This window comes from Mustela nigripes, chromosome 7, assembly GCF_022355385.1.
Source record: "Mustela nigripes isolate SB6536 chromosome 7, MUSNIG.SB6536, whole genome shotgun sequence".
NCBI lineage: Eukaryota > Metazoa > Chordata > Mammalia > Carnivora > Mustelidae > Mustela > Mustela nigripes.
The window spans coordinates 35,119,323-35,259,907 of record NC_081563.1 but is presented as its reverse complement, the minus strand read 5'-3'; the positions used below and the strand labels follow the sequence as shown (position 1 = coordinate 35,259,907).

At 48.7% G+C, this 140,585-nt stretch overlaps 7 protein-coding genes across 7 annotated transcripts in view; 1 reads left to right on the top strand and 6 right to left on the bottom strand.

Moving 5' to 3' along the window:
• ADRA2B (adrenoceptor alpha 2B) overlaps positions 1–300 on the bottom strand; it is a 3,670-nt gene extending 3,370 nt beyond the window's left edge. The window contains exon 1 of the mRNA XM_059405551.1: positions 1–300. This exon is cut by the window's left edge and continues 3,370 nt beyond it. The gene's annotated coding sequence lies outside the window, so the exon portion shown is untranslated.
• The window catches only part of ASTL (astacin like metalloendopeptidase), a 20,682-nt gene extending 74 nt beyond the window's left edge, over positions 1–20,608 (bottom strand). The window contains exons 1-12 of the mRNA XM_059407625.1: positions 20,563–20,608; positions 19,794–19,919; positions 18,072–18,133; positions 16,776–16,866; positions 16,194–16,311; positions 15,237–15,418; positions 12,557–12,638; positions 12,316–12,470; positions 7,152–7,541; positions 500–577; positions 189–347; positions 1–9 (exon numbers count right to left, since the gene is read on the bottom strand). The exon at positions 1–9 is cut by the window's left edge and continues 74 nt beyond it. Coding sequence (XP_059263608.1) covers positions 1–9; positions 189–347; positions 500–577; positions 7,152–7,541; positions 12,316–12,470; positions 12,557–12,638; positions 15,237–15,418; positions 16,194–16,311; positions 16,776–16,866; positions 18,072–18,133; positions 19,794–19,919; positions 20,563–20,608 — 1,498 coding nt within the window. The remainder of the gene's footprint in view (positions 10–188; positions 348–499; positions 578–7,151; positions 7,542–12,315; positions 12,471–12,556; positions 12,639–15,236; positions 15,419–16,193; positions 16,312–16,775; positions 16,867–18,071; positions 18,134–19,793; positions 19,920–20,562) is intronic.
• Positions 20,609–25,559: 4,951 nt separating this feature from the next.
• DUSP2 (dual specificity phosphatase 2) lies at positions 25,560–27,914 on the bottom strand. Its single transcript, XM_059407641.1, has 4 exons — positions 27,442–27,914; positions 27,217–27,338; positions 26,540–26,759; positions 25,560–26,418 (listed from the first exon to the last, which is right to left on the bottom strand). The coding sequence occupies exons 1-4, from the start codon at positions 27,827–27,829 to the stop codon at positions 26,204–26,206; spliced, it is 945 nt and encodes a 314-aa protein (XP_059263624.1). The 5' UTR covers positions 27,830–27,914; the 3' UTR covers positions 25,560–26,203.
• Positions 27,915–57,261: 29,347 nt separating this feature from the next.
• STARD7 (StAR related lipid transfer domain containing 7) lies at positions 57,262–79,510 on the bottom strand. The gene is made up of 8 exons (XM_059405550.1): positions 79,176–79,510; positions 69,391–69,599; positions 68,997–69,046; positions 67,667–67,777; positions 67,504–67,586; positions 66,952–67,051; positions 59,655–59,739; positions 57,262–59,193 (listed from the first exon to the last, which is right to left on the bottom strand). Exons 1-8 carry the CDS (start codon positions 79,493–79,495, stop codon positions 59,009–59,011), a joined length of 1,143 nt encoding a protein of 380 aa, XP_059261533.1. The 5' UTR covers positions 79,496–79,510; the 3' UTR covers positions 57,262–59,008.
• Positions 79,511–88,318: 8,808 nt separating this feature from the next.
• On the bottom strand, positions 88,319–100,593 carry TMEM127 (transmembrane protein 127). Its single transcript, XM_059405549.1, has 4 exons — positions 100,441–100,593; positions 99,705–100,022; positions 91,557–91,721; positions 88,319–90,763 (listed from the first exon to the last, which is right to left on the bottom strand). Exons 2-4 carry the CDS (start codon positions 99,946–99,948, stop codon positions 90,456–90,458), a joined length of 717 nt encoding a protein of 238 aa, XP_059261532.1. The 5' UTR covers positions 99,949–100,022; positions 100,441–100,593; the 3' UTR covers positions 88,319–90,455.
• Positions 100,594–100,731: 138 nt separating this feature from the next.
• CIAO1 (cytosolic iron-sulfur assembly component 1) lies at positions 100,732–105,298 on the top strand. Its single transcript, XM_059405547.1, has 7 exons — positions 100,732–101,061; positions 101,890–102,038; positions 102,192–102,303; positions 102,412–102,500; positions 102,735–102,936; positions 103,597–103,684; positions 104,413–105,298. The coding sequence occupies exons 1-7, from the start codon at positions 100,923–100,925 to the stop codon at positions 104,651–104,653; spliced, it is 1,020 nt and encodes a 339-aa protein (XP_059261530.1). The 5' UTR covers positions 100,732–100,922; the 3' UTR covers positions 104,654–105,298.
• A 2,667-nt stretch (positions 105,299–107,965) lies between these two features.
• SNRNP200 (small nuclear ribonucleoprotein U5 subunit 200) lies at positions 107,966–137,703 on the bottom strand. Its single transcript, XM_059405546.1, has 45 exons — positions 137,530–137,703; positions 136,857–137,020; positions 134,792–134,963; positions 133,656–133,848; positions 133,118–133,173; positions 131,046–131,144; positions 130,301–130,453; positions 130,094–130,193; positions 129,803–129,939; positions 128,282–128,365; positions 128,016–128,189; positions 127,581–127,718; positions 127,176–127,331; positions 126,780–126,950; positions 124,614–124,807; positions 124,275–124,398; positions 122,881–123,030; positions 122,528–122,638; positions 121,843–121,974; positions 121,484–121,672; positions 120,923–121,120; positions 120,356–120,508; positions 120,162–120,242; positions 119,842–119,925; positions 119,112–119,218; positions 118,751–118,869; positions 118,311–118,465; positions 118,011–118,200; positions 117,624–117,797; positions 116,545–116,705; positions 116,018–116,245; positions 115,484–115,675; positions 115,196–115,374; positions 114,874–115,025; positions 113,915–114,023; positions 113,044–113,152; positions 112,346–112,535; positions 112,084–112,248; positions 111,761–111,882; positions 111,192–111,335; positions 110,915–111,091; positions 110,445–110,605; positions 110,249–110,330; positions 108,537–108,629; positions 107,966–108,435 (listed from the first exon to the last, which is right to left on the bottom strand). Exons 1-45 carry the CDS (start codon positions 137,572–137,574, stop codon positions 108,292–108,294), a joined length of 6,411 nt encoding a protein of 2,136 aa, XP_059261529.1. The 5' UTR covers positions 137,575–137,703; the 3' UTR covers positions 107,966–108,291.
• Between the last annotated feature and the right edge of the window lie 2,882 nt (positions 137,704–140,585).

The window sequence follows — 140,585 nt, the reverse complement described above, 5'->3', positions numbered from 1 at the left end:
AACGGGGGCCTAGAAGATCGAGGGATGCCTGGGGCCAGCCACCGCCCTCCTACATCCTCTTCCACCAGCACCCGGCGTCCCTGCCGTCACCCTCGGAGAAGTTTTCCAAGTTGTCCCGTTGCCGTCCCCGCCCCGCCCCGGGACCGGGGGAAAGTTGCGCCCTCCCGCTCTGAGGCTGCTGGACCTACGCTGGGACGCGGGGCCCGGCGGGTCGGCCGGGGGGTCGCGCCACCGATGGTGGGAGGCGGCGCAGAGGCCGAGGCGCCGGTTCCGCTCGCTGGCTCTAGCCGGGAGCCGCGCCTGCAGGCAGCCGGCCGCGGCAGGGGAATGGGAGGAGAGCGAGCGCGCTGGAGGAGGGAGGAGACTGGAGGCGGGAGCAGGAGGAGGGGAGGGAGGCGGGGCGGGCGGGCGGACCCAGGATGGGTGGAAGGTGCGCCGGAGGGAGGACTCTCCGGCCGCAGCCTCCCCGCGCCTCGGGCCTCCGCCCTGGCTCTCCTACCCGTTTTCTTCCCGGCCTCCGAGCCACCGGAGGTCCGAGAGACCGTCATCTGGGGTCTTCGGGACTCCGGGAAGGATCCTTGCAGAAATGGAAGGGCTGGTTCTCACGGCGGGGAGCTGGGCCGAGGCGGGACTTCTCGCCTGCAGACCTGGTCGGAGCACCGGGATCGAGGACCGTGGGCTCCGGCTGATCGCTCCTCCCGCCGCGCAGGAGACCCAGGGAGAGGCTAGGTGGGTGTGTTGGGGCACTGCAGCGCACTGAACCACACCACCTACCCGGCGCTCGAGAAGGAAGCCGAGTGGAAGGAGTAGGAGGGAACCGGGAGACTGTCGGAGCCCCTTCCCCAAGCGCTTTCTTGCCCCGAACGGACTCCGTCGGGTCTGCAGAGCCCCGGGGAGGCGCGCGTGGCCGGGTTGCGAGCGCCCCCTGCTGCCGCCCGCGTGTCGGTAGTCCTCGCCGCGCTCTGCGTGCACTGAGGTTCCCTAGGCTGGTGGGGCGGAGGAGTGCTCAAAGATTAAGGACTTCAGCTGTACGCCCCCACCCCAACCCCACCGCTGCCTCGGTTTCCTCCACTAAGGGCAAAGAGGTAAGACGAAAACTGGCTTGGATTCCAATCTCAGCTTTTTTTCTTTTTAATTTATTTATTTAACAGACAGAGATCACAAGTAGGCAGAGAGGCTGGCGGAGAGAGCGACGGAGGAAGCAGGAAGCAGGCTCCCCACTGAGCAGAGAGCCCGATGTGGGACTCGATCCCAGCACTCTGGGATCATGCAATCTCAAGCTTTTTAACACAGCTCAGAGAAAAAGTAGGTCTCAGGGGCAGGTAGGCAGGGAGGAGCATCACTTTGACTATGTTGTCACACACACACACCCCGCATTCCTGCGGACTCTCCCCCCATAGTCACACCCCTCTTGGAGTGGCTGTAGAAGGAGCTGGGTAAGAAATTTCAGATGAATCACCCCACCCCATCGCGTCCCCATGCTAGATTCCAAGAACCTAGGCTCCCCCTCTGGCACCCCTGGCCCTACTCTCCCTGTGGCCACTGCCACCAGCACCAGCCTGGGCAGCCTCAAGAGCACATTTTTTTCACCACTCCTAGAGCCCCTGATGTCATGCCCCAGGCCTTGTATTTATAGCCCGTGTCTCTGCAGGACATCCTCTGTATAAATAAGCATCAAGCCACCCCGAAAAGTAGGGCTCCTCGGACCAGGACTTGAGATAGCGTGCGTGCTGGACCTTCCTGCCTCCCTGCTCCGTCTTCATGAGACCAGAGAATGACCTCACAGTGCCCACAATGTCTCACCCTTCCCCAGCCTCACACAGCAGGGGTGGAAGGGTTCCTTGAGCGAGGGCTGTCCCCACCTCCTGCCACCTTACTCAGCACCTTTGTGAAGTCTGAGCGCCCACAGCCTGATGGTGGGAGAGGTCAGCCCCTCCAGAGACAGGCTTTACAGCTCACCCCCACCTGCTGGCTGGGCTGACCAGAGATGGAGGGGCCTTAGCAGCCCCCTCCCGGAGGCTGGCCTGAGGGACCACTTTCTCACCATCTCCAACCACACTCACACTGGGGGGCCAAAGGGTGTCTCCCCAGACACTGCAGTCAGCATCAGCCCTTTGTTTCCTGGCCCAAGTTTTCCTCGAAAGGCACCAGGATCCCGAAGGAGCTGTGGTCAGAGCTGCTCAGACTCTGTCCCCTGCCCCTTCCCTCCACTTGGGCCTTCCCCAAACAGGCAGCCAGCTCTGGATCCACCAAGTGTCAAGCCCTACCGGGCCCAAACCCCAGTGGGGACAGCCAGGGACAGTCTACAGGCATCTGTGAGGCTCAGCCACAGCCCCAGGGTCTGTGTCACCTGCTGCCGCCTCCCAGCCCCACCTCCCAGATGTGCAGTGGGCTCTTGGGGGCAGTGGAAGCCATTACATAAGTTGATTCCCACCTTCTCTGCAGCTCTCTCCCCCATACACACCTTCCGGGGCTGCCTGCTGGCTCCAGCCCTGCATGAAACTGAGCCTCAGGCCATAGCTTCAGCTATTCCCAAGCTAGAGCTGACCTTCCATTGTCATTCCATTCCACCAGTGGTAGGAGCTGCCCCAGAGCAGCGCCAGCAGGGCACTGGCCTGCCATCCTGGCTGCACCAGCTTACCTAGTGGTCCCTGGACGTGCCCTGAGCTCCCACATCTCCGGTCCTTCCCAGGAGCTGGTTGCTACTTCTGTGCTTGGTGGCCCTCCCACTCTCCAAGGTCCACTCACCTCTCACCCACCGCCCTTCCAGGGAGAAAGAGGTACCCTGCTTTCCAAGTTCTTTGACACCATGTACACAGTACCACGGTCACACCCAGAGAAGTACTGAGAGGCTGGTGGATGGCAGCACACATCCCTTCTCTGTCCCCACTACTGGCCAAGGTCCCTGAATGAGGAGGGGGAGTGACAGCCTGGCCCCAGTGGGGGACATACATGAGCCTCTCCCCAGTACTGCCCAAATGAAGGTATCCCCAGAGGATGCCCTTGGAAAGGGATGGGGGGAGGTTACCTAGTACCATCTTTTCCAAAGACATGGGAACATTTAGGGACATGGGGATACCTTAGCTGAAAGCCCTGGAGCTTCGTATCCAGGCCCGAGTGCCAAGACTGGCCCCAGATTCTCCTGTGCCAGGGCTCCATGGGACTGGGGCCCAACTGGGCTTCACACCCTGGCTCTCCCCAGAAGCCCCCACTTTTCAAATCCCTAGGGCCCTCTCCTCACACCACCCCTTAGCCCCAATCTCCCCACCTTCCCAGTCCCTTGATTCATGCCCTCCATGATGCAAGTCTGGAACCCTCTCCTCCAGTGCACCTCACCTGACAAAACCCCAACCCTGGGCAGACCTCAATCAGCCACCTGGCTTTGCCGGAGCAGCTGCTCCTTCTGGAGCGAAACACTCCCAGAATCGACTGGCCTCCTTTAAGGGCATGACCACACATCTCAGACTTCCTTAGGGTACTCACCTTCCACGCCCCCTCCCAGTATCAGTAGCCCGCTCATCCTTCTCGCCCACACACCCTCCCCCACTCCAGGACGTGACTTGGCCTCCAACCTAGAAGATGAAGGCCCATAGGCAGGAAGTTCCCCAGACTCACTCACCCAAGCTCCAGTTCTGCTGGGAAGGCAAGACCTCTGCAAGGATCTCAAACCCTCTCCTATCCTCCAGGACTCTGCTCCTGCAGTCACCCCCTCCAGCGTTACGCCCCCTCCCCTGAGAAGCCCTCTATGCCACCTGCCACTGCCACCATCTTAAACCATTCTCTGTACAATCTCTACCCCCCTCACACCCTGCCCTCCACTGAATCTATTCCTGATGGGTCATTCGTGACTCCTGACTCCACGTCAAGTGTATCCTCCTAATTTCTCAGCAAGATTTTAGACCACAGAATGCTCCCTTCCCTGAGAACACGGCAGGCTCGAGACCACCCCTTCTTTCTTGGCCTCCTTTTCTCCCCCAAACTCCCAATCACGGATTCTCACTGAGCGGGATATTTCCCCCCCTTCTCCTCCAGGAACATTGGGCAATGTGGCACCTGGAGACATTTTTGATGGTCACAACAGGAGGAAAGGGGCTGCTGCTAGAGTCTAGTGGGTAGAGGCCAAAGATGCTGCTGAACGTCTTGCAAAGTAAAGGACAGCCCCTGCAACAAACTATTATGAGGTACAAAACACTAATAGTGCTGCGCTCAGGTCACAGCACCCCTGTTAGTCCTGGGGTCCCTTGTCTTCTGGACCCAAACTTAGTAATTTCATCCAGCCCCATAACTCCCACCTAGATGCTGAGGATGCCCTGAAGTCCATTTCCTGCCCTGAACTCCAGCCTCGTTCAGCCCATACCCTCCCTCACCTCCTGAGGTCTCCATGCCGTGCTGTATGTGGTCCCCTCACCCCTTGCATCCTGTAAGCAATGTGATTGCCTTAACTGTCAAAGCGTGTTCCAGAATCCCCCACTCCACCCCCTCCCACAGTCCCATTGCTCTGGCTTGCACAGCTATAATGCTTCCCTGCTGTTCTCCCTGCTTCTAATCTACTCTCCACGGAGTATCCAGGAAGGCTTTTAAAAGCTTCTATCTTATCACTCCCCTCCTTAGAATCCTCCAGCAGCTGCTCCCTGTTGCTCTTGGAATAAAATCACCCCTCTCTATCCCTGCCCTGTCAGCCTCCCCTGCCCTACCATATATCATCCCTCCACTCCAACCTTAACTCCCTCCTGCCTCAGGGCCTTTGCACTGGCTATTTCCTTGGATTGTTCAGAGTAGTCTCTATCATTCAGATTCCAGTTGCAATGCCAACATCCTAAAGGAACACCCTCCATCACTTATAAATCCCTGAGGACTTCTTTTATTTACTGTCCATCCTTTGTCCACCCCCCAAATAAACTCCACAAGAATGGAAACCCTGCCTTGCTCACCATGCTACTTCCAGTGCCCATAGCTGAGCCAGCCTGGCATCTAATTCAACAGAGTCTGTCGAATAAGTGAATAAATTGATGAGTGAGGCCATGTAATTATGTGGCTGGGAATTAGGGAATAGGGAATAGGCCACGGACCCCGGGATGGGTGGCTAGCCACCGGGTTCTGGTTAACAGCCAGCATCCCATCCATGGCATAATCCCCACACCAGGGCTTCAGGGGCTGAACCAAGGCTGGACCACGCGGGCAGGGTGGGGCTTGTGGAACAGGCCTGGGGAATAGGGTCTGTAGTGACAGCTGGCTTCAGGGCAGAAGGGTAAGAATAGCCCTGGTGATGACCCTGCTCACCCCCAAAGAAGAGGGGGGGAAGCACTCTTCACCTTGAGCCACCAGGCTCGGCCAACCCTATGGCCTAGAGAACCCAAATTCTGGAGAATCCAAAAGCCATATCTTAATGGAGGCTAATGGCAGGCAGTCTGAGAGCTGGGAGGGCCTCCAGGGCACAAAGCTCCTCACGGCCTCTGACGTAGCATGGCCACCAAGAAAGCCCAGCTCAGAGCCAGAAGCCTGGCTCTAACACGGAAAGAAACCCACAGATGGATCTTTCTCTGATCAAGGGGGCTGCTGTGTAGGCTCCCGATCTTCCACTTGGGAATCTCCCAGGGGAATGGTCACCCTGGTGGGAACAGGGCCAGAGCCACTCCTCGCTCCCTTTAGGCTCACTCAGCCCCTCTCCTCTCCTGCCTGGGGTCAAGCAGAGGGATCAAGTGTTCCCGAACCCATGATCTTTCCCTGAGGCTAATACCGGAGACCAGGCCCCTGCTCAGTCTGAGGAAATCCCAGACTCAAGACAGAAACCCAAGATGAACTGAGGGCAGAGGCTCCACCCACCCCGGAGCATAGCCTCTCGTCCCCAGACTGGGCCCAGGAGGCAGGCAAAGGCCAAGATCCTCCCCAGCACTGAAACACCACAAGCCTCAGCCCTGCCCTTCTGCTGCCCTGAATCCCTCTTCCCACCCCAATCCGGGAAGTGGGTATAAGGCCCTGAAGTCCCCCTCCCCCCCAGGTCAGTCAGCAGGGTTACATGGACTCATGCACAGCTCAGCACCCGGTTCCTGGAGCAAATACCCAATTTTTATTTCTGCCTTCCCACAGAATATCTGAGGCACTTGGCACCACAGGGCTGGGACACGGGCTCCTACTCCCCCCACCCCCTACTCCAAGCAAGGCTTCCACAGGCTTTCGACAGGGAACCAGAATAGTGCCTCTCCAGGATTAAGGGGCTCCTGGCCTATAAGCACGCCCCACCCCCCCACCAACTTTCTTCACTCCTGGAATAGCCTTCACCCAGCAACAGGAGGGAAGGACAGGGCTTTGCTGAAGGAAGGAAAACAGGTTGAACGAACACACACACACACACACACACACACCCACCCACCCCAGTCCCTTCCCAGCAGCCAGGGACTCCCAACTTGACTCTGACCAAGCCCCTGGCTGGTGGAGGGAGTGGGGGAGGGCTCCTGGGAACAGAAAGCAGGGTGGAGAGGAGGTTTGAGTCCTAGGTCCAGGGCCTCCCCTTCTTGCTGAGCTCCCCCACTGTGCAGTGCTGGAGGCCTCCTCCCCTGCCTCCTCACCGCCTGGGATAACATTCCTGTCACTGGAACCTCCCTGCACTGCAGGGGAACAAGCTGAAATCCCCTGGGGGGGGTGGAGCTGGAGGCTACAGATTCCGAGCACTCAAACACCAGGGATGTGAGGCCATTCCCAGGGTTCTAGCTACAGGCTCCCCGAGTCCAGGCCTGAAAGAGGGGCAGAACCTGAGCATGCTGGGGGAGCTGAAACTCACCTACAGGACTCCCAGAGTTCTGGAGCCCTGGAGAGTATCTTCTCCCCTTCCCAGCAGCCTCCAGGGCTAGGGCAGAAGCTGAGAGCAGGCAGAGCCAGGCATCTCTTGACAGGCCTGTCTTCCCCTGATAGACCTAGAAGTTCCCTTTGTCCCCAGGAGCCCTCAGGAGAACACATGGGGAAGGAAGGGGCAGAGGGAGAGTCCTAGGCCTCAGACAGGGTAGCTAAATTAGGGCTGGAAGACCAGACACTGCCCAGAAAGGCCAGGGGTTATACAACCCTGCTCTTCTAGGCAGAAGTTGCCCTTCCCCCTTGGGGACAGAAGCCACAGGCTTGACTTCTGGGCGTCCCCCTGAAAGGACTTTCAGGTATACCTGCTCCTGGCAGATCTGGGTTCCCCAAAGTATCCTGGATAGGCACTAGCTGGCCTTCTGCCTCTGGAGATATGGTTGGGGGTACAGAGGGTGCTTGGGCCAGTCGGGACATCTCTAGAACACCAGGAACACCTGCTCCAGGCCTGGAGTTCAGGGAAGAAGCTGGGGTCTGAGGAAGCCTTGCAGAGGCCCCCACAGTGACCTTCCTCTGCGCAGGGAGCTCCCAGCTATGTGAGCTCTCTCGGGGCCCTGCAGCAACATGTCGGCCTCCTGCCTTGGGGCCACTGGTGTCGGGGTTCCCAGATTCTGCCAACAATGCCTTCAGAAGCCGTTGCAGGGATGGTCTAGGGGCAGGAGTAGGGCTCCTACCATCACTGTGGGGCTGGAATCCTGCAGCAGGAAAGACAGGAGGTTATGTCCCAGAATCGAAGGAAAAGGCACCACCCCACTGTAGAGCCCCGGAGCCATCAGCCAGCCTCCTTGTGCACAGCTTACTGGAGACCGCCTACCACACCCCGCTCAACACCTTCAAGACCCATATTCTCAACTCCCACTGAAAGACAAGGACCACAGAACCATCCTGTTCCCTCCCCTCTTGGTCTCATTAGTCCCCACCAGCAAGTCAGGCCATGGGCGTCCTCCACGATCTCCCACCCGTTCCCTAGGCTGCTGACGGTCAATGCACTGGAGAGCCAAGGGCTGACGGCACCAAGAGCACTGTCCCACCTCCTGGGCCCTCTATACTGAGTGACCCCCTGCCTCTCCCCCCACTTTTGAGGTCTTCTGCAAAATTCCTCTCGCACTTGTAACTACCTCCATCACGGTCGGGCACATGCACTCGGCAAGACAGGGCTGCCTCGCTCTTCACGGCCACTCCTGGACCAGGGTCCCAGAGTTTTAGACAACTGTTCATCTTAAGCCCAAGTTCTAGCTGGCCAGACCCTTCTACCACACCTTGGTGCTGCCTCTCGCCCCTGTCGCACCCACCCATGCATAGAAGGCTTCACAAGGAGCCCAACCTTCCATTGACAGACACTGACCGTATCAGAACTGATCTGCTTCAAACAGCAGTCTTCCCCCTCCTGGTCCCAGCTCGCTCCCCTACACCGGGCAGTGCCAGAGACCACCACAGCAGCCATCTCCGCTCCTGGCCACCCGCTCCTGTTCTTCTCAGCTCTCTTGTTTAAGTATCACAATTCCTGCTCCACTCCAGCTCTGCCACCTCCTCACTTCCAGACCATTCTACACAACCACCTTGGGCTCCACAGCCCTCACTGCAAGGACTCCTCAAGCACCTTGCCCACAAAATCCCAGTCCTGGAGAACCAAGTTGCCGACCGACGCTGTGCCTCCCCCTGGCTGCCAGCTGCCCCGGCACCACCGACCGCACTATGAGGTAGCTCTAGCTGGGTTCTTCTCCTGCCAACTAGACCGCAGCATCATGCCTTTCCCTTCACATCCATCGCCTTCTCCCCAACCTCTAGGCCAGTGACCTCATGTCATGCTTTGTGACTAAAACCCTCAGAAGCCCATACATCAGCATATTAAGATCTACATGCAAGCTTAGGTCCGATCCAATCTCCCTTCTCATTAGGTCCAAGGAATCTCAGACATGTTCTCAGAGACCCAACCACCAAGGGCAGCTCCTACCCAAATGTTCTAGATATTATTCCCTCTGAGCTGTGCATTTTTTTCCCTTCTCCATTGGGTCATCATTTCAGCATCCAAACAGGCTTGAATATCTACCATCATGATAAACCTGCTGTCCTCATAGTAGTCCAAACTCTAGAATACCCACCAAGCTCTTGCCACATCATCTATTTTTTAACAAAACAAAACAAAAAAGTATATAGTATGTGATGTGATGTATGGGAAAGAATAGCATAAGAAATGGTGCTAGGGGGCGCCTGGGTGGCTCAGTGGATTAAGCCACTGCCTTGGGCTCAGGTCATGATCTCCGTGTCCTGGGATTGAGCCCCGAATCGGGCCCTCTGCTCAGCAGGGAGCCTGCTTCCCCCTCTGTCTCTGCCTGCCTCTCTGCCTACTTGTGATCTCTCTATCAAATAAAATGAATAAAATTTCTTTAAAAAAAAAAAAAAAAAGAAATGGTGCTAGAACTGGATACTCACATGCAAAAGACTTAGGATTAAATCTTCAGGAACTTGGGTTAGGCAAAGCCTACTTAGATAGGACACCAAAAGCACAATTAAAGGATAGAGATGTTAGACCCCCATCAAGATTAAAAATTTTTGTATTCAACGGACACCATCAACCTACAGAATGCGAGAAAATATTTCCAAATGACAAGTCTGATCAGGGACATGTATCAAGAATACACAAATTGCTGCCTACAACTCAGCAATAGAAAGACAACCCCAATGAAAAGGTGGTATAAGGATTTAAACACATATGCTCTCGAAGAGCATATATAGATGACCAAGACGTATATGAAGAGATTAGGGAAATGCAAATCAAAACAAGGAGAGATGCCACTTCATACCCACTTAGGATGGATGTAGTCTGAATAGAAAATAGCACGTGTTGGCAAGGACATGGGAAAATTCGAACTGTCATACACGCTCATGGGGGTGAAAAATGGTGCAGCCAATTTGGAGAAACCTAGCCCTTAAATCTGGAGTTACCAAGGACCCAGTAATCTATCCTTAAGTGTATATCCAAAGGAAGACACCTGTTCACATAAAATCTGATATACAAACGTCTGTAGTAGCATTAATCATAATAGCTCAAGAGTAGAAATAACCCAAATATCTTTCTCAACTGACGAACAAAATGTCCTATGTCCATACAATATGTCCATACAATGTCATATGTCCATAGGACAATATGTCCATACAATTGTCAAATATAACTTGACAATAAAAGAATGAAGGACTCCTACATGATGCCATATGGATGAGCCCTGAGAACATTATGGTAAGTAAAAGAAGCCATTCAAAAAAGATCCTATACTGCAGGATTCCATTTACATGAAGTTTCCAGAAGAGGCAAACCTAGAGAGACAGACCATAGATGGGCAGTTTCCTGGAGCTAGGATTAGGGACGCTCACACACACATGAGGGAAGCTGAAGGGCTTGTGTTTACTTCTCATTTGGTTTCCTTTGTGAGGTGCTTGTTTGGTCTCTGTTTTTCTACTTTGTACTTCCAGCTTTTTCTTATCATGTATATTAACTATATAACATATATTATGTATTTGGGATACAATTAATTATGTGTTACAAAAGCCCTCTTCTGACTTGTAACATTGTCTTTTGATTAGCAGTTTTACTAGAATAACTACATAGGAGATCTTAGTGTAGTTGGATTCATGAATCTTTCTAGTTTTATGGGTTCCTTTGTGTCTTAAAGAAATCCTTACCTATCCCAAGGTCATGAAGGTTTTTACTATGTTTTTTTCTCCCCCTAAAGTTTATTCTATTTATATGTAAGTCTTGTATATATCTGAGAGGAATTTGTGCATGAGTTGGGAATTTTTATATAGTCATCTGAGAGCCACTCAGTGACTAGTCTATCCTTTCCCTAATGATCACAGCAGCACCCCTTCATCAAGGTTCCACTTCTGAGTAGAAGTCACTTATGGACTCCCCGTTCTGTTTCAATGAGCAATGGTCTATCCTAGACACATTTTTATGTACATACATTTCCTGTATGTATTTTATATGGATACATTTGTACAAATTTTTTAAACTATATATCTTGATATCTGGTAGGGCAAGTCCCTCCATTTTATTTTTCTTCAAGAGTATCTTTGCTATTTGCCTTTTGTATTCTAATTTTTTAAAGATTTTATTTACTAGTCAGAGAGATGGCCCAAGCAGGAGGAGTGGCAGTCAGAGGAAGAAGCAGGCTCCCTGTGGGACAAGGAGCCCAACATGGGACTCAGTCCCAAGACTCTGGGATCATGATCTGAGCCAAAGGCAGATGCTTAAATGAGTGAGCCACCCAGGCATCCTGCCTCTTGTGTTTTCATATAAGTTTTAGAATCACCTGGTCAAGATTGCCAAAAAGCTTCTTGGGATTTTCAGTAGGAACTGACAGACTCTATAAATCAGAATTGACACTTTTACATTGTCTTCTTATTAATGAACAGGATACGTATCTCTTATGTATTTAAGAATCTTTCATGATTTTAATGAAGGTTAATTTTCCATAGAACTTTTTACAGAATTTCTGTCAGATTGATCCTTGGGACCTTATTGCTATTATAATGTTTTTTTTCTTATGTTTTCCAACTATTGATGTAATCATCAAGAAGTTTCTATACAACGGTCTTTTAAAATTCTTATTGCTGGGACACCTAGGTGGCTCAATTAAGCATCTCATTCTTGGTTTCGGCTCAGGCCATGATCTCAGGGTCATGGTGTCAAACCACACACCAGACTTAGGGGAAGCCTACCTGAGATTCTCTCTTCTTCTCCCTCTGACCCTCCTCTCCAAAATGAATCTTTACAGAATAAGAAAATTCCTATTGTTTCCAAAAGTTTGTTAATAGGTGTTGTTGCTTTCAATATAGATAATTGTCATCTATGAGCAGTGACCGTTTTTGCCTCCTTCCCAGTCTTCAGACTTTTCATTATTTCTCTTGCTGTACTGCAACGGCTAAGACCTTCACTACAGCATCAAACAGACAGGACAATAGTGAAAAAACTTGTTTTGGTCCTGATTTTAGCACTTCTACATTAAACATGATTTTTGCTCTGGATTTTTGGTAGATACCCATGTTAAGGTTGAGAAAGTGACCTCTATGGACATCTGGGGTGGCTCAATCGTTAAGCCTCTGCCTTTGTTTGGCTCAGGTCATGATCCCAGGGTCCTGGGATCAAGCCCCGCATCTGGCTCCCTGCTCTATGGAAAGCCTGCTTCTCCCTCTCACACTCCCCCTACTTATGTTCCCTCTTTTGCCGTCTTTCTCTGTCAAGTAAATGAAAAAGTCTTTTAAAAAAATGACTTCTATTTCTATTCACTAAGAGTTTTTAATCATAAGAATTTTCAAATACTTTCTCTAAATCCGTTGTATGGAACCCCTGACAATTTTGCCCTGCTCACCTCTGCAACCTCAGTCCTACCACTTCACCCTCATGAACGCCACCCTCCACAGAGGAACCTGCTCGAGATTCCTCAGATCACCCTGCCCCTCGTCACTCACCTCCACCACGGGGGCCTTGGCCACTCGGGTTGCAGTCGTAAAGCCTGAGGACCCGTGTGATGTCCGAGGTGCTCAGATTCCATCGCTGGCCAATTTGGACACTGGGAGCCCAGAGGGGTGTGATGGTGGGCAGCCCCCGCCGGCTGAAGGCAAACCTGAAACCCAGCAGGTAGGGAACGGAGTCCAGAGCACAGTGGGGGCTGGCAGGGCAGTGAAGGGAAGAAGGAAAGGGGGTCCTCACCTCCCATAGTGCAGCACTGATGAGTAGTCATAGGGCACCAACATGTTGCTGCTCTGAGACTTGATGAAGTTGATTTCAAAGCCTGGGGGGCAGGGGTGGAGAACAACCACAAAACTTGGTGATGCGGGGGTGGGGAAGAGGGTGGGAGAGGGAGGGGTTAGGTGTTAGGGACCTTCCTCATGATTTCCTGAAGAGTGTTCTCCACTTCCTGCCCCATTCAAGCCCACCCAGATGCAACAGTCTTTGTAGAACCTACACTTTCCACAGAGTCTCACACTACTGTGTGTCTTCAAAACACACACACACACACACACACACACACACACACACACACACGAGAGAAAGAGTACCACCTACCCTTCAACCAGCTCTCAAGACCCACCAGCCCATCACCTGCACTTGAACTCCCACTCCCCAGCAGTAAGCCACCTGTTCTTTCTGCCCTGGGCCAGCACACCTACCCCCTAGGTTGGAGTCCAGCACTTCCCCACTGCCGGAGCACTCACTTTTCCCCTGTCACTGCCATACTTGCCTCTAGAGAGTTCTTCACCCTTCCCTTTAAAAATCCTTAAGATATTAAACAGTTTTGAATAGGCAATATATTTATCTGGTTCAAAAGTCAGAAGATGTGGAAATCTATAATAAGCCTCCAACTCCTACCCTTTCTGAGCTCCAGTCTCTTCACCCCAGTTCATTACTGCCATTAGTTTGTATATCTTAGCAGTTTGTTCTGTGTAGAATATAAATGTATTCTCATTTTTATTCATTCTTAATAAGTGGGGGAAATTGCTTAAGAAAACCACTTGAGGGGTGCCTGGGTGGCTCAGTGGGTTAAGCCTCTGCCTTCAGCTCAGGTCATGATCTCCGGGTCCTGGGATTGAGCCCCACATTGGGCTCTCTGCTAAGCAGGGAGCCTGCTTCCCACTCTCTCTGCCTGCCTCTCTGCCTACTTGTGATCTCTCTCTCTCTCTCTCTGTAAAATAAAAAGTCTTTAAAAAAAAAAAAAAAAAAAAAAAAAAAAAAGGAAAGAAAGAAAAAAAGAAAACCACTCAAGTTTATGAGTGCTCTTGGTTTTCTAATTCATTCGTTTCGGTCTTTAACTTAATTCTTTCTTGCTTTACTTTTTCTTAACTTGGATTGAAATGCTTAATTTTTTTCTATTTTTACTGATAGAAGTATTTAAGTCTACATATTTTCCCTGAGAATTGATTTAGCTGAGAACCATCAGCTCTACTGTGCTAGGGTTTTTGTTTTTGTTTTTTTAAGAATTCCTGCAATTCTTTAACCCTGGAGCTAAAAGAAAGGGTTATTGTTTTTTAGACTTTAATTTGTAAGTAGAAGAAATTTTTAGTTTTATTATTTTATATAATGATCAAAACATTTGAATTCATTCTTTCAAATTTGAAGTTTTTCTGTCATAGGGGAAGTTTTCCCAAGGATCCCATGAGCACTTAGGAAGGATTCAAGTCTCTATTTGCAGGGTATAATCACCGTTATCATCCCCTTCCTTAGGCTAATCTCAGATCTCAAACTCCATCCCTGGTCTCATTGTAAGGTGCTACCTAAGTCCCTCCCACATGGCACCCTTTCTTCGGGGCTCCATGCATGTTGGTCTCTTGAGTACCCTCCCCCGCCCATTTCACCTGGTTCTCCTCACAACAGCAGAGGAGGCACTCCCACCAGAAGTTCTCTGCCTACAGGAAGCCTTCCAACCCTTCCCCTTACCCTATATTACCCCAGACCAAATTCCTGATCATGTAGTTCCTCTACTTTCCTCCATCATGAAGCAATGGCCTCTACTCTTCTTACCTCCTGATTCAGCCTGCTCCCCCCAATCCGGTCTTCCAAGCAAGCAACACCACCATTCCTGAGATCAGATACCCGGCACACAGCACCTGCTCACTGGTGCTCAACACAGTGGCCCACTCCCCAGACCAGCCCTGGCTCTGCCGCTGCCACCTTCTGGGATGTGGTCTCCCTGGGCTTCCTCTGTACCCCATGCCCATTGGTGCCCAGCTCACAAGGACTGAGCCCCTGCAGGGCTGTTCTCAGCCTCCTGCATCAGACACTTGGCACACACAGCCCACTACTTCCAGGGAACACAGCCCCTGCCCCAAGCCCACCCAGCAGTGTCTGGTGCAGGAAGGACTGAACAAGGGTCAGAGGATACCACCAACTCCATTCTCCAGTGTCTGGCTATGACCATGAGGTTTAAAGAGAGAGACAGACAGACAAAGCAAATAGTGATGCTCTAGCTCAGGCAGGACTGTGGGTGGGCAGATGGAAGGCTTATAGCCCAGGGCAGTGGTATCTGGACCACCTCCAGGTTTCAAAGCCACGTAGGAACCCCTCCTTCCCCATGGCAGACAGGCAGATGGTGGGGAAGATGGATAACCTCTTTTTTCTTTAAGATTTTATTTGAGAGAGAGACAGTGAGAGCGAGCATGAGAGGGGAGAAGGTCAGAGGGAGCAGACTCCCCATGGAGCAGGGAACCTGAAGCGGGACCCAATCCCAGGACCCTGGGATCATGACCTGAGCTGGAGGCAGTCGCCTAATCATCTGAGCCACCCAGGTGCCCTGGATAACCTCTTCTAAAGGGAGAGGCAGCTCAGGCCCTGGCCCATGCCCTCTCACCCCAGGATCCTCGGTCCAGCCTGTGCTGTGCACAACTTGGCTTACCTGGGAGGATCTCGTTCCAATTGATACGAATATAGCGGTCCCGATCAGCCCGTGAGTGCTCATGCCAGAAGCCCAGCACATGCATGAGCTCATGCAGGACGATGCCCGGGCCTTTCTGGAGACAGGTGGGTGCTAGGGACACCACCTGCATCCCTCCACTGCGTCCCACACTGGAGAAACACCTGCAGGGCCAGAAGAGCGCATGGGGTAGACACCAGCCCAGAGATCCAGAGCAGACCCAGACCTCCTTCCCCTTCCCCACAACATCCTGAGATGAATGAGCACCAACAGGTAGCCCCCATCCTAGATTCTAGTCCTAGGCCTGAAGTTCCCAAGTCCCTTCACTGCCTGGCCATCTGTGAAATGGGTACACTGAATTCCCATTCCCAGCCTGCGGCACAGGAGGATGGAGGGATGGAAAGGAGCATCGATAACGAAGCAGCACTGAGCAAACATCCCCATGCAGAGGCCCCTAAGTCCATGCTTTCACGTATGATCTTTGGTCCCTAACAAGCTAGAAGTGGGTACTGCCATCATCCCCCTTTCAGAGAAGGCAGGAGAGCCTCAGGAGTTGAGATGGCTGGCTCCTCCTATACGGTAGAACCCGGATCGGAGGCCAGGTGGGTCCCACAGAAGCTGAACCCCCTCCCCAGACCATGAAGCCTCCTCACAGGAAGGTTTTGTGGGGAGGGTCAAGTATTCCCTTCTCCTTCTCCACCTTCTGCCCTAAGTATCTGTAGGTCCAGCTCCCACCCGGCAGACCACCCAGTGGGCAGGATGGCTCTGGACCTGGGAAGACTGGCCCAGAGACAGGCTTTAGACAATGGCTTGGGTGAATCCCGGCTGAACCCCAAAGAACGCAGAGGAAACCCACACACACAGTGCACACACGCATGCGCGTGCACACACACACGCACGCTTGTGCACGAGTGCACACACATGCCCCTGAGCACTTACCCAGACATGGGGATGATGGAAATGAAGTCTCTCTGGCCCCGGTAGGCAACAAACCGGATGCATGTGAACCGCTCAAACTCAGCAAATGCCCTCAGGAGAACCTCACGGCTGGCTTTATCTGGGGGAGGCGACACCACGGCTGAGCCTCCAGCAGGGACCCTCCGGAGCCCTTGTGACCCCTGGCAGGCCCGCACGCAGGGTGGGAACGGAGCCTCCAAGCATATTTCCAAAATGGAAATGTCAGGAAAGGGCAGCCCGAGTGTCGGGGGTGGGGGTGGAGAGAAGCTGGGTCCCAGACAGGCCCTGACTATGCAGCCTTGGGTAGGTCCCTGTCCCCTGGGCCGTGTGGCCTTGTGATGGGGGTACAGAGGACTGTCTGTTCCATCAGCTCTTCTGGGCTCTCAGCCCTCCCAGCTCCGGAGGCACTCAGGAATAAAAGCTTCTTGGGGAAGGGCTCTTTGGTAGTGGCAGCAAGTAGGGGCAGAGGGAAGAACCCCAGAGGAGCCCAGGCTACACGGGGGAGTAAGAGTCTAGAACAGGGAGGCCCACAGCTCCTGGGACGGAGCGCACACGCTCACTCACCGTACTTCCTGGAGAGCAGGAAGGGGACCTCCACAAACCCCCCGTTCTTAGGCCACTTGTTGCTGCTCACTGAGAACACCTGGAAAGGACTCTGAAGAGAGGGCAGTTCAGGGACGCTGGGGACACGGGCCAGCCAAGCTTCTTGCCCCCAGAGGTGCTGCGTCTCAAGCCCCAAAGGACCCAAAAGACCCGAGAAGCAGGACCCAGGTATAGGAGGGTGGGGACAGAAGGGTGGGACATCTGGAGGCCTGCTAGATGAACTACAATACACAACGCGAGCCTTTTTCTACAAAAGGGATCTGTATCTTATTCCGTCAAGCATAAGGACAAAACCCGATCCTTGTTCCTAAAGAGGCTGACTGGGAGTGCCAGCTCCCCAGGGTGCCCATGTTCAGAAAGGCTCAGAGCTCCAGCAGCAGCCCCGTCCTTCCTGAAACCCCGCTGTCAGCTAAGCATCCCTGAACCCCCAGGGAAAGATGAGGCAGGGTCCTTCTCAGGCTGATGGCCTTAGCAACTCCTTTTCCACCCTTCTGCCACCCGGAACCCTGTGAGGCGTGGGCTTCATGGCATCCTGACCGGTCCTGCCCCATGGTCTACCAGATTTTTACTGGATTCTGCTCTTCCTCCCTGTCTTCACTGGGTGACCGGGGACAGGAACCTCGCCCCATCTACCAGCTCCAGGCTTTGGCTCTGCAGCCCAGCCTCACGTTGGGCTAACAGTGGGCAGCCTCCAGCCAACAAAATGAACTTGTTCTCACCAGGTCATTGTCCTGTTCAGGAGGATACCTCTCCTCCCCAGTCACTTAGAAGATGGCCCTGTTCTCCTAGACACCATGCATTCTCATCTCCCCCCCGCCCAAGTCACCCCAATTCCTTCCCAGCCTTCTCCCTTTCTGACTCCACCCCTCCCGAGAGGGGGATCCCAGACCATGGCTACCACCACCTCCTACAGCCCCACCATCCCCTCTGCCAGTCTGCTCATCCCTTCATTCCATTACTTCCTGAGCACCTGCCCTGGATTGAATACCAAGCTGGATCCTGAGGGCTCAAACCACCTCCTTCAGGAAGCCCTCCCAGGCTGACTGCACTGTAGATGTTACCCTCCCTCCCATTCAGTCTGGCTGACTCCTACTAGAACATTCCCTGTGACTTTAGCAAGAAGGGATATCTATCACACTATGAGCAACAGAGATGACTCCTTCACGTATCACGCCCACATGACATCAGAGGCTGGGCTCAAAGTCTTCTAACGCTCTCTGGGAATTCACACCTGTGTGTGTACATGATCATACTCACTGGTCGAAGGATATCCCCCTCCAGGAGGAAGCTGCTCTCAGGGGATTCCTCTGGGATGAGCCCTGGGAAGAAGGGAGGGATGTGGGTGAGTTCATGCCCCACCAGAAACCAGACTCTAGGGACAGGCTCAGCAGCAACCCCAGAGTCTGGCTTTTCTGATTGGAGAAAGTCTTCAATCTACAAACATGCATGAAGCTTCTTTGCCCGATCTCCTCTCTCCTTTGTTAAAACACAGTCCAGAGCTCCCCCAACCCATGCAAATCCAGTTCCAACCCCTCCCTCTATGTTTGAGTCTCTCTGCTAATCAGGAGCAGTCTTTTCTTCAGCTGTCCCCTACGTCCTCCCCGTCTCCAGCTCAGGCCACCCTCTGGGAGCACGCCCTGGGTCTCCTGTCCTTCCTCATCCACCATCTAATTCCTACCCATCTGTGGGACATCCAGGGCCCTCGCAGTGATGTGACCAATTCCAGCTCACACCAACACAGAAGGAAGGCGTCCGGCACCCACTGAGTCTGTCACTCTGGCTCACTCTCTCCCCACATCAGCCTGTCTCTGCTTCTCTCTCCAGTCACAGCTGGCAGCCCTTCTCCCCAGCCTCCTTACTAAAAGGTCAGTCCTGGAAGAGACTCTGGCCCTGGAGGTGCGTTAGGTTGGGTTCCCTAGACACAGAGCCTGAGCTGACGAGGTACCTGCAAATAATTTATTGCGAGGGCGGGGGGGGGGGGGGGTTACCAAGGAAGACCCAGGCTCTGCTGGAGTACAGCCTCAGCCTCATCCCACAGGAGCTTGGGATCACGAAAGGCACCACACGCTTGTCTCCATGGCCCTTGTGAGCCACTGTGGGCAGGAGAGGGAGTAGCTTCCCAGGCATCCCTGGCCAAGGGCCTTCAGCTGTGAGGCCTTAGCAGCCCACATTCCCAGCAGCTGGGGATGGCGCGTGCTTCCCAGTAAAGTGCATCTCAGGTAGCCGTTGGGCCTCCAGCGGCCCTGGCTGAGAGTGTCCTCTATGGTGGCTGAAAAAAGAAAATCAATGCCGGGGAAGCCCCAGATTGGTTCTAGCTACTTCCAGACCAGTCACAGTCACTAAAAGGTGGCACGATGCCCTGCTCCTGCCCAGCCATGCTAGGGCTCCAGGTCGCCTCACAGAGAAAGAAGAGCCAGACCACAGGGTCATCGGAAGATATTCATAACTCCAGATAAAGTCACCCCGTTCCCCCAACGCTTCAACTACAACCTCCGGACTCCAGTCTGGTCCCCCCCCCCCCAAGCAGCTTCATCCCAGATTATCCATGTCCTCTTTCTTCAGCGGAGACCCCCAGACAGGGAGGCAGGAGGCCTCCTGCGGCTTTGGCTTTGCCCACCCCACCCCCAGCTCACACCTGCGGACAATCCTGCCCCAGATGGCGGACATCTCAGACACCCACAATGACTTCACTCAACACCAGATGGAGTACGCCAAAGACCCCTACTTTTCTCAGACCGTTTTTTTTTTTTTTTTTAACCCAGGCTTTTCTCTTCTTAGAAAATAACAGTCCGGTAGAGAAGATACAGAAACAGACTTTTTTAAAAGCTGCCCACAGAACAAGGAAAGGTTCCTCCTCTAGAGCCCAGTGAACGGGCATCTTTTCAGCTTATTCTGCTTGGCTGCGTGTTCAGCACAGTCCTTACCACACCACATGGACTCAGAGCCCCTCCACCCCCCAAGACGATACCGTGCCCTCACCTTGGTTAATCGCAGGTATGTCCTTATCCCAGGACGTCTGGGTCTCCTCGGGGTTGAGGCCCTCTGAGTAGCTGGTTCCACAGGCTTCTGGGGAAGTGCAGGCTGAGGGTGCTCCTAGGATCAAACCTGTGGACAGGTGGGGACCCATGATGCCCAAGGTGCCCTCATTGGCGAGAGAGGACAATAGGACATGGTGGGGAGGGGGGTATCAGACAGCCAGAGCCAGGCCCTTCCCAAAGGCAGGCCTCCAGAAAGTAGTCCTCCGTCCCAGCTGGTGACGAGACCTAGACAACTTTGAGGAAGGAGCTCCCTTAAGGGGACCAACACTGGGCTCCGAAAGGCAGCCCCTGGCTCGGAGTATCTGTGTGTAGGAGCAGAAGAGAGACGGGGACAGACCTCAGATGCCCACAGTGACAGCAGTGTGGGCTAGCCTGGACCCTGCCCCTGCCTACCTTCTCAGCCCAGACCTCTGGAAAATGGACTCGGACTGGGCCAGCTTGACACACCGGCAGAACAGAGACCTCTGGAGTGCCATACCTGCTCCCTCCTGCCAGGCAGGCCCTTCTGGCAGGATCTTCAGGAGGCCTCCCCTGGCGCCCCTTGGAACTGACTTCTGGGAACGTCCCTGGAAAGCCTGTTTTCTGAGCTATTCAGACCCCTTCGAATCCTTCGGATCCCTGTGGGCTCCAGCCACACACTTCCCTCCTATACCCAAGCTTTGTAGCTGGAACCAAAACTCCAGAAGAGAAGGGTGAGGCAGCGCTCTTACCTGGCAAAGAGAGCAGACCCAGCACCCATGGCCAGAGGCTGCCCATGTTCACGCAGTCTGGGGTGGGCCCCACCGGTCCCGCAGCAAGCTGAACCCAGACACCTGGAAAGACAAGCCTGCCTTGCTGCCAGCCCCCGCCCCACACCCACCCCCTTAAATAGCAGCTCCTCCAGCCCCCACCTGCAGCCACTCCTCAACCAACCCCACCTGCAGCCCAGCTCCATCAACGCCAACTGCAGCCCTTTACCGCTCCTACCTGCGTTCCCCACCCCCACCCCCAGCCCACCCCCCAGCCCAGGCCCGAGCTTCCGGACCCTGGTCAAATACCTCCCACCTGGCTGAAGTCCGGGAGAAGGTGAGAAACCAGACACAAAGCACCTTGCAGGGAGGGAGGGTACCACTCCGGAGGGCGCCTCTTCTGAGGTCCCCTCCCACCACCAGGGGGCAGGGAAACATCACAGACGGGTGCTAAAGGCACTCCAGGATGGCCCTCATCCTCCAACAGTGGGAGATCCCTTTCCTGCCCCCTACCCTGCCGCCCTGCGCTCACACCTGGGAAAAGCTGCCTGAGACTCTGAGGCACCCCCAGCCTCTCTGGAAGGAGGAAGGGGTCACTAATTTTTATAAGCTTTTACTTTAGTTTACATAGAGGGAAGTGCACAGTCCCAAATGTGGGAACCTAGGAAAGTTTACACACTGAACGCCCAGCCTAACCAGCGCCCCAGAGAAGCCTGCCATGTGGAGACAGGGAGCTTCTGGATACCTGCCCCTTGTATGGACACTACCCCTGTCATCCCCACAACAGCCTTGCACAATTGGCATTTATCCCCATTACACAGATCAGAAGCTAAAGCTCCTTACCCACATTCCTCCCCCCCTACGCTCCTTAGCCTCTTTCTCAGAGCTGGGTCACCAGGGGGCCCACCTGGATTTAAATCCTGGAGGTGAAGGATTTGAGGACTTCCCCCACCAATGCCCAGTGAAGAGAAGTGACAGAGCAGAGGCAAGGTCACCAGCCACGGTCCACACCGTGCTGGTGTGCTCAGTATCCTGCCATGCCTGGAATCCAGCATTTCTCCAAATATAATATAGGAATCAGAGCCACAGGGAGAACAGACAGATGCCCCTACCCCCCAGGCAGGGTGTTAGGGTGTGTAAACGTGCATGGACTGGCCACGGCTGATGAGAGCTTGCTAAAATCATCCTGATAGTCACCCTGCTTGCGTAGAGAAACAGATTCTTGGTCAAGAAATGCAGTTTGGCTTGAGGACATTCTGTGAAGCGAAATAAGTCCTTTACAACAGGGCCAACCTGATATGATTCCACTTAGAGGAGGCACACAGACAGATTCAGAGACAGGAAGTAGAAGGGTTGGTTGCCAGGGCCTGAGGGAAGCGGGAAACGGGGAGCTGTTATTTAATGGGCATAGAGCTGCAGTTCTGCGAGAGGGAAACTTTCTGGAGATCTTGAATATGCTTAACGTTACTGTGTAATTAAAAATAGTAAAGGTGGTGGGGTACCTGGTGGCTCAGTCAGTTCAGTGTCTGACTCGTGGTCTCAGCCCAAGTCCTGATCTCAGGGTCATGAGTTCAAACCCTGTGTTGGGCTGAATGCTGGGAGTGGAACCTATTTTTTTTTTTTTTTAAGATTTTATTTTATTTATTTATTTGACAGAGAGAAATCACAAGTAGACGGAGAGGCAGGCAGAGAGAGAGGAAGGGAAGCAGGCTCCCTGCTGAGCAGAGAGCCCGATGCAGGACTCAATCCCATGACCCTGAGATCATGACCTGAGCCGAAGGCAGCGGCTTAACCCACTGAGCCACCCAGGCGCCCCTATTTTTTTTTTTAATAGCAAAGGTGGTAAATTTCATGTTATACAGTAGTCCCCCTTCCTCTGCGGGGGATACATTCCAGGATCCCCAGTGGATGCCTGAAACTGTGGTTGATACACAAGTCTGTTTTTCCCTATACATACAAAACTATGCGAACATGTAATTTATAAGTTAGGCACAATAAGAGATGAATAACAATTAATAAATGCTGTAATTAACAACTAATAAATGTTGTAAAATTAAAATAAATGGTCTTTCTCTCAAAATATCTCATTGCACTGAACCCCACCCTTCTTGTGATGCTGTGAAGTGATAAAATGCCTACGTGATGAGGGGAAGGGAGGTGGGTGATGTCGGCACTGTGACAGAGCGCTGGGTTACTGTTGACCTTCCAACGATATGTCAGAAGGAGGAGCACCTGCTTCCAGACATCAGCTGACCACAGGCAGCTAAAACCACAGAAAGCAAAACCTCGGATAAGGAGGGACTTATCGTATATTTTTAACCACGATTTACATTTTTTTTAAGTTTTTATTCATTTATTTGACAGACAGAGATCACAAGTAGGTAGAGAGGCAGGCAAAGAGAGAGGAAGGGAAGCAGGCTCCCCGCTGAGCAGAGAGCCCAACACAAGGTTCGATCTCAGGTCCCCGGGATCATGACCTGAGCCAAAGGCAGAGGCTTTAACCCACTGAGCCTCCCAGGCGCCCCACAATTAAAATTTTTTGTTTAATATTTACTTATTCATTTTAGAGAGAGCGTTAACAGGGGTGGAGAGGTGGGGAGGGGCAGAGAGAGAGAGAAGCCTGAAGCAGATCCCCTGCTGAGTACACATTTCCACCCCCACCCCCTGCCCGCCCCAACCCAGGGCTCATCCTAGGACCCTGAGATCATGACTTGAGCCAAAATCCAGAGCAGGCTCCTTGACTGACTGAGCCACCCAGGAGGCCCACAATTAATTCGAAAATTTTAAAGAAATAAGAAAGAAGGAGAGAGAGGCAGAAACAAGAAACTTGGGGCACCTGGGTGGCTCAGTTGGTTAAGCAGCAGACTCTTAATTTGGGCTCAGGTCATGATCTCAAGGTGGTGAAAGCGAACCTGGCATGGGGGCTGCTTTTGGAATCTGCTTGAGTCTCTCTCGCTCCCTCTGCCCCTCCCCCACCCCCACTTACTTGGGCTTGATCTCTCTCTCTCTTTCTCTCTCTCACAAAAAAAAAGAAAGAAAGAAAAGAAAAGAAAAGAAATTTTTAAAAAAAAAGAAAAACTTAAGAACACAGGTAGAGTAGGCTGGAGGGGGAGAGTGAGTAGAAGGGATGGGGCAAAGCCAATGGGCAGGGGCCTCAGCCCCCAGCCCTGCTGTCTGTGAGACAGGACTGGGTGGTGGGAAGGCCCCAATGACTCAGCGCCTCAGCTGCCCTCCACTCCCAACCCAAGTTCAGTGTTGTTGGCAGGTCCAAACAGAAGTCTACTCAGAGCCTAAGAAAGCCTTGATCACAAGCTCAGCTCTGCTTGGTTCCCACCGGGAGCGCCTCACCCATCCTAGAGAGCAGAGGGAATAAGGCCTGGGAGGCAGGCTGCTCGTCCTTCACCAGGCCTGTTGGAATGAGTGCCGACCTGTGCCAGACTCTGGGCACCGAGGGCAGAGCAGACCACGGGCCTGGCCCTCACGAGCCTCTGGCCTGTTTGAGACACACAGCTACACACCTGCGAACCTTCACCTCCTGGGCCAGCAGTAGCTAGTATTTCCTGAGAGCACTTACTATGTGTAGATGCCAGGCTAAGCCTCTTAAATGCACTGACGTGTGCCGTTCTCCACACCACACCAACCAGCAGAGGCTAATGATAAAACCCCATTTTACAGACAAGGGAGAGCAAATGCAGGAGCAAACCTGGCCTCCTAACCATGGAGCTCCACACCTCAGGTGTACACTGCCGGGTGCCCAGAATGCCACGGGGAAGAGCCAGCATTCTGTGGGGGGCACCCTTGACCTGAGCTGCGAAGGACAAACAGCATCAGCTAGATGACACTCGGGAGTGGCCAGGGGAGGAGGCTGGATGAAGCAGGGGTTGCTGTCCAAGAGTTGACCATGAGGACCTCCGCACCCCTGCTCCCAGGCAAATCATAGCCCCTGTTGCCAGCAGCTTCAGCACGCACCCCTCCACTTCTGGCTTCAGCTGGGCCCATGACTCCTACCTCCCCGGACGGCGTAGTCCCGTACCAGGCAGGTAACCAACATTCAGTCAAAACATGCTGCTTGCGGGGCGCCTGGGTGGTTCTGTGGGTTAAAACTTCTGCCTTCAGCTCAGGTCATGATCCCAGGGTCCTGGGATCAAACTCAGCAGGGAGCCTGCTTCCCTTCCTCTCTCTACCTGCCTCTCAGCCTACTTGTGACCTCTGTCAAATAAAAATAAAATCTTAAAAAAAAAAAAACAAAAAAAAAAAAACCATGCTGGTTGGGTGGGTGTAAAGAGCAACTAAGCCCATCCCCGGTGCCCCGGTGACGTGTTCTCACGCCAGACATGAGGCCACGTGGCTTCTGGGGACAAGAAGGAACTTGGGAACGGGCTGCCATGAGCCCCAGGGCAAACAGGCATTCAGAGGCCTGGGGGCCGTGCCTGTGCATGCAAGAGGAGAGGGGGGCGGCTATGTTGCCCTACTGTGGGGAAGAGGAGGCCCGGCCTAGCTCATGCACGCATGGCTGCCGCAAGGGGCGCACACACACACAGGCACCTGCATGGATTTTCTTCAGGCGCACGTGACATGCAGGTGTGTGCAATCTGAGAATGCCAGACACACACCCGTGCAAACAGCCACACACACGGGCGCACACACGTACGTATCCACACGTTCCCAAAAAGAAGTGGGTCTGAGCCATGGACACAGGCCTCTCCCCCCAAGGTCCAAAGCCAGTGATAAGAATAAGGTTGGAGACAGCCTCCCAGAAACCACCTCCTGCAGCTCTAGAGCCAGAACACTGCCTGCACTAGGACACCAGCATAGGGTGCCCAGGGCCCAGAGAGCCCCTCTGCTCCACCAGCACCTTCCTCCTTCCAAGCCCCAGGCACTGGCCATACAGGAAAAGGGGAGGTCTGATGAAGACATGGCATTGGAGCATTTTCCCGGGGCATTGACTTGAGACCAGATGCTTGAGACGTTGCTTTTTAAACAAAACAATATTTTATTGACACGTCCTCAATGTTCCGTATAAATATAAAGTGCTAAGTTTCCAACCCCCGCCCGCAGGGCTGGGAGGAAGTGGGGGAGGGAGTGTTAAATGTCACCTGAACACAAAAAAACTTTCCAGCACCGATACAGGCGTGAAATGCTCAAACACACACACACACACGTGCGCAAGAGGCCCACACGCAGCAGAGGCAGCCCTTCCCTGACGCACAGCTCCCCAGGAGCACAAGGCGCAGGCCCCAGGCCTGTAGTGGACCACCCCCTAAATGGGGCTCCTGGTTGTCACAGCTTGTTCCTTGGAGCCCTCAGGCTGCCAAGGGCTTCAACATCGTGGTGGGACCCGTGGGAATCCGCGGGTATAGAGTCCAGTCAGTTTCTGCCAGAAGATAGAGGGCAGAGGGGAAGCAGACATGCCCTCCATTCTGGTCCCCAGAATGAGGGCCAGCCCTCAAACCCAGCAGACAAGCACCAAGTGAGAAAGTCCAGAATTCCTACGTTCGCAGCACCACCACCTGGGGGCTTTTCAAATTTCGGGGAAAGGGCAGCTTTCCCTGAACTGGAGAGAATCGGTGCCCCTCTCCCCGGGGCGGTGGGGGGAGTGGGGGGAGCATGGTGGGGCCTTGCATCAGTGACATAGCACCTGAGTCTCGAACTGTAGCAGCTGCCCCATGAAACTGAAGTTGGGGGAGATGACTCCCCGGCGTTGCTTGACAAAGTCAAAGGCCTCGTCAAGCCTCACACGGCGGCTCTGTATCAGGTAAGCCAGGCAGATGGTGGCCGAGCGGGAGATGCCCGCCTGGCAGTGTACCAGTACCCGGCCTCCGCTGTTCTTCACCGAGTCTGCACGGGAGATGAAGAAAGAAGGGTCACACACGAAGGGAGGCAGGGGAGGTGACAGGTTCCCCAGGCCCCTCACCTGGGTGCCCCTTTGGGTCCCTCTGCTGAGGACCACCCCCCTTACCAATGAAGCTTATGGCCTCCTGGAACCAGGCACTGATCTCCACCATTTGGTTGTCCTCCACCGGGATGCTCTTGTAGTGGAAAAGGCCCTCAAAGTGGTTGGGGCAGCTGGCGGACACGTTGAGGACCGCAGTGATGCCACAAGCCTGCAGCCCCTGCAGGTCGGAGGAGTGGCTGCAGCTGCCCAGGAACAGGTAGGGTAGGATCTCCACCGGGCCTCCCTGCATGGGGACAAGAAAGGGATCAGGAGGAGGCCCTCTTCTCAGCCTGGACCTGGAGGGCTTCAGCACCAGCAGGGGCCAACACAGCCCGCCCCAGCAGGAGGAGCCCTCCACCTATCCACCTATCCGGACCAGGATCACACTCTGGAAACGGAGCACCCAGGAGGACACGCAGATGTAAACACTCACAAATACACACCTCCCCGTCAAAGCCCCAAATATGCTGCAGACACAATTCACAGAGCCACACAAGAGCCACCCACACCAGACGCACGGAGATGTGCTCCCCATCTGCTGCGGACACGGACACACACACACACACACACACGTGAGTGTGGACACGGAGAGACTCATGGAATCCACAAATGGCAGCCCCCTTCCCCAGAGGTGCCCATCCCGCAAATGCGGGGACAGGGGTTGGGGGCGAACAGCGAAATGAGCTCGGATCTCAGCTCACCTGATCGTAGAAGGGAGCCCTGGGGTCAGAGCGGCTCTTCTCTAACCCAGCAGACGACATGGTCGGGGCGGGGGACTCAGAGCACAGATCGGGACAGCACACCTGGAAGCCATCGAAGCCGCCTGCAGGGAGGGCAAAAGGCGGTTAGCGGGGAGGGTCCGGAGGAGACGGAGGGGGTCTTGGGAGGACTCCGGGAGGGGTTGCCGGGGCGCGGACGGCGCTCACCTCGCAGGAAGCACACGGCCGTGGGTCCCGCACGGGTCTCGGGCAGCAGCGCGGAGAGCAGCGCGTGTGCCGGGCCGTCGGGCGGGAGCTCGGCCACCGAGGCGCTGCCCTCGTCCAGCACCACCGCCCGGGCCAGCTCCCCGCGGGCCAGACGCGCCCGCAGCGCGCGGTCGGGCAGCAGGCAGGCGAGGGCGGCGGCCGGCGGGCCGCGGGCGCGGCGCCGCAGCAGCGCGTTCCAGGGCACGGGCCGCGCGTGGCGCACGTGGCGCCGGCAGAAGGCCAGGAAGGGGCGGCAGTCCAGCAGCAGCGTGCGCTCGGCCTCCCGAGGCTCCCGCAGCAGCGCGCCCAGCGCCGCGCAGTCCAGCTCGTGCGCCGCCTCCAGCCCCATAGCGACGGCCAGGCTCCTCCGGCCCCTCTCACTGCGCTGCTTCTGCCACGCCGCGCGCTCGGGATCTCGCGGCGGCCGAGCTGACCGAAATGAGTGTTCTGGGCGCTCTGGGCGGCGCCGCGGCTTAAGTACCCGGGGGCCCGCCTCCCGGGTCACCATACAAGGGCAGCGCAGGAAGGCGCCGGCCCCCGCCCCCGCGGCCTGCAGCTCGCGCTAGCGGGGCGGGCCCGGGGACTGGGCGGGCGGAAGGGGGAGGAAGCCGAGACTAGCTGTTGAGGGAAGGGTTTTGCCGGAGTCGGTGGGGCCCAGGTGCTTGCTACCCCCTACCTTTGCGCCCGGGCATGGAAGAACACCCCCACCCTATGAACTGCTCCACAGCGTTCAGTCTTTGGGAACTGGTGTCTCAGATGCACAGCCCCATTGCCCAGAGACTTTGGGGCCAGGGGTGCCCCTTGGCATGCTTCCTCTCCCTTCTCCCTTTGTCTTCCAAGATTGTCCCTCTGGGGATTTGTTACAACAAAAATTGAGATGGCTGTGATTTCTACAATGGGGAGTGGGGAGCCATGCTGAGATGTCCTTTTTCTACTTAGAAACCTTGGGAAGGAGGAACTTTCCTTCTTCTCCCTCTCCTCTGGCGTTGCGTGGCTGAGACCAGCACTCTGGGTCTGGCAGCAGGTTAGTGGCCAACCTGGTCCAGACCATTGTCCCCTGGGCCCAAGACCCTGGACATTGGCATGAGACGGTCCCCTGGGCCTTCCAGGGAAAAGGCAGGGGGCCTAGGATAAGTTTCCAGTTAAGAGTCGGGCAAGGCTTCCCCTGGGGCCCAGGGAAACCCCAGAGGCCCAGGGTGAAGCACTTCCCCAAGTCACAGGCCAGCTCGGAAGGGGAACTCTGCTGACGTTGATGGGCTCTCCCTGGGGCCTTGTGGGAATTTCAAGCAGCCTCACGAAGGGGAAGAAGGAGAAGAACTACCAGAATCTGCCTCCTCCACTCCTTTACGAAGCCCCTTCTCAGCCCTCCCTGGACTATGGCAGCCCCCACCCCCCCAACTGTCAGCAGGGACCTTGGACTGGCACCTGAGCGAGGTAATGAGCAGTGAGAATGGGGAGCTCCGTAATCTACACCTCTTCTGTCCGCCCAGGGACTGGATATGGTAAGGCCCAGCGGTGTGTGGGGAGAGGAGCTGGGCCTCTGGGTTGGGGGCAAGAGATATTGACAGCTAAACTCCAAAGCAGAAACCTTCAGGTGGAGGGAAGAGCATCCTGGAGCAGGAGCTGCCCTCATTCCCACCCCTAGCTGTGTGGGATTTCAGAACCCAATTCCCTAGGCTCCCATTCCCCCACACCACTACTCAGTGTCCTCTGTGAGATCCTTCCAGCTCCCTTGCAGTCCCCTATATCCAGACTGCCTTGGAGGGCTGCAGCTAGGACCCACGTTGGCCTCCAAGCCCTCTGCTTGTTTTATAAACTCTTAACTCCTCAAAATGGTGTGTCGATGCATCTGTCACTCTCTCATGCCTCAGTGTCCCCATCTGTAAGATAGGAGCTCCTAATAGACTGTGCATTCGCCCACACTGATTCCAAGGCTACAAGGCCACACCGCTGTCTGGGCTCCTCTAGTGTCCTATGCCTCCCTACAGGCCAATGTGGAGGCTGATGTGGCAAAGCCCACAACAGAGCCGGGGAGTCTGGGCCACAGATCCCAGAGGCTGATATGGGGCCCTTATCCTTGGCATCAACCCGGCAAATGACTTAATGGCTGATTCCAGGGGCAAATTACAGAGCACGCAAAAGAACAGTCAGGTCCAGTCTTGCTAACCCGTAGGGCTGGCGTCACCTGTCCCACTGGGAGCCACAGCCTCCCAGCTCCTTGGGGAGGAGGAGAGAAAACTGACCAGTTGAGATCCTGGCTCAGGAGTGAAAACCAGCTCAGTGGTGGGGCTGCAGACCCTGGACTCCCACACTGGGCTGAGCCTCTACCCCTCCTTGGGGAAAACAGCCTGCACCTTGCTGGGAAGTTCCACTCAGGAGTGGGAGTGCACTGTGAAAGCTTCACTCTCACAGCACAGTCCGAGGGGCCCTGCCCAGCGCTCTGCCTGAGGTGGTGGCAAGGATGTCACCCCCTCAATGCCACCTGCTTCGGGGCTGTCCGTTCTGCGGCTCTGGAACACAGAATCAAGGAGGCCTGATTTAGCCATGAAGCAGGGCTTCTCTTTGCCTCCTTCCCCTCTTCCCAAACTGGGGTAACCCCCACCCCCAATAACGGTGTAAAAGCCCAAGGCCAGACTAACAAGAGAGGGAGGACGCAAGCCCACATGCCACCCCCACTTCTGCTCTGACTAAAGATCCCCAGACCTCTGGTGAGTCATAGCACAGGACGTCTCCCCTCCTTGGCCACCTCCTGAGGGAACACCATTCTCACTGCAGAGATGAGGCAGGGCTCTGGACACACGGGTGGAGACTGTGAAGAGGGGTCTTGTTCAGCCGGATGCCCCACAGGCTGAATTTCTGGAGGGAGGACCCCCTGCTCCTCATCCCTAGACCATCAAGTCGGTTTGGGACCCAGCTTCAGTTTTTAACTAAAATACATAATTGGAACAAATGATGCTGTGCAGTCCTTTGCAACCACCTGTTTTGACAGTGAAGTGTCATTCTCCTCCTGCCTTTGGGACTCCTGGCTTCCCCTGCCCGGACCGGCACAGCCTGACCCAGCCCCCACACAAAGTGGTTTCCCTTCCACAATCACAGAGCTCCAAGCTCTGTCCTGCTGTGGGCTTGAGTCTGGTGTTCCTTCCTCCTCCTTCCAAACCTACGCCCCAAGCCCATGCCCTGGGGGGAAGGAAGAAATGAATGGTGTGGCTACCATCCTCGTGCCAGGTGGGGAAGAAGGTGAGAGTGACGACTGTGGCCTCCCCCAGCCTCATCTGAGCAGTGAGTCAGGATGACGTCAGGTTTCCTGTGCCCGGCCTCTGCCTGGCAGGCGCGGCGGCCACCCCCACAGGCTCCTGCCAGGCGGGGACAGAGGTTCCATGTTTTTCAAAGATGGTCCTTTCCAGCACAGTGGGGAGGACGGGGCAGAGCGGACATTCAGCTTGGGCGTCCAGCCCTCGGAAAGGCCAACTTCAGTGACCAAAAGACAGACATACGTGGGTCCCACGGTCACATGTATCTGTGGGCAGGAGCACCGGCAGGCAAGCTCCTCCACACAGTGAGTGTGTCAAGAAGAAAGTCTCCACTTGGAGCTGGTGTGGCTTTTTTTTTTTTTTTTTTAAGATTTTTGAGAGAGAGAGAAAGCAGGGGGAGAAAAACACAGGGACGGGGCAAGCAGACTCTGCAATGAGCAAGGAGCCCAATGCAGGGCTCAAGCTCATGCCCCTCAGATCCTGACCTGAGCAGAAACTAAGATCACCTAACAAACTACGCCACCCAGGCGCCCCGGTGTGGCTTTTTTATGCCTTCCCCAAGCATCCATCTCCAGATCACTCTTTCTTTTCTGCATTTGTTCATTCACCGGCCCCGCACTCAGAGAAATGTATTTTGAGTACCTGTGATGTGGCAGGTACTTTTCTGGGCGCTGGGAACACAGCAGTAAGTCGCAAACCACTGCCCTCAGGGTGCTGACCTCATCATTTCAGGAATATTTGTTTTCGTGATGATGTTGTCTTCATGGCAAGTGAGACTAGTTATCCACCTAGGGTAATGATATAGTTGAATGGTACAGATGGGACCCAAAGATGTTAAAGAGTGTGACACAGGTAGGTGATGTGACACAGGTAGAAGAGGCAGGACTCGTTGCCCAAGAGAGGACCCAACAGCCCCTTCCAGCTTCTGTGCTATTCTATAGGGTCTGGTTGTCCCTCCCGCCGTGGTCTCCCATTGAGAGAGGAGCATAAGGCACAGGGGAGAGGAGGCCACCGCCCTGAGGACGAGCAACCCGGAGAGCAGTCCCATTGCCACGGCCAGAGCCAGCTCCTCTGCTGGAGAGCCAGGCTCCACTGCATGTCCATCAGAGCACCCTGGGTTTGCCTGCACCCCTGGATGTGCCTGGGCTTGGGGCCAGGCGACACCTTCTCCCTGCACTCTTCCCGGGGCAGGCACCCCTCCAGAAGCCCTGGGCCCCAGCCCTGGGCTGGCACAGCAGTGAAAGTGCTCCATTCCCACCCTGTCGGCTGGATGTGCCCCTGGCTCAGGGTGCAGTCGCTGAGAAGAGAAGAGGTTGCTAAGGGAGAGCTCTGTCACCAGTGGGAACGGCTAGGTGAGAAGCGAGGGATTCTCAGAAAAGTGACCATGCTGCAGCCCCAGGGTGCGTGGCTCTGTGACAAGAGGACTCCCGGGGCTGCCTGCAGCCAGAGCGGGGTGCAGTGGAAGCCGTGGCCAGGGGCCTGGGAGGCCCAGAGGAGCCAGCGACTGCTCCTTCCCACCTGTCAGCCCCGCTCCTCTACCACAACCGGAGACCAGGCCGGTCCACTCCCCTGAAGACCAGTAGAACCAGCAGGAGCATGGAATGGCAGCCACGTGATCGGGGAGCCCTGGGGGCTCAGGAGCAACGTTGCCTTGGCTCAGGAGCCACATTGCCTTGGCTCAAACAGCAGGGCTATGTCCTTGCTGTGAGGCCTTTTTCTTTCTTTCTTTCTTTCTTTCTTTTTTTTTTTAAGATTCCATTTATTTATCAGAGAGAGAGAGGGAGGGGGGGGGAGTGAGCACAGGCAGACAGAGGCAGAGGGAGAAGCAGGCTCCCTGCCAAGCAAGGAGCCCGATGTGGGACTTGATCCCAGGACGCGCTGGGATCATGACCTGAGCCGAAGACAGCTGCTTAACCAACTGAGCCACCCAGGCGTCCTGCTGTGAGGCCTTGGACAAGCAACTTCACCTCTCTGTGCCCTCATTAGTGTCACGAACCCTGGGCTGGGTGCCTTCTAAGCACTGCCTCATCTAGGCTGCCGGGCTGAGGGGGACGGCAGACAGGGGAGCCCAGGCCCAGAGAAGGTGAGGTGGTGGACCAAGGCCACACAACCTGTGAATAGTGGGATTGGCACCCGGGTTTTCACCATGAGGTTACCCCGTCTCGGGCATGTGTCCTATGGCCTCCCTTCCACCAGCAAACACCTGTCTCATCTTTCTTCACAAAGACAACCATGAGCGCTAACACTGACTGAGTGTATGCCACGTGCCTGGCTCTGTCCTGAAACCTTTATAGGAATTATCACATTTAAACCTCTGACAGCCCTAAGAGGCGGGAATGACCAGTACCCCAAATACAAATAGGGGGCCCGAGGCACCAAGACGCTAATTTACCCAAACTGTCCCAGTTGGTAGATGGTAGAACCAGAGTTCAAACTCACAATCTCATGTCTCTCCGTCCTGCCCTCAGAATCCAGATCGGCACCCACCCAGGCTCTTCTGACCCGCCTTCCACCCTTGCCCAAAGCCCTTCTCTCGGCTGGGCTCTAGCCGCACAGGCCACCGTCAAGAGGACCTGGCTCTTTGGGGGGCCTTGGTGCTCTCTCCTGGTCAGCTACAAACCCCCTGAGGAAGCGGGGCCCACAGGACGCAGGCAAGCACAGTGCCCAGCCCACAGGGCCCCTGGCGCGTCTCTGTAGACATGTCACCTTGCCTCTGTGCCCCCAGCTAGCCCTCAGATAGGGAGCTGATTACACAGGAAGTTGAAAATCCACAGTGATGAACAAAGGTCAGTGTCAGGATGCGCTACCTGCTGAGCCCTTCAACCTGACCTTCTCCGGGCTCCAGAGCAGAAGAGGTCCCTAAAGCAGAGACTGGTTCTGGGGAGCAAACACACCAGCACAGGAGCAGAAGAGTCCATGTGACCTACGTGGGGAGCTGTCGGGGGGCTCAGGGACCTGGTCGGACTTGCAGTGGTAGCGAAGATGGAGAAGGGGTCCAGATCAGGTGTGGGGAGAAGTAGCAGGGACTGAGAGGGCAGAGACTTGGAGGAGTCCGGGTGGCTGGCTGGCTAAGAGAAAGAAGGGGCCAAGCCTGCCTCTCCTCCTTCCTGACACTGAGCCCCACCTGGGTGCCTGCTCCCCCAGCCAGGGGACCCAGAAGCCAGCCAAGGGACACCAGCTGTTTTGTGTGCTCACTACCTCCTAGGACTCATTTCACAGTCGGGAAGAAGGCTGCTTACTCGGCACATGTGAGGGAAAAGGGCAGAGACAGGAGGCTCCCTATGCCACAGCCAGAGAAGAGCTGGGGATCTGGGGGAGACAGGACGCCCAGAAGAGTCCTGGGCCCAGGGCTGGCTATAGCAGCGCAGATGGCTGGGGAGGGGGGCAGCTGGAGAGGAAGTGCCTGGAGAGGATTAGGAGGATCAGGGCCACAGATCCGATTGTGCTGCCCTTGAAGAAAAGCTGAAGCCATCACTGTTCATGGAGTTGCCCCTGGATACCCAGAGAGGGATGTGCACGTGTGCACATGCATACATATGCGTACACACACACACACACACACACACGTGCATATGGAGTTATACACTCACAACCTGTGTACACACGGTGTCACAGACCATCACACACAATTAAACCCAACCACCTTCCCGTTGTGCACAGACATGAGCATACCCCCAGGGTGTGGCCTCCTTAGCCCCATGACAGCCCAGAGACCCCTGCGTGATCAGGATCAGTCCTGGCCCCAGGGCCCAGCCCTGCCTCACACATGCCCCAGCCCACACACCTTCACCCCTTACCACCGGCCCCGAGACGTCTCCGACCGCCAGCACCGCACGCACCTGTTTAACTTGGCACACTGTGCAGCCTAGATACAAGTGCCCTCCACACCCCAGTCCACCTCTCACTCAGACAGCTTGGAGGGCGTGGGAGGCAGTCTCCCCCTGCACAGCCACCCCACTCTGTCTGTGCTGCCCAGAAAGAAGCCGGGGGTTCCACACAGGGACATTTCTCAGGGCCTGGCCTCAGACCTGTGGAGCCACACACACACACACACACACACACACACACACACACACACTCCTTGTAAGGTCTGAGCTCCCCATCATCAGTGCTGTTCTGTGGAAGGAAGAGATCTCAAGGCTAAAGAAGATGGCCTGTATTAGTCTTCAACTTTGAGAATACAGTGGCATAGGCTCCCCTGGGTATCAGGCACTGTGCTGGGTGCCCCAAAGACACTTCACTATGAGCTGGGCCTTGCTGGCGTCTCCATTGACGCAATTCCTTAGAGCCCACCTGCTACCCCAAGTCAGGAACCCTTGCTTCAGAGAGGGGGCCATACAGAACGAACTTTCCAAGGGGCCAGGCCTGGCCATATTCTTGGCTAGTTATTTTAGAACATCCTAACCAAGAAAGGCTAACCTAGCTGTCCCTGTCCCCAGCCTGACTCATGCAGTGCCTGCCTGTGTTTCCCCAGGGGCAGGGGTAGGCCTCAGATTTTGTCTGACACAGGAAAGGCCCCTGGAGGCTAGGCCAGGCAGCTCACCGGTACTTACTTAGGCCCAGCTACCTGCAGGGGCCAGGAAAGCCCAGTTGCCTGATGTTCCTGTCACCATGGGGCTGACTGAGACTGCAAGACCACCTAGCAGTGGGCCTGAGTGAGAAAGAGCAGGAGGCTGGACCCAGGCCTTGGGCCCCAGGATATGACCCCCATGACAATAGTCATTGGGCTAGAAATCCGGGTGGCTAGAGCCTCCCCACTTCGGGTCCAGTGCTGAGGGTGAGGAAGGGCCACCAAGGACACAGGAGAGCCAGAGGGCATGCTGCCTCGCCCAGGCCCCAGAGGATCCGCAGACGGGCAGCAGAACGGCTCCCAGGAAGGCAGCTCATGCTGCAGCTGGAAAGGCCCACCTTTGGGAGGCCACTGACCCCTCTGCCTTCTCCCTCCCCGGCCCTCCCCTGGTCTCACTTTCTTCTCCCCACCTCTCCTTCTGCCCAGCAACTCCCACCTCTCAGCTATGTCCTACCCTCAGCCCTGTTTATTAAATATCCCCCCAGAGACCCTATGTGGCCAAGGGCAGGCCCTCCCCCCAGGACGGCAGCCTCCTCTCTCTGACAGGAAGTGTGGGGGCCCCTCATAACCTCACAGGGCTGAGTGTGGCGCCCACCTCTCAAAGCTCAGAGACCACATGTGGTCACACCCCTGTCCCACTCCTGGGCCAAGACCCCCATCCAACCTCAACCCCCCTTCTAAACTCTGCCCTTGCTCTGCCCTGCCCCTGGATGGCCGGAGCCACCTTCTCCAGGTCCTAGCATAGCCCTCCTGGATTTCCCATTGGGTCCAGTGTCTCTGGGAGCCTGCCCTGCCCTATGGCCCCACACCAGCCCAGCACAGCTGCCACTATAGGCACACTCCCCGTGGCAGAGGAGTGGACTGCCCTCCCCCTTTACTCCCCAGAGGAGGAGCACAGCTGCCACTCCCAGTGTCAGGGTCAGGTCCATCCCCAGCGTGAAGCATTTGTCCTTGAAGGAGTGAGAGGAAGCAGCACTCTGAGGTCAGCCAAGGTCAGAATGCAGAACTTCCCCTGCCCTCCATAGAGAAGTTGCCCCAGTGCCCGGGGACATCTTTCTTTCTGAGGCTGAAGACCCTGCTGAGGCAGGGGGATGGCAAACATGACCTAGACAACTCCTTTCAGCACAGGATGCTCTCACCAGGTAGAACAAGATTTTTGGTGGCTTCCTCACACACCACAATATCACTTCCCTGCACCCTTCACCCACTGGGCCCAGGGCTCAGACCCTAGCCCACAATGTCTATGGCTCATGGGCGCAGCCATGGGGCTACCCAGACGCTGTCAACCTTCCCTAGAACCTATAGGCCAAACCAGTCTGAAAGAAGCCCCCTGCCAGGGCCAAGCTGAGCAGTGAGACCCTGGACAGTTGGCAGCCCAGGTTCCTATGGGGAAAGGTCAGCGGCAGGTTACAGAGGAGCTGCTGGGCTTGGCCTCAGTGCTCTCCCACTTCCCCATCCAGAGCCTTGGGGCTGGAGGAGAGGTTTACTGCATCCTGGCAGCAGACGGAATGGGTGCTGGAGCATCTGGAACAGTGGGCTGCCCACATGGGACTGGGTCAGGCAGCCTGGAAGCTTTGAGGTAAAGCCAGGCCAGGCTCCCCCAGACTGGTTGTATGCAGGTGACAGGTCTCAGTGGGGAGGAGACTCCACAGCCCCAGTCAAATAAGGGAAACAGGAACTACTTGCATACCAACAATGAGGCGCCTTCCCCTTCCCAGTGAGCCCTACCGGGAAGCCCCCTTGGGGTGCCTTGGCTGCTGAGTCAGCCTCACCCGCCTCCTGGGAAAGGGGCCACAGTAGCGCCCCCTCGCCTGCCTGCCTGGCTGTTGTGGGAAATGAATGAGCCACCTTCGGGGAAGGCATTTTGGAAACTATGAAGGGCTGTGTGTGTGTAAATAATGTGAAGAATTATGGAACAATGGGCTCATGACACAGCGGTCAGACCTGGGCCACCCCTAACCGTAAGGAAGGCTTTGGGTTCCTAGCAGCCATGCTCCCAGCTAAAATCCCAGGCTCCACCACCCCAAGCAAGCTTGTCAAATAACTGATACTGTTTTGATTAATTTACTTATTTGAGAGAGGGAGGGAGAGTGGGGGCAGGGAGAGGGTGAAGGAGAGAGAGACTCTCAAGCTGACTCCTCACTGTGTGCAGAGCCCGACCCGATACCAGGGCTCAATCTCACAACCCTGAGATCATGACCTGAGTCGAAACCAAGAGTCAGACACTTAACTGACTACACCACCCAGACGCATAGTATCAAATGGTATCATAAAACTGATACCATTTAACACTCAATCAAGATAATAGAAAAGCAGAATTCTTAGGATACTAGAAATAGAAAAATAGAAGCCTTCTTAAGTCCAGCAAACATCACACTTAACAGCGAAGCTACAGGATCACTCTCCCAGAGGGAAAAACAAGCCACTGGGCCGAGTTTGGGGGTCCTGGCCTTTCAATGGGAAAAGAAAGAGATGCAGGAGAAGAACATAAACCATTGTTATTTATAGAAAATATAACTACCTGTCAGAAGAATCTAAAAGAATCATCTGACAAAGCACACACTATAAGGGGAAACCAGCAAGGTAACCAGAGACAAGATCATCATACAACAATCGTTGCTTCCCAGTATACCAAAAACAAAACAAAACAAAAAACCAATGGAAACCTGTAATAGAACTTTGCCATTCAAAACATTAACAAAAGCTGTAAGAGACCAAGAAACAAGCCTAAGAGGAATGTTTAAGACCTATAGGAAGACAACTGTGAAGGGACACTTTATAGTCTGCCTTTGGCTCGGGTCATGATCCCGGGGCTCTGGGATCGAGCCCCACGTCAGGGTCCCTGCTCAGTGGGAGCCCGCTTCACCCTCTCCCTGCCACTCCCCCTGGTTGTACTCCCTCTCTGTCAAATAAATAAATGAAATCTTTAAAAAATAATAAAATAAAAGACAGCTGTACAATTTGGTTGAAGGACATGATAAAGCTAAGTATACAGAGAATTATATCATGCCCCATAACAAGAATATTCCAGATCAAGGTGTGGGGTCCAACCTGACTTGATCTATAAATGCATTTATGACCCAACCAGAATCATGAGATGCTTTAATGAGATCTGACAAGCTGGTTTTCATATTCATGTCAGAGAGAAAATGTACAAAAATAGCCAAGAAATTTTTGAAAATTAAGAACAAAGAGGGAGGACTTGTCCCAATTTTATAGTTGATGTAAAAATAAACTATAAAAGTCTAGTGATTTTTAAAGTGTGGTTCCATCACAGAAATAGGCAGATGGAGCAATGGAACTGACTGGAAGTTCCAAAAGCCCACCAGTGATGATGGCACCTCCAACCAACAGAGCAAAGATTGGACTTCTCCACGTACCACAATAGTGGAGCTGGCTGTCCACTCTTTCAGACTTTTTGATCTACATCTCATATGAACAAAAATACATACCATGTGGAATACATCACTTAAAAGAACACCAAATATGCAAATATTAGGGAAAATACACACCAGAAGAAGTTTATAACTTTGGGGTTAAAAAGCCATAAGCAAAATGCAGAACACAAAAGCCCCATGTGAAAGAACTGATAGATTTGAACTCATGTAAATTAACTTTTCCTATCCGATCAGACTCACCATAAGCAAAGGTAAAAGACAAATGACAGACATGGAGAAAACATTTGAAAAACAAGCAACAGATTAAAAGATTATTATTCACTCAATCATTCACAGGACAATTCATTTGGCAGTGCCTACTCTGTGCCAAGCGACTGTCCTGGGCACAAGACACATTAAATGACAAAATCCCTGCCCTCTGGGTTCTTGCATTCTCATGGGGCGGGGAGGGAGAGGCAAGAAAGGAAGAAACATGTCCTAAGTCAGATGACAGTCACAGAAAATAATAAACAGGGAGGAAAGGGAGTACTGTGAAAGAAAGCAAAGACGTGAGGCCCTCCAACACTGAACAAGAAAAAGCCAAAGAACACAACAGAAAAAGGGACAAAGAAAAGCAGCACAGAATTTGCAGGTCAAGCGATGCATGCAAGTGTCCAGTAAACACGCTGCCCTCAGGCTCTGCCCACGGGAACAATGGGGTGGTCTCACTGGCTCAGCGGGTTGGCAAACATTCAGTACTAGAAGCAGATAACCTCATGCCCCTTTGGTGGGAGTGTATGTTGGTATCATTTGAGGAGGAGGGGTGCAATTTGGCAAGACCTATCCAGAAGGTGAGAGAACATGCCCTTTGACCCCACACCCCCTCTTCCGGGTATCACTCTGGAAAGAGAATCATACAGAGATTTGCAATGCAGCATTGTTGGTATTGGGGGGAAATGGGATACACAATTTTTACAGTTCTACCAAGCATCTATAAAAGAATAGCGAGGTTGGGCGCCTGGGTGGCTCAGTGGGTTGAGCCGCTGCCTTCGGCTCAGGTCATGATCTCGGGGTCCTGGGATCGAGTCCCACATCGGGCTCTCTGCTCAGCAGGGAGCCTGCTTCCCTCTATCTCCCTCTCTGCCTGCCTCTTCGTCTGCTTGTGATCTCTCTCTGTCAAATAAATAAATAAAATCTTAAAAAAAAAAAAAAAAAAAAGAATAGCGAGGTAAATCCACACACACTGCAGACCAAGCGGAAAAAGAGGACTTACAAATAAGGGCATACGGTATGATACTACTTTTATAAAAAACAGAAGCCCTGTATTCCATACAAACATAAATATAGATGAAAATGCTCTAGGAGAAAAGGTCTGATTACAAACCAAGGAAAAGCACTGAACCACACAGAGGTGGCTGGCTGAGTGGCAAGAGGTGCTGGAGGCTGTCACAGTTGGGCCAGACCAGGAAGCGAGCGTCTGGAAGCCTTCCACAAGTGGACTGTGAGAGGAAGGGGCCCGAGCTCTGCTGCAGGGATGAGGGGTGGGGGTGCCCTGACACGGGAAGAGAATGCCAGTGTCGGTGCCTGTGAGGAGCCAGGCCAGAGGGGAAACTGCAGATCTTGAGCAGGCCAAAGAGATGGGCTCCGGCCAGGTGGGCAAAAAGAGCCCCCTGGGGACACTGACACACACACCCCAGGCCAGGTGTCCCCCAGCACCCTGTGCTGGCTGACCCTGCCTGGGATGCCTTTACCTACCCCTTACCAGCCTCTCCTTCAAGAGTTCCCTCAGGCCTCACTTCCTCCAGGAAGCCTTCCTAGATCCTCAGGCTGAACCAAGGGCCTCTCCCAGGGCCTCCCAGAGCCCAGGCTCACCTCTGCCATTTATGGGCCCCAATCAGGAGACCCTCCCAATACTTAGGCCTCCCTGAAGTCAGGAAACAAATCTTAGCAGCTTCACTTTGCCTACTCTTAGCTCAGGCCTGGGCCGAGCAGGTCCGTGTCAGTGTTCACTGGAGGGACAGGCGAGCTGTTTGCCCTGTTCTTCCTTCATGTTTGGTTTCGCCTTTGGGTATGAGACCTCCCTGGGACGGCTGGGGAGATTGAATCCTTATCTCTCCAAAAGGCAACATTCCTGTCTTCCACCTGCCCTCTCACCCAGGGGTCGGATTCTGCCCTGGCTGGGAGCCAGGCAAGGGGCGGGGGAGGCCTATCAGGGACAGGATGTGACGACTCCTACGCAGCCCAGGGTCTTTTTCCGTGGCTCAGAACATGCAGCACCAGGTGGCTGCCTTTGCTGGGAGCCACCTTCCTTCTCACGGCCCCTCTCTGCTCACATCCTGTTTCCACCCCTCTGACACCCTAGGCCCCAAGCCTTGGGCCCCCACCCCCGCCTGCTGGGTTTTCACATGGCCTTTCCTGGGTGCTCTGGGAGCACAGGCCTCTTGGTTTCAGCTCCTGGGGGCCTGAAAGAATTTGCACTTGATCTTGCCTTCCTGAAGGAACAGTCCTAACATGTCAAATGGCGCATGCGGCAGGCTCAGCTTAGAACAGGACCAAGGTGAAGGGGGAAGGGACACGGGTCAGGGGCAGATCAGGGCCAGGAGGCTGGGCTCCAAACCTGGTTCTCCCACCACCACACAATATGACTTTGGGCAAGACCCTGAAGTGACTTGAGTCTCATTTTCCTTCGTTGTCAAAAGGAAATCCAAGGGGGTTGGCCTCACCAGCGAAAGCTAGCAACAAGGATACCCACTGTGTGCCCAAGTCCTATCTCTCCCAGGACAGAGTCTTATCCACCATACCCACCCTACACTGACTAATTACACAACAGTTGCTACTTTCCAGAGTTGTCCCAGAAATCGATCCACACTACAGAAAACTGAGAATAAGCTGAAAGAAGGGAGAAGATAGCAAAGCATTGGCCATAACCCACCTTGGTTCATTTTTGGAGTCATTCCCTCACTAGTTGTGAGCCCTTTGCACTGAATACACTTAATGAGAAAGGACAGGTAGGGAAATTCATTACTGAAAACAAGGCTGTTAGCCCTACAAGGCTTGGTAGGGGGTCCCAGGCAGGGTGCACGACCCCTCCTCAGGCAGCCCTGAGAGACCTTGCCCCAACCTTCCTCCCCAACCTCCTCACCAGCTGGTCCCCCTGTCCTGGCAGGTGAGGGTTGCCCTCCTAGGGTCCCTGTAGCCTTGCTTCTCAACAACATCTCCCCATTCAGGGCAAGTCCAGGAATGGGCCTAGAAGCCAGACAGGTCCGGGAGGAAGCCAGTCCTGACAGGAAACACATCCTCATACAACCTGTGGTAGATGTGACTGGTGGTGGCGGCTGGTCTCCAGACCTCCACTGCCCGATGCACAGAGCCCTGCCCTCCTCAGTCCTCCCACAGTAGGGCCGAGCCATGCACCCCATTCCAGTCAATGAAATGTTCATTCTAGGCTGGGGCGTTAAAAAGCCCATTGGGAATTTTCCAGTCTTGCTCTCCTCCTCTGCCTTTTTGAAGGGGAGGACATCTTGTTCTGCAGGCAGTGCAATGACATGAGGGAGGTCTGTGAGGAAGCCGTGAGTCTTCATTAACATGGCAAGTGGTAAGCATGGTGGGACGGTTGTGCCCCATAACCCCGCGATCCTGCCCAGCACGGCCAGTCTGCCTCAGTGGAAAGCCCCATATTTGTTTCACTGGGCAAACCCACTCCCTGTGGCCTGGCTCCTCTGTCCCCCCAGCTTCCCCCTCACATCTAGGTCTACAAAATCTCTCTGCTTCCTGTCACCCATCACCATCCAGGGCCTGAGCTTCAGTTAGCTTCAGCCTTCAGTTAGTCATGTGCAGGCTGTTCACCCCACTCCTGTGGATCCTGGACAGTGAGGGGTTCTTTCCTATCTGGCCTGAGGCCCAGCACCTTCAGGACAGCCCAACGGTTCCCACACAAAAGGGCGGCTGCCACGGGCCTAACTCTGACGGCTGCCACCTGCCACACCCCCATCTGTGCTAACTCCAACACGGGTGCAGTGGGTGGAGGAAACCTGTGCTAGCACATCTGGGTGCTGCTGTCCACACACTTGGCTTTGTGGTCATTTTTTCATTTATTATAACCTAAGCATGTCCCCGAGTTTCAAGCTTCTACCCACAGGAAGACACTTGCTTCCGTCCACAGCACTTCCGGGCTTATTGTGTCTGCTCCTCCTGCCCCCTGCCAAGTCCTGAACTCCCTTCCTTCTTTGTCCTTCCAAACCTGACACCTGAAAAAAAAAAAAAAACCAAAACCCTAATGTCTCAATCCAGCTCTCAGCCTTGTTAGCTAAATGCTGCTGGAGAAAACCACCGTAACGGGTCCTCCTCCACCCTCACACTCAGGGGTCCCAATCCTCATGCCCCTCTCCAGCTCTTCGGTGGCCCAGCTTCTGTGCTAGCTATGCTTGGAACATGAAACTAAGGGGCGCCTGGGTGGCTCAGTCAGTTAAGCATCCGACTCCTGATTTCAGTTCAGGTCATGATCTCAGGGTCATGAGATCAAGCCCCACACCGGCTCCGTGCTCAGTGCAGAAGTCTGCTTGAGATTCTCTCTCCCTCTACCCGTCTCCCCCTTAAAATAAATAAATAAATGAGTCTTTTAAAATAAGAAAAGAGGGGAGCCTGGGTGGCTCAGTGGGTTAAGCCTCTGCCTTCAGCTCAGGTCATGAACTCAGGGTCCTAGGATCAAGCCCTGCATCGGGCTCTCTGCTCAGCGGGGAGCCTGCTTCCCGCCCCCTCCCCCACCTGCTTCTCTGCCTAGTTGTGATCTCTGTCTGTCAAATAAATAAATAATAAAAAAATTAAAAATAAAATAAGAAAAGAAAAAAGAACATGAAACTAGTAAACCAGGATGGACAAAGCAAGGTTGGATCCCTTCTCGCACTCCTACCTAATGGAGTACATATCTAAATACAAAAGGTTAAACTATAAAGCTAAAACATAAGCATGTAGGAGGACATCTTTTTTACCTTGAGGGAATAAAGATTTTAAAGGCACAGATCATAGTTGAAAAAATGATGGATTTGACCACATAAAAAGTAGAGATCTCGGCTCAATAAACATCATAGAGTTACTAGATGAGTGATAAATTGGAAGAAAATGTTTGCAATGTCTAAAATTGACAGCAGTTATTGCTTGTATATTATATTTTGTTTCAGAAATAAAATATTAAAAATCCTAATTTAGCACATACAATGAATTTTTTTTAATTGACAAGAAAAATTGGGGAATTATAGAAAACTATCAATAGAGAAATGGATACAGCCATAATAGGCAATTCATATAAGGGAAATCTGAAAGATTAACAAGTATATAAAGAAATACTTAGGGGGTGCCTGGGTGGCTCAGTCAGTTAAGGGCCCAACTCTTGATTTCTGCTCAGATCATGATCTTAGGATTGTGAGATCAAGCCCCACATTGGGCTCCACGCTGGGTATGGAGCCTGCTTAAAATTCTCTTTCTCCCTCTGCCCCTCCCTACCATTTGTGTGCTCACTCACTCTCAAAAAAAAGAAAAGAGAAAAGGAGAAAGGAAGGAAGAAAGCAAGGAAGGAAGGAAAATACTGAAACTCCCTAGCAGTTAGAGAACTGAAAAATAAAACTATGAGAGATCTCTTTACACCATTCAAATTAGCAAAATAAAAACAAAAAATAGAGCATACCAAGTGTTGGCAAGGACACAGGGAAAGAAATGTGGTGATATTTAGTCAAAAAATATATTCCACTGGCAAAATCTCTCTGTATCTTCACTCTTAAAGAAAGAAAAGCACAAAACCCAGAAAAACCTTCCCCTAAGAGCTATAGGACAGGGTAAGATAGGGTGAGGAGGGAAAAAAAAAGTAGGGAAGAAGGGGAATAGGGGAATGACACTCACATTCTGCCTCATATGAAATACAAAATAATAATCTATCATGATGATATATATGTAATAATACAGATCAAGGAAAAATTGGAAATATCCTCAATATCAAAAGTGAATGTTACCTCACATCAGATGTAAAAAAAACTTCCATAGTTCATTCCATGAACCTAAATGCTACCACCTAAAACTATAAAATGTCTAGAAATATAGGAGAAAATCTTTTATCCTTGAATTAGGCAAAGGTCTCTTAGAAAATAGAAGCATAAAACATAAAAGAGAAAAATTAGTTGGACTTCATCAAAATTATAAACTTATGCTCTTTGAAAGTTACCATTAAAAAAAAGGCAATCACAGGGAGAAAATATTCCCAACACATGCATCAGATGAAGGACTTGGATCTAAAACATACAAATATTCAACTCAAGAATAAAATAATAATCCAATTTTTAAATGAACAAAACATTCCTCTGAAAAAGATCTACAAATGGTCAATAAGCCCATGAAAATATGCCCACCATTATTATTCATGGGATAAGTGCAAATCAAAACCATAGGGAGATACCACAGCACATCCACTGGGATGGCTAGAATGAAACAACAATAACAAGTGTGGAGAACGTGCATAAATTGGAACCCTCATAAGTTGCTAGTGTGAATGTAAAATGGTGCAGCTGCCTTGGAAAACAGTTTGGCAGTAACTCAAAAAGCTAAGCACGGGGCGCCTGGGTGGCTCCGTGGGTTATAGCCTCTGCCTTTGGCTCAGGTCATGATCTCAGGGTCCTGGGATCGAGGCCTGCATCGGGCTCTCTGCTCAGCAGGGAGCCTGCTTCCTCCTCTCTCTGCCTGCCTCTCTGCCTACTTATGATCTCTCTCTCTCTCTCTCTCTCTCTCTGTCAAATAAATAAATAAATAAAATTTAAGGAAAAAAAAAAGCTAAGCACAGAGTTACCATATTGACCCATCAATTCCAGTCCCAGGTATATAATCAAGAGAATTGTTTGAACATATGTTCGTACAAAAACTTAAACATGAATGTTCATAATGGAATTATTCATAATGGCCAAAAAGTGGGAAAAACTCAAATGTTCAGCAAATGATAACTGGATAAACAAAATGCAGCCTATCCCTACAGTAGAATACTATACAATCCTGAAAAGGAATGAGGCGTTGATACATGCAATGGCATGGATGAAGCTTGAAAGCATTCTGCTAAGTGAAAGAAGCCGGTTACAAAGACCACATGTTGTATGAGTCCGTTTACATCAAATGTTCCATAGAGACAGAAAGTAGACTAGCAGCAGCCAGGGACTAGGTGGAGGGACGGGGCAGTGACTGCTAATGGGTCTGTTGATTTGTGGAGGGGGTGGGCAAAGAAGCAATGAAGATGCTTAAAATTAGATAGTGGTGATGGCTGCACGACTTTGCGAATATGCTTAAAACCACTGAATTATACTCTTTGATAGGGTGAATTTTATGGTATGTGAATTATAACTCAATATTTTATTTTTTTAAAGATTTTATGTATTTATTTGAGAGAGAGAGAGAGAGAGAGAGCACCAGTGGGGAGGAGAGGAAGAAACAGGCTCTGCGCTGAGCAGGGAGTCCAACATGGGGCTCGAGCCCGAGACCCCAAGATCACAACTTGAGCCAAAGGAAGACGCTTAACTGACTGAGCCACCCAGGTGCACCATAACTCAATATTTTAAAGGAAAAGAAAAAAAACAAGATTCATATTCTATAAAAACTCTTATGATGTAATAAGAACACAAACAACCCAATAAAAATGAACAAAAGATTTCAAATGACACTTCATAGGAGATTTATGAATGCCAATAAGCACATAAAAATGCTAAACATCATTAGTCATTAGGGAAACGCAAATTAACATATAATAAGCGACAACATGGATGGACCTAGAGGGTGAAGTAAGTCAGACAGAGAAAGACAAATCCGGAATGATTTCACTTATATGTAGAATCTAAAAAACAAAATAAGTGAATGAACAAAACAAAACAGGAGCAGACACATAGATACAGGAAACAAACTGTTGGTTACCAGAGTTGGGGAGGTACTGGGAGGGGGGCAGGTCCTGGGGGGGAGCAGGAAAAATAGGTGAAGGGGATTAAGAGTTACAAACTTTCAGTTGTAAAATAAGTAAGTCATGGGGATATAATGTAGAGCATAGGCAATATAGTCAATAATGTTGCAGTAACTTTATACGGTCACTAGACTTCTTGTGGGGATCATTCTGTAACAGTATAAAAATAATCAAATCACCCTGATGCACACCCCAAATGAATAGGATATTGTATATCTATTGTATCTCCATTTTTAAAAAGTATAACGAGAAGACTGGCCATCACAAGTTTTGGCAATTAAGAGGGAGCAACTGAAACTCTCATACACTGCTGGTGGGAATGTAAAATGTCATAACCGCTTTGGAAAACAGTTTGGCGGTTACTTACAAATATTTAAACCTACACCTACCATACGCATATGACTCAGCCATTCCACTCCAAGGTATTTACTTAAAAAAAAAAAACAAAACAAAACCTCGAAAACCCAGTCACACAAAGACTTGGATATAAATGTTTATGGCAGCTCTATTTGTAGTAGCCAAAACCTGGAAACAATTCAAATGTCTCTCAACAGGTGAATGAATTAACAGACTGTGGAATAATTCTGTGGAATAATACTTAGCAATATAAAAGAACGAACTATTGATAAATGCAACACGGGCAAATCAAGGATCATTACACTGAAAGAAGCCATAGGAAAAAATAGTACATACCATACGATTCCATTCATATAAAATCCTTGAATATGTTTGCTATTCGATGGAGACAAAAAGCAGTTTAGTGTTGCCTGGGGACAGGACTAAGGGAGAATTACAAAAGGGCACAAAGAAATTTTGTAGATGATGAAATGATGACAAAATATTCACGATCTTAATTGTGATGATGATGTCACAGGTGTATAGACATGTCAAAATTGATTAGATTGTGCATTTTAAATATAGGGAGTTAATTGTACTTTGATTACACTTCAATAAAGTTGGGGGACTAAACTACATGAAGAAATAAGCAAAAACAGACCCAGGAAGATGTCAGATTGAAAACACACATTAACTTTCGCTCCCTCTTTTTTTTTTTTTTAATTTTATTTATTTATTTGACAGACAGAGATCACAAGTAGGCAGAGAGGCAGGTAGGCGGGGGGGGGGGGGGGGGGCAGGCCCCCCGCTGAGCAGAGAACCCAATGTGGGGCTCGATCCCAGGACCCTGGGAACATGACCTGAGCTGAAGGCAGAGGCTTTAACCCACTGAGCCCCCGAGGCACCCCTTTCGCTCCCTCTTGAAACCCCACTTCAACAACAATTAAAGGAAGCAAAATCTAAGACAAATCCCACACAGTCAAGGAGAAAGAGGAACACAAGGAAAAATGTTTTGGGAACTGGAAAGCAGATGCACAAAACAGTAAATGGCTTAGGGGAAACAAACAAAAAAAATGGATTCCTAGTCAGTAATAGGGACAAGAGCCAACCCATGTACAAAGCAGAATCGCCAAAGGCTCAGAATAAGCGGAACATTGAGTGGGGCAAAGAAAAGGGCTGAAATAAAAACCAGCTGAAGGTCTGTATGAAACCCAGCCAACCCACCCAACAAAGAAGTTCAAATTCAGCTACCAACACTCACATGCTCCTAGCCCCCAAGGTAAGTTTCTTTTATTTATTTCATTTATTTATTTATTTGACGTAGCCCAGCGTGGAACCCAATGTGGGGCTTGAATTCACTATTCTGAGATCAAGACCTGAGCTGAGATCCACAGTTGGACCCTTAACCAACTGAGCACCCAAGTACCCCAGTCTGAGTTTCTTTCTTTTTTTTTTTTAGATTTTATTTATTTATTTGACAGACAGAGATCACAGGTAGGCAGAGAGGCAGGCAGAGAGAGAGGGGAAAGCAGGCTCCCTGCTGAGCAGAGAGCCCGATTCGGGGCTCCATCCCAGGAGCCTGGGATCATGACCTGGGCCGAAGGCAGAGGCTTTAACCCACTGAGCCACACAGGTGCCCCAGTCTGTTTCTTAATACAAACCAACACCAGTGGCTTTTAGCCATTCAAGAAATGCCTCTATTCTGCAGGAGAGGGATCTAAACAGGAAAATCAACTTAGACAAAACAAAGTATGTAGGAAGAAGAAAATATTAATAAAAATCACTAACATCCTTAGAGGGGAAGGATACCGCACCCATAAAAGGACAGTAACTACAAAACGTAAACATTCCAAAAACAGATCTCTTGGGTAGTAAAAGGAAGCAGAAATTAAAAACTCAGTATCAGGGTTGGAAGCTAAAAATGTGGGAAACTTTCAGAAATAGAGCAAGAAGACAAGTGTCTGAAAAACAGGAGAGAAAAGGGGTGCCTTGGTAGTTCAGTCAGATAAATGTCTGCCTTCAGCTCAGGTCACGATCCCAGGGTTCTAGAATCAAGTCCCACATCAGGTTCCGTGCTCAGCGGGGAGCCTGCTTTTCCCTCTCCCTTTGCCTGCTGCTCCCCCTCCTTATGCCCTTTCTGTCAAATAAATAAAATCCTTTTTTTTCAAAGGGAGAAAAAATATAAGAAAATGAGAGGATAGTTAGGCAATTGGCCATTTGAATAGCAGAAGGACAAAAAGAGAGATAGGGGAAAATGAAAGAACTCAAGAAAATTCTCAAGAATTGAAAGAATTTGAATTTACAAATGAGGGCCCATTGATAGCACACTAGATAAAAATAAGTCCGATAGAATGCCAGGAATAGAGATCTCACAGGCTTGGAGGCTGGAGGCACAGGGAGGTTACACAAGACAAAAGATCAGGAATCAAAACACTCTGAAGGAAAACTACCGCCAAATGGTCTTACTGTACTCAGCTGGTTTATCCAGTATGTGAGGATCTGAAAAATTTTCCCTCTTGTGTACCCATTCTCCTTTGACAGAGAGGAATGGGATGCCGAGAACAGGGGATGGACACGGAAGGATCCTAGGCGGGAGGGGAAGAGAGATCCTCCAGGTCCAGGCAGGCACCAAGGGCTGCACCTCTTGCTAGCCCCCCGCCGGGAGGAGAAGCTGTGAATGGGTACTCTGGCTGAGTATTGAGAGCTGATAGTTGGCACAGAGGGTGGGGCTGAATTAGTGATAAGAGCCCAACAAACCAGGGACGCCTGGGTGGCTCAGTCAGTTAAGCCACTGCCTTCGGCTCACGTCATGATCTCAGGGTGCTGGAATGGAGCCCCACATTGGGCGCCCTGCTCTGCTTCTCCCTTTCCCTCTGCCCCTGGCCCTCGCCTCCTTTCATGCTCTCTCTCTCTCGCTCTCTCAAATAAATAAAATCTTAAGAAAAAAAGAACACGGGGCGCCTGGGTGGCTCAGTGGGTTAAGCCGCTGCCTTCGGCTCGGGCCATGATCTCGGGGTCCTGGGATCGAGTCCCACATCGGGCTCTCTGCTCAGCGGGGTGCCTGCTTCCTCCTCTCTCTCTGCCTGCCTCTCTGCCTACTTGTGATCTCTGTCTGTCAAATAAATAAATAAAATCTTTAAAAAAAAAAAGAAAAAAGAAAAAAGAACACAACAAAGGAAGCAGACGAGAAACCAAGCTCCCTCTAGGCAAAAATAAGGAGGTGAGCAAGAGAGAAGTGGTGGTTGTGTCTTGTTGCCTGTAAATACCATTTTCATGCTCAGAACCACATAAATGCTAAGTAATCCTGTAAAATTTGATATAACTTCTTTGGGAGATGAGGGAATGGGAAGGGTGGAAGAGGGAGGAGGAAGAGAGGAATGTTCATATAATGCCAAAAATGAAAAATCTATATATGGTGATGATAATATATTATCTAGAGACCTGGAGGAAAAGGGCAATATAATCCCCATGAGAGATGATACTGGCTGTCCTGGGAGCAGAAATGGTAGGGTAGAGGGTTTCACAACAAGCTTAAAAAGAACTACGTGACTTTTCAAGCCATGTACACAAATGCTTAGATAAAACTTCAAAAAAATATTACATACAGATGTAAGAATAGAAAAACTACACTGATTCTCTGGCATGTAAGGATTAAATAATTTTTCTTTATAGTTTTATGAATAAAATAAATGCTTTACCTTTTTATCACATAATCATTACTTTGGGAAACAAAAGAAGATGAAGGCAAAAATCTGAAAGAGTGTCAAGAATGTTCTCAGTGATGACTCAGCAGGACACATAGGTTCCAGACTGTTCGCAGGTCTCGTGAAGGGAGTCCCATGCCCCCCGCTTCCCCTCTCCCCAGCCTGACCTGTTCTCCCCCCACCGAACTGACACTGCTTTGGTCCTCCATGCTGGACTGTTTAATTCTGTCTACTTCAGTGTCGACTCCCCAGCTGCTTCATAAACCTTTTGAAAGTCATCAGGCACATAGTGGGTCTTCAGTAATTCCTTGCTGAATATCATGCCTTCTTCCCCAGGCACAGAAAGAACTATAACAGGACGCTGTGTGTTAGCTAACTAAAATTAAAATAAAAACTTTAAACAAAATAAAATAGTTCTAACAGGAAATGCAGGAATTATACCAAAAGGGTTGGGTCCTCGGCTTAGCCCACCAGCCCTGGCTGGCCCTGGAGGTGCTGACCTACCTCCTTAGACTGGGAGCTGGACTGGCCACCAGGTGCAGAAAGGCTGTCAGGCAGGAGGCAGCAACTCCCACCTCCCTCTCTCTCCCATGCACAAAGTCCTGGGCACCAGGCAGGGAGCCTGTGACTCTCCCGCCTCTTTTTTTTTTTTTTAATTTAATTATTTGACAAAGATAGAGAGAGATCACAAGTAGGCAGAGGGAGGGGGGAAGCACACTTGATTCCAGGACCCTGAGATCATGACTTGAGCCAAAGGCAGAGGCTTTAACTAACCACTGAGGCACCCAGGCACCCCTCTCCTGCCTCCTCTTCCCACCAACCTACTATATACACCCACATGGGTTGTGGTCATCTGACCCGCTTCCTCTCTCGTTTATTCATAGGTCTTGATGCCTATCAAAGCTTTGAGGGAGGGGCAGTGGTGCCCAAATAGACCCACACTGAACTGTCGGTTTCTATGAGGTGTAAAATCCTTCCAGCAGCCAAGGGCAAACGGAGAAGAGGCTCCTAGAAGGCGGTGCAGTCCTGCCCCCTGCTGCTGCCACAAGGGAGCTACAGGACAGATGACCATGGCCAGGCGGGAAGCCTTTCTGGACTCCTTTTTTTTTTTTCTTGAAAAGTTATTCTTAAATTGAATTCTCTATGATTTATACCTTGTCATCGATTAAATTGTAACCCTTCAAAATTAGTATGTTGAATTCCTAGCCTCTAGACCACAGAACGTGACCTTATATTTCAAAACAGTGTCACTGTAGATGTGATTAATTAGGTTAAGATCAGGTTAATACTAGGGGCAACTGGATGGCTCAGTCGGTAGAGCATTCTACTCTCGATCTTATGGTTGTGCGTTCAAGCCCCACGTTGGGGACAGAATTTGCTTTATAAAAGGTCAAAAAGGGGCACCAGGCTGGCTCAGAGTTGAGTTTGGGTCCCATGTTGGGTATAAAGATTACTTAAAAATAAAATAAAATAAAAAACACAGATGAAGTTATACTTGAACTGAGTGGGCCTCTAATCCAATATGACTGGTATCCTTACAAAAAGGGGAAATTTGGACGTAGACACATGTACACAGGGAGAACACAATGGGGACAGGGAGGCAGAGACTGGGCTGTATCTACAAGCCACAGATTGCCACAGTTTGCCACCAAACAACAGAAGCTGGGAGAGAGGCCTGGAAAGGATTTTTCTTTGAACCCCTCAGAAGGGACCACCCCTGTTAACACCTTGATCCCAAACTTCCAGCCTTCAAAACTGAGACAGACGGGCGCCTGGGTGGCTCAGTGGGTTAAGCCGCTGCCTTCGGCTCAGGTCATGATCTCAGGGTCCTGGGATCGAGTCCCGCATCGGGCTCTCTGCTCAGCAGGGAGCCTGCTTCCCCCCCCCCCTCTCTGCCTGTCTCTCCATCTGCTTGTGATTTCTCTCTGTCAAATAAATAAATAAAATCTTTAAAAAAAAAAAAAACAAAAAAAACTGAGACAGTACATCTCCCTGTTCAAGCCATTCAGTTTGCAGTTATGACAGCCCTAACAAACCAGAATATCTATGGCCATTTTTGGCTTAACTGAACCTAGAGTCTTTGAAGACTGATTATTTATTTATTTTGTCAAAAGAGCAGGGGAGTGGCAGGCGGAGTGAAAGGCAGGGCAGAGAACCCACTGCAGGAAAGACTGAGCAAGGAGCCTGACTTGAGACTCCATTCCTGGACCCTGGGATCATGACCTGAGCTGAAGGCAGATGCTTAACAGACCGAGCCACCCAGGTGTCCCATGAATCCAGTCTTTGAAGTATGTTTTAGCTATAATTTGGCAAAGCCTACCAGTCACCCCCACCCCATTTCCATTCTCTCCTTCTTCCTCAGCAAAATTACCTCTGAATTTTAACTGAGCACATGGCCTGCTCCAAGAGTAGACTATTTCTCAATAGTTTGGTATGGTCTTTTGATGAAATTCTGGCCACTGGTCTATATGCAGAAACAGTGTGGCATTTTGGGAAGTGTCCTCAAGGGAAGGGACATTCTCCTCTCCCTTCCCCGCCTTCCCACAAAACATAGAGTTGATGGCTGGATGTGGAGCAGGCCCCCCTGACGCTGGGGACTCAGCAGGCAATGAGCAGATGGTCTCTGTCTTCGCATTACTCATCTGCCAGGGAACGGAATCAGGTCCAGTCCTGGGCACATTTTAGGAAAAACATGGACAGAAATAGAGCACAACGCTTGGATCTCACCGTCAGAAATTCAGACCCAACAATGGTATCGTAATATGTTGAAGGTGGGAGAAGAGAGCAGGAGCTGGGTCTGGAAACACTACAAAGCTATACCAGCCCTGGACTGGTTATATTCGCAAAAGAACATTAGTTTTGTTTGTCTTATTGTGGGTTTCTGTTCCTCGAGGCTGAACATAATCCTAACTCACACACAGCAGAGTCTTAAGATAGGCTAAAATGCATAAACCACAAAAACATAAATACTACTACTTCCAAGGAGCCACTTACCTTTTTAGGTATGGTTAGGCCCTTTAAAAGTAGATGCTAAAGTTAGGTCATTTCTAAGTCATCTGCAAAAAATTTTAAGTGCATTTGTGGATCAGAATCAACCATGAGGTTATTAAAAGCAGCTATGACAATGTGTGGCCTGGGGGTTTTTTGGAATTATGCTCTGTCAAGTACCCACTAAGGTTTGTAGGAACAAATACATTTTACATTAAGGTCACTTCCAGGGGCACCTGGGTCACTCAGCCGGTTTAGGTCACAATCTCAGGGTCCTGGGATCAAGTCCCCCATGGAGATTACTTAAAATTCTAAGGAAAAAGAAAAAGATCACGTCCATCCACATGCTGTAATTTTTTACTCTTTCAAGTTTATTAGAAATCCAAGTTCTCAGATTTTATGCAGGGTATTTTCATTCTGAAAGGAATTTCAACTCCTGTTCTACCACGTGGAGTGTAGAGACTGGTTACTTTTTAACTAAACATTTTTAGAAAATGCCACCTTAAAATGTCCAGAATACCCTTTGTATTAACTCCTATGTCATGACAGTGGTATATATGCTGAAGTTTGCAGGAAAGATTGTTTATGCTTTTGATACTCTAACAACTGGATGGTTGAACTAGTGGGTAAGGAGGTGGCTTCAACCATGTAAAATTTAACAAGAATGAGTAAGAAGGAAGGCCATGATCCAGGTTCCCAAGTAAGTCAGCCACCCTGGGAAAGAATCTAGCATGACAGTATTTACGAGAAACTAACCTTAAGTATGAAGACATGCTGCTTAGAGGGTTCTTTAGGAGAGCTCAAAGCTAGGTCTTGCTTCCTGGCTCTGTCACCTCGTGTGTGTCCTTGAGCAGGAGAATTCCTTAACCTCTAACGACATTTCCTTGCTTCTAAAACAAGGAAAGCTACTAACTCAAAGGGCTGTGGTAGGATTAGATGAGATCCTGCACAAATCATGAGTGGGGGTGTCCGGCCCCACCAAGTGCTCAGTAAGGGTGATTGTTGATCCCAAGCCCAACATAAGCCACAGTGTGACAAGACTGGGGACAAGCTAATGACACCTTAGCACATATCCAAATGTGCAGATCGAGAGATTGTAGCTTTTTTTTCTTTTGATTACATTAACATACAGCAATACTGATGTAATTGGTCGGGGGTGAGACCGTGGTATGGGAATTTTCAAAGCTCCCAGGTATAGTCAAGTTTGAGAATCACTGCACTACACCATACTGTCTGAAGCACCCAGGAAGCTGTATTACAAATGAAGGGCAGGCTTTTGACATAGCTGCTTAGCTACTAACACATCATACTTAATTGGATCCTGGATTTGGTGGGGGAAGGGTGCTGTAAGTCATTTGGGGGCAACAGAGTAAATTTTAATATGAACTAAAATTAGATATTAAGGAACACCTGAGTGACACAGTCCATTAGGCATCTGACTCGGTTTCAGCTCAGGTCATGAGCTCAGGAATGTGAGATCAAGCCCCAAATCTCACTCCACACTCAGTGTGGAGTCTGCTTAAAACTCCCTCTGTCCCTCCCACTCATACTCTCTCTCTAAAAAATAATTTGTTAAAAACAAAGAATACGGGGGTGCCTGGGTAGCTCAGTGAGTTAAGCCGCTGCCTTCGGCTCAGGTCATGATCCCAGGGTCCTGGGATCGAGCCCCGCATCGGGCTCTCTGCTCAGCAGGGAGCCTGCTTCCTCCCCTCTCTCTGCCTGCCTCTCTGCCTGCTTGTCATCTCTGTCAAATAAATAAATAAATCTTTAAAAAAAACAAAACAAAACAAAGAATACGGGTGGCTCAGTTAAGCGCCTGCCTTTGGCTCAGGTTATGATCCTGGGGTCGTGGGATTGAGCCCCACATCGGGGTCCCTGCTCGGCAGGAAGCCTGCTTCTCCCTCTCCCGCTGCTTGTGTTCCCTCTCTCACTGTGGCTCTGTCAAATAAAATCTTTAAAAAAAGAATATTAGATAGTATGTTATTTATGTGCTACTAGTTAGTATGTTTACAAAGAACATCTTATTGTAAAAAAGCATGCTTGTGTTTAGGGTGAAATACTATGATGTTTCCAACTTATTTTCCAAAGGCCATGGAAACTACTCAGGCTACCGTAACAGAATACCGTAGACTGGGTAGCTGAAACAACACTTTATTTCTTACAGTTTGGGATGCTAAAAGGCCAAGATCAAGATGCTACCCAATTCTGTTCCTGGTGAGAACACTCTCCCTGGCTTGCTAACCTTGTATCCTCACAATGGTGGAGAGGGAGGAACAAGCAAACCTCTGGTATTTCTTATATAAGGAGATTAATCCCAAAGGATAATCATCTCCCAAAGGCCCCATCTCCAACACTATTACATTGGACTTAGGATATGAATTAGGACTTCAGCATATGAATTTTAGGGAGACACAGTTCAATCCACAGCAAAGTGTATATATAAAAACAAAGCACACACCATAGCAAGTTAACAACCAGCAATGGCAGGGAAACAGTATATAAGGTTTTATTACTTTCAATTTTTCAAAATAGAGTTGGGTGGGCTTTTGAAGCTGCTGGTGACATAAAGCCGGGGAAAAGGTTAGGGTCAGATGAACACTGCCTTCAAGAATGTGAAGTACTATCCCATGGAAACGTTTTCCTTGTGTCGCTCCAAAGACAGGGCTTGACCCACTGGTAGACGTTGTGGTGGTGTACTTAGTCTCCACGTAAAGAACTTCTTAAAAGAGCTGTCCAACAACGGAAATGTTGCTCTCAGAACTCAGGTACTTCTCAGTGGAAGTGTTGATGCAGAGCCTAGAGAACCACGTCAGGGATGCCACATGCACGGACAGGTCTCCACTGCAGGACAGAGGCCAGAAGCACCAACTTTCCAAATTTAAGATTATACAGACACATGTACACCCATAAGCATTACCATGTCTAAGAAGTAATCGACAAGTACAGATGCCTTTCCAATGACTATCTTAGAATAATTTGAAGAGTTTTAATAGTTCAGGTGTATCTTTTGTTCACCTATTGTTTCCCACAGGCAGAAAAAACTCAAAATTCAGGTTATGCTCTTAAGTGTCTCTAATGTATCAACTGCCTTGCAACAAACTGACACTCCAGTTTGTCCCTGTGTCAGTTTGTCCCTACTTCCCACCAAATCAAGTCCAGTTTGAGCTCACCACCTTCCCTCTCAGCCAGAGCTCTGGTCTGCCTCCTACACTAGACCTGGCTTGCTCAAATCCTCTCCTTTCCTTGCTTCCTCCCAAGTTTCCCCATCAGCAAAGCTCAAACACTATTTCCTCAAGTTGATCCTTCTTTAAAAGCAAAGGATATGGGTTAGTAGATCAGATCAAGACAAGGAAGTGGAAATAGATAGTTTTCAGCTGCCAAACTGGTCACCTGGGAAGTGCTGATGGTCAAGGTAAAGTGGTCAGTTGTGTGTCAGCCCCTACCCAAGGAAAACCACATCCTGGTACTTCCACCTGTCAACCCTAAGTAGAAACAGTCTTCAACTTTCCGATCAGGAAGAAACAATAAGCCCAATATACAGGATTTCCCACCACCATGTGTCCAAAGACAAACACTCTTTTGTACCAATCTTTATATATTTATTCACACATTTGATAAAAATGTCACAGTTAGAAGTGAAATCATTACAATGACATAAGTAACCGTACAGACCAACCCCAAGTACAGAGTCGAGTTGCCAAAAATCAGAACATGAGCAACACAGCTCCTTAACACCTGTGCATTCACACATTCTTGCCCACACCCATCCATGCCCCAACAATCACAGATGCTAAGTTCAGACATAACCCAGGGAAACCTTCCCTGGCTTCTGTCAAGTCCTGGCGATGAGAAGAGAGAAATGATCAATGAAAAAGAAGCTGGAACTGCTCGACGTATCTCTCTGTTCTGCCCACCACTCAGAGAAGGCAAGACATGAAAGATGGGGATAGTCATTTCCTTGGCACAAAACTTATCAGGCAACAAAAAAGTCTAGGGGTTTAAGTCAGTCTGAGGTTTAGATCCCCTTTTCAACATCAAAGGATAGCAAGTGGGAAAAAAGGGAAAAATCCAGCCATTTAAATTGTAGGGGAAAAAGAGGAAGGAGTATTGAAAACCTGATCCCTATTTCCTGTCAGACTGCAGCATGACCAAAGCAAAATCAACGAGGCCAAACAGCATCTAATTGTGACTTTACCCAAACAGCATAGTTTGCTTTCACTTTAACTCTGAAGAGAGAAAGAAAAATTTTTCAGAGGAACAAGAGGTTCATGTAAACCACATCCCCATTATATTAGTATTTGGGGAAAGATTATATCTATTTGTTCACATGGCTTGTCTACAGCTCTGAGAGCTATAAGGGAGTGGCCCAACCCCCATTCCTCTGCCTTTAGCCTTCCAAGATGGACAAGTCCTCAGCATCCAGTCAAACCTGAAGTCTAAAAATGCCTAAATCAAAATGGTGTTTTCTGTACAGTGGGATGATGGAGAAATCCTATTCCACTTCCCAATTCCTACTTGACACAAAGCTTTAAAAAAAACAACAACCCTAAAGTGTGATGTTTTTGAGCATCGCCGTTAACCCTATCGAAACACTGATAACACAGAAAGCTACCATCTGAAAGGACTCATTTCCCAGTGTTCTTGGTGAATGAGCTAAGGAAGGAGGCAATGATCCAAATACATATAGTGCATGAATACAGAAGAACTGGCCAATGCAAAGGAAACTGCTTTGGGTAGAGCAAGTCAATGGGTGGTATTTGGGAGGCAGAGAGAAAATTTCTTGGTACAAACTTGATGTCCCTAAAGATATAAGCAGGGTGAGGACAAGGCACTTACACTGCCAAACAACAGTTCACATCCATTCAACACTAGTACTGTTACCAAGAACACTCCCAATGCCCCCTCACTGAAGACTCAACCAGCCAACTGCACTTTCCATTTGGACCTTCAGAACTGAAGGAAATCCCAAGTGCTGCAGAACCAATGGTGGGAACTGGAATGTTGGCAGAGGAAACTACTCAAAGGAAGCAAAAAGAAGTTGTCCCCTTCTGGCCTGAGGTGAGAGGTTTGTTCCAGATTAGCTCAGTGAAATACTGAATTGCAAGATGCTTGGCCTGAGAATATGACAACACCCCCATGGATGCCTCCTCCTTCTGTTCTGATAAAGAGCAGTAAGGGCTCTGAACACAATCCGACACCAGTTACTGAGTTATCGTGCACTGGCAGTTACAGCAGATGCCTTCTAATACATGTCCCCATTCTGTAGCAGATAAGGGACCGAGACAGGACTAGAAGCAGCCTGTCCTTTCTTATCCCAAAACCTTTCAAGCATACTCGATCCGGGCAGGGCCACAACTACCCTCATTCTTCCGCTCGGAAGACGGAGTGGCAGCTTTGGCTTCACTACCGGTTTCCAGAGGCTTAGACGAGATATAGTCCTTTACTTTGATCTCCATGTTCTTCGCTTTAAGAGTGGCCATGTGCAGCTTCTCCAGGAAATCTGGCATGCCTGGTGGGAGAGAGAAATTTGGGTAGGCTGAAATACAAACCAACAATAGGGTCAAAATTAGATGGCCTATTTCTTTCATAGCAGGGAGCCAATTCCTTCTTATAGAGATCACAGCCTGATTAACAACCTGTGAGTCATAGTTGCCTCCCAAAATGTATCTAAATAGAAAAAATATTTAAATGCATTAATGTACACAGTCCATATTTAAGGAATTAAGCAAATGTTCTCAAAACTCCCTTCTGGGCACATGTTGCTTTCTGAAACTCCACAATATTCATCCTTCCAAAGCCTAGCAGAAGGCTTCAATATCTTTGCAATATTCAAGATCGGGCTTGGAAGGATGTTTAATTTCCCCAATACTGCTCCCATAAGACAAGCACTAATCCTCTTGCCACTTAGAGCTAGAGAAAAACAAAATGCTTAGCCCAGGTCCCAGGCCCTGTATAGAAGTACCCACTCACCACTGGAAACCATCCAACTAACACAGTAGCGAGGAAACACAGTCTGGGGATTGTCACTGTATGTCAACAAGTAGTCAAAGCCATTCTGGAAAAGAAAAACAGCAAAAAATTACCCACCATAATAGCTTCCATATCCAGTACCACAGAATAATCACAATCTGATTCTGGAGCAGACCACATCAGTTTTTTACCCTATGCAAAAAAGGAGTAATACTGAAGACTGCATAGGTTGCTATCCATAGAAAGGCCAGCCTACAAGACTGGTGCTCGGGTGGTATCTGGGAACTTGGTTCCAAGTATTCCCAGTCAACAATTAAGTGGTTAAGAGTGACCCCTGTTTCTTGTCTGTTCATGCAAACACTACAGTTTATGCCGAATACCTGCTTTCTTTCTGGTGCATCTGAAATTTTGGTATGTGCTATGAAAAGTATCCCTATGTAACCAGCCCTCAGCAAAAATCTTGGGTGCGGACCCTCTCATGGGCTTCTCTGGGCAGAAACATCACAGACATGTTGCTCTATTTTTGTTGCTGGAAGGAAAATGTACTCTGTGTGACCTCTCCCAGGAGAGAGAGCAGGAGGAAGCCAACATGTGGATTCCTAGACTCTGCAGGTCTCTTCCCTATGATGCAGGTGTGTATCCTTACTATATGACTATATACATCTGCATCATGAGTACAAATATATGCTGAGTCCTATGAGTCCTTCTAGCTAATTTTCAAATGTGGGTTGGTCTTGAAAATTCCAACACATATCTTCAAAGAGTCAAAGGTCTTAATCTTTACCAAAATGGTATAAACTCTACTACTACTATGACTAATAACAGCAAACATTTATAGAGCACTTAATGGTGAAATGCTTCCAACTTGGAACAATCCTATAATGTTGGTACTGTTACCTCATTAACAGAAGAAGAAACTGAGCACTAAGAAGTAACTTGCCCAAGGTCACCTACATACTCAATGACAGCCAAGATAAACCCAAAATTCTGACTGCAGGGCCTATGCACCCATTCTTTTTGGCTCAGCCCTCTCATTGCCTATTACAGTGAAGGACAGGGAATTAAGATTTCCAGGGGTCTTGATCCTAGGAGAGATCTGTACCAATTATGCTCCACACAAAGGAGTTAAAGATAACCACTTTTATGTCTGCACTTTTTAAAGCAGACTGGCCACAACTCCAGGTGGTAGAACTACACTTTAAATTCCCATGCTATTTTACTCCAAAGTCCATCCTTTCCCCCCCACCTCAACGACCTGTGTAATCTTTTATCTATTTACTCAACATGTATTTAAATGTCTGCTTTAGGGGCACCTCGGTGGCTCAGTCACTTAAGAGCCTGCCTTTGGCTCAGGTCACGATCCCACAGTCCTGAGGTCTAGCCCTGCATCCGGCCCCATGCTCAGCGGAGAGCCCAGTTCTCCCTCTCCCTCTGCTGCTGCCCCTGCTTGCGCTCGCTCTCTCCGTCAAATATATACATTAAAAAAATATATTAAAAATAAATAAATATATGTATGTCTGCTTCATGTCTGGCACTGTGCTAGGTACTTAGAGCAAACAAAAATGTACTAGTCCTTGCCCTCAAGAGCTTTCAATTAATAAAAGAAATGCCATAACAGAGATACCGAATGAATACTATGGAAGTAAAGAGAAAGGAGAGGGATGCCTGGGTGGCTCAGTTGGTTAAGCATCTGCCTTTGGCTCAGGTCATGATCCCAGGGTCCTGGGTGCTATGAGAGAAGACTGCTTCTCCCTCTGCCTGCCACTTCTTCTGCTTGTGCTGACAAATAAATAAATAAAATCTTACGAAAAAAGATAAAGGAGAGGTAAAACCTGTATAGTGGAAACAACAGTATCTACCACAAAGGCTGGCTCTAAGGCTAAATGAGTTAATACATATAAAAGACTTTATTCTTCCCATAAAACAGACCGGGAAGTCAAGAGACCTGGGTTCTCATCCACCACTGTTTGTATTTTAAAAAAGGAAACCAAACAAAAACAACCCACTGGATGAAGGAAGGAACAGGGATATAAACAACATCACTCTGAACAGTTTTTATTTTATACATTTGACTTCAGGAACATAAACTTTTTCATAATTTAATAAAACAAAATTAAATTTAAAAAGCAATTATCTAAAAACCAAAAGCAAAATAGAAAATAGGGAACCTAACTATGAACTGAGTCAGCAGGAAATAGCACAAGGAGAGCACCTATTTCAAGTAACTTTAAAACTAGTGTTTTGTACACTGTGTACACATCCTAAGAATAAAAAAATACAAATTTTAAATCACCACATCACTAATGATCTTGGTGTATTATCCTGAGGCTGGTTCGTGTGTATTTCAGATTAAAGCAAGTAAGTAGTTATGTTTTGGTGATGAGTTGAGTTGAATTTTCCAGCACAGGTAAAGATGATCGATGTAAGATATAAAATATAAATAAAAATTCTCCAGGGGCACTTGGGTGGCTCAGTCATTAAGAGTCTGCCTTCAGCTCAGGTCATGATCCCAAGGTCTTGGGTTTGAGCTGTGCATTGGGCTCCCTGCTCTGTGGGAGCCCTGCTTCTCCCTCTCCCACTCCCCCTGCCTGTGTTCCCTCTCTCACTTTCTCTGTCAAATGAATAAATAAAATCTTAATAAATAAATAAAACCTCTCCAGTCTAAAATATGAATTTAAAATATTAGCATGCACCTTAAGATTTATCTTTTAAACAAATAAGCAGCAAATATGTATTACTTAGTTCTAGCCTCTGAAAAGGTCTTTAAAGACAATGAACAAGCCAATAGCTATAGGTATTCCTAGAAGCCACGTTCTGGTTTTTGTTTTTGTTTTTTTTTAATTTTAATTTTATTTTTTAAGATTTATTTGAGACAGAAAGAGAATCTCAAGTAGACAGACTTCCTGCTAAGCAGGGAGCCTGATGCCAGGCCAAATCTTATGACCTGAGCCAAAATCAAGAGTCGGATGCTTAGGGTCACCTGGATGGCTCAGTGGTTTAAAGCCTCTGCCTTTAGCTCAGGTCATGATCTCAGGGTCCTGGGATCCAGACCCGCATCTCTCTGCTCGGCAGGGAGCCTGCTTCCTCCTCTCTCTCTGCCTCCTTGTGATCTCTCTCTGTCAAATAAATAAATAAAATCTTTAAAAAAAAAAGAGTTGGATACTTAACTGACTGAGCCATCCAGGCACCCCTAAAGATTTTATTTTTAAGTAATCTCTATACCCAACAAGGCGCTTAAACTTACAATCTGAAGATCAGGAGTCCCATGCTTCACCAAATCTGGTTTAATTTAAATGACATCTTAAAAGGAACCAGGGCTCCCTAAAAGAAATGCTAATTTCCAGGTTTACAACTAAAACTTTACAAGATGAACCTGGGACATCTTATAACATCAGAAAACAAGAAAACCTGTGGTCAAGTCAAAAGAACTTAAGCCAGTTACTAGGAGGCTCCCAATGGCCCAAACTGGGACAATATGAGTCTTGGTAAGAATAACTGTAATGTGGGGCCCCTGGGTGGCTCAGTGGGTTAAAGCCTCTGCCTTCAGCTCAGATCATGATCCCAGGGTCCTGGGATGGCCCCGAGTCGGGCTCTGCTCAGCAGGAAGACTGCTTCCCTTCCTCTCTCTCTCTCTCTATCTGTGTGCCTCGGAGGCCTACTTGTGATCTATCAAATAAATAAAATCTTTAAAAAAAAAAAAAAAAAAAGGAATAACTGCAATGGAGGGGTGCCTGGGTGGCTCAGTGGGTTTAAAGCCTCTGCCTTTGGCTCAGGTCATAATTCCACAGAGTCCTGGGATCGAACCTGCATCGGCCTCTCTGCTCAGCGGGTACCTGTTTCCCTTCTTCTCTCTCTCTGCCTGCCACTCTGCCTACTTGTGATCTCTGTCTGCCAAATAAATAAATAAAATCCTTAAAAAAAAAAAAAAAAAGAAGAACTGTAATGGGTTAAAACTAACCAAACATGTTAAAAAAAAACATAAAAACATGTTAAAAAAATATAAAAACATGTTAAAAAACAAACATTAAAAATGGGGCACCTGGGTGGCTCAGTGGGTTAAAGCCTCTGCCTTCAACTCAGGTCATGATCCCAGGATCGTGGGATTGAGCCCCACATCAGGCTCTCTGCTCAGCAGGGAGCCTGCTTCCTCCTCTCTCTCTCTGCCTGCCTCTCTACCTACTTGTGATCTCTGTCAAATAAATAAATAAAATTTAAAAATAAAAATAAAAATTACAAATAAAATAAATAACTGAAATATCTATTTAAGTCTTCTATTGGTTCTTCTATAGCAAAAAGACTAATGGTATTTCTTTAAAACAAAACCAAAACTTAACCTTTGGAGGATCCTTGGTTGAAAGGACCAATTCATTATTTTGAAACTCATTAAAGGAAACAAATCAACCTTCTCTTACTTCCCTTTCCTATGTAAACTAAAGGAAAAGAAACAGTGAGAAATTTTTTCCCTAATGTATTTCAATATATGGAAATAAAGGAATTACAGAATCAGCATTTTGTTATACCACTAATAAAATAATGGATCTCAGCAATAATCAATCATTTCTAAATTCACAAAGAAAGAGACAATCAAACGTCACTTGCCTTCTAATAAAATGGTCTTGCCCAAAACAACCCACACCAGAATTTATTTAAGCCTCAGGTTTGAACAGTAACTAACCAACACCCAGCAAAGACAGGCAGGAGACATAGGAATATGTTAGATGACACTTCGGATATTACCGGTACACAATCATCAAGATCCAGGACAAAGAACCCTGCTTCTTAAACAAATACAACGGGGGCGGGGGGGGGGGACTGAATGACTTCAAAAGACTCAAGAGATATTATGAACAAATTTTCAGTGTCTCAATCATACTTGGGTCCTGATTCAAATAAATGAATTCCCAAAGAAATTCATGGCCAATCAGGAAAATTCAAATTTGATATTAGGGATTATTAGGACACTGAGGTTATGTTTTCAAAAATCACTTTTCTTTTCAAGATAAATATTGAAGTATCTATAGAAGAATTCTTCTATGGTTTCTTTTTTTGCAAAGCTAGAAACTGCTTCAAAATAATCAGGACAGCAGCAAAAAGAGATAAGAAAGGATACAGATAAAACAAGTATGGCCAGGAGTTGATCCCTGTTGGAGCTGGGGATGTATACAGAAGGTTCATTATACTATTCTACTTCTTTATCTTTCATATACATTTCAAATTTTCCCTAATAAAAAGTAAAACAGGGGTGCATAGGTGGCATAGCTGTTAAGCATCTGTCTTTGGCTCAGGTCATGACCTCAGGGTTCTGGGAACAAGCCTCCAGCTGGCTCCCAGCAGGGAGCCTGCTTCTACCTTTCTCTGCCTGCAGCTCTGCCTACTTGTGCTGTCAAACAAATAAATAAAATCTTAAAAAAAAAAGTAAAACAAATGAACACCATACCCTGGCTCAAGGATCTACTTTCCATCCGGCAGTCCAAATGCAGCTGCCTGATTTTCAAGTACTCTCCGTACATGGTCAATGTAATTTATCACTCCTCCCTAATCTCAACCTTCCTTTCTAAGTGGTGAGTCTCTGAACATATCCGTGGCTCATTCCTGTCTTCATCTTTGGTATATCGTGTCCTCTGCATTTCCTGTTTTCTCCAGTTTGCCTTTTCACAAGAACTAGCTCGAATCTTACCTTTTTCTTAAGAGCTTGTGACAAATACACTAAAAAAAACTATATAGATAACTCTTATTGTTACCCCAAATCAGCTAAAAAAAATCATTTGGTCCCTACTTAGATGCAAGACACTCTGCGAGGTGCTAAATGATGCCTTAGCTGCTTCTCGGCCACAGTTTCTAAAGGAAGCAATGCTGGAACTCAGTTCAGTTTTTCTCAAATAGGAAATAAATAGACAAGGTCCAAATTTCGAAAGCAACATAAAGGGAAAAAGTGAGGCCTAACTCGGCCTCCCATACTATCTTCAGCCTGACCCAGGATCCCCCTCCTAAAGAAGACAAGACATGGACAGTAGCCTTACTTCTTGTTTTCTGTCTTCTAAAGCAAGGACTTTCAAACATTTTTAACTGTAACACACTGTAAATAATCCTTTATGCATTGAAACCAGTTCCCTCTCTCAGCCTCCTACACACACATTCACACATACTTATAAAACTGAAGTCTCATGAAATATGGTTACACTTAGATGATTTCTATTCTATGTTTTCTTTTTTTTTAAAGTTGATCATAATGTACTAAATTAATTTTGTCTTCCACTAATGGGTAGCAATCCCAGGTAAGAAAAACTCTGCTCTAAAAATAGCATGCAGGGGTGCCTGGGTGGCTCACTGGGTTAAAGCCTCTGCCTTCAGCTCGGGTCGTGGTCTCGGGATCCTGGGCTCCAGCCCCGCGACGGGCTCTCTGCTCAGCAGGGAGCCTGCTTCCGCCTCTCTCTCTCTACCTTCCTCTCTGTCTACTTTGATCTCTGTCTATGAAATAAATAAATAAATAAATAAAAATCTTTAAAAGTAGCATGCAAGTAAACACACAGATCTCCCAGTTAAAAAACAGTCTAACACCACACTGACTGAAATGAACCACCATTTCTGTCATATTTGAAGTTCCACTCCAAGGAGTATAAATAGAACAACTTGTTGAAAACAAAACCACACTAAAGCACACAGTTCATATAGCTCAAAAATAAAAGTAATGGGGAGAAATAAAGCCTTTTTAAAGTGAAATACAACTAAAACAGCAACCAGTGAAATCAATATGTAAACTCAACACAAATTTGGCTTTAAAAAAAACAACACTCCCTAAGCTGAGAAAAATATTCTTCTCAAAGAAAGATCAACAGAATTTTAAAGAAGGCCGAGAAGATTATTCTAACGCTCTCATTTTACAGACAACGAAAGGAAAGTCCAGAAAGATTTTAAGTGTTCTGCCAATGGTGGTGAAATTTTGATGGAAAAGGTGCTCCCTTCAGCTTCTGAAGAAGGCTAGTGACAGACCACTGTCTTCTCCTGTCTCTCACACAAACGGGGGTCAGTGGGTGATTAGTTCTCTGTCCTGGGGAATCTTCCAGCTATGCCAACCTATAGCAGTGGTTCCCGAACCAGGAGCATCAGCCGCACCTGGGAACTTCTTAAAAATGAGAATTCTTGGGCCATACCCAAGCACTGTATGTTAATAAGCTCCAGCAGACTCTGATGCATGCCAAGTTTGAGAACCACTGCCCTTCTCAGTTCAGACAAAAGGCATTCCTTGAGAAAAATCCAAAGCCACTACACATCATCTCTTGGATGATATAAAACTCACCTCATCAAATGACTTGTGGGGACGGATAACCATCTGGGATTCATACGATCTGACTCTTACAAATTCTGGAGACTCTGGAACACTAGGGTGCTCCACAGCTCTGGTAAGGAGAAAAGTTAAGGAAACTCTCAGTAATGTCTACATACAAGAAACAGCATGAGAGCTACAGTTAAGAGGAAAATCTAGAAAGCTGGCTCTAATTTTTAAAGTAAAACAGAAGAGTCAGTAAAATGAATGAATACAAACTGAATTCTAAAAACAAGTGAGTTTCCTTGGTGATAACTGGCTCACGAGGCTTCGTGTTGAAGAGAACAGTTTCTTTTTTAATTATCAACACAAAGGAACTAAAGAAATGGTTTAATGAAAAGCTTACATAGATCCCTTCAATATTCCTAAACTGTGGTCACCAGTCACAGCCCACTAATGGTCTAGCTGGAATGGATGGGGTCCTAGCATCACTCATAACAGCACTGAGAACATGCAAACTCCCAGCAGACATATTTGAAGGACAGTTAAAGGAACTGAGCAGGAGCCACAGGAAACCACACATACCGTGACACCAACACCATCACATTGTTTTCCTGATCCACGCTATACCGTCGAACATAAACATAATCCCGCGAGTACATTGGATACTAAAGAAAAGGATAGGCAGAATTAGTGTTCTGCCCCAAATGGATGTGACAAAACTAAAAACAGTAGTAAAAATACTCACAGGAAAATGGGTTACCCAGTGAAGAACCTCAGAACCACTAACCACATCCCTCTCAATCACTTCCAGCTTGATTACCAGGGCATCCCACTTTTTTCTATACTCTGTATCCAGCTGCAGAAAGAGAAAAGATATGAAGACCCAGGAAATCCAAAACAAAGTTGCAGAAAGCTTCTCCAGATTCTTGGACCTCTGACCCAAAGACCTTCTTCTGAAAGTTACTGAATCTAAAAGTGACAAAATGTGAAAGACATGGCTGTGTTTACTATACATAAGTCTCTTAAAATTCTTTCTTACAGACCAATAGCATTACCTGAAATTAATCTTATTTAAAAAAAAAAAAAAAAAAGGCAAAGGAGAGGAAATGTTAAGAAAAAAAAAAAATACCGTGAAATACCGTGATAGATATGTCTAGGGAAAATATAGTATGTGTAAAGGCGAAACAATTTTTTAAAGTTTTAAACAGACAAAAATCCCAAAAGTATGAGCAGACACCTCACACAAATGAATGCAAGTAACATGTTTTTTAATACTACGAGGTAGGGAATTTCAAAGTAAGACACATACAAATCCAAACTAACAAAAATTCAGTGTAAACTGGTAAAACTCAGTGCGTGGTGGGGGAAATGTGCACTAGCATATTACTATTATACTGTTATACTGATCGATTAATTACCGAAAACCTGACAAAACAGAGAAATATCCAAGAAGGAGAATATTTTTTTAATAGAACTCTGGGTGATCCCATCTTTTCATACATTTCCCCCCAAGGGAGAAAGTAGTCTTTGAAGAGACAGTCTTCATCTTTATTAAATAAATACCTTCACTATGGAAATGTTCCAGATTACTAAATCTGACCGTATCTGTACTGAAGAGGAAAATGCTATGCATTACTGCGTCAACAGATAAAAACCGTAATAAAAGCAGAAGATAACATAAGAGCTGCATCCATGTTAAATTTATAGACTTTGATAATGACACCATGGTTAAGAGAATATGTCTAATTTTAGGAAATACACACTGAAGGATTTTGGAATAAAGGGCCACACATGGAACTTGCCCTTGGATTATTTAGGAAAAAATAACCATAAAACCTTATAAAGTATAACAAAATCACTCAAATACATTCTTCTATTTAATCTTCCCAACAGCCCTGTGAGAGGACAGAACTGCACTCATTCCACCAGAGAAAGATTGGTAAGTCCAATGTTTATCCAGATGCTATCAGACATGAGATGAAGGGTACAGAGACAGATGGATGTACTGAAAGCATGTCCTAAGTTGAAGAAATTATTCATGTGGACAGTGGTAAGTGGAAGAAATATTTACTCACCTGAACATTGAAGAACTGCCGGGGTGTTACATCTGTGTAGGTTCCAAAAACTAGAATGACAAGGAAGAACAAGCGATGTCTGCCACACCCTCATCACTCATCTTATTCCTATCGCTTAATTGCATTTCAATTATAGAGTACTGACAGGTCTTAAAGGCAGATTCAGAAACTAGACGTCATATTGGGGCAGCAAAGTAAGACAAAGACAACCTACAGCAAAGTACAGTAATGAAGACACTGAGAGGCTTGTCATCTGGGAGAAGGAAAACAAAAAACAGGAAACCATGGCAAATTTTCTGAGCAACAACCAGAACAGTTAGAGTATGAAGAACAGAAGTCCTGTACATCTGGCCAATCATGGAACACACCTACAAGGCAGCCAAGCTGGGCTCACCTCTATACTGGTAAAGGTGGGTGCCCGTAATTGGGCGCCGCCAGAGCTTAAAGTGTTTCTTATCCATCACCATCTCCCATGGTTGCTCTTTGCCCCCTAAATCTTCATTCCCTTCTCTCTGTGATTTTGGTTCTGGAGGGTGGCGTTCAACTCCAGAGCGCTGAAACATATGTGACATTTCTTCCAACCGTTTCATCTCATCAATGGATCTGCAAAAGGAGAAAAACAAAAGGAATGGTACAGGTGGTTGTAGTCAATCCTGTAAAATGAAATGTCTACAGAAGGACTTGTATAAGAATGGTGTGGGTTGGAGCGTCCAGGTGGCTCAGTTGATTAAGTGTCTGCCTTAGGCTTAGGTCATGATCTCAGGTTTCTGGGACAGAGCCCTGCATTAGACTCCCTGCTCAGTGTGGAGCCTGCTTCTCCCTCTCCCCTCTGCCACGCCCCCTTCTTGTGCGCATGTGCTCTTTCTCTCTCAAATAAAGAAATAAAATTTTTAAAAAATGGTGTGGGTTTGAAAGAGTATAGAGTGCAGTGAAAACTCAAGTTCCTGAGTTTGAATCCCAGTCCAATATTCATTAACTAAAACATTACTTAATCTCTATTCTTTTTTTTTTTAAGATTTTATTTATTCATTTGACAGAGAAATCACAAGTAGGCAGAGAGGCAGGCAGAGAGAGAGGGGGAAGCAGGTTCCCTGCCGAGCAGAGAGCCCAATGTGGGGCTTGATCCTAGGACCCTGAGATCATGACCCGAGCCAAAGGCAGAGGCTTAACCCACTGAGCCACCCAGGCGCCCCTAGTCTCTATTCTTAATCTGTAAAATGAGGATAACAGGACCAACCTCAGGGGTTGATTATAAAATCTAAACAATTATGTATTTTTCCTCTTCTTTTAAAAATATAATTCACATTCCTAAGAATCATCCTTTTTTACAATTTTTTACAGTTCAATGTTTTTTTAGTATTCTCACAAGGTTGTATGACCACCAACACTAATTCCGTAACATGTTCATCATCTCCCCAAAAAATCTACACGCATCAGCATTCATTCCCCAGTCCTGCCTCCCTATAACCTCTGACAACCACTAATCTATTTTCTGTCTCTATGAACTTGCCTACTTTGGACAATTCATATAAAGAGAATCATACAATCATACAATATATAGTCTCTAGTGTCTGGCTTTTTTTACTTGGCATATTTTCAAAGTTGATTAATGGTATACTTTGTTCCCTCATTTTTTAAATTGAATATATTTCATTTAATGGATATCTCACATTTGTTTATCCATTCATCAGGTGATGGGCATTTAGGTTGTTTCTACTTTCTGGCTATTATGAATAATAATGCTATAAACGTTTGTGTAGAAGTTTTTCTGTAGACACGGGTTTTCAGTTCTCTTGAGTGGATTCCTGGGTGGATTTGCTGAGTCATGGCAACTCTATTTTTAACCTTTTAAGGGAATGCCAAATTAGTTTATAAAGCAGCTGCACCATTTTATACTCCCAACAGGGTTCTGACTGCTTCACCTCCTTGCAAACACTTGTTATTAGACAATAACTATTTTCCTGATTCTAGCAATTATAGTGGGTGTGAGAAGTATCTCTCATTGTGGTTTTTGATTTTTATTTCCCCAGTAACTAATGATGCTGAGCGTATTTCCAAGTGCTTATTGGCCATTTGTGTATCTTCTTTGGAGAAATATCTACTGAAATCTTTGCCTATTTTTAAGTTGGGTTGTCTTTTTATTGTTGAATTGTAAGAGTTTTTATATACCCTGAATATGTCCCTTACCAGATATGATTTATAAATCCTTTCTCCCATTTTGTGAGAGAACATCAGTTTTTTAATAGAGACCCTTGAGGAAGAAGTCTTTAATTCTGATAAAGTCAAATTCATCTACTTTCTTTGATTGCTTAGGTTTCTGTGTTATAGCTAAGAAGCCATCACTTCCTAATTCAAAATCATAAATTAGAGTCATGTCTGTTATTTTCTACTAAGAATTTTAGTATTTTAAAAAAAGTGTTTTCATATTAGTTTACACTCTGATCCATTTTGAGTTAATTTTTGTGTATGATGTGAGGTAGGGGGTCTAAATTCATTATCTTTGCATGTGTATCTCCAGTTGTCCCAGTGCCATCTGAAGACTATTGTTTCCCCACTGAATTGTCTTGGCACTTTTGTAGAAAATCAAATGGCCATTAAGTTTAGGGTTTATCTCTAAATTCTCAATTTCAACAATTTATATATCTATCCTTATGCCAATATCATATGATATTCAGATATTGGCATATCTGAAATACTACAGGTTGGTATTAAATTTTCAAATCAGAAAGAGTGAGTCCTCTAACTTTGTCCTACTTTTTAAGACTTATTTTACCATTCTGGGTCTCTTTCATTTCCATGTAGGTATCAGGATCAGCTTGCCAACTGGCACAAAATAGTGTGCTAAGATTCTGATAGGGATTGTGTTGAATTTATAGATCAGTTTGACTAGTATTGCTATCTTTACAATATTAAGTCTTCCAATACATAAACACAGAACTTCCCGTTTATGTGTTTTAAAATTTCTGACAATGATCTTCTGTAGTTTTCAGCAAAAACATGGAGTACAATGTTGCAGAAGTGGAGAGAACAGACATTTTTGTCTTATTCCTGATCTTAGGGGAAAAGCTTTCCGTTTTTCACCATTACACTGTTAACTGTGTTTTTTGTAGAGGCCCTTTATCATCTTGAATGCTTTTTATTTTCTTTTATCATGAAAGGAGATTCAACTGTCAAATGCTTTTCTGCATATACAGTCATGATTATGTGGTTTTTGTCCTTCATTCTATTAATATTGTTTCTATTAATAGTGTTGTATTAAACTGATTTTTTAAACAAGATTTTATTTATTTATTTGACAGAAAGATAGAGAGCACAAGTAGGCAGAGCGGCCAGAAGAGGGAGATGGAGAAGCTGCTCTCCGTGGAGAGCCCGATGCAGTACTCAATTCCAGGACCCTGGGATCATGACCTGAGCTGCAGGCACCCAGGTGCCTCTAAACTGATTTTTATATGATGAATTAACCTTGCTTTCCTGAAATAAATCCCACTGTTCCTATTCCTTTTCATATGTTACTGGATTCCATTTGTCAGTATCTTGTTCAGAACTGCCTAAATCTTTAAAACATTCTAGATAATACCAGATTCTTCGTGTTGTTGTCTATCTTTTAGGGACAAATACATATAAAGACATAGAAAGAAATGCAATACAACAAACTGAGATAGATAATCTGGGGGACAGAGGAGATTTCGACTGGGTAAAGCTACAGAGGAGGCTTTAACTATAGTATTTTATTTCTTAGATACAACTATATTTGGGGCTGCCTGGGTGGCTCAGCTAGTTTTGCAACCAACTCTTGGTTTGGCTGAGATCTTATCTCAGCATCCTAAGATGGAGATTTGCGTAGGACTCTGCTCCTGCACTAAGCACGGAGTCTTTTGGGGATTCTTCCTCCCTGTCCCTCCCTCCCCCCTCTGCTCTGGTCCCCCTGCACTGCATGTGTGCTCTTTTGCTCTCCTTTTAAGCTCTTTAAAAAATATATAACTGCATTTGTAACATTCACATTAAAGTCTTTTTATATCTGAAACATTTTAAGTCCCCCCCCCCCCTAAAGAGAAAGCATGAGTGGGTGGGCAAAAGGAGAGGGAGAGGGAATCTTAATCTTATCCACATAGGACCTGGTTAAAATTCTCTCTCCCTCTGCCCACCTCTCATTCTCTCTCTCAAATAAATACTATCTTAAAAATAAAAACAAACAAACAAAAAAACCCCCATGGCTTGTATTTTCCACTTAACCTCTAAAATAGCAGTTAGGAAAGAAAGATCGCTGGCTGTCTAGAACATATACAACTTCTGCTATTCAAGACTGAAGAAGACACCAACTCTAATACATTCTGTCTAAAATGCCCACTCCTCTTCAACTCTCAAAAAACCAAAAGTTCAAGGTTAACTTCCAGGCAGAGTTAACCATATATATTTACTTTAATTCTGTACAGACACATATCACATTATATTGTAATTAGTCCATCTCTGTATCTGCCTCTTTTACTAAACTATGAATTCCCTAATGTCCCAGAATGTCTTTAATATCCGTATTTCCAGTTCCTAGCAAGTACCTGGTAAACATCAGGCACTCAAATGTTTACTAAGTAAATTGAATAAAAATGAAAGTAGGCCCCAATAATTCAAATTCTTATTAAAAGACTGCATTCATACATTTTATTTTTTTTTTATTTTTTTTTAAAGATTTTATTTATTTATTTGAGAGAGAGACAGTGAGAGAGAACATGAGCGAGGAGAAGGTCAGAGGGAGAAGCAGACTCCCCATGGAGCTGGGAGCCCGATGTGGGACTCGATCCCGGGACTCCAGGATCATGACCTGAGCCGAAGGCAGTCGTCCAACCAACTGAGCCACCCAGGCGCCCCTGCATTCATACATTTTAAAAGATAAAAATTCAAAGTCATACTGGTAACCCAAGATTAAAAGTTTAGAGCAACCCTAAGTGATGGTGACTATAAAGATCTGTGTTCTAGTCCTGGCTCTGCCAACCGGCTGTGTGATCTTATGTAAGTCGTTTTACCTGTAAAGCCCCCTCTTTTTCCACCTACAAAGTTAGGACATTATTTTTTTGAAGGTTTCTATTGGCTCTAAAATTTCATTTCTCCGAATTTTAAACTTTGGACTTAGATGAAAATACTTATACAGGGGACATTTTGTTGTTTTAACTGCCCAATATCTTTTCATATTTGGGAGGATCCCAAAATAGGTGGGATACAGTCCCCTCTCAAGCCCTAGCAGTTAGAGAACAGCACCTAATTTAAGTAAGGCTAATTAGACACTTCTGGTAGAGGATATGAATCTTGAGGAAAGGCACAGGATCTTTTGCAGATTATTCTCAGCGATCTTAAAGGAGCTGAGTGTCCACCAGTGCAACCAATCTAGGGAAAATAAAACCAGCAACACTGCCCTAAGGAGATTATCCCTACAGCAGGTCCTGGCTGTTCTCCTGGCCAACCTGTATTCGGGCCTTCTTGTCAATGCCCTGAGTGACCTAACACCTTTAATTAATCCCTTTGATTAATGCCTTTCGGCTTAAGTCAAGCAGTATCAGCTTCATTTCCAACTAAAAATCCTAGCCAGTACAATTTATACTGATGTTCTGACTAAAAAAGTATAACCATTTTTTAAAAGTTTTAATTTGAATTAAAAACTGCAAAACAGGATTCACTGCAAACACAGAAATAGGGAAGGAACTTTACAATACACAATAGGATCTTTCAGGAGAAAGCAAAAGCAAAACCACAGCTAGACTTGCTTAGAGAACAATTCAGGCATCACATGGCACCAATTATGAAACTTTTCAGGACTAATAAGGCATTCTTCAATAAAAATTAAACATCACCCTTGCATGTCATTCTTATCACATAATGAAGGGCAGAAATGCCTTATTAAAAGTACATCAGAAACTCATAAAATTACATAGTAATAAGATTTTAAGAAAATTAAACTATATGACTATATGCAATATTTTTAATGGCCTTCTAAAGTGGTACAAAGCTTCAGACCCATTACTTAACCAACCTCTCCTATATAATTAAAGGTCACAAGGTGCCCTTGATTAAAATTATGAACTAAATCCCCAGAGGGGGAGAAAAATGTCTTGTGCAGGCCATGACATTCATTCTTGAAATAACACAAACTAAATGCTAGTGCAAGACTGCATCATAAAATGCAAATGATGCCTGTCTCTGATTCAACAATCTCTGAAGGGTCTCAGCTTCTAAATACTGACAGATTGGACCTAATTAGCACACAGGTACCCAAAGTGACTCACTATCGTGTATGTGGACAAAGGAAAACCTCTCACCATACATCTCTTTAGCCTGCTGTGCTAAATCCTTATTTGGACAGGGTGGGTGTCTAAACCTTATTATCTGAGACTTAAAAAATAAGAAAGGACAAAAGAGATTATTCCCAAAATAGAAACAGCAGATTCGTAAGAGGATCAAGACAAGACACCCAGTACTGCCCTTACTCCAAACCTAGAGTCATTTCAATATGTGAGAAAGGCTGGACTGAGAGGTATGGAAACTGAAGGCATAAAACTATTAAAACAGAGTAATAAGTATAACAAGTTTTGGCTCATGCAGGAGGTCCTGCCATCAGTATACAGACTTTGATATAAAGGTCCAAAATGATTCAAATGAAGCCATCCCTGTAATTAGTAATTCCAGCAAGACAACTGCCTCATTTCACATAATCCCTCTTTAAATTCCAAAGTACTGTCAAAATTAGAGACTTTCAAATACATTTGTCATGAGACACAAGAAATACAAGACATCAGCTAGTTCACTGCAATTATGGGCCAACTGGTTAATGGTAAAATAATGAAGACAATGTCAAAAAATTCAAGTCAGATTTTATGTAATTCTGATGCTCTAAGAATATGTCAGTCAATAATCTTTAACAGTGGCAAAAAAAGAAAAAGGACTTTTTGCTGATCATTTATCTAGTTAATAATACACTGAAAAGTTAAAATTGTTCTAAATGCCCTGAGAGACAAAAATGGGAAAGAATTTTCTTTATGAAATTTTACTGGCACTTATTTACTCAAACTTCTGGAGCAATGGACTGTAACTTTTTTAAAAAGAGGAGGGGTTAATGGAACATTTTCCCCGAGCCTTTCATATTTCTTAACTTCCTTCCTCTTTTTGTTCCTGTAACTTCTTTTAAAAAGATTTTATTTATTTGTCAGAGAGAGAGAGAGAGTACATGGGCGAGCATGCACAAAAAGGGGGAACAGCAGGCAGAGGAAGACGACGACTCCTCACTGAGCAAGGAACCCTGATGCAGGACTAAATCCCAGGACCCTGGGATCGTGGCCAGAGCCAAAGAGACTCGATGCTTAATCGACTGAGCAACCCAAGGTACCCCGTCTATAATTTTTTTTTAATGTTTCAAAGCAATAAAAAATTACTACTGTATCTTTTCCATAAAATCTGCCCTGGGCTCATAGAACAAGTGATTCTGTACCGAAAATACTGACTGAAAGTTACTGTTTGGACTTAAGTGAAACCAATTGGTAAGAATCATAGACCAAGCATTAAAAGACTGGATTTCTACACCTGGTCCCCATTTGTCAGTCAAAGTCACTTTGTACAAATTAGTTCTTTTCTCAGATTTTCTTGCTATTGCTAGATAAATGAGATTCTATTTGTTAAGATGTTCTTTAACACAAGAGAACTGAAAGTAAAGTTATTCCTTTTCATTCTGAATAGTACTCAAAAAACGTAAAAGAAAACATATACAATATTAAGGTACCCATTCAAAGAAAGTTCTAAGACAAGAAGGTACAGACACAGCACAGAAGAACCAAATGCTGTGATTTAGCGGCCATGGTACAATCATGCTCTTCTTCCATTATACAATGGGGGAAAAAAAAATGCACTTATCCCAAGGCACATTCAACCGTGCTCTATTATGGAAGCCACCCCAAATCCTTTCACTATAGCAAAATCTGAAATTTTCTAAACTAGCTATGACAACCACAGCAGTGGCTCCTTTAAAGCAAACTGAATACTTAAGAAAGTTAATCTGAATCCAAAATAGTTACTCAATAAGAGACAAAATATTAGAAACACGAGAAACCTATAGAACCACTTTATAATCAAGATATAGTCGAACAGGGTATTTATCGCCCTAGCAAGGTAACAAACATTTTTTTTTTAATCCTCAAAATGGACACCATCAAAATATTTTTTGAATGCTTTTTGTAAAAATTTTTAAAAGATTTTATTTATTCACTTGAAAGAGAGAGATCACATGTAGGCAGAGAGGCAGGCAGAGAGAGAGAGTGGGGGGAGGAAGTAAGCTCCCCGCTAAGCAGAGAGCCCTATGTGGGGCTGGATCCCATAACACTGAGATCATGACCTGAGTCAAAGGCAAAGGCTTAACCCACTGAGCCACCCAGCTGCCCCGGACATCATCAAATTTTAAGTATATGACTGAATTCAGGCCTGAACTGGAAAACAAACCATAAACGAAAGCCTTTGTTAAATAACAACTCTGGAGGATCAAAAAGGCACCTTAAGTGTTCTGACTGACCTTAATCTGAGTTTATGATATTCCCAAGTGGGTTAATAGAGAGCTATACCTCTTCAGGAGTTGGATTAGAATAAAAAATGTTTGAACTGCCCCTAGGTTTCAGAAATAGCCCAAAGAGGGAAGAAAGGGAAACTGAATACCTAACCTAGTCATCAACGGGTCTCTTTCTACCACCGTAGATAGTACTACTGACTCAAATGTTTACCGTGTTTGTTTATCTTGTTTTCTTCTCCAGCTCCTGCTAATGGCAGACCTACTAAACAGAGGCTCCAGGATATACTGTCCATAAAAACATACGAAGTAAGCTAAATCAAAGAATGTCATCTACTACATGGACCCCCAACACTATTCAATTCCCACCTCAAAACATCTTCCCTCCCTTTTCAGCAGGTAGCCAGCCCTTTGATGGTCTTTCTCCTCTCTCCTAAATAGATCCAACAGGGAATTTTCCTCCCAAACTTGACTACTGTGAAACATAGATATTTCATCATCAAAAACAGAATGAAAATTCAGTTAATTGATAATTTCTTAACTTAAAAGTTTTCTTCCCATAAATATTCTCACACCTGAGCCTGTTTCATTAGACCAATGGACAAGTTGCAAAATGCTAACAGAAATTAGACAAACTACCTATCATTTACTACATTAAAATTTTTATGGCTAAAACTGTTTTAACTTTAAGTTGCATTTATACCCTCAAGGTGGACATTTGGTAACTATTAAATTTTTGATCTACTAATATATATAAACTAATAAGATCTACTAATAAAAGAATCAGAAAACCACATAGAACCAACCACCTATTTTTGTAAATAAAATTTTATTAGGAAACAAATTTAGGGGGAGGGAAGAGCAGTTTAGAAGTATCAGTTAAAAGGAAATGCAAAGACACCGTAAATAAGAGCTAGATCAAATCAGAGCTAAATCACGAGATTACTTGAAAACTGTAAGGGCTCAAATTTAAAAACCACAGATTAACAAATTCAATCGGTGGTACCGCATTTTTTCACAGAAGTTTTGATGAAGATGACAGCGTGATTTCAGAGCCTAATGAAACAGTATTTCCTAAGTTTTCGCTAAAGCAGCAAAAATCTGGCCTAACTTTTGCAGGTTAAAATACTGGGCTCCTGGTTTATCTGAGGAAGACAAAAATCCCTTCCAGCCGAAAGAGTCACGGTAACACAAGAACCCTCCGGGCATTTCTCACGAAATTCCAATTGGAATGAAGTAATTTTGTAATTGCATAACCATACCCTTAGGTCAAATTTAAAACCTGTTTTGAGTTTACACCTTTATGGATGAGTTAAAGATTGCGTGAACGACGGGTTACATGCCTTCAATATCTAATTTAATTTTTACAAGGTTATTTCTTCGGTGTCACGCTCCCTATTCAGTCTTCCCTCCTATGCTAACCTATACTTCGTTATTTCTAACCCGACACGTGAAATTAACACGAAGAGCAACAAAAAACGTGTCTTGCTAAAACAGGATCAAGTTACTGCATCGCCACTTCCAGTCCCTGCGGGTAAACGGGAGACACTGAGCCTAAAGGCAGGCCCCAGGGTTCGCCGTGCCAACCTCCCAACAGGACGGGCCCCCACCCCAGCGAACAGAAACCACCTCGCCGCAGAGCTCACCTCTGCAACTCCTCCTCCTGGATCCTCTCCTCGTCCCACACGAACACGCCAGCCAGCGCCGCCATCACGGCAGAGGCATGGCCAGGACGGCCTCGCAGCCGGCGCCAGAGGCGACCGAGGAGGACGCGGCGCGAGCTCTCTGAGTAGAGGCGGCCGTACAGCTGCGCGATCTGCTGCGCGCGCCGCACACGCAGGCCCGTCACGAAGCGGCACTGATTGGCCAGCAGGGCGAGCAGGCCCCCGCCCCGCGCCCCCGAGCGCCCCGCTGCCGCCGCGCCCGCCAGCCAGGCGGCCAGGGCCGGCGGCCTCCGCAGGAACATGCCGCCTGCGCGCACCCCGCCCAGCCCCCCTTCCCCACCCCCCCCCCCCCGCCGCTATGCCCGCCGCGCGCCCGGAGGCGAACTAGGCCTCCGTCACAGGGCAGAAGGAACGAGCCCCGGAAGGCGCGGCGGCCTGAGGCCGAGTGCCCCTAACTGGCCGACCCCGAACTCGTCTCACGATCTAACAGGCTTTTCATCTCTCTCTGCAGCAACCGCTGAGGAAGAGTCCCCTTTGCGGAGAGAGTCGGTCATGGCACAGCCGCGGGGGCGGCCCCGCCACCGCGGCAAGAGGCGTTCGTAAGCTCGGGCCGGGGACCCTACGGGCCGACGGCTGGGCGGCCCCGTTGTCCCCTGCCTCCTTGGCGTCCTCAAGCCGGCGCCAGGGCTCGGGGAGTAGAGATTCTGGAAAGCAGCAAGGTGGGCGGCTCAGTCAAGGAAGCAGGTGAGGTCCCGGGCGTTCCGCGTCCGCCACATGCACTGCTCGCCCACAACCTACTCCCTTCGCGGCCGCCCGAGCCCTGATTGGGCGCGGCCCGAACTCCTCGGTGCTGATTGGCGCTGCCAAAGACTCGTCACCGCTCCTTCCCGCCCCTCAGTGCGGCGTGCCGGGTCCGGGCTAGCAAGGTAGGTGGCGCACCCGAGAGCTAGTCAAGGGCGCCCCAGAGTTTGACCCGCAGACCCTGCTGCCGCCGCCGCCGCCGCCGCCGCCGCCGCCATATTCCGGCCGCCAGTCCCCACCCCGCGTGGGGGCGCGACCAAGTGCAAGTTAGGTTCTTGGACGGTGCTCAATTGGTCTGAGACGGGGGAGAGTCGCCTCTTTCAGTTATCTGAGTGTAGGGTGAGATTTGGGGTCTCGGCGTTTCCTCGGCGGGGTGCTGGGACTCTCCAGGTTGGGGAGGGCGGGGGGCGGGACGGTGTAGACGCCTTTGGTGAGTGGAGACCCTACTGAGTCCTAGAAGGAGCTGCCGTCAAAACCTCCAGTCTCTTCAGCTGGCTCTCCCACAAGCGCCCTTAATAACCAGGGTATTGAGACGGCCTCCGAGGATCGGAGCTTTAGCACTCAACGTCTCTCCGCGCACCCCACGTCGCTAGAGTGGGCCGTTGTGGCATTCTTAGGAGCCCAGGACACTTTCCAGAGAGCTACATGCACAGGTGGGCAGGTGGCTGTCACAGACTGAATGGAAATGAGGAAGCGTCTTGGTCAAGGGCAGCAGAATGGAGTTATTTAGGGCGGATGCCCCAGTTCGAGTAGTAGCTGTTCCACTGCCTTTGACTCAAAAAGGTGCCAGCGTGAGAACGTGAACAGGTTTCCTGAAACCTACTTCGCACCACCCATGAGCACCCAGGCTAAACCACCTGGAAAGACACTAAATTATTATTCTGTACCCAATCTCATTAAAATGAAACTGTTGGATGTCCAGTAGGAAAACCTCTACCTTCAGCTTGGGTCATGATCCCAAGGTCCTGGGATCGAGCCCCACATTGGGCTATGCTGGGCGGAAAGCCTGCTTCCTCCTCTCTCTCTGCCTGCCTCTCTGCCTACTTGTGATATCTCTCTCTGTCAAATAAATAAATAAAATCTTTTTAAAAATAAAAAATAAATGGGTGGCACAAATAAGCTTGCTGTCTCCATTTCTGTACCCACTTGTCAGTTCTTCCTCTGGAATTTTAGAAATCAGATTTTTCTACACCATTCTCTCTTCCTTTTGTGTAGGCCCTAACAGTATTCTGTAGCCTGGCCTCCCTTCCAGTTTATTATCAACAAACTGTTTTTCTTGTGTATTTCCAGAACCAGCTGAAAAGCTTTATTCCCTTTGTGTGTTTTTAAGTTGACCCAAAATTCTTCATCAGGAGCCTATCTTATGTAATTTAGGTTCTGCCTTTCAGACCCACCAAAACATAAAGTTGAGTAGGTCCAGCAATAATTCATTAGTAAAACAGAAGTAGTACATCCAGAATTGGGTATGAGCAGGATCAGGAGTATAAGTAAGCTATACCAGCAGGTAGCCTAGACATCCATATCATCTGCCGTTTGTGGACCAATACCTCTCCATCAGTCCATCCGTATGGCTGCACAGGAAGTGGGGTCCCTTTATGACCACTCGACAAAGGAGGGAAAAAAGCAAAATTTAATTGGCAGATAGGTCAGAATGGTATGTGGGTACAAGCAGAAAATGAACTGTGGCTGTACTGTAGCCCCACCTTGAGGTGATCTTGAAAGACATCAGCCAGGGAAATTCTCCCAGTGGATAAATTCTCTCAGTGGTTAAACCTGGCCATTCACTTTGTGTGGAAAGACATGTAATAACCATAGTTAGAATATATGTGGACTGGCAGTTGACTTGGCTGGTTGACAGACCTGGCAGGAGAAAGAAAGATGAAGGATGAAAAGGTCTGGGAGAGAGGTACGTATGTCGATGGACTATGTGAGTGGGACCGAAGTGCGCAGATGCCCATCCAAGAGTATCTACCATGGAGGAGGCACTAAACAACCAAGTAGAGAGAATGACTCAATTAATGTCAGATGCTATCAGCCACCTCAGTACCAGCACAATGGGCATGTGAATGAAGTAGCCACGTAGCAGGGATGGGAGTAAAACATGGACCCAAGAGCATGGGCTCCTACTCACAAAGGCTGATTCCACTGCTAAATGCCCAGCCTTGCAGCAATGAATCCAATGTTGAGCCTCCCAATGGCAGTATACCTCAAGGAAAGCAACCAGGTGCTTGACAACTTTGGGTACTTTCCATCCTGGGAATGGCATCAATTTATGTTGACTGGAATTACTACATTCTGGGTGTCGTTTGCCTCTTTTGCCCGCAGGGCCTCAGCCAGCACTAGTATCTTCAGTGTTGATTGTCTGACCCATTGACATAGGATCCCTCGTCAAAATGCATCAGAGCAAAGGACCCATTGCACTGTTTGGAGGCAGGACAATGGCACGTGACCATGGGATCCACTGGCCTTATCACATTCTGTACCATCTGGATGCCAGCATGAACAGAGAAGGAACAGCCTGTGAAGACACAGCTGAGGTTCCAGCATAGAGATGGTACCAACTAAGGATGGGCTACCACCTACCACAGCACAATGTACGGTCTGTCAACTGTCATTGTGCTGCTATGTCCCAATAAGAAGGTCTAGGGGCACCTGGGTGGCTCAGTCATTAAGCGTCTGCCTTTGGCCTTGGATCCCAGGGTCCTGGGATCAAGACCCGCATTGGGCTCCCTGCTCCGCGGGAGGCCTGCTTCTCCCTGTCCCACTCCCCCTGCTTGTGTTCCCTCTCTCGCTGTCACATGAATAAAATCTTTTTAAAAAGAAGAAGAAGAAGATGAAGAAGAAGAAGAATAGAGATAGGTCCTTGGCGCAAGGGGTGGAAATAGGAGTGACTTCACTTAGCATTAAGCCCAGTGATCCCGTTGGGTATTTCTGTCACTGCAACTCTGCACTCCAAGGGCTTTGAGGTCCTATTTCCCAAAGATGAAGTCTTTTCATCAGGGGCTACAGCAAAAATCCCATTGCACTTTAATTTACAAGTGCCACGTGGCACTTTGAGCTCTTCATGCCAAGGGAGCAGCAGGCAAGAAGCAGGAGTCACCACCCTGGCAGCAGTAACTGACCCTGATTATCAGGAAGAGTCAGGGCTGCAGTTATACAACCAGGAGCAAAGAGGAAGATGTTTTCAACCCTGATGCAGTCCAGATGGCTGTCTCATTGTTATACCCTGGCTCAGTTTTGAAAGTAAATGGAGAAGTGCAGCAGCCAAGGCTTGAAAAGGACGTGGTGACCAGGCACTCAGCAGAGGGACTTCTTGAGGGGAGAAGCACCTAAAATGGGTGGTAGAGGAGGAAGAAGGTAACGGGGGCTCAAGACCAGCTGTAGTGGTGGGAAATGTGGCTCATCCCATTAACCATCAGCCTCCCTCAGAAAAGTCAAGCTGCTCCCAAAGCCTATACAAAGAGGTGGGTCTGAGTAGTAGGCATAAGGAATATTGGACACCATGATATGCCATCAGGTCCACCTTCAGGACTGAAGGGCTTCTTGCCCCTACCTACTTTGAGTAGCTGGAAGACAGCACTCAGTTACCAGCCCACTTCAGGAACTGCCCTCGGGTGACACATTTCCTCAACCAAGGTAACACTGTCCTCTGTAGGTACAGCATGCATCCAATGACTGACCGAAGCTAGTGTGTAAAGGCTTGGTTCTCCCACCCCAATTCAGGACAACTCAAAAGGCCATCCCAGCTTCAGAACTGGGGAGTTAGCTCAGGCATTTACACCACACCTTCCTCCTCTGACCAAGATTACTTCCTTCCCTTCCTCCATATGTGTTGAACCTGAGATCACCTCTAATACCACATGCTAATCTTCATCTCAGTCTGCTGCCCAGGGGACCCAACCTGAAAGAGCCTCTGTCATCAAGCTCAGTAGAGTGTGTCTGTCCAGAGAGCTGGTACTGGAAGTCAGGTCATGGGCTCTCTGCCTGGGAAGTGCTATGGGCACTGCATACTCCCCTCCAGCTGTCTTTCTCTGGTATCCTTAGCAGATGCCCTTGTCCTCTGACCTGCCCTTCCTCATGACAGGTTCCTCATGCAGGCTCCAGGTCCCACACCGGACATCATCTCTCCTGGTTTGGGGATCTGGCAGGAGGAGGAAGCACCAATCCATTGACTTGGCAGCAAATGTAAAAACCATTTCGTAGGCATTATACCTGAGGACAGGCATTCCCCAGAGAAGTAAATGGGCCCGTTGTAAGCTAATTCGGCTTTGATGCCCATGCCTTGGTCTTTTCCCCAAGTACTTGGAAAGTAATTTGCCTGAGTCTGATGCAAACCCTGGACTCCAACTGTCCAGCCACAAGGCAACACTAATTGCCTTCTCTTCCCTTCAAAATGGTATGTAACCAAAAGCTCTGTTCATCAATTATTCAGAACAAAGTGTTGACAGCATTCATCCACTTACTCATCCATATGTGCAATCTTTTCCTAGCAGGCAGTTTCTCCTAATTTACAAGTTAGAAACAATTCATGGAAGCATCTGTTTTTGTCATCAAGGACAGAGCTGTGTTTGAAACCACCAGGCCAAAGATACCTCGTGTCAGCTCTTCCAGAACCAGATCAAAATCCCTTGGATAAAAGAGACTCACTCCAGCCCTTAAACAAGAGATTAGTGTGAGCCTAGGGCTGCTGTTGGCCATCTTCCCCACCTTTGGAGAGAGACTTCCTAAGCCCATGAACAGAACAGAGAGAGAGAAAGAGAAATAATGTTGTGACATTATCATTTGAGCACCTGGATCTAGCCAGGTCACCTTTTCAGTTATAGGAAACAATAAATTCTATTTAAAATAGTTCTCCGGTGCGGTGCCTGGGTGGCTCAGTGGGTTAAAGCCTCTGTCTTTGGCTCAGGCCACGATCTCAGGCTCCTGGGATCGAGCCCCACATCGGGCTCTCTGCTCTTCAGGGAGCCTGCTTCCCTTCCTCTCTCTCTGCCTCCTTGTGATCTCTGTCAAATGAATAAATAAAATCTTTTAAAAAAAAATAGTTCTCTGTTAAGAGTTCTGGATCCTGCGGCTTTAGGTATTCTGATAATACCTTTGCATTCCAGGACCTCATGGGTTGGGTCCATCCACCTTATCACTCCCCTCCAGTGAGTTATCACACTGCTCAAAACACTCACTGTCCCCCAAAGCCTGTCCCTTTCTTTCTGGCTTTCACCCCATTGATTACATTACCCTCAAGAGAGCCTACCCATTCTTCAAGGCCCATATAAAGTCTCTCCCCCTTCATGAAGCCTTCCTGGACCATTACAGTCTCAAGGGGCAGTCAGGAGCCCTTGTCAGGTCTCTGCTTTACAGATTTCCTTTTTTCTGACAGCTGGACTGGAAGGTCTTTGAGGGCAAAGACTGTTAATAATTTTGCATCCTTCACAAAGCACACTGTGTTCATTTTATTTGGTGTGTGAACAATGCGTAAGAAAACATCACCCCCTGGTCCTAATGAACTCAAAATGTAAAAAACAAGACATAAAGCCTGTCAGTATAATTGTGTGTTCAAAGGTCAAAGAATGCACAAAATTCTCTCACCACTCTACTAGAAGCAAACAGGTGGGAAAGAATGAGACTAAGGGACAGCCTTCTCCTTTTTAAAACAAAACCCACCCACCACCCCAAGGTTATTCCAGAAGGAAACTCCCTGCTGATAGTGGTGGCACTAGAAATCTAGGTGAGAGAACCCCAAAAGGAAGGTAAAACCAAGATGGAAGACTGAGCTACAGTGTCTAATCAGACTTCACCATGTAGGGAAGATCCTTTACATAAGGGCTAGCTGCCATTTTTGCTACAGAGACAAAAAGAACAGGAAGCTTCCAGACAGGGCTGCCTACAGGCCCTGTGCCTTCAGCCCCATCCTCAGAGCCATACAAGCCCTTAAGTAAGATGGAACCACAGATGTCTCTTAAAGTTTTTCATTACTAAATTCTATAGACACATGGTTGGGGTAAAGAGCCTCTACCTCTCCTTGAACTCATCTTACAAAGACCCTCACTACCCACTGTGTTGTTCTCCCACTCAGCTTAGTGGGCAGGTCAGGCCAATAAAAATCCTTCAGTTTTGTTTTGTTTTGTTTTTTGTTTGAATGAGTAAGCAGGAGAGCAGGACAAGGGGAGAAGGAGAAGCAGATGCTTAACCGACTTAAGTCAGCAGGCACCTCCTTAAATCCTTCAGCTCAGGTCATAATCCTGGGGTCCTGGGATCGAGCCCCACATCAAGCTCTCTGCTCCGAGGGGAACCTGCTTGTCTCTCTCCCTCTGTGCTCCCCCTGCTTGTGCTCATTCATGTGCTTGCTCTCACTCTCTCTCAAATCTTTTTTTAAAAAAGATTTTTTTAATTTATTTGACCGACAGAGAGCACAAGTAGGCAGAGAGAGGGGGGAAGCAGGCTCCCTGCTGAGCAGGGATCCTGCTGTGGGGCTCCATCCCAGGACCCTGGGATCATGACCTGAGCCAAAGGCAGAGGCTTTAACCCACTGAGCCACCCAGGTACCCCAAACAAATAAAATCTTAGAAAACTAAAATTAAATCCACTCCCACAAAAAATGCAGGACAGAAGGCTATTTGAAACCAAGGGCCCAAAGTGTATTAGTTCCTTTGTCTCCCCACAGAACCTTGAGTCCTATGAATTTAGTGGCTGATGGAGTGCACATTTGTAGATGAGATGTCAGCTGAAGATTCTCTAGTTATTTTAAGAAAACTGTTCTTCCCCAAGATGTAACCACCTCTTCCTCTGTTCCCCAAGGTTCTCTCCTTGCTGCTCTTCATACCCTGCATCTTCTTATCCATGAGCCCCTTTAGGCCCACACTGCTGGCTCTGCCTCCATGTCGTGAGACGCCAGGCCCTGGGAGCCAAGAGTGACTGCTCTCTTCTTCCCCTTCTGCCCGCTTTCCAGGCCACACACCACTTCCTGTTTCCCATACCCTCTGACTCTTCCACTTAGTATAAGGCTGAGCCTCCTCCACACTGTCACCAGTCATTAAAATAAACCTGGGTCTCTCCTTCCTCTCCTCAAAACCTGTCCAGGACTCCCCACTTCTTAGAGTGCCTTAAATGGGCCCCTCTCACCTTTCTAACCTCTTCTCTCACATCCTGGCCTTCAGTTGTGCTTCTGCTCTTGCTATCCCCTCGGTGGGAGTTCCCCACACCCTACCTCCAAACCCTCACTGCGGGCCTGACTCAAGCTTCCTCCTCCAGGAAGCCTTTCATAATTGCTCAAGTCACAACCAGCCTCCCTTCTTGGCACACTTTCCCCGACTGTCCATTAGACCACTTACTTCACTGCCTTTTTGTGAACAAGTCTATCTCCTGAACTAAGAATATAAAAGCCTTGGAGACAGGCCCATTGGTCCTCATGTTTCTTCTTGTAGTGCCCAACAGTACCTTGTATATAACGCAAGGCACCATTCGTAAATATCTGAAATGAAAGGAGAGAGAACACATTCCTAGCTCTCAGTAAGTATGTATACTCTCCCAAGGAATAAAAAAATAACACCTGTTGGGGCGCCTGGGTGGCTCAGTGGATTAAGCCGCTGCCTTCGGCTCAGGTCATGATCTCAGGGTCCTGGGATCGAGTCCTGCATCGGGCTCTCTGCTCAGCAGGGAGCTTGCTTCCCTCTCTCTCTCTCTCTGGCTGCCTGTCTACTTGTGATTTCTCTCTGTCAAATAAATAAATCTTTAAAAAAAAAATAAATAAATAACACCTGAACGGGGTGCTCCTCAAAGGCAGCCTGAAGCTCTTTTACTGCGATGTCCATCTGGGGCCCAGAGTGTCGGCTGAATGAAGGGAAAGTGGGTAACCGTGTGAGGCATGGACACTGTAGAGCTCTTCCACAAGGTACACTCCCGGAACTATCTCCACTCACATGCCTCTCCCTGGAAGTGACCATTCCCTGTGGTTTCAAAAGAAAGTGCAGCTCCTTCCACAAGTCCTAGCTCTGAAGAAGTCTGTTTCTTCCCACACAATGGTTGGAGTTCAGAAGCAGCTTTCTCTTCTGCCACTAACGAGCAGCTACAGAGAAGAGCTCAGGGTTTGAAGTCAGGGACTTGGGCTGGAGGTCTCTACTGCTCCTAGCCTTGGGACCCTGGTGCAGAAGTTGTCAGGATTAGGAGGGTCTTAAAAGGAAAAATGCCTTGCATTTGAATAAACACATGCAAGCATTCCCTCCCCATTTTTTTTTAATTACACACTTAATCATAAATTTCTCCTGCTTTTCTAGGAGCAAGGGAACAAACCAAGTCAGGGAAATTGTGACAGAAAAATGACAGGGAGCCACTGGCATTTACATTCTTATTTGTAATTTGTTTTTTGTTTTGTTTTGCTTTTTAATTTCTTTTCTAGAAAAAAAAAAAAAACACAACCAGGGGAATTTATATGACAAACTATCCATGTCAGGATGGCAGGGGAAAAGAGAAAGGCCAGAGGTGTGGGGAAGCTAATAAAAAGTGGGTTCCGAGTCACGTGGAATGGTCCACAGGGTCATGTCTAGGTCCTCACGAGATGACTAGTCACTTTGGCATGCGTGTTTGGTGCCCACTCTCTTGTTCTGCCTGCTTAGACCCTCATGGTCAGAGAGAGCTGGCCACACCCTGGAGATCTGCCAAAGGCAAACTTGGACTTTACAGAAAGACATAAGACTTAATTTAGCTCCTTGGTTTTGTGCTCAGGTATCATACTGCAGTCTTTCTTGCCTAAGGGAAGAGTCTGGAAGAGTGAGAGTCACCCTGGGACACACTTTGGCATCAGAGTGAACTCCAGGCAGCCGCTCACTCATGCACAGACATGGTCTTCACCTCCCACACAGGCATCTGTCCAGACATCCCCAGGCAAACTCGCTGAAGAAGGACAAGGGACAAGAGAGTCCCTTTCTAGCCACAATTCGACAGTGGTATCCACTCTCCAGTCTTGCTCTGTCTATTGCCTGTGAAAGGAAACTGGGATCCAATCTTCTTTTCAGCTCAGCACCAGACACTGATTCCAAAGAGCTTGGCCATCTGGATCCACGTTGAAGGTCTCTCAAGTTTCTCCCACTTTGTGCCCCAGATCTCCAGGCCCAGCATTCAGCCAGACCCAGAGCCTTGTGTGGCAGACGGGACAGAATGATGGCCGGGCAAGAAAGAGCCGAGAGCGCACGGCAAGACCAGAGTACATTCAAGAAGAGAAAAGGGGCATGCAGCAAGCTGTTGCCCCAAATCACAGTCTAGGGGACACACTGAGCCTGAAGGGCACAGCCAGGAGTGCTGCTCTGAAGGGCTGCTTCTGGCACCTCACGCAACGGGACCCCACTGGTTGCGGTTCTTATGTGGTGCATGGCGGGTTTCCTGCCCTGCTATGGCCCCTGTTCCTGCACGGAGGCCAGGTTACATCTCAGTGCCACAGTCCTGAGGAGCACCACGCTGGCCAGCCAGCCAGGCCACAGTCCTCAGCCCTCAGGGCCGGGGCCGACAGGGCACTGGGTTCCACAGGAAGGGCCCAGGGGAGGAGGCAAGGGAAGAGGCTGCATTCTGCTGGAAGAGGTTCAGGGAAGAGCTGCCTGGGGGAAGCCGTGGCCCAAAACAGTGCTGAGCCAAAAGAAATGGGATAAAATGTCTGAAAAAACGACAACAGGCTTGTCGCTAGTTTAAAAAGACTATTGTTGCTGTTGATTGGTTCTTTTTCCTTTTAAAACCACTCACATTTTAAAAGGTGAAGGGGCTAGGGGGACATGGCCCGCCCTTACTCTGATCCTTTATGGGCACCAGGGGGCCTCAGGCCCATGCCAGCTGCTGCGCTCCCTGCCTGGGCTCCAGCCGCCCACTCAAGGGCAGGGCGGAAGAGCGCAGGCTCAGCTTCCTGACAGCAATTCCTTCTTCCCAGAAAACCAGAAGATGTGTGATGGGAAGTCCAAAGACTAAAGTGCAGAGAATTCCACGGAGCGAGCGGCCCGGGGCTGCAGCACTCCAAGTAGGAATTGGGGGTGGGGATCAGTCCAGGGCTATAGTGGTGGGACAAACACTGACTGTTACGAAATGAGCCTACAGGGCCCAGTCCCCCTTTCCCTTTGGGCCTGCTGACACTTCTATCTGTAAGTCTCCACCATCAGCAGCTCCCCAGGGAAAGTCCCAGTTTCAAAGCTATGGCCCATGAAGGGAGAAAACTTGTATGACCATCCCTGGCTGGTAATGACTAGTGACCACAAAGGGACAGGAAGGTGACAAGAGGGGAAACAGTGCATTATATAAAAAATCTGTGAATCCCAGGTTTCGAGAGCAGGGATACATGAACCACCCTAAAGGCAGAGTCTCTCCTGGGAAGGTTTGGTGAAATGGTCAGGATCCTACCAGTGAGGCCTGCTGGGGAAAGGAGCTCCTCTGGGTTTGAGAGGCGCTGCAGAGTGGGGAGGGGCTGCTGCAGAAGAAAGCCCTGGGCCAGCATTAGGGTGTGTAGGCCGGGGGTGGCTGGAATTGGTTGATGACCTCATACTCTGCTGGATAGGGCTCGTTCTCCTCCATCTCGGACAGCAGCTCCAAGGCCTGCTCCTCCTCCTCAGTGGGGTAGTGGCGCAGGAGGTTGGCTGCCGTGGCCAGGATTGAGGCCCCACCAGCTCCTGCTACCAGGTAGAAACTAACAGCAAAGGTGACATAGACCTGGGACCCATGGTACTTCTTATGTTGCTGCTGCTGGGCCAGGATGAGTTCGGAAGCCCAGTAGGAAAAGCCGATGACGGTGGCACACTGCAGGACTGGGAGACAGAGAGACATCAGAGAAGGGAAGTTAGGAGGCATCTTGCAGTCAGGATGCTTCAAGAACCAACTGAGCCTCTCCCCAAACCCCATTCACAGAGAACTTGCCTGCTCCCAGACCCTGTGACAGGGAGCTTTCTTGGCCATGGGATTCTCCGGCAGGGACAGGGATGGGGATGGGGGCTGGGGCCAGATGCCTGACTGCTTCTGGGCCAGAGTCTTTCTGTTTCCAGAATTTGGAATTGGGATACCAGGCTGCTAGAAGTCACTGGGTGCTTGAAAGGGATAGACTGGGTCATGCAGTTGGGGGGCCAGAGTCGGCACCATCACAAGTCAAAATCAACACAGCAGCCCAGTCAGGAGGGAGAAGAGAAGCTGCATCGAAGCATAGAAAGGTGGCGTGCAGACGAGCCAGAAGAAGAGAGTCTGATGAGACCATGCATTCCCGGGGAGACACAGTGAGACACCCTGGTTCCCTCCCTGCTCGTTGTGGGCCCCATGAGTCCCACTGAGCTTTGGCTCCAGTTCTTAGCACTGAGATTTCTTACGGAATACTAATGATGGTCCCCTTCTACAGCTGGGCTGAGTGGGTTTGTGGTCCTGGCAGGCATACATGCAAACGCAAGCAGCAAGTCGCTATCACAGTCCATTGCTTTGTGAAAGGCTAGAGCTGAAAGAAGCATCTGGAATGGTATCTACTCACAGAAGCCTATTCATCCCCACCTGCAACTCCAGACGGGCGCCTCCGCCCCATGGCAGTTCCTTCCCCACGGTGAGCAGGCCCATGCTTACCTGTGAGGATGTGGGCGAAGGCATAGCGACGGGTGATCTTCAGGGCTGGATGCTTGGGCCCAAAGACATCGAGGAGGAATGCGGAGAGACTACACAGGATGCCCAGGAAACAGAAGGCGGCAATGACCCGCAGGAGCAGTACCGTCTGGGGATTCATGCAGAAATCTGTAGGGCAAGAACCAAATCATCAGGGCCCCACGTCCTCCCAAAGTCCTCCTGCTGGGAAGAGCTTGTATCTCCCACCCCCCGCCACCCCCGCCCCAGTCCTGGGGAATCAGCGGAGTATGGCGAGGGGCGCGTCTCAGCTCCTGCTCCTGCTCCCAGCCAGCCTGCAGAGGAGAGGAACTGCAGACAGGCTCCCCTGTGCCTCAAGTCCTTCTTCCCTTTCCAACAAAATCACGCTAAGTGCAGGGCTCCACTTCCTTGTACTTGCCACACTCTGCTAACCATTTGTAAAGACCCTGACAATTAGCCTGACATGTCAGCCCATTCTGCTAAAGCGTGCTTTAGACTGGCAGGAAAAGCCCACTGAGTTCTGAGCCGAGAGAGCCTCAGAGGCCGATTAACACTGTCTATCCAGTCACTCATTCAGTCCCTTGAAAGACACTGAAGCAGTTTAGAGAAACACAGAATTAAAAGTACTGAATAAATTAGGAAAGATGGCAGACCAGACTTTCACATTTATTTCTGCTTCCTCCCTGCACCCTACTAAAACAAAAGAAGGAAATTTTAAGGCATAAACCCTCACAAAGAAGAAAGGGTCAAAACAAAATTCTGGGAACCGGAAATTAAAGAGTTGGATCTACTTAGAATGGACTTAAAGGACTAGATTAGCTCAAGTCTAAGCCAGAAGTGTGAAAAGCTAAGAAGAGACTAGTTTATACCACAAAAGACTGACAGACTCCAAAACTGACACCTTCTAAAATGAGGGTGAAGCCATTGACGGGTGCATGCTCTTGCTCCACCACAATGAAGGAGTGAACCAAGAAAAAGAAAGATGCTCAAACAGGAGACCCGACATTTAGAGTGTCCCTGGGGTCAAGGAGAAGGGAGGTCCCAGGATGACAACCATATACCAGACACATAAAGTGAACTTCTAAGACTTAACACCTTTTTAAAAAAAGAAAATTGATCTAGACAACACTGTCAGTCCAGTTTTATATCTATTTAGTTTTGTATCTATGTGAACTAGTGCTCCCAGAAACACACAGAATAAAGGCTGATCCAAAAAGAAACCATTTTAAGCTTTGATAAAGAGAAATGGGCCTCAACTTCCTCTCTTTCCTCTAGTCTAGCGGTGGGCAAGTTCTTCTTTCATTTAGGCCATGGGTTGTCAGCTAATTTGGGACAATTTGGAAATGGCTGGCAATACTTAGACCATAGGCTCTTTTCCTGGGTCCTGATCTCAGGCGGAAAGGCTGTGGGATCACAGCAAGCAGCTGTGGGGCCAAGCCCTACATTCCCAGAAACACTGATCCTGAACCTAGAGGAAGGTAGACTGTTGCTTTGAAGTCCAAGAACCTGGAAGGGACCTGACCCCCACAAGGCAGACTCAAACCAACAGACACTGACATCCCTGGGTCTTGGGTAGAGAGTCTGGCCTCCCATACTGAAGAACCAGACCAGGTATCAAGAGACTCTGTGCCTTTGTGACAGCACACACTTCCTGCCTCAGGCTCAGAATTCACCAGGCAGATGCTGGCTTAGCCCACACGGGACTCCTGAGCCTTGATCTGGCTACAGATCTTCCATTAAGCTGCCCCAGAATTATCCGCTACTCTCCTGTCAGCTAACCATCTGTCTGGGGCCCAGTATTCCAGCCTGGGAAACTGTCTGCGGCCAAGAGGCTTCCTTTGTGTAAGATTGGCCAGCAGCCGGGGCTAGCCTTCACTTAACCCAGCCCTGCAGAGCCTAAGACAGCTGGCCTGAAGGAGCCTAGAAACCCAAGGGCCTCTCTGCAAGCAAAGCTCCCAGAGGCAGATGCTATTTCCTGCCTTTATTGGTGTATCTTTAAAAGCTCTCTGAGATAGCTCCTATCGGGCTCCACTCAGCAGGCAGCAGGGATGGGGCAGGACCAGTGTTCTAGGACTTCCGAGAATAACCTGAGAGCGGCAGGGCTCACATCGCGCTCTGAGCTCAGCAGGCTCTGTTCTGATTCCAGCAGCGTTCCTTAATGTGGCCAGGTACTCCGAGTGGTGCTTTAATTGTGGTTCTTAAAAATCAACTCAACTTGAACCATTACTTTTCTTCCCCAAAGACTTATTTATTCATGAAAGCGAGCGAGCACATGCACAAGTGCAGGTGAGAGAGGGCCAGAGGGAGAGAGACTCCCAAGCAGACGGTGCACTGAGTGTGTAGTCTGATGTGGGGCCGATCTCAGTCCCTGAACTCACAACCTGAGCCAAAACCAACAGTAAGAGGTCAACTGGCTGCACCTTCCAGGCGCCCAACAGTTAGTTTTCACTGAAGAAAGAAATACACCAGGGCTGAATTCAGACACTTTCTTCAGCTGCAGAGGAAGTACAGGATGTCCATTTTATTACCATCCTTAAAAATGTATATTTATTGGGTGCCTGGGTGGCTCAGTTGGTTAAGTGACTGCCTTCAGCTCAGGTCATGATCCTGGAGTCCCGGGATTGAGTCCCACACCGGGCTTCCTGCTTGGCAAGGAGTCTGCTTCTCCCTCTGACCCTCCTTCTTCTCATGCTCTCTCTCTCATTCTCTCTCTCAAATAAATAAATAAAATCTTAAAAATATATACATTTATTATGTACACTCCTATATGTCTTATGTTTCGTAATACTCTTATTTAAATAATAAGGAAAACTTGCACATGATAAGAAGATTCAGGGAAGATATTCCTCCCTTTCCTAATGTCCAACTGCTCCTCCCAAGAGACAAACATTGTTGGTTGTTTCTGGTGTACCACTCCAAGGAATAGCCTGTGCACCAGAGAGGTCAAAGTTTCTAGTTGGGGTGTCAGCCTGGCCCAGTCAATAGAGTGTGTGACTCTTTATCTCAGGGTCATGAGTTCAAGCCCCACAATGGGCATGGAGCCGACTTAAAAAAAAAAAATGTTATTTTGGTTAAGCCTCCCTGCACTCCGGGGGATTCATCACACAGCTTGAAGAACTCAGAGGCTCCAGGAGGTTATGTGACCTCCTCCAGGTCACACAGTAGATGGAGTTAAGACCCCAAACCTGCATTAGGCTCCCTTGCACCATGATGCTCGGAAACACCAAGCACCAGAGTTAGCAGTTTCATTTTTCCCTGATGGACATAATTAATCTAACCCTAAAGGGCAGTCTTTGAATGGAGGTTCCAAACCTAAAAGGAATGCTGTCAGAGTCACCGCCAGAGCCAGCAGCTGCTGAGCTCACTAGGGGAACAGCTGGAATCATGAAACCTCTTCTAGGCAGGAAAAGATTTGGTTCATGAAGCCATGAAGAGTGCTTACACTGGCAGTTACTGGGCAATATCTGCTTGATGTGGTCTAGGCTTCTGCAGCCATGAGAGCCTGGCTCTTAGAAGCAGCAGGGACACCGGAAAGGCACCAGACGTGGCACCAAATCCTAGACGGACCACAGACTGTGTTAGCTCCAACAAGTCACTTAGCTGCCCTCATGCACCCAGTGAAAGCTATAACACCTGCTCCCCATACACAGGGCTGTGCTGCTAGTCACCTCACGCCATGCCAGGAACAAGCCCGTAGGGCCTGCCACCAGCCTACTCCCTCGGCACGGGGCCGTACAGCTGGGCCGCCATGGCGTCGTCCCTGGTATGCCTTTCCTCCTTCCACTGGTACTTTGTCAGCACACATCAGCCAGTGTGGGCCAGGGCAAGAGCCTACTAAAGCCAGACTAAGGTTCTGCCCGGCCATCATGATGATATGATGCAGATACAGAGCCTCTGACCCAAAATTCAAATGGGTTTTGTTTCAACATGACTGCCTTCTCCACTCCAAAGCCGTGAGTGAACCCTTAGGTTTGGTGGGGAAGCCGAACGTAAACTTCCCTTGGAGTGATGCTTACAGATACACCAGGGGTCTGCCTCGCATCCCAGGCAGCTTCTCATCGGAGGGTCTCAGAGCACACGGAGAAGCCAGGTGGAGTTATCCCAGACACACTCGGAACCCAGCTCTGACTCTCCTCGGGTCATGATCTCCCATGTCTGTTTCCCAGACTGATGTCTGGCAGGGGGAGCAATGAATGCCCAGCGCCTCGAGGGCTGCTCAGGGGAAGCAAAATCCCCAAGGGTGATGTACGTATGATTTTATTTGTGGAGAGAAATGGCACACGGGGCAGGGTCCTAATTTCAAACAAGTGCAGTATATACACTCTGGTAAGACAGAGAACACAGCCCATTCTCCCGTCGTGCTATTTATTTTGGTAATTATTGCTGACTGTCCCCTCCAGTCACCAGAGAAGAAGGCAGCTGCTGTGTAATAGGATCCCAAGGAATTGACTTTGTCCAAGGTCACTGGTGAGTCACTGGGTTGGATCTGTTTTGAAGGCCCTGGCACTTCCCATCTACCTGCCCATTGCTCCCATTACAGGCAGGAAGAGTAAAGTGGCGTCTGGACAGTACCATTCTTCTGCCTCATCTTCCCTCCCTTCGGCCTTCACTGGAGTCCCTGGGAGTTAGAGACCCTTCCCCAGGGCCCGTATCATTCTCTGCACTCAGCTCAGCCATCCCACCTGCATAGCCCACTGTGACTTTTGGGCTTCCAAACAGGTTTCTAACACAGGACTCCAGCAGGGCCCTCTAGTGCCTGGCTGGGTATCACCAGATACGAGCTTCTAGCAGAGCTGCCTCTGGGGACAGGCCCCCACGGCCAGGCAGGCGTCAGAAGTGACAGCTGCATTAGTCACCACCCAGCAGGCGCACTGGCCCTTCCTGATAGGGCCCTGCATTTCCAGTGGCTTGTTGTCAACTGTGATTCACTGACTTCAACCCCCCAAACTTCCTCATTCTCCAAAGATGCTTCCTGAAGTTGTTGTCAGAGCTGCCCTTTGCTGGCCACACTCAATAGAGAGGGTTGGGGCTCAGAAGGAATGATTATCTGTGCCCCCCCCCCCCCGCCCCTTGCTTGGGGCCACCAGCAGTCTGAGCAAATCTCTGGACTTGGGCCTGGCGAGGAGCTGTGTGAGAAGCAGGCACCCCCTGGGGAGCAGAAGGATTCAGGACCAAATCTGTTCAGCCGGCCAGCATTGGATAAAGCCTTTTGGAGATCTGCAAATGACAGCGGGAGCGTGAGTGGCTTTGCCTCAGGCTCACTGACTTGAGCCAGAATGTTGAGGCAATGATGGATAAGAACCACAGCTTCGGCGGGACTTGTGAGAAAAACTCCACTAGAATCGGGAAATAATAAGCCTTGGACAACTCTGATGGAAGGAAAAAGAAACCTAGAGTGTGCTCAGGTGCGATGGGAAGAGTGGGGTCCACAGCACGCACACCAGCTCTGTGCCTCCAAGCCCGTGGTACCCGACCTCCCTGAGCCTGCAACCTCTGTGAACTGGAAGTGGGGCAGCACCTATCCAATAAAGACACTTAGGAGAAACTAAAGCCAGACATGGTGTGTGCCCAGCACAATGCCTGGCACTTGGACAGGGGGCTGAGAAACAGGAAGGCACTGCTCTGAGGCCTGCCAGCCCTGCCCATCCTCCTTCCCCTGCACAGACCTGATAAGGCTTGTTTTCCCTCTGGTAGCATCTACTGCCATCACATCTGTGCCCCAAAGCTCCGTTCCCTCCCAAGATAGAGAATATCCCAGGCTTCCATGTTAGGATATGGGTTAGACCCTAAGGATCAACAAAATCGCATAGGATAGCCCGTGTCTAAAGGCCCACTGGGTAAGCAAAAACCCAACAGGTACAGAGTAAAGGAAGAAGAAGCAATTGGGCCCTCCTAATTCCTTGCCTTCTTCTGTGATGGTTCGTGAGGTACCATGGTCACCTCTCTTATAAATGGACACCCGTGTGCTCCTAGCTTATAACAGCTAAGAAAATGGCCACAGAAAAGCAGGTTCAAACTATCCACGGGTTGGGGCGCCTGCGTGGTTGAGCGTCTGACTCTTGGTTTTGGCTCAGGTCACGACCTCGGGGTTGTGGGTCCAAACCCCATGTTAGGCTCCACGCTCAGTGTGGAGCCTGCTTGTTCCTCTCCCCCTGCACCCCCCCCCCAATAAAAAGAAAAATCTTAAAAGAACCACACAAGCAAAAAATTATCCACGGGTTAAGATCCCTAAACACATGAGTAAATGTAATGTAAAGATTAAGGCAGCATGCTTTATAAAAGACAAAATCTGGCTTTAAAAACTTCTTAAAAAGGGCAAATATATATGTAAACAAAGGAGAACCTGCATCAAGAATTTATTTTTATTTTTCAATGCCTTTGACAAGGGTGCACTCCAAAGTGGAGTAGACGGGAGGTCATTCTCGATGACACAGAAGTCAAGCAAAGGTTAAGATGCGCACACACACGAGACAGCATCATTTTGCACTGGAGTCAATGCAGCTGTGCCCCCAGCTCTGAGGCCCTGGAGAGATCACTTCATGTCTGAGCCAAGCTTCCTTGACCTCTGGAAACAAGGATCAGAGTGCCACCCACTCCATCATACGAACTTGGTGAGCCTCCCAAGGAATTATTTGAAAGGGAGAAGAAGCATCATAAACTCTCTCCTGGCTTGTGGGAGATACCACATCCCCAAAACCCTGGAACAGCAGGGAATTGATGGCAAAGACCTGATTGGAGTGGTGGAAAGGCAGCAGTTGTGCTCCAAAGAAGGTACCATGCTGAGGAAAAAACCATCCAGACTCCAAACCAGCTTGATGGCCTTTCTGCCACCAGCTATAGGCCAGACAAAAGCTGCATGTCTCGAGGCCTCCATCATCGTGTGTATAACTTGGGTCTTAATGAGCCAAACCAGCATAGACCGTCATTATGGTGAAATCTGGAAATGAACCAGACATTCCCATCCTGTTCTCTACAAAACTTAGCTAAAGCCTTAAAAACTCAGAGATGCAAAACAGCAAGAGAACTCTTGGAGAAAGGCAACACTAGGCTACAAGGTTACAGCTTTTCAGATTAGACCTGCAGAAGTGGTATGTAAGTCACAGCACAGAAGGGAATTTGACCTTTTCACCAAATCCCAGGGCCTGAATCCTTAAAGAGGCAAGGTGAAGATATTTAATGCTTCTGATACATGGGGTAATGAACATCTGGAATGTATCATAGCCCCAGGGAGTGGTCCAGAGAGGAAAATATGAAGACCTTCACAAATGGTTCAAAAGACCTTGGGGGTGATGAACTATGCTGTTACTAAAGGCTTCTTGGGGTCCTCTGACCATTTTTTGGGTAGACACCAGGCAAGTGCAGTCCTGCCCTCACACAGCCTTTACTCTCATTACTGGAGATAGGGCTGGGCAGGATGACCTATGGGGCTCCCTGGAACAGCCCCCCACTCCCACCCCCACATTGGTCTCTTCTGTGCCCAGTAAAGAGCACAGTCCCTTTCTCCTTTGCTCTGCCTGCCTAGCTAGGAAGCAGGATGATGAACAAAGCAACCTTACCTCAGTCAAGACCATTTGTAAAGGTTCCAAGAGTCAAATTCCAATTGTTTTTACTGAGAGTGGCAACAAAACTGACTTCTGGTTATGGGAAATGCCATAGACTCCTTTTTCTCTAGCAAAAATTCCATTATAGCAGAACTCCAAAATATCTTTCAAAATCCAGCCACATTAAAAAAAAAAAAAAAAAGTTCCTTTTCTCCCTTCAACAGGCTGCCCCAAGAAACCTTCCCATATCCCATGGGTTCCTTAGAAGGGGGCAGCTAATTGTGATGCCTAGCACCCTTATCTGTTCTCAATACACAGCGCCCTTCCGCCGGCAGAATCCGAAAATAGCAGCAGTCCAGATTAGCACGGCGTGAGAAGTAGGTGCCTGGCTGAATAACATCAGAATTAATGAAGGGCCAGACCCCAAACAGAGCCACCTGGTGGGCATGAACACTAGGCAGGAATGGGGCTGCTTCCTTCAAGCCAAGTGCCTGCCCCTGGCTATCTCTGCTCCAGCCCGCACCACATTCAGCTCTCAGCCAAGGAGGCTCTACCACTCAGAAAGAAGAGGGCCGGCGCGCAGCGCCCTCACCTTTCAGCAGGTCCGGGTGCACGTAGCCCAGCACGTCGGAGACCCCCAGCTCCTGGCGGGAACAGGTGCCACCGTGGATGTGCAGCCAGGCAGGCTCGGCGAGGGCAGTGCACAGCGCCGTGATGGACAGGGCACCCGGCAGAGCCGAGGCCAGGCTACGCTCCGGCTGCTTGGGCAGAGCGCTGCCTCCCGGGCTCCTCCGCCGGCGCCCGCCGGGCAGCCCTGCGCCTCCGGGGGCGTACATGCCCGGGGCCGCCCGCCGTCGCTCCGAGGTCGCTGCTGGTCACCGCGGACCTCCGCAGGGCGCGCTGAGCCTGCCTGTCCCGGGGAGGAGAGCAAGACGCTGGGTTCACAGAAGGGGAGGCCGGCACAGCGGTGTTAGGGCCCACACGGGAGGATAGGGGGTGGGACCTGGGGCCAAGCACAGACAGGAGGGCTGCAGGGAGTCGGGGGTGGGGGGCGGGGACGGGGTCTCTGGAATGGGGCTGCGGAGGTGCGGAACAGGGACCCGGAGAGGACTGCGAGCCGGTCGGGATCTGGGCAGACCGGAGTTGGGGCGTGGGTATCGGTTACCCATGCGAGAGACACCCGGCTCTGGGGTCTCGGCCAGAGAGTGCCGAGGGGTCGAGGACCAGACTGGGCCGCTGGGATCGGGGATCCGGGATCTGGGAACAGTGCTCAGGCTGCGACCTGTGGCCAGAAACGACCCTCCACCACACCGACCCCTGTTCCTCACCGGTCAGCAGGCCTCAAGGCCGGTATGGCGCCGCTCCGTTCCGTCACGGGCTCTGCAGCTGCCTGGGGCAAAGCGATCCCGGGCCCTAAACCCGCAACGCCCGGACCGACCCGGGCCCGATCCACTTCCGGCTTCCTCCACCTCTGCCTCCGCCTCCTCCGGCACCCCGCCCCGTCCCCCGCGCGCGTCACAGCCTGGGCGCGCCCCCGGCTCCTTGCGCAGGGCCTCACGGGACTGGTAGTTCGAGGCTGCCGCGCGGTGCCTGCCGCCAGGCGTGGCAAGCTGACTACAACTCCCAGAGGGCAGCACGGCCGCAGCAGCGGGCACCTGAGTTCCCAGGACAACCCAGGCCCTCCGGCGGAAGCAGCGGGATCCGCGGGCGGTCTGAGGCTGTAGTGGGCGTCGCGAGCTTTTGCGCCGTGGAACTCGCGGTCGGCGCGACCACCTTTGCCCACCTCCTCAACACACTCCTCTGGGACGCCATGAAGGATTCGCTGGTGCTGCTGGCTCGTGTCCCGGCGCATCCGGACTCCCGCTGCTGGTTCTTGGCCTGGAACCCTGCGGGAACCCTCCTGGCGTCGTGCGGTGGTGACCGTAGAGTCCGCATCTGGGGCACGGAAGGTCAGTCCTGGCCTCGCTGGACGACTCCTGCTGCAGAGGGTTCAGCTTGCGCATAGTGTGGGTGCTGGGTTCAGGGAGTGCGCAACCTTTGGGGCAAGCCGACCCGCAGTGAGGTTACAGGCCTGGGGGAAGGAGGGACAAGCCACCTTCAAGTTAGACGTTTTCCACTCTAGGAAAGACTTTTTGGGTGAAGGAGTCGTCAAGTATTGGAAGCAAAAACATCCATAGGCTGGAAGTATTGAGGGAATTGTGATAGTTGCTGAGACCGGAAAAGGAGAGAAGGGCGTTAGGAATGTAGTCCCCAGAGCAATTTACAACAGGATGTGAAGTTTAAATTTTATTCTGAGGGAATTTGGGAACCGTTGACAGTTTTAAATCAGAAGAGGGACTCCTCTGATTTTAGATTCCTGCAGAGGAAGTAGTTAGTTACAGCTTTCTGAAAGCCTGTATTGTTTTGTTTTTTTTTTTAAGATTTTATTTATTTATTTGACAGGCAGAGATCACAAGTAGGCAGAGAGGCAGGCAGAGAGAGAGAGAGGTGGAAGCAGGCTCCCTGCTGAGCAAAGATCCCTATGCAGGGCTCAATCCTCTGGAATCATGACCCTGGGATCATGACCTAGGCCAAAGGCAGAGACTTTAACCCACTGAGCTACCCAGGCACCCCTGAAAGCCTGTTGTTAAATACACCAATTAAGCCCAGCTTAGGTAAGCCCAGTTTGGCTCTGGCTCTGGTTACAGTACTAACCCCCATTATCCAACTGCATTGATAGTGCTTCTGCACCTTCTTGTGCACCCAGCTCTAGAGCTTGACCTGTCATTTGCTTTTAGGTGAGAGCTGGATCTGCAAATCTGTCCTTTCTGAAGGCCACCAGCGCACTGTGCGGAAGGTGGCCTGGTCTCCCTGTGGCAATTACCTGGCCTCCGCCAGTTTTGATGCTACCACTTGCATTTGGAAAAAGAACCAGGATGACTTTGAGGTAACCAGGCTGGATGGGAGCAGGATTGTTGTCCTTTTGCTCCCCATGGCTGGTTCAGGAACCTGAGCCAACCTGGGCTAGCTTGGCTGTACCTATGAAAAGAACACTGGAGGTCTTAGTTGCTTGATTCTTGTTTTTCTTCTATTTTCGCAGTGTGTAACTACTCTGGAGGGCCATGAAAATGAGGTCAAGTCAGTGGCCTGGGCCCCTTCTGGCAACCTCCTTGCTACCTGCAGCCGAGATAAGAGTGTGTGGGTCTGGGAAGGTGAGTCTAGATCCTTCCAGATGTGGTTGGGAGCTAGTGAACAGACATCCCCCTCTGTGTCCCTGATAGGAGTCAGCTCATGGGCTCTTTTCTTTCTCCCTCCCACAGTTGAGGAAGAAGATGAGTATGAATGTGTCAGTGTCCTCAACTCTCATACACAGGATGTCAAACATGTGGTTTGGCATCCAAGCCAGGAGGTAAGAGTGAGGTGGAGTTTCTTGGTGGGAAGGGATTTTGGTGTGGAGGGCTGCACCCAGCCTTCCTCTGCTCTTCAACCTCCACCTGTGGATCTCTATCTGAGACCGAAAGACTTTATTAATCCCTTTCTAGAGACAGACTGCTGGGACTGTCCTAGCTGGGAGAGGTCTTGGAACTCTAGGCACTTCCTGAACCATATAAACAAGTGCTGTGTTTCCCCCCCTTCCCCTCAGCTGTTAGCCTCTGCCAGCTATGATGACACAGTGAAGCTGTACCGGGAGGAAGAAGATGATTGGGTATGCTATGCCACCCTTGAAGGCCATGAATCCACTGTGTGGAGCTTAGCCTTTGACCCCAGTGGCCAGCGCTTGGCATCTTGCAGTGACGACCGTACTGTGCGTATCTGGCGCCAGTATCTACCGGACAATGAGCAAGGTGAGGGGCCAGTAAGAAAGCTAAAGGAGACGCCTGTCTCCTGAGGTTTACAGTGTATTAAGGGTCTAAGACACATAGGTGAATCACAGCAAATTGGAGTAGAGAGGAACATGTGGCACGAGAGGGCTCCCAAGTGAGTCCTGGCAGAATCAGGGAAGGCTGTGTGGAAGAGGAACCATTTCATCTGAACTGGAAAATGTGTGTAAGATTTTAACACAAGAAGAATTTAATAAGAGAAGAGATTTCTGGTTGAGAACAGAGCAGCATGAGCAAAGGCATTGAAGGTGCAAAAGCCTAGATTTACATCAGGCACTGTGATTCCTTTAGATGGAGCATAGGGCAAAAAGGATTTGGGGAGTGATAGGGTGAGTCGGGTGGCTGGTTGGGCTGGTTGGTGGCCTTAAAAGGCAGGCTAACTGGTCAGACTTAGTCTGCAGCAGAAAGTTTTTAAAGAACAGGATCTTTCCTTCTCAGAATTCTGCTGTAAAAATCCCTGTCTGGCCACAGTATGTAAGGCAGATCAGTAAGGATAGGGACAGAGGAACAAAAATGAGGCCTGGTGACTGAAGGTGGGGGTGAGGGAGGGCAGGTGAGGAGCTCCGCCCCCGAGGTGCCCAGGACACAGACATGTCTTAGGCTCAAGAGAAGTCTGTCGTGCAGGGGTGGCATGCAGCGGCTCTGACCCCAGCTGGAAATGTATCTGCACTTTGTCAGGCTTCCACTCCAGGACCATTTACGACGTTGCTTGGTAAGACCTCCATCCCCACACCCACCCATTTGGAGAGATTTTAGAGAGGACAAAAAACCCCATGCTTCTCTCTACCACCTCTGGGAGTACGTGGACAGGGAGCAGCTACCCTCATTTCTTCTAATCCAGCAGACTGTCTACCATGCTGGCCTAGTGCCAGCTGGCCTGAGGTTCATAGGAGACCCAGGCCTATAGCCTGGCCTATAGCTACTTTTAAGTTGACAAGCTGTGAGGTCAGCACTAGCCTTGTGTTGGCGGGGGGTGGGGGTGGGTAATCACACAGCCTTATATATCCAGAAAGATTTATTCATTTATTCTGGAAATTAAGCTTATATTATATATTAAGCTTATATAAGCTTTTATATTAGCAAACGTTTAGCAATGACAAAGGTGACTTTAGGGGAAGTATGGTAAAATTCAGCAGCCTATTACTATCTCAATAGTTAAAGATGACTTGGTGATAAGGGAAGCTGCTTGTGCTAAGTGACAGAAGTGCAGTTCAGAGTCAAGGAGTTTTGGCGTTGACTGGGGAGATCTAACCTAGATGGCAGCCCTTGAAGAATGAGGAGGTGATATTTGTGTTAGGGAAGCTCTTCGATAATAGACTTTAAGTGGAGGCCTGCAGTTCGGGAAGAGCTGCGGGAAGACTGTAATGTCTTCTGCCTAATCTGCCAGGTTAGGGAGGGAGGAGCCACCTGCATACTCACCGGTGCACATGTTCCTCCCAGGTGTCAGCTGACAGGGGCCCTGGCTACGGCTTGTGGCGATGATGCCATCCGTGTGTTCGAGGAGGATCCCAGCTCAGATCCACAGCAGCCCACCTTCTCCTTGACAGCCCACTTGCCTCAGGCCCATTCCCAGGATGTCAACTGTGTGGCCTGGAACCCTAAGGAGCAGGGGCTTCTGGCCTCCTGCAGCGATGACGGGGAGGTGGCCTTCTGGAAGTATCAACGACCAGAAGGCATCTGAGCCACCCTGACTTTGGACAGAATCATGGTTCCCCAGAAAATGTCCTAAGACTTTCCCAGCCCTAAGATGACCTGGAGGAGGACCCTTGACCTTCACCTAACTTGGCTCTCTTCCATTCAGACTTGGGGAGAAGTGCAGAGTCACAGAACCACTCACTCGTCCCCTCTGACATGGGGCCCTTGGTAAAGAGCTATAGAACAGCAGTGGGCTGTGGTTATGCCACAGGTTTTGCTTGCTTGAGGGCCCAGTGTTCAGTTTTGGGGGGTGAATAAAGTATTTATAATCACCCTACCTCTGTATAGAAGGGGTACATCTTAGGCTTTTCAGAAATTGGAAGCTTTATAGAAACAGGTCATCTGAATCCCAAGTCCTATTTCATAAGGACATTCACAACTTAAAAGAATTCCATGGTGAGTCCTTTTCTGAAATAGGTCCTGCCTTCCCGGTTTCTGGGTAAATTCTTACATTTAAGACATTCAGTCAGTATTAGAAGGAAATTTTTTTAATGTAGGCTGGCTTAGAGTGAGACATGCTTCTGCTTTCCCTTAGAAACTGGTGTATCTTCTGTGCCAGCCATTATGCTGTGGTGGCAACTGAAAATGCTGAAAAATAAATCCGGAAGGGTGTGAACCCTAAAAGAGTTATTACTGGCTACAGGCATACATTCTCATTGAAGCTGAAAATAAGTTCTTAGGGGGCGGGGAGGGGAATCTGAGAGACCATCATTTGTGGCTCTCTAATGAACCTCCAGTATTAAATTTTCATGGTGGGAGTGAATAGAAAAAAGGCATCTAATAAGGCTCATTTAGGGGAATGATAATGAAGAATGGTAGAGAATCAGTCTTTAAGCTATCACTTCAACCTCATTCACGTTGTCTTCTGGAAGTCACTTCCATAATGGGTTTGGACTTGAGGACCTCCCCAAAGCTATAGCCTTCACCTGATTTTTTTTTCCACTGAGATCACGACCTTAGGTTTTGAAAAGAGAGCTGAGGACAGTGTCTCGCGCAATGGCTGTCAGTGTGTGGTCCTGAGAGCCAGGAGTCAAACAGTGGCACACCACTCTAGTGGTCAGTCATCACTGCCTTGTCTTCACAGTACAAACAGTGGCAACCTCATTTAGAAATGTCGGTTAAACATTGCATTAAATCTTGACCCTCAAGAACACAGCTAACGTGCCGACAGTGGGAAGCAGGATAAAGCCCTTCTGCCGAACTCTGAAGTAAGGCTGTCTCGACGAAAAGCCATTGTGCAAGCTGAACTGTCTTCCTGGCCCCTTCTTGAAGAAACTAGCAAATTCTGTTAGGTGGACTTGGCTTATCTGGCAGACATTTTTCTGGGAAATGGATGGAGTAAGCCTTTCACTTCAAGGGAAACTGGTGGTATTGCCAATGAAAAAACAAAGCTCTCAAGAAAAAAATTAAAGTTTTTGAAAAGCTGTATTGCCACCTTGAGCCTGACATCTTCCCGACGCTTAAGACTCTTCTGATGAGATTGGTGGTATCAACAGAGGTGATCTATATGACCAAATGTGTCATTTGGAAGATCTGCCTAAATCAATGAACGAGCATTTTCCACACGACTAATGTGTGGTATTACAAAATCTTTCATGATTAAGAAATTCATTCAAAGTGTAAGACCAAATAAATAAAATCTTTTTAAAAAGTGGGGTGGGGGCCAGGTGAGTGATTCAGTAGGTTAAGCATCTGTTTTCTGCTCAGGCCCTGATCCCAGGGTCCTAGGATGGAGCCTCGAATTGCACTTGTTCAGCATGGAGCCTGCTTCTCCCTCTCCTGTCCCTACCCCTCCCTGTACTCTTTCTTTCAAATAAATAAAATCATAAAAGTTGTAAAAACCAGTGAGATATTTTTGTTAAGATCTATTTTATCCCACTGAGCCACCCAGGTACCCTTGTTAAGATCTATTTTAGAGAGCAAGAGTGGAAATGACAGAATCTAAAGCAGAGCCCAGTGTGGAGCTCTACCTCATGACCCTGAGATCACAACCTGAGCTTACACCAAGTCAGATGCCTGAGTGACTGCACTACCCAAGCACCCCAAGACCAGTGGTTTTAACTGAGGCTTATTTGATGAGGTTTTAGATTCTTCAATGCCTTTAAAAAACTACCACTTGCAGGGTCTCAGTGTAGTATCAAATAGATAATCACCTGAAGAGGCTTTAATAACCCTTTTGTGGGGGTGTCTGCCTTTGGCTCCAATCATAATCCCAGGATCCTGGGATTAAGCCCCGTGTTGGGCTCTCTGCTCAACGGGGAGCCTGCTTCTCCCTCTCCCTCTGACTACCACTCTGCCTACTTGTGCTGTCAAATAAATAAATAAAAATCTCAAAATAAAAAAAGCCCTTTTCTGACATCATATCTGGGTAAAGACAGTTCTACTTCATTTCACTTCAACAAACAATACGCAAAATTATAGAAACAGCTATGAAGATGTCTTCCATTAGAGTAGACCTGATCTAATGAGATTCGTAAAAATGTAAAATACAGTCTTCTCCCTGGATTTGTTTTAGAAGGTATTTTTCATAAAACAACAACAAAAAACAAACAAAAAAAACCCATCTAAGTTACTGGAGCCCCTGGGTGGCTCAGTTGGTTAAGCATCTGCCTTCAGCTCAGGTCATGATCCCAGGGTCCTGGGATCAAGCCCCTATTGGGCTTCCGTGGGGAAGCTGGCTTCTCTCTCTCTCAAATGAATAAACAAAATCTTTTTTAAAAATGATTTTAAAATGCATTGTTTTGTTTTAATCCTCAATATAGTAAACATCAGCAGATATAACCAAGATGATAAGGTATCTTTGGGGTTCTTAACTTTTTCTCATGTAAAGGTGTCCTGAGGTCCTATTACTTGAAAACTGCTGACCTAGAGAAACTACGCTTGAAAATTACCTCCTGATTTTATGCACATTTATTCCTAAATAACAGAAGGCAAGAATTTGAAGAGCAAAATTTGTAAATCTAGACCAGAAAACTGGTTACCAAGACTGGGCCACACCCAGCTGGTGCATTTTAATACTGTTTCTGGTACTACCTTCTTACGGGAGGGGACACTACAGATCTTGAGACTCAAGTTCTGTGTTAGTTCCTATAGTCGTGCTGATACCTGGGTAACAACAGAGGTGGGAGACAAGGGCATAAACCTGACAGCTATCTAACTTTGTTCCCTTCTCTGCACTGACTGGGAAGGCTGCAGGTGACAGCCCAACTAAAGAGCAGCCCTGTCCTCTAGAAGTATTCATTAGAAGCAAGTTCAGTGGCTAAAAAAAATCCAAATGTTTTTGGCCAAGGGCCTTAGGTAGAGGAAGGAAACTTTAATTTGGAAATACTCCAAAGACAAATGGCTTCTCCAAGTTATTTGATGAGATTGTCTGACAAATGGAACTACACAGAACATGCCTAAAAATGCTGTACATAGTTTCTGCTGGACAGTGACAAGACACCTGTGGACACTGGATCCGAAGTTGAGATGGCAAAGCAGTAAGAGGGCCAAGTAAGAGGCCACGGACAGCACCTGCCCTGGCTGGCCAGATCTCACAACAGACCTGGTCCCCATGGAACTGTACATGTTCCTGATTCAGGTGCAATTCTTCTCTTGTCTTTTTAAGAGTAAGTGCCTCTGGACTCAGTCCGAGTCACTGTCTGTCTCCGCCTCCTTCACGTCCACACTGAATTTGTATTCCTGGTCACATCCCATGTACGCATCGCTCATGAAATACAGGGTGTAGTTGTGGGCACCAGTGGCTGGGGCCACGAAGTCAAGCTTCACCTAGAGTGAGCAGGCAGAAACCAGGGTGAGCACAGACACAGGAGGAGGAACCTCAACCTGACCCCATCTCAGATCAAATGCTGGGGTCGGTGTTAACTCACCTTCGCCTTCTGCTGAAGGGTCAGCCTCTTGATGGAGATGAGGCTATTGGACTTGGCATCACCGATCACTACCCACCAGCCCTCTTCACGTTTCTGCAGTGACCAAAAGCCAAGAATTTCAGCATGTAGAACTTGAGGGCCATGAGACCACGAGAATGGTTATAAAAGTAGGAAAACAAAAACCAGATAGAAAGCTTTCTAAAAATTTCCTCCTGGAGGCGCCTGGGCGGCTCCGTCAGTTAGGTGGCCAACTCTGAATTGCAGCTCCAGTCATGATCTCAGGGTCCTGGGGTCATGATCTCAGGATCCTGGGATTGAGACCATCCGTTGGGCTCCTCACTCAGCAGGGAGTCTGCCTGAGATTCTTTCTGCCCCTCTCCTCCCATCCCCCACCCACCCTGGCCAGCGCACGCGCTCTCTCTAAAATACATAAATAAGGGGCGCCTGGGTGGCTCAGTTGGTTAAGCGTTTGCCTCCCGCTCGGGTCATGATCCTGGGGTCCTGGGATCAAACCCCACACTGGCCACCCTGTTCAGCGGGGAGTCTGCTTCTCCCTCTCCCTTTGTACCTCCCCCTCACTCATGCTCTGCTCTCTCAAAATAATAAAATCTTTAAAAAAAAAATAAAATACATAAATCTTTTTAAATGAAATAAAATTTCCCCCTAAAAGACAATTTGGTACAATTAAGATTTCGAAGCTGTCAAAAAGGTCGCTCAAATGAACTCTGTTTTTAAGTAGATGAACTCACTGTTGGTTCTGGCTCATTTCCTTATTTATTTCAAAATACCTTCTTCTGACATTCAATGCTTGCCAATGAATCCAAGATTCCACTATCAAGAGATCTAGTCTTTGAGGCCTGGCAGCGGAGTTCCTCCGAGACCCTTTTAGGTTCAAAGCACTTACATCAGGTAAGTGAAACACACTGAGGCAGAGATGAGCTGGCCTGTGGACAGGACCCAGAGCAGGCCATCCTTGTCAGAAAGCCCAAGTATTCTGATTCAAAGAGCTCCTTCCCCAGAGCCTATTAAGCCACTAGTTTATAAAATGAAACATTACATTGTATCTGGTTTCTGCTTTCAGTCTTCAATTATTTTCTCAAATTAAGGCATCAGATTTTCTTTCTGGTGGTAAAGAATGAAGTAACCAGATGCAGAGTGAAATGGCAGTGAGAGAGAAGAAATACCAACTAGAAAAGCCCTGATGTCTTTAACAATGACCAGTCACCTGAACTGTCTTCAAGCAAAAAACAACAAAACCACCCATGGCCCCATTCTCGGCCTTGGGGCTCGTCATTAACCTAAATTGCCCTCCCCTTACAACTTACCACTAAACTCTGAACACTAGCTAAATAAAGGTCAAGGCCTCTGGAAGAAACTGCATACTGCTACTCAAAAATGAGAGTCCATGGGGTGCTTGGGTGGCTTAGATGGCTGGGTGTCCGCCTTCTACTCAGGCTGTGACCTCTGGGTCCTGGGATTGAGCCCCACGTCAGGCTCCTGACTCAGCAGGGACGTCTGCTTTTCCCTCTACTTCTCACCCCTATTCATGCTCTCTCTTGCTCTCTCGAATGAATAAATATCTTTTTTTTTAAGGGAGTTCATTTGAGACTCTTTTTGACAGTTTTAAAATCTTAGTTTTAACAAACTTTCAGGAGAAAATTTTAGGAAGCTTTCTATCTGGTTTTTACTCCTGCCCAGCTATCAGGACCCACCTGTGGAAAGAGAGGCGCGATCACGGGGCCCGTGACTTCCTCCTCACGCTCCAACTGCACCAGCACCACCACTGGCCCACCACTGTGGGGAAGAGCAGGGCAGCTCATCAGCGACGCGGCAGGGGGGTCGGGGTGCACCGCCACGCCGAGCCCAGCAGGGACCCCAGGGCAGGGCACGTGGCTGGACTGGACTCACCTGCGGATGCTGTCCTTCTCCACCACCTCGTAAGAAAGCTCAATGTTCGGGTAGCGGTTGCAGAAGCGGGCCACGTCCGCGATCTGGCTGTCTGAGAGCTGAAGCAGCGCGTTGCGTTCTTCATCTTCCATCTCCATGATGTCAAAAACGCTCTCCACTCCCTGCAGCGGGGATCCGGAGGTCAAGGGAGAACACATACTAACAGCAAATGAAACCTGGCTCCAGACAGCTGCTAGTTTTACTTCCTGTGCTATCAGATCATCTAAAGATACAGCTTAAGAAAAAACACAGCCTACAACTGCACAGACATCATGCTCTCTAGTATCTTAGTACACAACACCCTCAGAAAAACTCGGAGAAACTCCAACTTCCCCCTACCGTGACTCACCACCCACAAGCCCTTCAACTGCCCCCACCTCCCAGGCCACCTGGCTCAGCCATGCAACGGTCCAGGTCCAGACCCGGCTCACCTTGTCTGTGCAACGTTTAATATGCTCTGAGGTGAAGTGTGGCAGCTGTTTCAGGTAGGAGTCCTTGGACCACATGGCCTGTGTGACCATCTGGGCCAGCTCCATAGCTGCCAGGGCAGGGCTGAGCCACCCATTGCTGGAAAGGACATCCACACAGGCCTGGATGAGCCGGATTGCCTAAATGGGGAGAGGAGTGAAGAAGACAGGCTTGGTACGGCTCCTTCGCAGGCCAGCCCGGGCCCCTCCACTCCACACCTGTACCTGCACCCACCCCTACCTTGCTGAGGATCTCCTCTGTATCCGACTGCAGCTCGGCACTCAGCTGCATGCGGGAGAGGTGAGCTTGCAGGAGCAGGTTGGTCTTAACGTGTGGGTCATTGAACTTCGGGTTATTCAGCTTGTGGGGGACCTTCTGAGCCAACTGGAAGGTGAAGAAAAACAGCTAGTGATGAACACATGACCCTGCCCAAGGACAGCTTTCCGGCCCGGTGTACCACCTGCCTAAGCTCACAACCCTTCAATAACAGAGAAGTGTGGGGGCGCCTGGGTGGCTCAGTGGGTTAAGCCTCTGCCTTTGGCTCAGGTCTCATCTCAGAGTCCTGGGATCGAGCCCTGCAATGGGCTCTCTGCTCAGCACGAGCCTGCTTCCCACCCAACCGCCTCTCTGCCTGCTTGTGATCTGTCAAATAAATAAATAAAATCTTTAAAAACAAAACAAATAAAAAGAGAAATGTGGGTGATGGACATATTGGAGTTTTCTGGTGGTGACAAGGACACCATATACCCTGGGCACAGAGGCCAAGTGTCGATTCCAACGACATTGTCCTGAATCCAAGATGTTCTCACCTGCCGCAGGAGGTTATCTTCATGGTGCCGGATAGGAATGTTCTCATACTCTGCCGCATTGGAGATGATCTCAATAAGCCCTCGCACCTTGGTTTTGGCATTCAGGGACATGCTGAAGAGCTCTGACAGCCAAGGATGCAGAGAAAGGGGAGGAGTCAGAAAAGAGGCTACCCTACCCCTGGCACTACCCTATAATCCATCCCTCCAATGAGCACACAGGGCACTCGAAGCCCCAGGCTTACTCATCCCAGTGGGCTACAGGCCCCTGCAAGGGACTTCATGGCCCCGGACTCCATGGACAGCAGCCCCTGCCAGCCCCTCACCAATGGTGGTATAGTTGATGTAATAGTAAGCAGCGATCATGCCCAGGTTCAGGGGTGCCACATCCATCTCGTCCTCAATGCTGATACACTTGGACTGCTCAAGGTCACTCAGGGTCTGCTCTACAAGCTCGGACAAGTGGTCAGACAGGTGACGATGGGAGATGCCTGTGAAGGTGAGAGAAGCAGGGAGTCACCAGGAGATGGCCAGCAAGGGCTGGGAGAAGCACAAAAGGACACTGTGCCTCCCCCCAAGTCCACTGACCCTGCAGGTTGTAGTAATTGGGGTTCTGGGTCATGCGACGGTATAGAAAGGTCCAGGTCAGGTAGTCCACAGCGTCCTGCTTGTTCTCTATGGTCTTGGTGACAATCTCGGCATTGAAGTGGTCATGCATACAGTGGTCCAGGTGTGACTCCACTGGTAATGGTTCATATAAGAACTTTTTGAAGAAATCCTGTGGATTAGAAAAGGAAAGATAGTAATGAAGTGTCAGTGACATCAAGGTCACAAAGGAGGGCCGAGGGCAAATCGACAGGGAATAGCCTTTGTGTGACAGACACAGCTAATTCAACAATGGAAGAAATCACTACACCGACAGGGTGAACTGGGTCTGCACCTGGCACATCGGGTGTGCACGCGGAATGGTGGGTGTGGGCGCCTATTCCCACCCGCATCCCTGGTTAGTCTTAAAATGGGAACAGGGATCAAGCGAGTCATGCAGGCCTAATAGTACACGAAGAACCAGCCAGAAAGTAAAGACCTCAACACGTGGAGTCAACAGCAGCAGCAAAAACAAAGGGCTACAAGATTCCATGTGGCTAAGAGGCTTACTACAAAAGTATTGTGGAAAATAAAAGAAACAGAAGTTGACAGGAAAGAATGTAAACGAGGAAAGACACCTATTCAAGAACCTACTCTGAGGCCCAGGATCTCACGAGGCTGCCCGATCTCACGGGACTGACCTTTTTGGAGCCCTGGCACATGATAACACAGCGGCCCTCGTCATCCTGCAAAGGGCGGTTGGCGTGCCCCACCATCTGAAGCACGTCGTAGATGGGGTAATCCACATACCTGGCAAGAGGAGAGAGGAAAGGCAACAACGGTATGTCAACACGGAGACCACACGCAGGGGACTCTGGCTCCCTCGATGTCAAAGAATAAGTGCGACAGTAGCAAATTACAACTAATCCCTGTGGTTAGGACGACCTGTGCTCAGGTCCTAGTGTCACTTGTTTGTCTCTAGGTCACTGCTGTTTTCCAGTGTGAGAGTTCGGACTTCGCTGTTCAGGGTCCCTGAACCAAAGCTACAAACCCAGCAATTGCCAAAAGCGAGTAACTCCCTAATAAAGGATCAAATATTAAGACAAGCTTTCAAACAGCTGCATGCCATGAGTCAGTAAGTCACCTGACTAAAATCTAAACCTAGAAGGAATTTTAGACATTAAGATAAACCATAAACAACATTCACTTCATGAAAAAAAAATCTACATTTTGAGAATAAAGTATTAAGAATTAAATCATTCAAACTTCTTCTAAGAAAAACCAAACCTTTGCCTTCTTGTAACCACAAAGGCATGTGACTTGAACCATGTCACTTTCCCAAGCTAGTCTCTAGCTCGAACTCCATTTCTCCAACTTGCTGAAATACAACAGATGCACAATAGAACCAAAAGTGAGCGTAGGCCCTGAGACTAAAAACTCTGGGACGCCTGGCTATGGGGGAATCTCTGCTGTTTATCTTCCTAACCCATTTCCTTCCTAAGCCCTGGATCTGCAGCTATTATGTTCCCTTCAGGAGGAAGGTTCCCATTAACAGAGCACGGCGAGACTCACGCGTGGATCTTGCCATTGTAGTACTGGGTGTCCATGATGATCACCAGGTGGGCGGCCACATTCATGCCCCAGCAGAGACTCCGAGAAGCTACCACCACCTGGATGGCCCCTGAGGCAGAGGGGAGAAGCTGCTTGAGTGCAGGGCTCCCTGGGGGGCTTCGTCTCCTGCGCAGGTAGGGGCTTCTCCTGTGCTCCGTTTCAGAACTCACAGCAAAGCTGGCCAGGAAGGAGCCCTAATAATAACTAAGGGCTGACACAATCCTCCAAGAGGTGGCCCATGCTGCTGTTGCCTAGCTCAGAAGACCAGCCTACAGGAAACGGGGTCATCCTGGAAAGGAATCCCAAACCCAGGGAAAGCGAGGCCTAGCCATCTGCCTGACACACTGGCCTTGCTGACTGGAAAGGGTTAACGCCACCTCAGTCATGGGCTGGCTTTATACGTGGAAGCAATGCTGAGCCGTGAGTGACAGGATGAAGAACCAGAGAGTGCCACTGACTGTGGCAGGAGCATCTCCACTGCAGCTCCACTGAAGAGTGTCAGAGTGAGAACACTCTGCATGACATGCCACAAGTCAGCAATGGACAGCAGTACCCAGACCACACCAGAGGAGACTCATGTTCTAGCATTTACTACACCTCTAAGGTCTAACAGCCTTGGCGAGTGTGGTATCCATGGAAAACCAGGTCTACTGGTCAAAGGTCCTGTTCTAGAAAAGCCGGTTCTTAAGTAATACCACCTTTTGTGCCTGCCTGTTTTCTCATCTAGCATGTAGGCACGATATTCTACCCATATCACAAGACCCTGGAGACAATCGAATGAGATAATAGATAAAAGAATCAGAAAAGTATTTTGAAGGTGATTAGCGTGCTCAAAGTATCACCCGCATCGAAAAGGTGGGTGCCCACCGCCTGTGATACACCCTTAGAACCTCCCTCTGGGCCGCAAGACTTTTTCTCACCTGAGCTGAAAAGCTGTTCCACCAGGCGTCGCTCCATGGGGCTGAGCCCCTCGTGCAGGTAGCCCACGCCATTTAACAGTGTTTCCTTGAGTGTGCTGTCACTTAGCTTCTCCAGGTATGGGATCAGATCCTTCTCAGTGCAGTGCAAGAACCTAGGGGGCATGGGCACGGATTCAGCTCAGAGCGCTTCCAGTCCCTGGCAAGACCCTTCCAACCGTGCTGCTGGCCAGCCCCTAGTCTGACGGGGGCTAACCGCCACCCTCAGCAACAGATTGCCCTTCAGGGTGAGCCCACCACAGTGGCCCAACTCCCCCCACCCCACCTCTGCCGCTGGATATCTGCGGCACATGTGGTGAGGATGTCGATGGCAGTGAGGCGGGTCTGCTTTCGGGATGGAACAAAAACAATGACCGGCTTCTTGGGAGAGTGCTTGGTGATGGCATGGTACACGGGCTTGGCCATGGACAGCAGGCGAGTTTGTGTGTGGCTGATGTTGAAGCCCTGGAGACCGAAGGAAACAAGAGAGAAGTCGGAGCCGGTTCTCTGACTCGAGGTCACGGGGGAGTGGGGAGAGCAGGGAGGGCAGGGAGGCGGGGAGGGCAGACCCTACCTGGATGTGCAGCTCCAAGGGCACCGGGCGCACATTCGGGTGGAAGTTGAAAGTGGAGGTGGCGCTGCACCCCAGCCAGTGGGCCACGTCCTTAGCATTCGAGAGCGAGGAGCTAAGTGCCACAATGCGAATGGGCCGCTCAATCTGGGAGGAGATGTAGCGCATCCGGGAGCAGATCACTTCTAAGACAGGCTGGGACACAGAGAGGGAGTCACTACAGGCCCAGGCACCCTGTCCCCAGCCTTTCCGGACAGCCCAACCACCGCGAAATGATTGCCTATCTCCTCCTTCTAATCTGGACGGCTCCTACCTTTGGTTCCACCTCCTCTGTGGCACCCAGTCTCCACTAAGCAATGCTATTTTCCCAGAGTACTACCAAAAAAGTTCCACACTGTCCCTCTGGAATGAAGTGACAAGCAGAATCTTCTTGGTAGAAGCACCTAGTCTCTTGCCTCAGACCCAAAGGTAAGTCCCAATGCCAAGGCCACTCAGCCCATCACAACCACTCTCCTGTGCTTTAAGGTCAAGCCGTACCCCATTCTCGCCCCCGATAAGGTGGACTTCATCCACCACAAAGAGGTTGATGTTCTGGACGTTCTTGCGCTGCTTCCACCGCCGGGAGAGTATGTCCCACTTCTCTGGGGTGCTGATGATGATGTTGCCCTTGCCCAAAAGCTTCAGGTCTGTGCTAGTCTCCCCTGTCAGGAGCACCACCTTCTTGTTGAGCCTGTCCTGGAATTTCTCATACCAGTCCATGTAAACCTGGCATGCAAGGAAAGGAAGGGCCGAAAACATCAGGCCAGGTGTCGTTTCGTTTTTTAACGAGAAAAGCCCTACAAGCCAAACAGACTTGATCTGTGCATCTCAAATTACTTTGTAAGCCCACATCAACCTTGAAGGGATGGCAGTGTCTTCATTCAGTACACACACCAAGGACATCGACAAAAGAGAGCAGAGTCTTGCCACAACTGACCCTGCAAATTTCAAGGAATTCTGATCTGGGCTCAGAAGAAAGCAGCTTCCGGGCAAGCGCACCGGGGACACACCACCACACCACGCACCTGCTCCGCCAGAGCCTCCATGGGCGTGATGTAGACACAGCGCCCCTCTGAGTTCTGCAGCAGCATCCGCAGGATGGCAAACTCTGCACAGATGGTCTTCCCGCTGCCCGTGGGGGCCCCCACAAACACGTTATCGTCACTGTTGTACACGGTGTTGAACACTGGAGGCCAGCAGAGCAGCGGGGAGAACATGGGAGAAGAGGAGATACTCAGACCGCTCCTCAGAACAGAGGCCACCAGAAGAAACTCAGCCAGCCAGCCCGCCCTCGGGTGCCACCATGGGGGCTGCCATCGGAGCCTCTACCTGCAGTCAGCCTACCACATCCCCCCTCTCCTTCCCCTCACACGCAGGTAGCACGGGAAGAGCACGGACCAAGAGTCTGGGCAGCATGGAGATTTGCAGGATGGCAGAACCCTGTGCTTGTCTGCCAGTCCTCTCAGGGCCCAGGAAGCAGAACAGAAAGGAACTGGCTGCTTTTCTCTGCCCCTCCAACACTCTCCTCTAGTCCCTGGAAACAGTCTACTAAAGAACAAGGCAAAGCCTACATCCCAGCATTAAGGCTGGTTAAAGTCCAAGTTCTGTTTATCAGGTGGTTCAGCGGAGGGGCCTCTCCCTGCCGAGTTTCCTCATCTGCACAACAGGTATAAACAGTATTGTCACCGACAGAAAATCCCTCATGGGATCGGTAGGAGGCAGGGAGAAGAAAACACCCAGATGTACTCAGCCAAAAGGACTTAGGAAACGGCACGCTCTGTGACCATGGCTGTTGTCAAAAACAATGAGGGGAAGGAGGCTTCCATCAACGCTGCACACATGGACCCAGCTGCCTGAGAAACAACAGTGCACCACAGGAGGCCTTGTTCTACAGACTCTCCCCAGTGACACGTGCAGAAAAGCAAAAGAAATCTAGCTGTGACCAAGGACTGAGAAGGGAAAAGGCCCCGGGGTGCTCCCGCGGTTGGCTCTGCTGAGCTCCATCTCCCTGAGCACCCTCCTGCCCTTCCTGCCAAAGAACAGTCTCTAGGGGACCTTAAAAGGCTCCCAAAGGAAATGACCTCCTGGGGATGGAAACGCCTACCTTGGGTCTGGATGGGGTTGAAGAAAGGAAATTTATCCTGGTAAAGGCTCTCGAAGGCGCTGTTTCGCAGGGCAGACACAGGCAAGGGCTGCAGGTCTAGAAGCTCGGTTGGAGGTGGGTACTTCTCTGGTAGGATCAGGTGCCGGAAGGAGACAGGAAGCTGGGTCTCACAAGCTGCCACAACAGAAACAGGATGGGTCACGGGCAGTCCTCCCTTTACTAATGGCCCCTCGGAGCCATTCCAAGCACACTGGAAACCCCAAGGCAACAGCTAGTCAGCAGCTAGCATCGCTCTGACCCCAGAGTCCAGTCCAACAGAAAGGGCAGACAATCTCACAATTCCCCCAGGAGAGCTGCCCCCACGGGAACATGCAGACACACACTCACAGAGCCAGCGGTCAGACACCACTCGGATGAAGTACTGAGGGGGCAGCGGTTCAAAGACAGGCACGAAGAATGTGATGAGGTGCTCGTCCTGGGCATACTTGGCCTTGAGCAGAAAATACTCATGGTGGAGTATCACCTCACTGTCCACATCCTCCACCAGAATCCAGAAGGCCTCTGACGACCCATGAACCTACCAACGCAAGCACAGGTGAGAGAATGTGAGCCCACGTGGACTCCCGGCTCTAGGCCAGCTCTTCTCAGGAGCGTCTGCAAGCAGGCCCTCCCCGGGCAAGGCCGCACCTTCTCGTCCCACTGGAAGTCGGGCGTGATGGTCAGCTCCACTTTCAGTGTGGAGCGTGTGATAGGCTGCAGGTGCACCGACAACTCCAACTTGGGGAAGAGGTGGACGTACTTGTGGATGGTCTTCCCCATCTTTGGCATGCGGATGAGCTCCCCTAGAAGGACAGGAGCTTATGGGGGCTGCAGCCTGCCACGCAGGAGCTGCAAACTGGGCCCTGAGGGCGAGGGGCACATTCCACTCTGGGGTGCAGACTCCTCCCCCGACTCTCGGTGCAGCCCAGAGGATTCGAAGGCCCAAGACCAAGAGCTGGCCTTGTTACTTCAGTGGGTGGTGGGAAGTGAACGCAGGACAACAGGGCACCAGGCCTTGGAATTGGGAAGGAAGAAGGAGCAGAAAGATGTTGGAGCCATAAAGAAAAAGAGGAGAGCTTCCCACACACCTATCTCATTATGATTCAGGTCATAGAGACGCTCAAAGGGGAAGTTTTTCTTCTCGATCTTCTTCACTACTTCCTCAGGGAGTTTCCGGAACTGGCGCAGAGGACACATGGACTGCCACCTGGCCAGGAAGGAAGGGATTCAGAACTGCACCGGCAACGACACCTGAAAGCCATCACTGCCCGCCCCTTTCCCTCTACCCAGGCTATACCCAAGGAGGCTTCCCTTTCTCAACTTCCACCCAGTGCAAGTCCCACTTCACTAGTGAAGGCCGGAGAGAGAGCACTCCCAGGCTTCCCCACCACCCCTCAGCCCGGGGACCTTCACTCGCAGTGACCAGCTCCCAACCCCCCAGCCCCTCACATGCGCTTATCGATCATCTTGCAGAGGTTCAGGGTCTTGTCCGTAAGCTGCGCCCAACCCCGGTTCAGGACAATTTCAAAGATGGCGCGCATCAACCGGCCGGCCGACTGGGGAAAGAGAAAGCACTCCCTCTGGTAAGTCCCCACTCTCCCCAGCCCTAATGAAGCCACCTGACACTTCATTACCTCAAGCTCTGACGCACTCAGGCACACCACTCAGAAACAAAGTCCTCTCGTAATTACTGTTCCCCTTTCGTACAGATGCTTGCTGAACATAAAATAGAAAAATGCAGCTCGAGCTCACCGTACCTCTTAACCTAATGCTCACTGCATGATTTTAAAGCTTCAGATCACTTAGCGCTTAGGGATCTAGCAAGAGCTAGTGACTCGGCCTTAGAAATAAAAACAAAACATAGCTAAGAGTCTTTTTTGCCGTTTCTGCATTTGTATCTGAGCCCAGTGGCCATAGTGTGAAACCATCCTCTGGAGGAAGCAGACACCATGTCTGTGGCTCTCCCCAGCACTCTGATCTCTTAAGGCCCTACCTCTCCCCATGCTCAAGGTCAGTGAAACAGAGTAGCCATAACAGACACACATCAACCAACGAGCCAACTAGGGCAAAACCTGGCCTCCTTTCCCCCTCACTAGGGTCAGGCCACCTTTCTCCAAGACGCACACTACCAGGGGCTGGAGCTGTTCAGGTCTCTTCTGGCAGCACCGTCTGCTCTCACCTGTGTAACATACACCATGTCCGCCATCAGTGCAAAGCCCTCCAACTTTAGCTGTGAGATGAAGGCTTGGAGCAGCACGTTGATCTGGAAAAAAGCAAGATTGGCCAGAGGGTGACCAGTCATTGACTAGCCCGGTCCAAGAAAGCAAATCACATTTCTATTCTGGAGTACATGCCAGGTTAAAATCTTGCTTCAGAAGCATGAAATAATCATTATTCCACATAAAAAGAACATGTAGAAGAACGCAAAAACTGGGAGAAACTCGAATTAGGAGGTTACACCACCACCTACTCCCTGGCCCGAGCAGGGGAGCGGCCCACCTTCGCACTGGGCTCCTCGATGCTCTCCTTCACAGGGATAGGCACCCTCTCCAGCAATTTTTGCAGCTCCAGCTTCTCCTCCTGCCAAAAGAAGGAAACAGGTCATGGAAAAGCCAGGTGACCACAGAGAGAACCCACCCAGCAACTCGGCAGTGAGTACCAACCACCGGTCCCAACATGCTGTGGGGACTCACCTCTCTCACAGTGATGTTCTTGAACTCTGAGGACAAGGAGAAAACTCTGAAAAGCTCAATCTCACTCAGGGTGGGCTTCAGCAGCTGGTTGTAGGTCTGCACAGTATCATTGGTGATGTAGTAGTGGCTGGCTATGCGGCCCAGTTCTGTCACCTATGAAGGAGGAACACTCAATCCAACAGCGATCACTGACAAGTGGCAACCTCTCATGGTGGACAGTGGGTGCCCCAGGTGCCCACTGGATGAATTCCCAGCAACATAAGAGCCTGGCACACACATGAGGAAAGATGGTACAGTACACTGACCGATGGTGAGCTGATGCCCATACAGAATAGCTGAATTAGCTACCTCGACGCCAAGTGACAGAAAGGAGGCACCAGCAGATTCTCATATACCATTTTGGAAGTTCCCAGATTGAAAAGTCATGGTCTAACCCCATCTGTTTTTCTACTGTTCCAAGCAATGGGCAATTAGGCAGCATCCAAATCAAGAACGCAATGTGAGAAACTGTCCCCTGGGGCAACTGCTTTTACTGAGACTTTTGCCTCCATCCCTCAGCACACTCACCTGGAAGTTGCCTGTCTTCTTGTCATACTTGACCAGATTGTTCTTATCCAGCATCAAGGCAGCAGTATGAACCAAATCCAGTCGGCGCTGGTCCAGCAGGGGATCCCCCTTGAGGTCATCGTGAGAGATGCCATAGAGAGTTGGGGATCGGAGCATCCGGATATACAAGTAGGCATAGCCCAGCCAGTTCACCGCATCCTAAAAGGAGAGACAGCTCGTGGATCTTAGCGTGGAGAACTGATGCCCAAATGAAATGTTCCCGCAGATCACTTGCAAAGTAATTCCCAACTATAAAAATGTGTATTATGTCATCTTCTGAAAATTTTTAACATCCCATTACTAAAGAGACAGAATGCTTTCTGAGATCTCAGTAACAAGGGGAACTGCCTGCCACAGACTTGACAAGCTTTGGAGAGACTGCTTCCATCAAAGACGTGGGGGCCCAGGGCCGGAAGACCCTGGGTGCTGGTGGCCCAAAATGTCACAACGGAGACTATCCCACCCTTGGTACCAATTTCTCCCGAGAAAGCAAGAAGCACCAAAAGCAGAGCCCTTCCCTACCTTGGCATTCTGGACGTTCCCCAGCACGATTTCGGCATTAAGCATGTCAGGCAACTTTGAAACCATCTGGCTCTCAATAGGAAGCTGCTGATTGAGTAGGGACAAGTAGTACTGTAGCTCCCCATGAGATGTGATGAGTATGCCTTCGCCCTTGGTGTCATACTGGGGTCTTCCAGCACGTCCCAGCATCTAGGTCAGAAACCAAACCGAGAAGGCTGTGACCACAGAGCTTATGGATCTGTTCCCAGGCTTCTACCTTACAGACGCCCACCTTCCTCCATCTGCCGCCTTTTTGGCCTCCTTGCATTTTATACATGGTAAACTTTTTCCAGTTGAAAATAACCTCAAAGACTCTATACCTGCAGAATGTCCAGTGCCCCTAGTTCTGTCCAGCGCCCCTTCTCTGGACTGTACACCTGGGTGCCTTTGATGATGACTGTATGTGCAGGGAGATTCACACCCCAAGCCAGCGTTGCTGTGGAAACTAAGACCTACAGAAGTAAGGCAAGGTAATAAGGAAAACAGATGTTACCAACAGAGGGTCAGTATCCCCAAGACCTCCAGGAAACCAGCCTCAGAGCTCCTAGCGCGACTGAGGTAGGCCCCACACTTGTCAGCATAACACTGGAACAAAGGCGGAAGGAGTCCTTAGTTTCTATTCAACCCAGTAACATTTCATGGTTCTAAAGATATTTAACAGGCGAAAGTGTAGGCCAATGTTAACAACTTAAGATTACTAGACAATCAGTAATACACCCTATCCTGAGAGAGAACAAACAAGGTCCTAACTTCATGAGGACCTGCTTGCAGGTATCTGGAGTCACAGAACATGCTTCCTCTGTCATGCTTCTCAGACACTTTCCTAAATCACTCACCTTTCCTCATGCAGTATGTAAAGAGCTAGGAGGGGCGGCACAACACTCAGTCTACTGTACTACCATGACCCCTGACCTGGCTTATCTGAGCCAGAAACAAAGCACCGGGCACAAACGTCTGGCGTTTGACTTTCAGGTCTTCTGAAGCCTGCACTTTGCCCACCCTCACCTGAATGTGTTTATCAGCAAAAAGATCCTCTACAAGTGTCCGGTCAACTCTGGTCATGCCCGCATGATGAATAGCAAAGCCGTATGGCAAAAGATCCTTCAGCTCCAGGTTCTGTGGGACAGAAAAAGAACAGGTGAGGAGGTGAGCCTCGCTGGGAGAACGCTGCAGAGACTGAGCAGATCTCTTCACAGGAGACCCTGCCCCTTAACCTAGTACACAAAACCAGACCCAGCCAACTGACCTTAACCTGTCTGAAACAACAGCTGCACAGTGCAGTCAAAGACTGTCTGGACAGCCTTGGATTGAGCCAGTTACCAGGCAGGAAACAGAGAACTGGGCCTGTCTCTCCTCACCTTGCACTGCTCAGCTTCTGTCCGAAGGACTTCTGTGGAGGCTGAGCCCTCTCTCAGAAACAGACCTAGAGTGTCCTTCTCTAGGCACATGTCCCGGATGGCCCTGGCCGTCTTCCCAGTCTCTTTCCGGGAGTGGACAAACACCAGCACCTATGGAAAAATCACTGTTTAAGAGACACAGCTACCACAGTCACTCCTGTGGCCCTGAGGCACCAGCAGCAGGAAGCAGAGGCTACACCATTTTGAGGTGAGAAACTGAGGTCTAGAAAAGGAGCAATGACAGGAACATATACTGATTCAGACGCCAGCAAGACCCTATGTGAATTAAACTACAAAGGAGCGTGGCAGAGCCCTGTAGCTGGGAAACTAAGCTAACTCTTATGCACTCTACCTTTGAAACCACGTTTAAACATAGTGAGGATGGAAATTCAGGAATCTCAATTACAAATTTTGTGTTCAGGTACCTGACGGGACTGTAAGCCACCTGAGGAATGTGTCTGCAAAGTAACAACTGAAATATTGTATTAAATGATGGGCAATAGCCTCTAAAAAAGGGCCGAGGAACTAAGTCTCAGGATGAGACTAGTACTATTTGGTAGGAAAGTCAGTCAAGTATTTAGCGCTAGAAAAGATACGTCTCTTCATTTAAATGCAAATGCTTTTTATGAGACAAAAATCTATACATGACCTGTAGCTTTTCCTTAGTTTGTGTCTTGGTGAACTTAACTAAACTGTGCTCAATTAAAAAATTATAACATCTTTTCCAGTAAAATGCTCTCACTAGTTTTTAATTTTCACCTTTATTCTTACTGTGTTACATTTTTAGTGTCAGCCACCCAAATCTATTGTGGCAGGATCCCTGATAATACAGAGAGACAGAATGATTATCTTTTGGGGAGTTCTTAAATTACAAATTCAATTTTTTATAATGGTTACAAGACTATTCAGGTTATCTATTTCATCTAGGCTAAGTTTTTTTTTTTTTTAAAAGATTTTATTTATTTATTTGACAGAGAGAAATCACAAATACACTGAGAGGCAGGCAGAGAGAGAGAAGGAAGCAGGCTCCCTGCTGAGCAGAGAGCCCGATGCGGGACTCGATCCCAGGACCCTGAGATCATGACCTGAGCCGAAGGCAGCGGCTTAACCCACTGAGCCACCCAGGTGCCCCTAGGCTAAGTTTTGATAGTTGGTATTTTTTGAGGAATTGTCCCATTTCTTCCAGGTTGTCAAAATTTACATGTAAAATTCTTCACGTATTCCTTTAATATCCACTTTTTATCCCATTTTATTCCTAATATTGGTGATCTCTGTTGTGTCTTCTATTTTTGTCAATCTTGCCTGACTATAAGTCAAAAATTCAAAAAAACGGAGTTCAACAGGAAACCACAGACCTGATTTTTTCCAGCATGTTCCATGATTTTCTCATAGACTATTTCATTCATGATCTGGAAACGCTTGATAGCTTTCTTCTCTGTGATACCCACATAAGTCTGTTCCAGAGGCACGGGGCGGAAGCTAGAAGTTCAACAGTTAGACAAATGAGGTTTCTGGCATAGAAAACTGAGGAAATAAAACCATTTTCACTGCCCAGGAATGATAACTCCTTTCTGGATTCACACCATGTTAAAACCCAAAAACCTTCTAATACTCAATCCAACAAAGCTCCTTGAAAAAGGGGAAGGGCAGCAGGAAGGTCACCCTGGTTAAACTTCTCCTGCTTTTTCTCATACCTGTTGTCAAAGTAGAAAAGGCCTTTAGCAGGATCAACACGCAGGAAGGTAGCCACATCTTCATAGTTGGGGAGGGTGGCACTAAGACCAATGAGTCGGACATCCTCCTGGGTCATCTCAATGTTTCGAATGGCCCTGGCCACCAAAGCTTCTAAGACAGGACCTCTGTCATCGTGGAGAAGATGGATCTCATCCTAAGATATGGATGAGGGGGCCACAAATTACCTCTAGAACCAGAAAAATGGAGCCCTCTTTCCAGAGAACGGTCCTGTCTTGTAATATGTACCAGATATGCCCAATAAGGAAGAAAAGGGATCCCAGCAAGAGAAACCCAAAGGGTGAGACAACATTCACTAGGAAATACCCCAGGAAATACCATGCTGTGACCATTGAGCTGTGTTGCTAGTTTAGTAAAACATATGCTTTAATGCAAGAAAATCTGATGCTTTAGGTCAATGAGCTCACAACTTCAAAGATAAAATTTCTTTACGGAAATGAAGCTTCTGCACGGACAGTATTTCTATCACACAAGGCTTCACCTCTGCACAGTGATCCCTACTACTCTGTACTTGCAAAAGGCATCGTGAATCAAAGGATGAGCTCACATAGCCTAATGCAGTGCTGTTCGAATTTCAGCATGCAGCAGGGCATATCACTAAAAAGTAGATCAAGCCCCAGGGGCTCTGCACTGAGATTCTCTCCCTCCCTCTCCCTCTAGCTCTCCTGGCTCACTCTCTCTCTCAATAAATAAATATCTTTAAAAAAAAAGATTATATTTTAGTAGGTGTGGAATGGGGCCAGGTACTCTGCCTGTAACAACACTTTGAACTGGGGTACCTGAGTGGCTCAGTGGGTTAAGCCTCTGCCTTCGGCTCAGGTCATGATCTCAGGGTCCTGGGATTGAGCCCCACATTGGGCTCTCTGCTCAGCAGGGAGCCTGCTTCCCCCCCCCTCTGCCTACTTGTTATCTCCCTCTCTGTCAAATAACAAAATATAAAAATAAAAGACTTTGAACTAGCAAGGCTCAAAAGCAGGGTCTGGCAATCAATATTTTAGGCTTGTGGGCCATAAAATCTCTGCTACAAACAGAGTTGAACCTTGTACAACACAGAGGGTTGGGGTGCACCCACATAGTCAAGAATCTACTCATAACTTTCATTCCCCCAAAACTGAATTACAAATAGCCTACCCTTTACCAGAAGTTTTACAATAACATACACAGTTGGCTAACATGTACTTCATATGTGTTATATACTACATTCTTACAACAAAGTATGCTAAAAAAGGTACTTAAAAATATAAAGAAAAAACATTTATAATACAATACTGTATTTACCTTTAAAAAAATCAATATACAAGTGGACCCATACAGATCAAGCTTGCGTTATTCAAGAGTCCATTATAGTTAACTTGGGTCAATGCAGCAGAAAAGCAGCTGTAAACCCTATGTAATTAAATGGGTACGGCTATATTCCAAAACCAGGAGCCAGAGTCAGCCAACCCCTGCTCTAGGATACTGAAAATCAACACGCAGGACCTCCTTCCACTCTCCCAGACAACTTACGGAAACTACACTCAGACTCAAAGTCATTTTTGCATGTGTGCTTCTGTGTATATGGAACACAATCTCCTGACTCCTTCCTCATTCCCTGAGAATGGATTATTCATTTATAAAGCCTTTAATATCCTGGGAAGACACAATCAGTTATGTCTGTTGACATTCATTTCAAAATACTCCAGACATAAAAAACACATGAGGAACAACATGGCAAATACCATGCACATCCTCAGAAATTCTTCAATTAAGTGCAAATTCTCATTTAATGGTAACAGCAATGCTGACAACAGCTGTCACCATACAGGCTAGTGACTGGAAGAAAGCATGGAAGAAATGGTCAGCACTGAAACCCACCTCAGTTGGTTAAGCATCCCACCCTTGATTTCAGCTCAGGTCACAAGCTCAGGTCATGAGATCCAGACCCACGGTGGGCTCTGGGCTCCGTGGGGTGTCTGCGTGAGATTTTCTCTCCCCCACCCCCACCCCTCCCTGCTCACTCTCTCAAATGAGTAAATAGATCTTTAAAATAAATAAATAAATAAAAATAATCCCAGGAAACCCTCCTTGACCAGGCCTGGTCTCTACATCCCCAAGTACTCCCTGCTCACCAGAATGATGAGCCGCACAAGCTGCGTGTAGGTGCGCTCCCCACCCTTGCGGGTAATGATGTCCCACTTCTCGGGGGTGCAGACGATGATCTGAGTGGCGCTGATCTCCTCCTTGCACAGCTGGTGGTCACCAGTCAGTTCTGCAACAGTGATGCCATAGGTGGCCAGGCGCTAGGTGGAGGAGAGGCACGTCAGGCAAAAAAAGGGGGCCTTGCCATCACACTTTGGGAAGTCTGAGAGGGAGGTACTGGAAGGAGGTATCAACCCAGCAGGGAGATATCAAATGAATTAGACTACAAACACTAAAAACATATATCCGAAACAAATCAAGTTCACATTCAGCAAACGAAGCAGTGATGCCCCAGACCCATCCCCAATACCTCTCCACCGCCTTACCTTTCCGAAACTGCCCACCATCTCCTGCACCAGAGACCGCATGGGAGCGATGTAGATGATCTTGAAGTCATCCACATTGATAGTGCCGTCCATGTTAATGTGCTTCCCTATCTCTCGGAGCATACACATCAGGGCCACGTTGGTTTTACCCGCACCCTAAGGTGGAAGTCAGGGATGAGAAGGTCTGCTCCCCTGCCCTCACTTCCCAGGCTTATCACCAGAATAGATACAGGAGCATGTCGTGGGAATTATATCTGACTGTTTAACATCTCTTCCGTCAGAGAAGAAAAAAGTTGGGGCAGGCGAGGGAGGTGCTATGGACGGACATGGGTGAAGACAAACGATCTCGCCACAGAAAACAGACGGCACTTCCTGCCAGAGCAGAGCGGTCAGGGCGATGCTTACAGTAGGCGCGCACAGCAGCAGGTTCTCGTCTGTCTCCAGCGCAGCACGGTAGAGTTTACTCTGGATCCGATTCAAGGTTTTGAAGCCCTCGAATCCGGCCTGGGCATACTTGGGCAGCTTCTCCACAGGAAGTAGTTGCTAGAAGAGAGAAACGCTATTCACATCCTGCTGGCAGCACCCTGGCGCAGGCTGTTTCAGGGGGATGGCCAGGACCACACCTCCTGGCACTGCCCCCCCATGGCTCTCTCTGCTGATGGAGATTCACTACTGTTCCCCGGACTTGAGATCAAAACACGGAGACCCCTGAAGCAGCTTCCACATCACAGATAAACCATCGATGAGATAAGGCCACATTCTGGCCAGTGGTCTAAAATTAAAATCTAAGCTGGAAGGGAGGTGAAAACTGAAGAAAACGGAGAAGAGCAATTCGCTCACTTCTTCTGAACCGAAGGGCTTGGGCTTCAGAGCAGGCACGTGCACTTCCTCATAGCCCTTGCGCTGACGACGGAAGGACCCATCAGGAAGCTGACAACGTTTATTGGCCATGAAGTGGCTCCCCTGTGTAAAAACCAGGTCCTCCAAGTCCAGAACCTGTCGTGGAGCCAGTGCCTAGGAGTATAAAAAACAAAAACACAAAATGAGCGAGGTGAACAAATGCACTTCCCATCCGGAAGCACCTTGGAAATGACCCTGAGACTTACCTCTCCACCCTGGTCCAGATCCATGGTTTCCAAGTCCGTGTCCATCCGGGACTGACGCACTCGCTCTCTCCGGGACCTTTCCTCCTGCAATGGGAAAGGCAAAAGAACAACAATTCATCACCACTGCAGGTTCTGGTCCCTTTCAGTCCCTGCTTAGCTAAGCCTGATTCACAGGTGCTGACCAGTAAGTCCCAAGACAGAAAAGACAGTCCTCTACGTTCAGACACTTGCCACAGGGACAACCAGAATGATGAAAGCAAGTGAATAGCTTTAATGCAGATGGGCCTTCGTGGCTCAGTAGGTTAGGCATCTGATTTCAGCTCAGGTCATAATCTAAGGGTCCTGGGATCAAGCCCCATATCAAGATCCCTACTCAGTGGGGAGTCTGTTGTCTCTCTCAATCTGCCCTTCCCTCCACTCATGGGTGTGCACACTCTCCTCTCTCTCAAATGAAAAAATAAAATCTTTTAAAAAAAAAAAATTTTCCTGTAAAAAAAAAAATATATGAAAGGACAGTGCATACTGCAAAGATTTCAAAAGTAGATGTTCAACAATTCAGCATCAAGGACTAACACTTGGGGCGCCTGGATGGCTCAGTGGGTTAAAGCCTCTGCCTTTGGCTCAGGTCATGATCCCAGGGTCCTGGGATCGAGCCCTGCATCGGACTCTCTGCTCGGGGGGCAGGGAGTCTGCTTCCCTTCCTCTCTCTGCCTGCCTCTCTGCCTACTTGTGATCTCTGTCTGTCAAATAAATAAATAAAATCTTTAAAAAAAAAGGGGGGGGGGAGCGGGGGCTAACCCTAAGGGTAGAAGTGTGGGTTCTGTGTTCAGCCAACATACGGGTTCTATCCCTGCATTTTCAGTAGATACCATGATTTACTGTGTAAACCGTGAAGGGCCCCTGGTGCTGGTGAAGACAGCAGGCAGCCGGCTGACTCTTGACCACACCAATGTGAGTGTGTTAATTCTAATTTCTACCAGTGACAAACCTCAAAGAATTCAGAGAAATAGTTTACTTCTTCAACCCGCCCCCAACTTTTTAAGATTTTATTTGAGAGAGAGGGTGCACATAGAACAAGAGAGAGAGAGAGAGAGCACGCAAGCAGGGTGGGGGAGAGGGCAGAGGGAAAAGCCGACTCCCCATTGAGTGGAGTTCCATCCCAGGACCCTGGGATCATGACCCGAGCCAAAGGCAGGCACTTAATGACTGAGCCACCCTGGCACCCCTCAACATCGCGTTGTAATAGGAATTCAGCTTTACGCTACAATTTTTCTGAGAGAGAGCATGCATGAGTGGGAGGGGCAGAAGGAGGGAAAGTCCCAAGCAGGCGCCACACTCAACTTAGAGCCCGACATGGGTCTCGATCTCAAGGAGGAGCATGACCTGAGAAGAAATTGAGTCAGACACTCAATCAACTGAGAAATCCAGGTACTCCTAAGCTACAATCTTCTAACTGATGTCTCTTTTCCAAAGCAAACACTCTAGCTCGGAATCAGGCAGATAAACCAACCCAGGTCTTACCCGGATCAGATCCTCCTTTTCAGTCTCGTGGAGCTGGTAGAGGAACTTGGAGAGCTCTGGATCAGCTTCCATCTTTCCCATGATCCTTTCCTTTTCGGCTTCACTCTGTGCACTGGCCAGTAAGGTACAGTATAAAACTGCCAACAGCAAAGGAAGAAAGGGAAGGTGAACAGGAGGGGCTGCGGCAGAAAGCAAGCTAACAAAAACAGGCGCCGAAGCTATGGAAGTTAAGCGTCTCCTTCACACACACACATCACATATGTGCTCCAGAAAGGACCACTGTATACTCACTCATCATCCTGTGCTGTCGCAACACTTTAATAAAATCGAACGTGTTGAAACCAAGGAGCAGAACCAGCTGGTTCTCACACTCCCGATCATCACTGGCCGTCTGCAGAGAGAAGGTAATGCCACTAGTAACAGCGCAGCCATCTGCCTCATCCACTGTCCCATCTGCTGAAACACCTACATGAGCACAAAACAACATCTTGGCCGTACCTTCAAGATCTCCAATACTTCATCTGCCTTCTTCTGTGACACAATGGCATCATCATAGAAGCGACTGAGCTGCCGCTGTAGCCAAAATGCATCAATATCCCGAGGGTGCAAATCCTTCTTCTTGGAACTCATCAGTTCCCCTGAGGCTACAAGCTACGGAAGTAACCGGGTCGTTAGCTCACACCATGTCTCCGTCTGCCCAACTGCTCTCACATAATCCTGCAACAAAATTCCCCTTGCCATCCAGAGCCTACCAGCCGTTTGAGGACTTCCCAGAATTAAAATCAAAAACAAAAAACAAAACCCTGTTATATCGAGTTCAGAAGCATACCAAACTAACATTTCATCAACACATGCCTTTGGGAAGAATGAGTAACTGAAATCTTAATAAAATCAACACAGAGAAAAGTTTATTAAGGGGGCACCTGGGTGGCTCAGTCACTGCGCATCTGCCTTTAGCTCAAGTCGTGATCCCAGTATCCTGGGATCAAAGCCCCATATCAGGCTCCCTGCTTGGCAGGAAGCCTGCTTCTCCTTCCCCCACTCCCCGCTTGTGTTCCCCCTCTTGCTGTATCTCTGTCAAATATATAAATAAAATTAAAAAAAAAAAAAAAAGCTTAATATGGCTCCTATAAAAGGCTACCTTGGTAAGTTAGTATATAACAGGACCTAAGTATGAAAAACAAACCCTACACCCAGAAATCGCCTAGCCTTGCAGCAAAGGGCAAGGAAGAGCCGTACTTACGTTAGCCGAAAGGGTGCAACGCACCACAGCCTCGTCCCCTTCCATGTCATCATCAGACGCCTCTTCTCGAACCTCTCCGTACACATCTTCATCACCTTCCTACAAAAATAGCCCAACACCAATTCATGATTTGGAGGTGACCCTAACATCACCACAGACCCTCTACCTTGAGTTCCTTAAAATTAGCTCCATGGCTGGAACAATGGCTCTTGGGGGAAACCAATAGCTTCCCGGAGCCAGGGTCAGCCTTATTCCAGAGTACACGTAACTGAATGATAGCACTACCCTAAGTCCCCTTGGCACGGGTTCACGAGATGCTTCTACCCTCTCTTCTGCCTCTCCCCTTAGGCTGCCACAGTGGCAACCAACTGGATCACGGTCTCTCTCGTATACGCACATTCAATAAATGAAAAAAAACAGAACTATCAACTAACAGGAGAGAAGAACAATAAAGAAACTACGCTTGGGAAAACACACAGTGATCCAGAGATGTGGAGACCACTTAGCTCGCTCTCCACTGTCTTTACTCACACTCTCTCACACTGTAAGTATTCAGTACTTAGCATAGGATCGGGTTACAAAGAGGTACTTAATTAGAAAACATCTGATAAATGAATGAATGCTACAAGTGAAACACTCCCCTGTAGTTTGTTACCACTTTATTTTTAAGTTTTAAGTAACCTGAACCCAATGTGGGGCTCAAACTTAAAACCCTAATATCCAGAGTCGCAAGCTCTACTGACTGCACCAGCCAGGCATCCCTAGTCAACTGGATTTTATGATTTTAAATAGCAAACAAACCTGGAGCACATGCAACTCTTGATCTCAGGGTTATGAATTCGAGCCCCATGCTGGGTGCAGAGATTACATAAACAGAAACTAACAAAAAAAAAAATCCTATCATGGCACCTGGGTAGTGCACAACCAACTCTTGATTTCAGCTCCAGTCATGATCTTGAGAGTCCTGGGATCAAGCACTAGGTCAGGCTCTGCACTCAGCATGGAGTCTGCTTGACATTAACTCTCCCTCTCCCTCTGCCCTCCCACTCATGCTCTTGCTCTTTCTAAAAAAAAATAAATAAATCTTTAAAAAATAATCCTATTAACTACACTGCAGGAAGCAGCTTAGCAGTCATCCACTTCAGGCATCTTATTTAGCAGATGGAGGAGGAACACGCAAAATGACCTGCCTGAGATATAGGGCCAAACTTCAGATCTCATGGCTCCCAGCTGGGGGCTCTTTCCTCTGACTCTCTTGTGCTACCCCTGCTTCTGGTCTTACTCAGTATATGAGATTTTGAGGCCAGCACCTTACCTGAGCCAAACTTGCCCACTGAGAACCATAAAGCAACTCTGAAAATTTTTTCAAGGGTCCCACTTGTACCTATTTAGTTATATTCAAGAATTCTGATGAGCTGGTAAATTTTATCGGTGCTACAACTGTTACTTAGACAACCATGAGTAACAGGCCCATGCTCCTGGGCCAATGTGCATGGTTTAGCAACTGGCAGCAGGACACAATACTGAAAGTGGAAAATTCTCACAGTAAGATTGAAATGGAATAAAACATAGTGGTGTACACCCTTGATGAAGGTATACAATGTACTTTTTGTCTTTTTGCTGATCCACTTGGTTGGTTTTAAAGTATTGTTATGTTTACATTTATGAGCATAAATTTGCTTTATAAATCCCTAAAGATAACCATAGCAAATTTTTAGCAGAATAAAATTTATGGGGTGCCTGGGCGGCTCAGTTGTTAAGCGTCTGCCTTCTGCTCAGATCACGATCCCAAGGTCCTGGGATCAAGCCCCGAAACAGGCTCCCTGATCAGCAGGAAACCTGCTTCTCCTTCTCCCAGTCCCCCTGTTTGTGTTCCCTTTCTCGCTATGTCTCTGTCAAATAAATAAATAAAACCTTAAAAAAAAAAAAAGTAGTATTTATGCCCAAAGCTGACACCCATACAAGACCATAAAAATTTATCTGGCTTAAGCTAGGGAGCTTCTTTACGCCAGAAGTAGTCCCCTCACCTTAACAACATAACCGACAATGGGTCGGTTTGCTTTATCACTCACCTCCTCATCAGACTCAAACTGAACATTCACACCATATGTCTCATCAATGTTGTCATCTGCAACAATAAGGGATTAGAAAAAAACAATAATAAATTAGTGAAATGAGGCACTAGGGAGCTAATTCCTCCCCAACTACCTGACCTACCCAGCCTCACTACATATCTATGGTCTCAGGACCCAGAGATGAAGACACTTAACATAAGAGAGTCATTCATACTGCCACCACTAAGGCCTTCTCTAACCCACCAACCCTGGACACAGCCTCACACAGCTTGAACCACCTGAGCACACCCCACCCCCACCTCCACATAGGCTCTGCCTACGTTTTCCCCTAGGTTCTATACAAAAGGTCTTAAGACTAAGAAATAGCTGTTACAATCTATGGACTTGGATTCATAGATCACAAGTTCTCAAACACCCAACAAGTTATGGGAACTCAAGGACACATTCAGAGGTTTTAATGATTGAGGCTTGAAAATCAAGTTTAGAGATCAAAAGCAACCACTTAATATGATAAGGACATAAAGAGCTCAGTTACCCATATTCTGGATTTCCTTGTCTCCACCATAGTCTGTGATCTTTTTGCCCAAGTTCACTAGCACATGGTATCTGGTATCATCTGTCTGACCCAACAGCAGGTCTATCTCCTTTCTTCTTTCCTTGTCCCGAAGCTTTTCATTCTTTAGAACAGCTAGAACTTCATCAGCTGCCCCACAAAGGATATCACGTGGCTGGTGGCAAAAAAAAAATAATTTAGAACAAGACACAGAACATCCCTGGCCAGCTTTATGTAACAACGGGCTATGAAGACCCACACCTCTTTAAAACCTGAATACATGTTCTGACCATTTTCATTACTATTAATTAAAAAACGCAACAACTGGGGTGCCTGGGTGGCTCAGTAGGCTCTGCCTTTGGCTCAGGTCATGATCCCAGGGTCCTGGGATCGAGCCCCGCATTGGTCTCTCTGCTCAGCAGGGAGCCTGCTTCCTCTTCTCTCTCTGCCTGCCTCTCTGCCTACTTGTGATCTCCGTCTATCAAATAAATAAATAAAATCTTTAAAACAAAAACAAAAAAACAACGCAATAACTGTAGGAAAACCCATCTGTTTTTAAAAAGATTAGGTAGGTGGATTTTAAAAGATTAGGACCCAGCTTCCATAACAGTCTGGCGCCTTTCTCCAGGGGACAGAGATACTGCTCAGTGTTCCTCCAGCCCATCAAACTTTTGGTAATTCTTCATCCTCACCAGAGCCTCTGAGACTTATAAAGACCCTTAATCTAATCCCACATGTATAAGGATCAAGAGCAGGGATTCCGGATAGAGAACACCCAGGCTCATACGGTGGCCCTGCCAAATACTACCTCTGTGATGTGGGAAAATTACCCAACTATTCCTTGCCTCTTATCTCTCATTGATAAAAATGGAAAATGAGTATTGTAAACACCACTGCACTCGGACCAGCCTGGAAAATGAGTATTAATTGCACCTAGTCACAGAGCTAACGTGAGGACTGAAAGCAAGCACGAAAGGTGAATGCTCACTAAATATCAGCGACTTCTACAAACTGCTATGGCCCACACAGAAAAATCCACAGACAAGGTTCTTCTGGTACCTCCCCACTGTGACTCTCTCCCTCTCAAAAAACACAGCTTCACCCTCTGGCTTCCTCACCTGGTCTCCAAGGGCAGCCTGGATGAAGCTAAGCAGCACCTCATAGGTCTCCCGGGTCTCTTTAGTCTTGGGCTTATAGATGATGCCCACCATCTCATCGATGCCCTCAGACAGCAGGGTATAACCCTTCATCTTGTTAATGTCATGTCGGTCCTCATCACGCTTTCTTCGCCTAATGAACACATGATGTTTAACAAGCACAACCTACATCCCAAAAGCAAAACTAAATCAAGCCTACCCTCTTCTCCTCAGCTTCATGGCACACAAGTAATATTTAAAAACATAAATCTGGGGTACCCGGGTGGCTCAGTGGGTTAAGCCTCTGCCTTTGGCTCAGGTCATGATCTCAGGGTCCTGGGACTGAGCCCCGTATGGAGCTCTCTGCTCAGAAGGGTGCCTGCTTTCCCCCTCTCTCTGCCTGCCTCTCGGCCTACTTGTGATATCTATAAGATAAATAAATAAAATCTTTTTTTTAAAAGATCTTATTTATTTATTTGACAGAGCGATCACAAGTAGGCCAAGAGGCAGGCAAAGAGGAAGAAGCAGGCTCCCCACCGAGCAGAGAGCCCGAGCAGAGAGCAGAGGCTTTAACCCACTTTAACCCACTGAGCCACCCAGGTGCCCCAAATAAATAAAATCTTAAAAACAAAACAAAACAAAACAAAAAAACCATGAATCTGTACTTCAGCAAATGATTCCCATTCAGCCATCTTTTTTTTTTTTCTTTTTTAAAGATTTTATTTATTTGAGAGAGTGAGAGAAAGAGCACGAGGAGGGGAGGGGAAGAGGGAGACAGAGACTCCCCACTGAGCAGGGAGCCCAATATGGGACTTGATCCCAGGACCCCAGGATCGTGACCCAAGCCAAAGGCAGATGTTCAACCGAGCCACCGAGGTGTCCCTCCACTAGGCCATCTTTATGGGAACACAGTAATAGCAGGAAGGGAATCCTTTGTTATTCTCTTTAGATGCAATAAACGTTGCAATGAGACAGCCTCCTCATTCATTTGAAAAAGGACCCCTTGTTACTTGGCATGACAACACTATTTAATCGAATTTTGACTTGCCACCTTTCACATACATTTTCTTTTTCCAGCCAGAGAAAGAGGCTACTGCCATTGATTCCCAACAAATTGTAACAAACCTGGAAAGGAAGCCATAATCTGCAAAGTGGAGAACCAGTGACGTATTAACTCATTCCAAATATATCTAATCAAGGGGGCCTGGCTGGCTCAGTCGAAAGAGCAAACAACTCGATCCGGGAGTTGTGGGTTCAAGCCCCATGCTGCAGAAATTACTTAAAAATAAAATCTTAAAACAAACAAACCCAAATATAACTAATTAAAACTGGGCCTACCAATATTTTGAGACTTCATCATGGGAGGAAAGAGACAAAGATATCAGGGATTTCAAAATATAAGGATCAAGTAAAGTTCAATGACCATTTCAGTTTTGAAATATAGCCCCCAAAAAGAAAAAAAAAAACACAAAACACAACAAAAACAAAAAAACAAACAACCTGTCTTTCATATTATGGATACTTCAGTATTAGTCCACACCAATGAAAGCAGAAGTGGGCAACATCAGAGGAAAGAAGCAGGGGTGGGAAGTTTATAATGGAAGAAAAAGAGTTAATGAGACAGGGAATAGCAAGGGTCTTGAAAATACCATGGAAAAAATTAAGATCTCCCTATGGATCAGAAACATTTATATTAGAAAAAGATCAAAAAGTTGTTTTCTCAGGGCGCCTGGGTGGCTCAGTTGGTTAAACGTCCGACTTTTGATTTTGGCTCAGGTCATGATCTCAGAGTGGTGGATCATGCCCTGAGTTGGCTATTGCTCAGCAGGGAACATGTCTGTCCCTCTCCCTCTGCTCCTACCCTTGCTCTGTCTCCTAAATATATAAATAAATAAATAAATAAATAAATAAATAAAATCATTATAAGAGTTGTTTTCTCACTTCAGTACTCATCTTGCACTAAACATTTTGGCAAAAACACTGCTCAAATGCTCAAGAAGAGGTGGATTTTGTATCGCCCCAAAATCATTTTCTCCTTGATACTCACTTGGCTCTTCTTTCCTCCTGCATCTGTGGTTTGGTCCGTTGAGCCTTATCTCCCATCCGGGTGCCCTCCAACTTCCCAACCAGGGACAGCACCTCTCCCGTGGGTTCATCCCGCCGGGTCCGATCAATGAGAGAGCGGTCAGCTTGGAGGACAAGATTCGAGTTCTGAAAAGATCACAATGTTATCCAAGTACTGACAGGAGTAGGGCCACTTCCTGTATCACAGGAATACGACTTGATAATATCAAAATTAGTAAGAACTGCAGCAACTAAATGCTGATAAGCACATTCGGAATAAGAGATTTTCCTTAAGATGGAAGAGCGCCACACAACTGCGCACGAGAAAAGAGCGATCAAATCAACTGAACGATCCTGGCTCCTAACACTGCCCGCGATAACCCACACCAAGTGTTGGCACGCTGGGGGTGACGGAAAAGGGGGCGGGTATGGAGCCAAGGGGACAGGGAACAAACACTCCTAGCAGAGCTCTTAGCCTATCCCTCCCGCCCTAGTCCCTACAGGGGTTATCCATGTCGCCATGTACCCCCACCTTCTCCCGGATCTGATTTCGACTCCGTTTTCGTGGTTCACCTGCCGGCCTTCAGACTAGAACCTCCGCCTCCCGCTCCCCAGTGGGTTTCCTAGCTTGGGTCGTTCCCCGAGCCCACACGCACCGCCTTGTACTCGTACTGCAGGCTACGGGCGGTCACATCCGCCATGGCGGCGGCTGTTCGGGGATCTCAGAGACCGCTCCCTTCACCGCAAGCTACCAAAACCGTTGCAGCCCGCTCCCGCTCCCGCTCCGCCGCAACAACGCAGGATGGACGCACAGGAGAGGGAAAGAGACGAGCCCCTTCCGCTTCCGGGTCGCGCGCCAGAAGCGTGAGTGGGGCGTGTCTCCGGTGAACGTTCGGAGCTGACCCGCGGCCTTCTGGGTGGGGTGGGCGGGGCCGAGGCGCCCAGATCCGCGAATCCGGTCACCCCCGCCTCGGGTTGTGGCCCCTTCTTGCGACTTCAGGCCCACCGCGGATAGGCTGTCTCCGCGATACTACTTCCCGGAGCCCTCACATCATAGCGAAACGTCCTCCTGCTTCGCTCCCTCTCCTCGCCCAAGAGCTTTTCTACCTGCTTCTTCCTCACTGGCCACCGTCCCGTGTGAGCTGTGCTGGCGAGGGGTGGCAGCCCGCTCCTTTTCCAGCTGAGGAACCCGAAGCACCCACCCAGCGAGAGATTTAAGAGTGTGTGTGTGGGAATTACTGGTATCCTCCTTTGGGTTTCAATTCTGTATTTAACAGTTGAAAGAAAACTCTCACCCGTTCCACCTGAAACCCATACGTGTCAACAAGACCCTCGTTCTGGGCCGGCCTGGGCCCCTATTCGCACCCAAATGTTTGTCTCATTCCTTCACAGAACCCAAGGCAGCTAGCTGCCCTCTTGGCAGGACCAGCTCCCTGAAGGCAGTGACTTAATTTCCTCCTCAGCATCAGAGTCCCCGGGGCCACGAGGCACCGCTGCCTTCCCACCCCGAGTTAACCAACCTGTTCTCGCCTGTGGAATGGCAGCTACGAGCTGAACGTTACCTCACTTAGAGCCTGTTGAAAAAGAAATGAAAGGGGAAATAATAGTAAGCCAAAGGAATGCACATCCTCTATAGCAGTTTCTGGGCCAATTTTGACCTGCAGGGATATTTTTGGCTGTTGACTCCTTACTTAAAAATTGGGATAGTTCATGAAAAATCTGGACTTTTAGCATTTATGGAGAAATGAGAAAGCTGGCCACATGAGACCCACGCTCCTCCTTGGCCTCCTTGTCCAGTGCTAATCAGCAATTTGCTGTCTTCGAGGATACACATGCTCCTCCCACTGCTCCTGTTTTCTTTTTTTTTTTTTTTAAAGATTTTATTTATTTATTTGACAGAGAGAAATCACAAGTAGGCAGAGAGGCAGGCAGAGAGAGAGAGGAGGAAGCAGGCTCCCTGCTGAGCAGAGAGCCCGATGCGGGACTCGATCCAGGACCCTGAGATCATGACCTGAGCCGAAGGCAGTGGCTTAACCACTGAGCCACCCAGGCGCCCCTGCTCCTGTTTTCTCATACCTGGCTCCTGTAGACATGTAGTTTGCAGCCCCGACCCTATGTTTGTCTACCTGGGGCTTCCAAGGGACAGTCAAGTCCTTGTGGCAGCTCTGCTCCTCAGTGGCTTTGTGACTGTGAGGTCACCTGGTCTCTTGGGGTAAGCATCATTTTGTCATTCTTAAAATTGAGGCAGTATAACTTTCCCCCTGCATGTGTTGTGATTCAATGAGGTATTGTGTTTAAAAGCCCCAATGAGGGACGCCTGGGTGGCTCAGTTGGTTAAGCAGCTGCCTTCGGCTCAGGTCATGATCCCAGCGTCCTGGGATCGAGTCCCACATCGGGCTCCTTGCTCAGCAGGGAGCCTGCTTCTCCCTCTGCCTCTGTCTGCCATTCTGTCTGCCTGTGCTCGCTCTCTCCCTCTCTCTCTGATAAATAAATAAAATCTTAAAAAAAAAAAAAGCCCCAATGAATTAATTGCCTGACTCAAGGTGGGGGCTCACTGAAGGTTATTTAAATCTGAATCCTCAAGACTGACTTTTATTTTGTGACCATCCTGTGGCTCACTCACCTGACACAAACATATCTGAAAAATATTTCAGGGATTCTGCTCTGTGTTTCTATAGGCGTGGTATTCATGTTCACAGACAAGCCTGGGCTGTGGGCCTATCTGTGAAACAGAGGAGGAGTGGGGAGTGACTGACTACTCATGGGAACAAGTTTTCTTGCTGGGGTCTTGGTAATGTTTTAGATTATGGGGATAGGTGCACAACTCAATGCATATTAAAAATCATTGAATTATACACCTTTTTTTAAAAAAGATTTTATGTATTTGAGAGAGTACAAGCAAGAGACCAAGAGCAGGGGGAGAAGTAGAGGCAGACCCCGCTGAGCAGAGAGCCTGATATGGGGCATGATCTCAGGACTCTGAGATCATGACCTGAGCCAAAGGCAGTCGCTTAACTGACTTAGCCAACCAGGCGCCCCTGAATCATACATTTTAAGTGAAAGAATTGTGTGGTACATAAATTATATCTCGGTGAAGGTGTTTTGTTTTGTTTTGTTTTTTAATTTTAACAGGATTATCCCCAGGAAGCTGAAGGACCCAGACACCCTGACAAGCACGGGCCCTTGGTGGGGGGTGTTCCTTACCAAGTTGGGTTCAACTTTAATTTTCTTCCAGTTTATGTGTGCCCCATTGTGCTGCCTCTGCCCAGAGATTCAGAATTCAATATTCCCTAGTGCCATGCCTGGACACAGGGTTACTCAGGCTCCTGGACCCTACATTCCTGTACCTTAAGACCTGTCATTTCATTTAGTAACCTCTCAAATATGTGCACTAAACTTTGTGAGCACTGTTAGGGACTCAGAGAAAAACAAAATGCAGCTAGAACCTTTGATGTCGCTCTCGCCAGCAAGAACGACTCGGAGACACGCGTGGAGGCAAACTTCTTTAATGGCTTCTTTTTATCTTCTTCCCCCTCTGGCGCAGCGCAGCACGCAGCTCCCGCCGCCCCGCTCGGGCGCCTCCCGGACTGCGCGCCGCCCCTTGGCGCCTGCCACCGCCGCCGCCGCCGCTGCCATGGTCCGGGCTGCGGCCCCCTCCGGCCGGCCAGCGCCTCGCGGCGCGGCCTGGCTCCCGGCAGGCCCGCCCCTCTAC

Bases quoted from the DNA above. Each gene is read 5' to 3' on its own strand.
- SNRNP200 (XM_059405546.1), bottom strand. From the start codon at position 137,574: ATGGCGGATGTGACCGCCCGTAGCCTGCAGTACGAGTACAAGGCG. The intron at 131,145-133,117 runs GTGAGTGATAAA...CTATTTTTGTAG, and splicing joins AGTTTGAGTCTGATGAGGAG to GAAGGTGATGAAGATGTGTA. The intron at 119,926-120,161 runs GTGGGCCGCTCC...GCTTTTTTCCAG, and splicing joins TCGAGGAGCCCAGTGCGAAG to ATCAACGTGCTGCTCCAAGC.
- DUSP2 (XM_059407641.1), bottom strand. From the start codon at position 27,829: ATGGGGCTGGAGGCGGCGCACGAGCTGGACTGCGCGGCGCTGGGCGCG. The intron at 27,339-27,441 runs GTGAGCGCCGTC...CCCTCCCTGCAG, and splicing joins GGCCGTGTGCTTCCTGCGAG to GCGGCTTCGATGGCTTCCAG. The intron at 26,419-26,539 runs GTAAGGGGGGTG...TCTCCCGTGCAG, and splicing joins GGAGGCCATAAGCTTCATTG to ACTCGGTGAAGAACAGCGGA.
- TMEM127 (XM_059405549.1), bottom strand. From the start codon at position 99,948: ATGTACGCCCCCGGAGGCGCAGGGCTGCCCGGCGGGCGCCGGCGGAGG. The intron at 91,722-99,704 runs GTGAGGGCGCTG...CTTGCCCTACAG, and splicing joins GCACCCGGACCTGCTGAAAG to ATTTCTGCATGAATCCCCAG. The intron at 90,764-91,556 runs GTAAGCATGGGC...TCTGTCTCCCAG, and splicing joins CTTCGCCCACATCCTCACAG to TCCTGCAGTGTGCCACCGTC.
- STARD7 (XM_059405550.1), bottom strand. From the start codon at position 79,495: ATGTTCCTGCGGAGGCCGCCGGCCCTGGCCGCCTGGCTGGCGGGCGCG. The intron at 67,052-67,503 runs GTATGTGTGGTT...TCTCCTTACCAG, and splicing joins GTGATGGTGTTGGTGTCACG to AGCTGTGGAGCACCCTAGTG. The intron at 59,194-59,654 runs GTGAGTGGGTAC...CTCTCCCACCAG, and splicing joins TAGTTGGATGGTTTCCAGTG to GCATGCCAGATTTCCTGGAG.
- CIAO1 (XM_059405547.1), top strand. From the start codon at position 100,923: ATGAAGGATTCGCTGGTGCTGCTGGCTCGTGTCCCGGCGCATCCGGAC. The intron at 102,304-102,411 runs GTGAGTCTAGAT...TCCCTCCCACAG, and splicing joins GAGTGTGTGGGTCTGGGAAG to TTGAGGAAGAAGATGAGTAT. The intron at 102,937-103,596 runs GTGAGGGGCCAG...TCTGTCGTGCAG, and splicing joins TCTACCGGACAATGAGCAAG to GGGTGGCATGCAGCGGCTCT.